General features: G+C 41.5%; 1 protein-coding gene across 6 annotated transcripts; it reads right to left on the bottom strand.

Annotated features, from left to right (window-relative positions):
* Window positions 1–6,711: 6,711 nt before the first annotated feature.
* KLF7 (KLF transcription factor 7) lies at window positions 6,712–106,132 on the bottom strand. Of its 6 annotated transcripts, none has more exons than XM_069574496.1 (5): window positions 105,798–106,074; window positions 105,347–105,586; window positions 63,564–64,194; window positions 15,826–15,949; window positions 6,712–7,640 (listed from the first exon to the last, which is right to left on the bottom strand). In XM_069574496.1, exons 2-5 carry the CDS (start codon window positions 105,446–105,448, stop codon window positions 7,589–7,591), a joined length of 909 nt encoding a protein of 302 aa, XP_069430597.1. In that variant the 5' UTR covers window positions 105,449–105,586; window positions 105,798–106,074; the 3' UTR covers window positions 6,712–7,588. The 6 variants fall into 6 exon arrangements, with proteins under 6 accessions (XP_069430597.1, XP_069430594.1, XP_069430596.1 ...); XM_069574493.1 differs by having other exon boundaries at window positions 63,561–64,194; window positions 105,798–105,981; XM_069574495.1 differs by having other exon boundaries at window positions 105,347–106,132.
* Window positions 106,133–144,179: the final 38,047 nt, after the last annotated feature.

The raw sequence follows: 144,179 nt of genomic DNA on the forward strand, positions 1-144,179 counted from the left end.
TCAGGCTCATTCTTACAGAAAAATAAGCCTTCTTCTAAGTAATACAGCAATGTTATCCTATGCTTCCTTGAACAGACTGATTTCTAAGCCAATGGACTTTGGTTATGAGATGGTTGAATGACTTCACAAGTCACTGATCTACTAAATGACCAGAGACCAGGAGGTGGGGCCACGGACTCTGGGGCCAGTGTTTTTCCCCATCACAGCCTGTAGTCTTTTGTCAGAAGGTTTTGAATTGCCTGGGTGCCTTGTTGCCCAGCTCACCTGCTTACTTGAAAGATGTGGGCGCAGATGTTTACAATGGTCACAATCATTTTCCTGACCCCTGAAGCATCTATTGTTCTTTCCCCTTCAGTTTTACTGGAGTGAGGCCACATCACTCAGTTTCCCTTCCAAGCTCACTGCAACACTCTTCACACCCGTGTTCCTGTTCAGAGACATGCCTGAGCCCACGCAGCAAGTTCAGCCACTATAGTCACGATCTTCAATGGGAAAATAGAAAACTCTCTCATCAGATTCATCGGAGGAGGGATAGAAGTGATTCGCCATTGTATTTGTTTCTATAAACCCGAAGTGTGAAAAGAAAGCTTGAGAGCCCTGTGTCCTTGGTAGGTGACAAGCGAGGAGTTTGTTGCTGCTCCCAGTTAACGATAGCACTTTTTTCAGAGATTTGCTCTGTGAGGGGTCCTAGGATTCTAACATCAACTAGGTTCTCTGCCTTCCTGCTAATGTGGATGTTCTTTCCTGGAAGTGTATGGAAGAAAAATTTTAGTAAGTATTGTTTTCTATTCTGAGGCTCTTTCCCAGGCTCTCCAGCTCCTCCTTTTCAGTGTTCGAAGCTGCTTATGTTTGCACCTACCTTCTTGTACTATGCCTAGCCACATAATGGCTCTATCTCTGGTGAGCCATCTCGTCCCCACTTTGTCACTGATCTTCCCCTTCAATTTATATTGACTCACCAACCCCTTACCTCAATTATTCCTTCCCACTCACCTCTGTCCTTCTTCCCTCCTCCACCAACTGCTTCAAGTTATCATTTCCAAAGCTGCTGTATTTAATGCCATCCCATAACAATCTTTCCCCTTCTCTCACCAAATAAACTGCTTTCAATTAAGTTGCTCCTAACCCCCAAAACAAATAACATCCCAGAATCCACTTCATTCTAAAATATTGCTTTTCATAACTTCCAACCATTTGCTGTCTTCCTCTCCTTGAAGAAATAAACTGCTTTCAGTGTTCCTTCTTATTTGGGCTCTGAGCTACCTCACTGAAACCATAAAATACATACACACACATGCGCATACACACACACACACACCCCCAACAGCCTCCCAAAACAAAGACAAATGACCTAATACAATCTTTCGCCTTCCTTTTCTCTGAGAAAGAAAACTCTCATGAGGCATATAAGGGCCCATTTTAGTCTCTTTGAGGATATTTTTTTCTCTCCAATGAAATAAGCTAAGGAGAAATACAGTAAGGCATTCCAAGGCCAAACACATTCTACTGTTTATTACACATATTACATTCTTAAATAAAAATGCGTCACATAACATTTTTTGCATAGATATCTTACAATATACCAATTTAAAAAAGAATTATGAAACAGACCAGTAACAAAAATAAATTTTTTCTTCATTAATAATTTTGTAACATTAACATACCACCATCATATAATACAAATAATAGTTTTAAATCTTAAGACTTTTGTACAGCAAAAAAACTTGACAAAGTAATATATTTATATATATATATATAAAAAGCTTAAAAAAAAAAAATGTCAAAAAAAGGCATAACCGAGGGCTATAAGACTGGGTACTTCTGTGATATATTATAAATACCAGAGAAGGCCTGAGAGCATGTGACCGAGGGAGGTGGGGGAGGGGTGGGGGCTGGGAGTAGGTCTCTCCAAACACACTTGTTAGACACATCTGGCAAAAAGAAAATGTATAGTGCAAAAACAAAGTTCTTCAAGCAACTGTTAAGAGGATAAGAGAGATTTGAAAGAAAAGTGGTGGTGGCTAGGAAGCCATGTGGTGGGAGGAGGGAGGGGGAGACAAGAGAGGAGGAGTTTGGGGAGATTTATGGAAAGGAAGGGGGAGGCTTCAAAAACATTAAACATTTATTTTTGCCTCTGTGTTATCAAGATCTTGGCCATAACAGGTGTATTTTTCCTCCCTGGAATGAAGCAGAAGTGAAAGATAAAGAAATTAAACTAAGTCTGGGTTCAGATCGAAAATGCATGCTGAGAAAAAAAAAAAAATTAAAAAGCTTGAGGACCAGCCAATGAGCCCCAAAGCCTTTCAGGACTGAGATCTGCAGAAATCTTTCTGCCTGGAGTCCAAAGGCCTAGGGTTAAAATGTCCCCTCTCCCCACCCTCAGCCCCTCCCCTCTATGTGGAACTCCCAGTGTGTTTTCAATATACTGGCAATTATAAGCATCCATCCCCCCAAAAGATATTAGGCACTGGTGGCTACTCCTCGTAAACGTCAGTAGCCTAACTGTTTTCCTTCTGCGAAGGTACATTAGGTACATGTGCACACGTGTCTAGCTGCATGCACACATACCACCCTCATTATTCTGCTGTGGGGTCCTTTTTTATGGCAGTAGACAGAAGCTGGAGTCAAAGCAGTTTACGATTCCAAAGCTCACAGTTGAAAAAAAATTGTATAAACAGTCCCCAACAAAGAACGCATCAACGTCCCCTCGTGACTGCTGAGAGGGAGCCCTGTTTGAAAAAGAGTATCTCGTTTGGGATATTTGTGAAGTGACGGCCTGGGATTTCTCTCTCCATTTTTGATACCTGTTTCCCGAGCACTTATGCGTAAATGCAAAACACCTGAAGAATACAGTACTATCTTGGAAGGGTGTGTAAGAAAGTTAAATTGCAGCTTTATTTTTCCCTTTACCGGGATCCATTAGGAACCAACAGAGGAGATTTAAGCGAGTGTTAAAAGCAAGAGAAAACCCTGAAGCCTCAGGCAGTTAGTCATGGGATCTCACATTTTCAAGGAGTTTTTGCTTCCTCTGACACATTTTCATTGTTCCATCTCAAGTATTCCCAAAGATCCTCACTGAGGAAAGTAGACCATCAAAGAGGCATTGATGTACACTCAGAACAGCCCCTCTAGTTTTCAAACTGAGATATCACCATGTTTACCGAAACCCAATCCAGAGCTGGAATGCAAATTCTCTCCTCCTGCCTCCACCCCCCACTTGGCAGTGGCCACTTCCGGAAGATGCCAGGGAGTGTCCCCAGGTAGATGTCAACCAGGTTCTACTTAATGAATTTTCACTTTGGCAAAGATCTGGGTGCAAAACTGGCCAGAAATGCTGGACCTCATAAGATTTAAAAAAAGAAAAAACAATGAACCTGGTTTTTGTAGTTAATATGTTGCATCTCCGACTTTCCAACCTTCCTTCTCCTAAAACCAACTCATGCAAAAGAAAGCCATTTCGCACTTTGCACTGTATTTTATGTTTTACGAAGTGACTTCCACACAGGAAACCATGATGAACCAGTAACATTAATCACTAAGCTCTGTTGTTCTTGCCATTTGAGTTCATGTCTTGACTTTGCCACAGAATTCAGGAGTTGGGGCTACAGGCAGACGTCCTGAATGCACTGGGTGAGCCGCCCTGCAGGTCCCATTTATTTCCCCTTTGATGCAAATAGACATGGCTAATCTGGAAGCTTATCCCAAACTGATGTCCTTAAAAAAAATCTTCTCTGGCTTCTAGATTCAAAGAAGATTTTTTTTTAAACATAGGAATCAGTTCTACTAATCATGCATGAGGTTGGCTGTCTTTTTTACCCTGTTATCGTCAGGCAATCAAAGATGTAAAAAGGGCACAAGAGGTGCAGGAGGGGCGGACAAGGGATACTTGAAGGGCTTTGCAAGGGAGAGCACAGAGAGGAGAAGGAAATGGTCAGCATGAAGTTCATTTTGGGGGGTCTCTGATATATTTATAAAACGCAGCTTTGTCATGGAATCCAAACATTTCTTTTTCTGGACATAATACTCATCACCACCAGGCATTAAGCTGGGCCAATGAACCATCAGTGGGGCAGGAGGCCAGTAGCTAGGAGCAGCATTATAATTTCAGATTTCCACATCTTTGACTTACAGTCATGTGGTAGGAGAAAGATGCACAAATTGAAATAAAGAAAACTGTCGATGGCTTCGAAACACTCTTTCTATACATTACACTCTGAACCCTGGATAAAGCGTGCTTCGGAGGATCACTACAAGAAACACCATGACAGGTTTTTCCTTTCAAATTGGAGATCTCCTGGAATGCTGGGAGTTAACAATTTAAATGAGAAAATGGTTTAATGTGTTTCAACTGTCCACTAAAGCACTACTTTGAATAACCTGTCCTCTTGGAAGCAAACTAGCTTCAGGTTATTTCCCAGAAAGCCTGTTTACTCCAGCAGGCTTCTTCCAACCATCTCTGCCATTTCAGAGAGGATGGATACTTGATAACATGCCCAAATGACTGGGGTTACCGCTCTCCCCACCCCGCAACAGACAGGACTGGTTATTGTTCAGAGGTGTCAATCGGGCTACACAAGAACAGTTTCAAAGCCATACGCTTAGCACCCACCAAATTCTCAGGCCAATTCTCGGTCAACAAATGCCTGGAGCCAGCAAGCCCCACCATCAAGGTTCAGTGCACCCTGCTTGGAGAAAGGTCAGGAGCAGATTACAAAGGACCTCACTGATATAAAAGAGAGAAGAATTGCCCAATATTTCAGACACTGATGAAGACCCAAGGGCCTTTGTTCTGTCACATTCAAATGAGATCTTTTCAAGACCACAGATGACAACGGGGAGCGAACAAGCAATGATTACTCTTTTGCATTTTTTTAAACTTTCTTTTTAATAGAGCCTTGCATTGGTCAGTTCAAAAATTAAATTAAGTATTATAAACCCTTAATAATAGCATTTCGAGAGGCAAGAGCAGCTCCAGCGGGGGAGAGAACATTTCTAAATCGTGGCAGCCACGGCTAATGCCATCACTGGGACCGTGCGTGCAGTCGTGCTGGAGGCTGCTCTAGAAAGGGAAATCAACGAACCAACAAAATCTGGGGTGTCTAAAGTTTCATCTAGTGCACTGACTGGAGGCGCTACAGTTTAATACAGCTGAGGTTCAAGGTCCCTCACACATCCTTCATCCAGAAAGGATGAACCACACATTCAAATGTAATCCCATGGTCCGCCCTGATGGACTGGCTACAAACGCACTCGAATGCAGTCGAGAACTACGAGATTGTCAGCAAGCAGTGCTCCAGAAATGTTTCTAAGTCATGTCTAGTTTTAAATCTTTGGAATAAAACTGATTTTTTAAAATACCCTCTGACTAACATATACATAATTGCCTCTGGCAAATGGGCAGATTTTGTGTGTTTAGGGTGGTTTTTCTTTTTTGTTTTTGGTCTAAATTGAAAAAAGGAAAAGAGAGAAAGAAAACTTGAAGGGCCAGACCTCAGAATGCCCCAAGTGTCCAATTGGCAGCTACAGCATTTGTGATAAGGAGGCTCCTCTGCCCTCAGACGAGTAGTTTCAACATTTCAGTGAAATCAAAGTTTGCAGAAAGCTGAGAAACCAAATGCCAAGGATCTTGAAGTTTGCTGTCATAAATGAATCTGTGTTTCTTATATTTCCTTTCAAAGACTTCAGTTTTGCATCCCAAATAGGTATGGGGTGGCATTTTAACAGTCAATGAGTCAAACAGTCAAAGGAGGGCAGGAGAGGAGCCAGCTGGTATGAAGGAGCAGCAACCATGGGCGGACCAAATGCCATTTCTGTTTTTTTTAGACGTGTCTTGAAGGGATGGTCCCAGAATATACAAAATATACAATCTGCCCTAATAACCACCCCACTTGCTTGCATAGGCCATTTAATGGTCCTAAAGGCAGTCTTTGGAGTTGAGGCCAGTGCCAGCTAGCTAAGAATGCGGGTAGATGATGGAGACCGATATTGGATGTGTGTGGGGGATGGAAAGTGAGGCATGGAACCCCCTCGGAGTCAGCTTGCAGAGTAAAAGTGAGGCCTCTGTTGATCCCAGGTGCTCTAGGGCACAAGTCATGGTGGGCCTAGCCAAAAAAATTAAAAAATCAGAAATTTGTCTCTCCTTTTAGACAGACCATGAGAGAAATATCTCTACCCTTTCCTTAAATGTCCACCCTTTATTCCCACAACAGCATTTGAATTGTGTGTTTTAACAAGTGGGGTGACATGACTCAGTGGGTATGAGACAGGAAGAGAGGGTGATGGTTTTTGAAGCCACTAGACTTGGGAGGCATCCTCCGTTCTCCCCATTCCTGGAAAAAGGGATATTTTTGGCTTTTTTGTTAGGTCATAACCCAGAGTTACGTTCAATATGCAGCTGCCCTTTGAGACTAGCGACATCTATGCTGAAACTGGTTGTTAGGGTAGCAGTGACACACAGCACGGGGTTGATCACTATGAGCTGAGGTCAGGATGCCTCATGGGGGATGAAAAAAGTGTGATGTCCCATCTGATTGGCTGCTTCGAGAGCTGGACATCCAGGTGACGAGAGAGAGAGTCCTGGAGAGGTTTAGTCCATGGAGAAAAGATAAAACATTTAAGCTTCCAAATAAGCTTTTCAAGTTTTCGTTAGCAAAAAACAGAGAGATTAAAAAGAAAAAATCTAGCACTGGCAATAAGGTGAGGCTCAAGGGATACACTGTGATTGATCATCAAGGACTTTATTCTCTTGGCCACTTTGCAGTCATGCTAGAAGTTTCCAGAATCCCTAGTGCATATGGTGTGCAAGAGTCAAAAAGTAAGAAAAGAACACTCTTCCCTGGAGACCTGGAGAGTGAAGTCTAGAGAAATGCAGGCCAGAAAGGTGTAAGGTGTTATTCCGGAGTCTGCCGCCGCTAAGGCCGTTGGTATCGACTGGAAAGATCTCAATAGTACTAAGAACCAAAACTGATCAACAGTTCTGTGAGGAAGTCGGACGCACGGAATAGTAGGACTTTTCACACACAAAGGACAAATAAACCGAGAGTTAATTTTGGCTACCAAACTGCAATTTGGTTTGCTAGGTCATTTTCCCCCAACTATTGAAAAAGAAACATTAGTGCTACACATATGCAACTTTAAGACGTTGTATTCTCCTATCAAGTTGCACTGAGAAGCAAGTTAAATAAGCCCCTCTTACTGCCGTCCACCTGTAGAGACGTCACATCCATTTTCTTTGATTTCCATTGGCAACAGCGGGAAATAATTCCAATAGCGCTGAAGTAAGCAGCCAGACTGCCTTGCTGAGTTCACCTGGTTTCTTTCTTCTTCTTCTTCTACCATCTGGCTAGGGCAAGGCATAAAGATAGACGTATATATTTTAAATATAGCTGAGTGCATGACTGTGTGTGTGTGTCTATGTGTGAGTGCGTGTGTGTGTGTGTGTGTGTCTGTGTGTACACAGAGGTTTAATAAGTGAGAACTTTCTTCTGCGAGGCAATGGGTCCCCGCCTGAAGTCCAGCCCCCTGCCTCATAGCATTTCCTTCAGACAACGGCCGGCCGACGCCATGGCAACTCTGGCCTTCAGGTTTTTTAGATATGTCTCTTCATATGGAGGGCAAGATGGTCAGACCTGGAAAAACACCTAGGGAAGATAAGAAAAACAAGGATATTAGAGAGATCTGCATAAAGAACTCAACTTCTATCACCCCTTAGAAAATGATTAGCCCTAAAAGAGAGAGAGGCAGTGCATGTGTACTGAGGAACAAGGTATATGGGCAGGTGAGCTCAGCAGTCAAACTGCCTGGGTTCACCTCCTGCAATAGCTGTGTGACGGAGCACCTTAACCTCTCAGTGTCTTAAGTCTTGGTCGCTCAGTTCTGTCTGACTCTTTGCGACCCGACAGACTGTAGCCCATCAGGCTCCTCTGTCCATGGAATTCTCCAGGCAAGAATACTGGAGTAGGTAGCCATTCCCTTCTCCAGGGGATCTTCCTGATGCAGGGATCCAACCCGGATCTCCTGCACTGCAGGCAGATCACCATCTGAGCCATCAAGGAAGCCTGGTATCTGAATTCCTCCTCCATAAAATGCAGAAAATGAGAGCAGTTACTTCATAGATTGGTTGTGAGGATTGAGTGAGATGATCTATGTAAAGTACTTAGAAAATTGCCCAGCATATGGTAAAATCTTGATTAATATTAACTATTATTATTGTGATTGTCATTATTAAAGAAGAAACTAATGTAAAAGTGTTTTGGAAATAATATGTGTCATGCTCACATACTACAAAGAACGATTAGCCTGTACTATCAAATGATGACACTCCTAACATTTCAACACCCAGATTTCAGTCTTAACTTTTACAGTGGAAGCCCAGAAATGCTGCCTGTGATATCTGAAGGTCTATACAGGCACTCCACATTCAAAGGGAGGAAAAGCTCATGTTTATTAATAATGGTGTCATATGTAGGCATGTGCTTGGTGTTTCTCCAGTACTACCCTAGACTCAATGGACATAAGTTTAAGCAAACTTCAGGAGAGAGTGAAGGACCGGGAAGCTGGCATGCTGTAGTCTATGGGGTCACAAAGAGTCAAACACAGCTTAGCGACTGAACAGAAACAACAATATCCTCAGCAATCTTTCATGGTAAATCTTCACACTCTTTTCATGGGCATGCATGTGGTGGGAACCGGAGGCTGGGGTCACACAGCCAGTGAGTGGCAGTCGTTGGGTGAGAAGCCCGGCAGATGTGTAAACCCATTCTTTGAACTGTTTCTAGTACCCAAGGTTGGCCACTGAATCCCTTTCTCAGAGTGAAAGCAGTGGCTGTTTTGACTCCTTCCCCTTTCTTTTAACACCACCCACTTGATTATGCCCTGGGTAGTAACTCTTCCACATTCTCAGCTGTATGTGGCTAACCCACCTCCTAAGGCTGAAGTGATGTAACACCACCCATTGGATTATGCCCTGGGTAGTAACTCTTCCACATTCTCAGCTGTATGTGGCTAACCCACCTCCTAAGGCTGAAGTGATGGCCACAGTGATCTGCTGAGTGACAGTCATGTGATCCACAAAGGTCAATGAGAGCGAGTTCTGGGACATTTGCTGAAACTGTTGGAAGAGAGATGCTGTCTTTCCACTGGGGCTTAGACACTAAGATAGGAGCTGCGGGTGTCCATGTGACCACAGGGGAGAGCCTATTTGAGAATGAACTCAACAGAGGAAAACAGGCCAAGGGGTAGGAAGGAAGAGAGTTTCTAGTCCTGAGGACAACATCTAAGCACCTGGACTCAGCCAAGTGTGAAGACAAATCGAATTCTGTTCTTCTTAGGTATAGGAGCTAATAAAAAACCCTGGAAGCTAACTCAAGACTGAGTCAGGGTTCTCTACTTATAACTGATAGAGTGGCCATTTCTGCATATCTGAGGCCTACATACAGTCTCAGGTTCTTGGGCTGGAATCCCAGGGAAGTCAGTGCATCAGACAGCAGTCATTCTGAGTTCTGGGTGTGAGTTCTCCCTCAGATCCAGCTCTAGAAACTGGTCTCCATCCTACCTGGGAGAAAATCCCCAGGTCCCCTGAGATACTGCCTGAGACATCCTTCCAGTTCAAAACTCTAGTTGGTGTGTTAGCAAGCTGTTCTGCTCAGGTCAGCAAGAGTTCCTGTTCAGGGCAGAATTTCCCTGTATTTGTTCATTCCTAAAACAAAGAAAGAGAAAACCCCTGGCCCTATCTGCTGACCCCAGCACTCTCCACGCACTGTTTGTGTTCATTTCTCAGATACACATGCCAGATAGAACCTCAAGAAAATGAAGCAAAATAGAACAAAGTAAAATGAAAAAAAAAAAAATTACCATAACAGGAACAATAAGGGTAGAAAGTGATCTAATTCAGTAACATATTGAATAGCAGTAATTCTAACCATAACTGCTTATTTCAGGCTCTGATTTGGTATAAGCAAGATACTCGAATAATTCCTTGGCATAGCATCTAAAGGGGATTTGATTTACTATAGAAGAGTGATAAATTTTCTTTAAAAGCAAGTACTTGATGTCACTGGTACAAGAAAAAGCAGTACAGCCTGCGGGGAACTTAGTATTTGACTGTCCTGTGCCGAGGGCACACTTAGTACTATCCACTGCCTCTTCTCTTTCTTTCCCTTTCTCCTTCCCAAGGGCACACTTAGTACTATCCACTGCCTCTTCTCTTTCTTTCCCTTTCTCCTTCCCCTCCTCCTTTCTTCCTTCTATCCTTCCTTCATCTCAACAGCGGAGAGAAAGAAGATCTAAGTCGGGAAGTTCTTTTTGTAGGTATTTCCTTTCTAAAGTTAACATTCTTACAAGAACTCCTTAAAGAAGGTACGATTCTTAGCCCTATTACCAGACGAGATATTCATCAAAAAGAAGCAAAGCCAAAATCTGAACCCAAGTAGCCTTGACTCCAGACCCCATGCTTTCAGCCATACCCAGTTCTCAGGCTGAGCAGAAGGTCAAGCTGAACTGTCCATTTAAAGAATTGGTAGTAGGCAGAACTGATGGATGGTCTTCCCCAAACACTTGCACCTCATCCCCAGAACTTATGAATATGTTAGGTTCAAAGGCAAAGGAGAATTAAGGTTGTGGGTGCAATTAATTAATTTGCTGGTCAGCTGACTTTCAAATAGGAAACTTACTCTGGATTATCTGGGTAGACCCAATGTCACTGCAAGGGTCTTTAAAAATGGAAAAGGGAAGTAAAAGAGAAAACCAGAGAGATGGAAGCATGAAAAGGACTCAATAGCTTTGATGATGAAGAAATGGGGTCAGGAGCCAAGGAACATGGAAAAAGCTGAAAGCTGGAAAAGGCAAGGTAAATGGGTTCTTCCCTTAAGCTTCAGGAAGGGAAAGGAGAGAAACCCACATCTTGATTTTACCCCCAGGGAGATCTGTGTTGGACGTCTAACCCAAGGAACCGTAAGATGATAAATCTGTGAAGATAAATAAGGGTGATACTAAACTCGTGACAACTGGCAATGTCAGCAACTAGAAAATGAATCCAGAAGTTAATCTGGTCAAGCCTGAGCAGCAAGGCCCTGCAAGAAAGCCACAGAGCATGTACCAAGAACCCTGTGTGTCCAAAAGAGGCAAGTAGGGATTCGAGATGGTAAGGAGCAAAGCAGAAGTCTTTGCTACTAGTACAAAATCTTTCTCTTTTCTTTTCCACACCCTGAGAAAATACGGGACAACGGTATTTTTTTAAATTAATTCATTAATTAGTGTGTGGCTGTGCTGGGTCTTTGTTGCTGCACGCGGGCTTTCTCTAGTTGCAGCAAATGGGAGCTACTCTCTAGTTGAGGTATGCAGGTTTCTTACTGCGGTAGCTTCTCTTTTTGCAGAGCACAAGCATTAGGTCTCATGGGGCTCAGGAGTTGCTTCACGGCATGTGGAAATCTTTCCAGACCAGGGATCGAACCCATGTCTCCTGCATTGGCAGGTGGATTCTTAACCATTGTATCACCAGGGAAGTTGCATGGAACAACAGCATTCTTGATTTAGGATTCCATTTGAAATAACCACTCAGTACTGTATGTGTTCCATACTTGCATTCTCCTTTAACCAACTGCTTAACCTGTGCTGAGTACCTAGCAATCTGTACAAGCATCTATCTTTACTCTCTAAATTCTTTCAGAAAAAAAAAAAAGTGAAAAACCAACCAATTCTTTAACATGGTATAAAATATGATCACACCCCTCCTGAATCAAACTAGCATCATTATTTGTTAAAATTCTAGGAAGTTCATGGATTTAGAATGAGACTGGGTCCCTCACCATTGAGGTCTTATTTAAATCCAATATACCAGTAGGATACTTAGTCATGATTAATTTATATTTATTAAATTATACTTACTGAATTCCACATAGGAATAGTAAAGTGAAAAGTAATAGATAAACTCTGCATCTAGAAACACAGAATCTAGTCATTCTAAGGGTAATATACCCCCAGAGGGTGTTTAGGACTGTACAGCAGTCAGGTGACCTTAAATAAGAAAGTTCCTAACGACTAAAATTTGTTTACTGCAGAGAACTAGTCAAACTCCTATTGTCATTTCTCTTGCTGATGAAAAAGGCCCCCTAAAGTCACATGGGCATTAAGCCAACAGGAACGCACCAGGGCCCCAAAGTGCTAGATATAGGTCGATGTTTCTCACCGCCTGTAAGTGGGCTGACCAAGAGATCAAAGATCAAAATGCCTCCTCTAAACTTCCTAGAATTTTGGAGGTACTACCCTGGTGGCTCAGACGGTAAAGCGTCTGTCTACAATGTGGGAGACTCGGGTTCAATCCCTGGGTTGGGAAGATCTGCTGGAGAAGGAAATGGCAATCCATTCCAGTACTATTGCCTGGAAAATCCCAAGGACAGAGGAGCCTGATAGGCTACAGTCCATGGGGTTGCAAAGAGTTGGACACGACTGAGCGACTGACTATAACCCTGGGAGCAGGCTCCTTGGGTTACAGCTACATATGGCTACTTGGGGAAATAGCCCTGCCTACTACCATCAGCAGCCTCTTGCTCTATGGGCTGAGAAACAACACTCATCCCTTTAGCAGCTGATCACTGAGTGGGCTGTACTGCATACTTTGATGGTAAGATAGCAGAAACATCTCATTGCTTTCTCCCCAAACCTGAAGCCAGAGGTCACAAAACTTAATGTCTTTAAGGCCAGGCAGATAAAGTAAATGGGTGCAATGGGTCAAGAGTAAGAAACACATAGCATTTTTAAACCATTTGATTCTACTTCTGTGAATATAAAGAAATGTTGCTCTTCATTAAGAGGAGATAACTGGACATGCTACACGGCAACTGATGCTCTGCCTTCACACTGGGGAGACCGTGGTGAGGGAGGGGGAACAGAGTGAAATGAATAATCAGAGGACCATTACCAAAGGCAGCTCCAGAAAATTATGGCCACCTGGGAATGTGAGTCCACTGTTACCAGATCTTCCAATTTTTCAAAGCCAGAAACAGAGATTTTTGTGACATTTAGCAATTTGAAATGTCAGCAAAACAAACAAGAACTCATGTATTTTTAAATTTACTCTATAGGCAAAATAAAAGTATAAGTTAGACTTGGTACCTGCTTTAAGGTCAAGAAACCCCAATCTTACTTAGTTCAGCCTCTAAGTAGATCGTCTGAGGGCTTCCCAGGTGGCGCTAGTGGTAAAGAACCCACCTTTCAATGCAGGAGACCTAAGAGATACAGGTTTGGTCTCTGGTTCAGGAAGACCCCCTGGAGGAGGAAATGGCAATCTGCTTCAATAATCTTGCCTGGAAAATCCCATGGACAGAGGAGCCTGGTGGGCTATACAGTCCATGGGATCGTAAAGGATCGGACATGACTGAAATGACTTAGCACGTATGCCCAGAGGGTAGTCTGATTATTCAATTATATGAGGCAAGAGATAGATTTCCCAGGCTCATACATATTGTGGCACCAACAGGATCCAGTGCTCTGCTAAGGGCTATAAATGTCCTCTTTCTTTGAAGGTAAAAGTCTTCTAAGGAATGCCAAGTCCGCGGTCACTCCAGGCTTCCCTTCCATCACTTTGGGACCACTCCAGCTCCCGCGCCACCTCCCAGACCTGCTCTATTTTCAGCATAGTTCCTGCAGCTGAAGTACAAGGTGCTGCCTGTCAGGAGACACTAACGAGGCTCCACCCCCTGGTTTCTGACACTGGTGAAAAGCACTGACTCTGCTGCCACAGAAGTTTGAGCTACTCGCCAGCTGCCCCAAATACCATGTCACAGAGTTTGTACCATCTGCTCAGCAAACTTCTAGCTCCAGAAATCAGAGTATATCTTGATGAGGAAAATCAAGCAAAAGACTAACTGAACTACCCATCCCTGACATCTCCTACACTGAAATATCCGGTCAGTTTGAAATTATTTCTCCATGTACATCAGTCAGGTTTAATCCTAGTATGTTAAGTGCTGGAAAGATGCATTGTTGTTGTTCAGTCGCTCAGTCATGTCTGACTCTTTGTGTCCCCATGGACTGCAGCATGCCAGGCTTCCCTCTCCTTCACCATCTCCTGCAGCTTGCTCAAATTCATGTCCATTGAGCTGATGATGCTATCCAACCATCTCATTCTCTGTCATCCCCTTCTCCAGTACAGACAGTTAATACTGCTTAATAACTCAGTTGACTTAAGAAGAATACGAAGTCTGGCAATTTCCCCAAAACAATTCTTTGCCTGTTTCCAAGGCTTATGGCTATACATAAAGCATGATTTCCAAGTAATAGCCTCACCGCCTTTCAGGGAAGGACAACTCATGTGTACCTACTACCACCACACTCTGATAACTCACAAAGGATATATCTTCATCCCCACTGATATAATGCCCTTCCTCAAAGGACTGAGGAGCAACATCAACATCACTGAAATATAATCTATAGGAGAATAGCTGCTGATTTCTATAAATTCAGGGGGACTTTGAGATGAATGGGGCAGAAATGACAAACAGGTTGTATTTTGGAGTAGCAGAAAAGAGCTCTAAGGGACGAACAGACAATAGCTTCATGGAGTATACTTCCTCAGCCTTGGGGTGGGAGGTTATCTTCAGGCTCCAGGAGGCATGGGGGCTTTATTTAGTTCTTTGAGAATGAAGATAAGAGGAAAATAGGCTCTTCAGGAAAAAGGGGGGAAAAAAAAGGAGGAACAACGTGAATGCTTCTTTATAAGCATCTTAAAGGAGCACCAAGGCACTGGCCACCCAGGAAACGTGGCCACTTCTGTCCTGCTCTGCACCAGAGGAAGGTCTGGTGAGGGGGCTGGGGGAGGGGCAGGATGCAAAAGCGATCGCATTTCCTCAACTGGAGAGCCAGGCCTCTGTGGACATCCTGCACAGCCCTCCTGCCACCCTGGGAGCGAGGGGCTGGGCCGGGGAACCCTGAGGCTTTCAGGGCTTTTATCGTATTAGAAGCATTTTTCTCATCATAACCGAGACCTTTAATATTGCATTAAAAAGATGGTTAATTTTCTTAAGCTTCCTTTTAAACACAGAAATAGGATTAGAAGGATAACACGCTCAGATGCAAGCCCATTATTTGATTACGTCTAAACCTAATCCTGCCTTCACCTTGGCCTGCAGAGTCTCCATTTTGGGGTTTATTGGTTGATAATGCCAGGGCTGTCAGATACTATTACTTGTGTAGTGTCTGTTGCTATGTGCTCCTTCTTCCACTATCAAATGCTGAAGGTTTGAAATTGAATTATAGGATGAGTTCTCAAAGCCTCACCATCTTTTAGACCTTTGTACCTACTTTCAAAGAAGAAAGGATGGCCCAGGCCCCCCAAAAGAATGGGAACTCTCTTCAGTAAATTCATTTCTAACAATGCTTCAAAGGAGTCTTATAACTAATTTCCCCTCCTTCATGCAGGCTTTCTACTTCTCACACTGAGAAAAACGGTATTGATATTAATAAAAAGATCAGAAACTACCAGCGACCATTCTCTCTAGTCTATTAATTTTCTTATTATACTAAAATTATCTGTCACGTTATCCCCTCGAGGGTAGGAGTTAGGTCTCACTGATATCTAGAGACCATCACAGTTCTGGTGTTTATGAAATACTCATGTAACTGACCTAAGAATCTGTATCATCTCTTGAATGTATGCAAGGAGGCACCCTTAATCTCATTGGTTTTCTCCATGGAGAAGTACAAGGCATCCCCAGGCCCGAGTCTCTTCGAGAGAGGCTTATGATGAAGCCAGGAGCACACGACCAACCCAACCTCCCACCCACTTCACCGTCTCCCTTTCCCTTCCCACCAGCTTCTGCATTTCTTTACCTGTCGCAGTGGTTGCATTTAAAGGGCTTTGCACCTGTGTGTTTCCTGTAGTGCCTTGTGAGCTCATCGCTTCGTGCAAAACGCCACTCACACCCTTCCCATGAGCACTTATAAGGCTTCTCACCTGCAAGGAGAGATGGAATGACCATGGTCAGTGACAGGAACAACATGATCTGGGTCTGTTGCCTACTCTTCAGTCTTGGAAAAGGGCTATAAAATCATTCCTGAAAGGCTAAATTTCCTAACATAGTGTGTCACTTTTTTTTAAGCCTCTTAGTACTTTTGTTGTTATTTTTTTTAACCTTCAAAAGTGGTTTCACAAGATCTTCAAATCTAGAGCTGTCATTTCAGTTCCCAGAGTCAAAGCATTTCCTTCGACTGGAGAGGGATCAATTTTTATTTATTTTCTATTCTCTGGAGCTCTCTGACCCCCCACATTCCAAGCAGAAAGGAAATGTGCTATTTTCATCAGAACCACAAATGCTTCTAATTCTATTTTTCTCCAGAACCGAGAGTAATTTACCATTTCAGCCTTTTTAGTCTTCTCCCCTCTCTTCCCTCCTACCACAAAGTGTAGCCAGGCAGCTGACTGACAAGGCAAAGAGCTCAGGGCTCCCAGAACCTCCGTTCCTTCCAGTAAATGTGAGTGGATGGACACTCATGAGGAAAGGCTACAATTTAAGAGTAAAACAAAAAATCACTCAACGATTCCTGGTATTTATGTAAAATACAGTCACAAAAGTCCCATTTAAGAAGATCATCACTGAATGACTCCAGCGCATTCATATGCGAGAGCGATACACATTATTACAAAATATTTTTAAAGTCAATTTGTAGAGCAAGGTTTCAGCCACGCTGAAGCTGCTTAGAAGCATGAAATCCAAGCTCTGTGCTCAAGTGACCTTTTTGCACAGTAAATACAGATGGAGGAATATGGGAGAGAAAGTACATGACTTTTCCTAAGACCTTTTTTTTTTAACCCATCAACGTCTGTCACCAAACATGACAAATATTTACCCTTCCAACTGTATGGTGGGCTGGTTCTAAAAAGAAGAAAAGAAAGTGATCTCTGAAATCTTGAGAGTTACTGAGCCCTGTCACTGAGAGACCTGTTAGCATAGAAGTCAAGAGCCCTCTGAAGCCAACTTTCCTAGGCTCAACTTTTGGTTCTGCCCTTAACTATCTATCCTTGGGCAAGATGATAAACCTCTCTGTGCCTCTGTCTTCTTTTACAAATAATAGTAGTATGTACCTCAAAGGGAGAGGATAAATTAATATACACATGTACTATATATTAATCAGAACAATGCCTGGCATAGAGACGATTAACATAACTGGTAAACAGTATAAACTGCCAAACCCAAAATTTCCAGATACACAAGTGCCAAAGTAGTACGGCTGCCCCATTATTTCTCCATTTTTAATAGCTCAATCTTTCACTAGGCAGCAGTTTAGGAGACCTTGCCCAGATACTATACTTGACCCACTTTCTTCTTTCCACCTTTCTCCTTCCCTTTAAACCTAACTACAAAGTGTTCACAATTCTTTATTTGTATCACCTAGAATTGAACCAAACAGGATTGAAAATTTTATTTCATTAAATCGGTGCCCTAGTGAGCCGCTGCTCTGTAAGGCCCACGGAGAAGAGGAATGAGAAATACAGGCATCTCTTTTCAACTGAACCAAGAGGACATGAAGGAGGGCCAGAGGCGCAGGAGGAAACCCATTCAGTTTTGGAAACCAGAAAAAAAAAAAAAAAAGAATCACTAAGCGGTGTTAAAAGTTCGCCTTCCAGATCCTCACAGCCACAATTTCAGAAAAGTATGCCTGCTGCAGAGAGAGAAGGTGGAGTGTGACGGGGTCAGGTCAGCTTCAGAGTTAGCACACCTGGGATCTTATTCTGTTCGTTACAGACACGAGGCCTCAGGGTCCCCATCTGTCAAATGGGGGTGAGATTCCTGTGTCTACTGCGAGGCTGACGTAAGGTGTTGTGTATCAGGCATTTCTGGAGCCTGGAGCAAGGTAAATGGTTAATCTGAACCCCCACCCCTCACCATTAGCCTGCATTCTCAGAGGAGGCTGAGGAGACAGGTCTAAGTGGTGGTCAATACAAACTTCCAGGACTCAGGCTCCAGCCTGCTGAGCCTGGAGTCACTCTGGGCAACCGAAATAGTGAAAAATGGGAGAGTCTTCTTAAGTCTGAAGTGTTACCTCAGTATACTGATGGAGAATGGACCAGAAAGACTGTGTCCTTTATATCTGCTCTGAATGAGTGGGATGTTGAAGGGGAACTAAGAGACCCAAGTTGGAGAGAGAAGTACCAGAGAGGACTGTTGGCATCAATTACTTAATGCTACTGATCACCCGTGAGCCTCTGTTACTTCAGAGAAATCTGGCAAACACAATAACAAGAAATGGAGAATGAGGCACCAAAGACTTCAAAATTCCAAATGCCCCTTACGCCCAAAGACCTTCATGTACAAGTAACATTGGAGGGTCCTGGAACCTTGGGTACCAAGCACAGCTCCAAAGCAACAACGAGGCATCTGGAAATGCCATGACATTCTGCAGCAACAAGCAGAGACATCCGGTCCCCAAAATCAATCCCACAATCGAACAGACCCGTCCATCATAGGCAACCACACTCTGAAGGACACAGGAAGGACAGAGACAAAATGGAGATTAAAGCGGATGTCTTTGGGTTTTTTTTAATTTCTAAGTGTTTGCTTTTTCCCTTGCTGAATTTTTTAAAATTAGTTTTGTTTTATGCTAACAAATAATGTCAAGGATTTAGTTATTTCACAGAAGATAATGTGGATGCTCTGTTAATTCCCAGCACAAACCAAGCCACTCTGCCCAGTAGCTATTTCACAGCATGCTTCCAGTGGCCGTGTCCCTGCTGCAGCTGCAAAGACAGAAGCTGCGGGCAGCTGGACTTGGCTCTGAACCGCGTTGCCTAACACTGTCTCCTGCTTCAGCAGGCACTGCACAGAGCACCACCGAGGGCAAGCCCCCCGCCCTGCCAGTTTAGCCATGCCATGCTACAGCGATTCGTCAAGCTAGTTTTCCAACATCTGATTAATTAACCCACAAGTTGCCATTTCTGCAAATGCTCATAAAAAATTAAAATAACCAAGAAAGAACTCAACCAAATGAAGGAGTAGTGCCTGAAACAGGGGGAAGTTCAGAAATCAGAGGGACAAGAAAAGTAGAATGGGGAATACAATTTCATGTTTAAAGCTCACTAATACTGCAGGGCACGAATTCAGGCTTCCTTACAAAATGACCTCTGAAATGCAATGTGGCCCAAAGCAGAGTGGCCTTTTATTCAGTTTCTTACAGAGTAACTCTCCCTACATCGTGATCATCACATTTGGTTGATCAAAAAGTACCGTCACCATTGCCTTCTGAATATGCACCTCCAATACATGTAGATTAATCCACGAATTATATAAATGTACTAATGTCCTAATACATTAGGACGTTATAAAACATATACTCAATATGGAAATTTAAAAGAATTAGGGTCATTTAAATATAAACAGGGTCTTTCCCGGCAGCATAGCAGTAACGAATCTGCCTGTAATGAAGGAGAGGCAGGTTCGATCCCTGGGTTGGGAAGATTCCCTGGAGAAGGAAATGGCAACCTACTCCAGAAACTCACCTGGAGAATTCCATGGATGGAGGAACATGGTGGGTTACAGTCCATGGGGTCACAAAGAGCTGGACAAAACTGAGTGACTAACCGCCCCCCCCCAACACACAAATATAAACAGAAGTTATCAAATTTTCTTCCTGCATTCAAAACGACAGTGTTGCACAACTGTACTGTGAGACCACTAACCTACAGGGTATACGAGAAGACCTTAGCTCCACGTTCACCAGTGTCTGTGCTTCCAGCCTTGGTCCCTACAGCTATTCTGCCTGCAGCAACCAGGAGAACCCTTTGAAAATAGAAATCGGAGCACGCATGTCCCTTACAGGGGGCTTAATCTTTCTATTCCCATATAATTATTTTCTTTAACACCCTCTGGGATTTTATTTTATGCACTGAAAAACATTATTCTGCAGAGGGTTCCGCAGGCTTCACCAGACTGCTAAAGAAGTTCATGACCCAAAAAAGGGTAAGAAGAAATTAAAACGTAAATGTTCCAATGGTTTCCTACTGCTTTAAGGATAGAAGTCAAAAGCTTGTAAGGTCCTATTGTATAGAATCCCCATGATCTGCCATGGCCAACTCAATTACTCGTGCCCTACCTGACTGCTCTCACCTCAGAGCTTTTGCCTTTGCTCCCTGCTCTGCCTGGAATGCTCCTGTTCCCTCACTGCCACCAGGTCAATGCTCAACTGTCTCCACTTCAGAGAGATCTACCCTCGGCATTCTCTGTTGAGCAGCAGCATATTCTGTCATCTTCTGGGACCACTTAGTTGCAACAGACTTTATTTTTTTGGACTATAAAATCATTGCAGATGGTGACTGCAGCCATGAAATTAAAAGACGCTTGCTCCTTGGAAGAAAAGTTATGACCAAACTAGACAGCATATTCAAAAGCAGAGACATTACTTTGCCAACAAAGGTCTGTCTAGTCAAAGCTATGTTTTTTCTAGTAGTCATATATGGATGTGAGAGTTGGACTATAAAGAAAACTGAGGACTGATGCTCAGTTGATGAGCTGATCATTCTCACTGATGCTGAGAATTGATGCTTTTGAACTGTGGTGTTGGAGAAAACTCTTGAGAGTCCCTTGAACTGCAAGGAGATCCAAACAGTGAATCCTTAAGGAAATCAGTCCTGAATATTCATTGGAAGGACTGATGCTGAAGCTGAAGCTCCAATACTTTGGCCACCTGATGCAAAGAACTGACTCATCTGAAAAGACCCTGATGCTGGTTAAGACTGAAGGTGGGAGGAGGAGGGGATGACAGAGGATGAGATGGTTGGATGGCATCACCGACTCAATGGACGTGAGTTTGAGTGAACTCCGGGAGTTGGTGATGAACAGGAAGGCCTGGTGTGCTGCAATCCTTGGGGTCGCAAACAGCTGGACACGACTGAGTGACGGTACTGAACTGAGTCGCTTTGAAATGAGATTGCATATTGTTTGTGTGCAGTACCGTCTGCTTCCCCTAGGAGACTATAAGCTTCATGCAGGCATCTCTTTTGTTTGTTGTGATACCAATAGTACCAACGTGGGGCCTGGCTCAACCCTGTAGAACACACTGCATGAATGAGGCATCCTTTCTGATTTGCAACAAAGACCCAAGTCCACACAGAGGAGCAGGAGGTCTAAGTGATCTCAGTCCCTCTCTATGTTCTGACCTGACTTAAGAGCAGAAAATGATTGCTGGCTTGTTTAAACCCGGCCATACTCTGTGTCAGAGACCACAGTGTGAAACTCTACAATGGATTAAGTATTCCTTTACCATCATTCATCACTCCCCACTTCTTCCCTATCCACCTGAGCCTAAAAAAGGAGTATCCTGAAAATCTTCCTGTAACCTTCAACTCACGCCTGGGATCGGTCTCCTGAGCAACATCTCCTCTGGGAAACCATGTGCGTCATTTTATGGAATTCATTTTTAAAGTTCTCACTGAAGATGAGTCTGGGAGAGTATAAGTGATATGTCAAATGTATTGCACTATACATTTGCCTTTAAGACAAAGACATGAAGTATGAAGTATGAAGCATGAAGTATGAACAGGTATCAGAATCTTGCATTAAAAGTCTCTTGAAAATAGACATTGCTAATGCATATTTTTTGCATTCATTTCCTGATCTGAAAATTTCAAGTTCCTAATCCAATTCCTAAGGAGACTAGGACCTTGACGTACCCAGGTTTCAGTTAAAACTAATTTCATCTATTTACTTTTCTTTTTTAAAAAAATGTAGCTACTAGATTTCTGTTGTCTAGGCATGTTAGGGTCCTAGTCCCCTTAGGACTTGGATTAGGAATTTGTAATTCTGAGGATCAGGAAATAGAAAAGCAAAATGGAAAGGAGGAAGAATACTCTGTAATGAGTTTATATTGCTACTGAGTACATCTAGAGGGAACCAGCAAAGACCTATCAATTGCTTTCACATCACACTCAGCAGCACTAGAGAATTTAAGCTACCTGGGGAATAAAGACATTGAGAGAGAAAATGTCACTACGCTTTCTTAACATTGGAAAAAAGAGTACCAGTAAACATCACTCCATAGTTTGGCAATTCCTTCTCAGGGGGTACCTGCTACAACAAGAAAATACTCCAAGTTCTTAACTCTGCTTTGGAAAACTGTCTCAGAGTTCCTCTTAGATTCCAGATGAATCTTAAATACTTTCTTTAGGTGACTGATGGAAAAATGAGACAAGGACTTTATTGTCCATAATTTCAAAAGCATTTATTTTAATGACTACATAAAATAAAACACATACTCTTTTATTTACGCTATATGTTGATTCTTTTCATTCATTAATCACTTGCTCATCCAAAGGCCAAAATAGATGCTACGACCCGAGTTACTGAATTTACCAAAAGCACTAGTCACTTTACAGAGCAAGCAAACATTTACTCTATTTTTAAAATTTTTAAAACAACTAATAAAATAAAAACTGCCCTAGGTTAGGTTAACTCCTCATCGCTTGGCGTGCATGTGTCCTTAGTTGCTTCTGTTGTGTCTGACTTTCTGCGACCCCTTGGACTGTAGCCCATCAGGCTCTTCTGCCCATGGGATTCTCCAGGCAAGAATACTGAAGTGGGTTGCCATGCCCTCCTCCAGGGGATCTTCCCAACCCAGGGATCGAACCTGCAACTCATGTCTCCTGCATTGGCAGGTGGGTTCTTTACCTCTAGGGCCACCTGGGAAGCCCCTTCATTGCCTGGATTACCACCTTAAAATGGTTCTTTAAAAATCTATAATTTAGAATTTAAACTTTATGTCCTTAAGTAGTTATAGCTCCTATTTTAGAACGTGGAGAGAGGTGAGAAAGGATTTTTACTTAATCCCATAACTGTTGACACCTGTGGTGTCCAGTGCAGTAGTTACGAAGCATATATGGCTGTGAGCACTTAAAGTGAGCCTAAGGCAACTAAAGAGCTGAACTTTTAACTTAATTTTAATTAAAATTTAAAAATTGAAGCAATGTAAAGAATATTTCACACTTTTGGTTAGTTAATGTATATTGTTAAAATTATTATCACTATTTCTATTTACTTCTTGAAAATGTGGTTACTAGAAAAATTTAAGTCACATATAGAGCTTACATATATTTCTATTTTGGACAGTACAGGTTAAAATATATCTTCTACGTGGAATTCCCACCATTAATTCAAGCGTAAGGGCTCATCCTTTCTAAACTCTTCCCAATGCCCAGCCCAAAAGCTACGTTACTACCCTGCTTTCCAGATTCACAAACCCTAACATGCATCATCACCAAAATACCTCATCTCTGTTCACGTGTGAGCAGGTCAAGTCAAATAATGAAACTTCTGATCTAACTCACTGATGGTGAAAATATCATCAACCTCTTCAGTGTGACCATCTGGATGCAACCAACCTAAATTATTGATTCTATTAATAAGATGCACTGAGCAATGACAGCGTTGGAGACTAAAGTGAAAAAGTCTCAGCATTAGAGGCGTTCCCAGATTGGGAAACCCCATGTGTACACACAGATAATACGAACCCAATAAACGCCTGTGTGTGGATGTGTGGAGGAGACCATCCCTACGACTCTCTAGGACCATCAGGGTAGGTGATGTCTCAGTGAAACCTGAATTACTGGTTTGGTGGAGAAAAATGGACTAGACCTCCAAAAACAGATGCTTCTAATTCTGGCTTTGCTACATATCAGCAATATGGCCTGTACAGTCAGTTAACTTCTTCATCCCAACTTACGGTTCTTGAAGTGAAGTGAAGTGGCTCAGTCGTGTCTGACTCTTTGCGACCCCACGGACTGTAGCTTACAACGCTCCTCTGTGCATGGAATTTTCCAGGCAAGAGTACTGGAGTGGGTTGCCATTTCCTTCTCCAGGGGATCTTCCCGACCCAAGGATCAAACCCGGGTCTCCCGCATTATAGGCAGACACTTTACCGTCTGAACCACCAGGGTGGAAAAGATATTTTAAAAGATCTGTCCTGCTTCCCTTGTCATTATGAAGACTCAGTGGAATCCAATACATAGAAGTGACTGGTCAATTACAAAGTCCCAGATAGATAAAGGGTTTTGACGATGATGGTGATGTCAAAAGGGAGTTCACAGATGTGCAGGAGGCCAGGGAAGACTATGGGAACAGAGACCAGTGTCCCCTCTATCTGCAAGGCAAGGGCACAAGGGTTCCTCCACGAGACTTAAGCTGGAGCCTAAGCATCGCACCAAATTACTCCTCAGACCCACCAAGCTTTGTGAAACACAGCCAGGAAATACACAGGATGAAACAAATCTTTGGGGACTTCTTCCCAGGTGGTGCTAGTGGTAAAGAATCACCTGCCAATGCAGGAGACATAAGAGACTCGTGTTCGGTTTCTGGGTGGAGAAGATCCCCTGGAAAAGGGAATGGCGACCCACTCCAGTATTCTTGCCTGAAGAAGTCCATGGACAGAGGAGCCTGGCGGGCTACAGTCCATGGGGTCACAAAGAATCAGACACAAATGAGCAACTAACATACTTTTTCCAAAACATTCCTTTTGGAGGTGAACTGTCAGATTCTTGGTGAATTTGTTTGAAATGCTGAAGGAAGAGTGGATTGGTCCTGTAATTGGTCAGCAACCATCACAGATGCTGGAGCTTGTACAGCTCTCAGCAATTAGAATTTTTGCAAGTGTATAACCTGTGATTCCAATATAAGTATTTTAGATACTGCAGCATGTCTCCCATAGCTCAGTTGGTAAAGAATCTGCCTGCAGTGCAGGAGACCCCGGTTTAATTCCTGGGATGGGAATATCTGCTGGAGAAGGGATAGGCTACCCACTCCAGTATTCTTGGGCTTCCCTTGTGGCTCAGCTGGTAAAGAATCCGCCTGCAATGCGGGAGACCTGGGTTTGATCCCTGGGCTGGGAAGATCCCCTGGAGAAGGGAAAGGCTACCCACTCCAGTATTCTGGCCTGGAGAATTCCATGGACTATAGTCCATAGGGTCACAAAGAGTTGGGCATGACTGAGGGCACTTTTACTTTCCCCTAAGGCTAGGAGTATCACAATATTCTCAAAGTCAAATTGATTTTTTAAAAATTTCATCAAAATGTATATAGTATTCTAATATTTTCAGTGAGGTACAATTAATTCCATTCCCCCAACAAAACAAAAACAAACTCCTGCAACTCTTAAGAGAATAATTCTCATACTATTATAAACTCATTTAAAAATTCAGACCTCAACACTCATACCTTAAATTATATGTGCTCAAGTTTTAAAACAAGTAGTTTCTCATATTTTACTTGTGGGGATCTAAACTATTTTCTGGCAACATGGTTAATGTTTTCTGTATTTTTTTCTTATTTTGCTTTGATTCTCACTGGTTTAATTTGGTTGTTATCACCCAATATTAATTTTTACAAATAGTTTTATCAGCTTTTTAAGGATAAATTCAAAGAAAGTTTAATACCAATTTGGAAACCGAAGTACATTTTAGTGATTACCAAAGTTACAATAAAGTTAAAAACTAGATAGAAATTAGGTTTGAAAAGTTGTTAAAACATTTGTCTCTTTCTATGTCACCATAACTACACCATGTGAATTATTTGAAATTAATTCATAGGACATTTCTTCCATTTAGCAATAAAGATATTACTCTGTAAATCAGGTTCCCACAATTCAATGTGATATTTAGGTAGGAATTTGATTAAGACCTATAAATTTCAAACTCATGGTGAATCTTCAATTTTCACATTCAAATATAAAGATAGTATGATTGCAAAAGATCCATGCAGGAACAGTCTATTACTATAACCATGACTAAAGTATTCATTTTTCAATCATTTTAAAAAATTTAATTTTAAGAATGACAAGAAAAACAGTGTAACTTTAGCCACAAATAACATTAACTGACATGAAAAGAATCACCAAGCCACTGTAAGAGTAACAATATCTCTAATACAAGAGTGTGCCCTTCAGAAGCAAACCAACGTAGAACAGCACCCCTTCCCCCCAAAGATGCAATATGTTTCAGAGGCTGGGAACACAGGTGTAAAACTTCAAGTGAAAATCGGCAGGAATTTATTCTTTTTTTTTTTTAATGGTTTTTGAATATTTATTAAAATTCCTATAACATTACCTAGGCCCAGGCTTTCTCCAAGAGGAATTTTTATTTTTATTTATTTTTTTTGTTTTTTATTTTTAGTTTTTTATTTTTTAAATTTTAAAATCTTTAATTCTTACATGCATTCCCAAACATGAACCCCCCTCCCACCTCCCTCCCCATAACATCTTTCTGGGTCATCCCCATGCACCAGCCCCAAGCATGCTGCATCCTGCATCAGACATAGACTGGCGATTCAATTCACATGATAGTATACATGTTAGAATGTCATTCTCCCAAATCATCCCACCCTCTCCCTCTCCCTCTGAGTCCAAAAGTCCGTTATACACATCTGTGTCTCTTTCCCTGTCTTGCTTGAATATACAATGGAGTAAAGACAATCTCTTTAACAAGTGGTGCTGGGAAAACTGGTCAACCACTTGTAAAAGAATGAAACTAGATCACTTTCTAACACCGCACACAAAAATAAACTCAAAATGGATTAAAGATCTAAATGTAAGATCAGAAACTATAAAACTCCTAGAGGAGAACATAGGCAAAACACTCTCAGACATAAATCACAGCACGATCCTCTATGATCCACCTCCCAGAATGCTGGAAATAAAAGCAAAAATAAACAAATGGGATCTAATTAAAATTAAAAGCTTCTGCACAACAAAGGAAAATATAAGCAAGGTGAAAAGACAGCCTTCTGAATGGGAGAAAATAATAGCAAATGAAGCAACTGACAAACAACTAATCTCAAAAATATACAAGCAACTTCTGCAGCTCAACACAAGAAAAATAAACGACCCAATCAAAAAATGGGCCAAAGAACTAAATAGACATTTCTCCAAAGAGGAATTTATTCTTGTATGGAGGGAAGTAGTAAGACAAAGAGTAACTGTGGAGCCAGAGCTTTGAAGGAGAGTAGACCTGATATTGGGGAGGATTTGGGGGAGCCTGAGGACACTGGGAGAGGACTGTGTATCTGGGATTCATGGCAAAAACAGATATATGGAGGTCCAGTACCAGGGTGTAGGGAGGGGAGGCTTAAACACATCTGACCAGATCCCAGACACATGGCAGTCATCAATTGGCACATATCACATCAGTTGATGATGCCCAGTCTACTGTCTTAGAATAACTGTAATTTTCCTTTTTTCCTAATGAAAAAATAAGCTCAAAACACTTAATATTAGAGTACAGAATTAATTTTCTGCTACACAGGTGGTATACATGAAAAGAGAAGAACCAGTGGTATACAAAACCCGTAAAAGTGGATAATCCAAAAACCATGTTAGATCTGACTTTGGTAATTATCTAATGACTAGTGTCAGCATCTTGAATTTGTTCTGATTAAGCTAATGCAATCATTAATTGTTATTCCCTAATGTAGACGGTAGAGATGGTAGAGAGGTGGCCTAAGCAAATCAATATTTGATAAGGTAATTTGCCTTAAATCAATAAACAAAAAGGTAACTTTATCAATCCTCAAAAAGCCCAAATTTGATCATTTACATACAGGTGATGGAGACATGGGCCCACCCCTGGACCAGTTACCATTCAAGTTTAATAGATATGAATCCAATTCCCTAGAGATTTTGAGTCAAGATTTAAAACATCAATTTGTCTATATAACTTAACTCTCTTCCAAGATTAACCCCAGTTTTGTTTTTTTTTTCCAGAAACTTAATTTTCCCACTAAATAAAGCATCCCAAATATGTACCTTATCCAGGTATGAAGTTTAAGAAAAGACTAACACAAAAGGAAAATAGTAGTTTCTTACTTTGACAACTGATAACCTAAACAAGATGCTCTTCAAATACCACTGCCTGGACTTAAGAAGAAATGTCCACAAAACCATCTCACTTCTTTATCTAGCCTCATCTATCCACTACTCTTTCCACAAACCCCTCACTCTCCAACATCCCCAAGCAGCCCTCCCAGCCCATCCTGCTTCCTGGGATGTCATCTACTCAGGACGTGTCTTCTACACGTCACCCCAGCCCATCCTGCTTCCTGGGATGTCATCTACTCAGGACATGTCTTCTACACACCACCCCAGCCCAAGCATTTATTCCCTCAGAAACCTGTAGCTTTGTCTGAGTTTTCATTCTCTGGCCACTTTTTGCTATTTCCTGTAGATATTTATCCTTTCATGCCTTGATCATTTACCCTACTTTTCCCTACCCACATTACATGGAAATTGCTTTTAAAGCAGGGACATCCAACACCTCCAACTCAATAAATTCAACTGAGTATCCAACGTGTGTCTGGGTACAGGGCTGGATGCTTTCTCACTTGCCTCTTCGTCATCACCCACTGTCCAGCACCAGCTCAGGCACGTTATATGCACTCAGTATGGCACCTGTTAATGAATGGGTCAGTGATCAATCAGAAATCAACAGTAACATACTGTCTTCCAGATGAACAAGCCCTAACAGGCTTTGTTTCCGACACACCTCATCTCTGTTTGCAGGTGAGCAGGCAAAGTTAAATAGCAAGACTTCCGGCCTAACACACTGATGGTGAAAAATACCATTGGCCTCTTCAGTGTGACAACATGGATCTAACTAATATTAATTCTTGATTTTAATATGCACTGAGCAATGAACGTGCTAGAGATTAAAGCAGCAAGGGTCTCTGTGTCAGAAGAACTCCCAGGTGGGGAAGCCCTACAAGTGCACACAAATGACCCAAGGTCCGATGTGTCTGATCAGTGCGTGGATGTGTGGAAAAGGTCATCCCCAAGACTCCACAGAACCATCGGGGAAGGCTTCCCAGAAAAGAGACGTCTCACTGAAAATTGAAGGATGTCGGGGACAAGGACAGTGGACATTTCAGGAAGCAGGAACATGAGATGCACAGGGCCAGAGATGGGGAACAGAGGGTTGTCATAGCTGAGGTAAAGGATGAGGATATGAAGAATTCCAAGAATGGCCTGAAGCGGAGGTAAGAACCACACCCTTCGGGGCCTTGATGACATACTACCACCCCCTCACAGGAGGCTGACTGCCTTGGGGACAAAGCCCATGTCTTTACATAGCCGGATCCTCAGAGCCTCATCTAATGTGCGGCACAAGGACCTCACAAAGCACCTTCTCGGGGAAGTGATTCTATGCCAGCTCTGATAGAGGTGGGCACCCCTTCCTCTCTGCTCCTGAAACTTCTTTTAGAAGAGTCTTATCTTACTACTTGAGTGATCTGTTTACATGCTGTAGCTTCATAGACGGGTCTCTTCAAGGGCAGAGGCTGGGTTTATTCACCTTAGTATTTCCAAGACTTAGAATACTGGAGACATTCCACACACTCTTGATGAATTTGATTGAACAAACATGCATCCTATGACTAGTCCTTATTCAAATCTTCCTTCAAAACTCTGTAACCTAGATCCTCCTACACTCTCTTTCTGTTGCTCTGTAGTAGGAATTAGGAAGAAAACACAATGATTGAAGCTACCCATGGAGTCTATAATAACACACACACACACACACGCACGCACCCACCTCCCCTCAAATCTGCAAACAATTCAGCACAAACATATTGACACCCACATATGTAAAAACACCCCCACACAATCTGTCAGCCTATATACCTCTAACCTCAAACAGTCTTAATTTTGTCTGTGCTAAACCCATAGCTACAAAATACTTTTCACTCTCCTACTAAATTTTCATCCTGGGACAAAAATGTCAATGCAATGTGACTTTATACTTTGGAAGGGAAAAAATGTGCAAGAATATTAAGATGAGGTTAATTTGACCCTACAGGCTTACTATGTCAAAGTTATTCATTTCCCAGTTACTTCATATTATGCCAACAATGCAATATTCTCATAAAATGCAAAATGTAAATTAAATTTCCATTCAGAACTTCTGGCATATCACAGGAACCTAGTTTTCCTGCAGTTATTTGGATTGTGCAATGTGCTACAAACTAAAATGCACTCGGATTTTTTTTTCTTATCCTATTATACATTTAGAATTTCTGAACCCAAGTGCTTCATGCTTAAATGTCTTTAAAAGAGACTATTCTTAAGACTAAGGACAGAGAAGCAACAGCCAGTTGTCCTTCTATATTCATTCTCCCCTTTTTTATCATAAGAGACTCCCCAGATTTTAGCTGGGCCCCTTACCATCTACAATGAGGATTCCATTTCCCAACTTCTTTGCAGTTGCATGTCAACATATAACTAAGTTCTGGCCAGTGAGATGAGAGTAGAAGTGAAAAGTGCCACTCCATGTTGTACTTTAAAGGTTGGGACATCCTTTCCCATTCCCACTTTCCAAATAGCTGCATGAAAACTAGATGCCTGGAAAGCAGGCCTGGGAATAGCCATCTTGAATTGCATGGATATTGGCTATTTCTTAAGGGCAAAAACCCCAGGGATGGGAACCAACAGGACAGAAGGAGTCTGGGCTTTTGACTGCTTCTCAGAAAACACCTGTCTGGGAGCCTGGACTCAAAGAGAAAAAATCTTCCATCTTCTTTAAATCTCTGTTAGCTTGGGTTTCTGTCACAAATAGCTTCATTTATGTTCTTATTAATTCAAAGGGTAATAAAAACCAATGAATGAAAATGATACATGCCCAAATGGAAAACCCACAGTACAAACCTTATTTTACATTTCAATCTCACTTTTTTTTTTTAATTCAGAAAGGTTGCCAGAACTTCTGAAAATGGAGTATCATGCTTGCAAGTAGCGTAGAACACACACACAACACACTTATGTGTTGACTCACATACACGACTTGCAATCAGGAGACCTGGGTTCTAACCTGACTCTTTCTACTTACTATTTAATCTTAGAAAGTTGCATACTCTCACTTTCTTCCTCTGCCAAACGGGGCTAATTTCTTTGGAGTTGGCCTCACAGGATTACTATGAAGTCTGAGACAGATGACGTCTGGGCAAGTGCTTTGTATACTATAAAACACCATGCAAACAAAGTTATTATTAAAATATTCCCAAATAAACTTCCTTCTTTATGCAAGGTGGCTCATACCAATGCTGAGTGCCCAGACATACCATCCTGGTAAGTAAACGGCCTGCAATCACCTGTTTCTACCTAAGATGGTTAGAGATCAGTGTTATAGTATTATGAGCAGACCACCTCCTAGGGCTCGTCTTCCATTTAATGATCAGAGATATCACCCTAAGCCCCTACTTCTCAACTGGTACTGTGTCATTGATTAGAAAGACAAAGTGTTTGGACCAAAGAGCAAAACCTTTTTAATAGAAAAATAGCTCATAGTCCATATACCACTAACACATGGTATGTATTTCACCATGTCTCACACCTCATCCACTGAAATATGTTCGACTTTTTCTCTTGGATACACGGATGGCAAAATCAAACCCTGATGAGATGTCTCTATTTCCCTTCCTCACACACACACACACATAGTAGGGAACCAAGTGAGAGAGAAAAACACAAAACATTTGTATATACAGACAGACAATAAATGTATCTTCCCTGAGAAAACATCTTGAATGATCATCCTGAGCCAAGACTTGTGGCCCAATCCTATCAATCCTCAATTGATAATGATGGTTTATAAATCTTGGGGAAACAAGCTATTGGCTAATATGTACTGAGCACTCATTATGTGTTGTCACTTCAAGCCACTAAGGGCTATTCTCTACTTTAATCCTCTCGACAGCCCTATGAGATACAGGCCATCAACCTCCCCCATTTTATAGATGAGAAACTGAGAGACCAAGAAATTCAGCCCAAGTTCACCAGCTTGAAAGTGGCACAGATTTAAACCCTGGCAATCTTATCTTCAGAGTCCACATGATACCTTCTATCTCACTCTGCCTCTTATTTAAATGTCAACAATAAAAATAAATGTTCATATTCCTTTTGGAAATATTTTCTGATAAAATACATCTTTCAACTGGAAAGAATGTCACAAATCTTTAGAGGCACCCACACAATAGCTGTTCTAACCATTTTAAAATGAATAAGTGAAGGAATATTATCTATTGAAACTAGAAGCCAGAGGTGTGAACCACCCCTTGTTCACTCCTGTAAGGTCCCATGGTCTCATCTTTAGCTCATATAATGCTACTACTCACTGCAGGACCTCTGTGTGGGGTAGGCAGTCAAAGTCGATACCACATATCAACTGCACCAGTGGTTTTCCACTTCATTCCCTTCACTTTCCCAAAAAAGCATCAGTTCAGCCCTAGATAAACCAAAATAGAAACCCCCAAGGCCAATGACAAGGGAGGACTTCACTCTTAACCCATACCTCTGACTTTCTGAAGGCCCTGCAGGTTCAAAGGTAGCCTGAAGAAGGCTCCATATTGGGCTGGTTCCTCCAACTCTTACCTTCTGGCACATCTCCCACATCTAGCCTAGAAAGCCAAAGATAGGTATCTGGAGCGTGAGTCCAGCTGGGGGAGAGACACAATGGGGAGAGAGGATCAGGCAGCGGCCAGACCGCTTGGTCCAATTTGGAAGCCATTTATCCCATCTGGCTCACATTTGAAATGTGAGCAATATAAATAAAGATCACTCTAAATGTAATATACATGCTGGGTATCAAAGACTTACTATGGAAAGAAATGTAAAGTGTTCATTAATAAATGTTAATATTGATGATGTGGAAATTAAAGTCTAGTACTAAAATTAATTAGTATAGTTAATCACTTTTTAAATAAAGTACACGTGGTTTGTATTACATATTTCTATCGGACAGTGGTCTCATACACCACGTTTAAGAATCTGGACAGGATGCTAAAAACAATGGCAGCCACCTTGAGCTGTTAAGCAGAGGCATATAGCACAATCAGATTTGAATCTTTAAAATATCACCCTGACTACAAAATGGAGAATGGGCTGCAGAGGGAAATGAGATGACGAGAGAGACCCTCTTGGATGTTCTACAACCATCTGGGAGAAAGAAGATGGTGGCTGGAACACGGATGGCACTACTCCTAGCAGCAGAGAGGCGGAGAGCTGAACAAATAAAAAACATAGTTAGAAACTATAGAAAACGACTGAATAAGGGGGAAACAAAAGGTTGTGTACAGAGATGCTTCCCAAGGCTCTGCTATGAATAGAGTGGCTGGGCCATTTGGTACCACCCTCTAGTAATTATACATCCAAGAAAAAACGGCCCATCCAGTCATCCCAGGGCCTCAGCGCTGTGTCTGCATGAAGCTTCCTCTGCAGGAGGCATGAATCATGGATGCTCTGAGTACTTGGGAACTAGCGCATGCTGTTCCAAAGTGCTTTCCTTCTGAAGAGCTCCCAGAAGAAGTAACTCAAGATTCTGCCAAGACAAGAATCACTTGGGAAAGCTGTAGGAAATGATGATAATTGCTGCTAAGATCAGGAAATGGGCTGAATGCAGAGCAAATGGGATGGACTGCAGTGGAGGTGGGGCGGGGGGGGTAGCGGTTTGCTCCTGTGCCCCTTCCTGGCTTCTTTCCTAGAAAACCCTGCAGAATGTTGCAGGAGAATGGGCTCCGGAGTCAGACTCTGACTCAGAAGTCAGCTCAGCCCCTCTCTAGTTGGGTACCCTTGGGCTTTCCCAGGCTTCTGTTTCTCATCCCTTGGATGGGAAAATCACCACCCACCCTGGGAAGGTTCAGGGTGATTTGATTTGCACAGGAGTGCCCCAAACTGGGGCTGGGACATCCCCTCTTTTCTTCTCTTCTCCAACCCATTCAACACCTACCATCCCCAAACCTGTCTTCACCTCTCACAACACCATCTCAAGAAAAGCTCAAGAAAAGCTGGGCTGGGTGTTTTGGCATTAATCTCCCAGAGCACCCAGCACTGAGCCAGGCTGCCAGGACACGTGGGGGACACTCCTCTCAGAGCAAGCATTAGCGTGAATAATTAAGGCGAAGCTCTGCTTATCAAAATAAATGAACAAAGGATGCCTCTGACATAGCAGGCACAATTTTTTTTCTTTTGTTTAGGAGACCATTTTTTCTCAGTTACTGCTCCTTCCAGTTTGATCATCTTCAGAGTCCTCCCTATCAATTTGGGTGAATTAGCAAGCTTCTCCATACAGAGCTGCAGCCACAAATCACCAATATGAGTATGTGTAAAATTATATAGCATGGGGCCCAGTGTAATAATAAACACATTTATATTTTATAACTGCTGTTTTCTCCATGCTCAAACCAGTTCACTGCTTGGGCCCCAGGGGCCGGGAGGCACCAGTGTCTGCCCTCACACACACACACCCCCACGCCCCGTGGGAAGCGTTCCGGCTTTGTGTGCTGGTCTCAGACCCACAGTCTGCCAAATGCCAGCCGGCTCCGCTTTGTGCCGCAGGGGGGAAAGGAATCAGACCCACTCCCGGCCCTGTGTGCAGCACAGCGGAGACACAAATGAGCAGGTGACCTTTCAAACTGTGTCAAAAAGGGCCCTTGACCCAGAGACCTCAAAACTTCAGTGGTTTCACTGTCTAAATCAGCCAAGTGAAAAGACCCATGTTTGCACAATATGATTGTGTTTACACAAAGGTTTAACGCCTCAATAGAGCAAAAGCTGTTCAGTTAATTTTAATTATTGCTTTATTCTTCTCACAACAGATTAAAAAAAAAATGTTTAACAGTGAGCTCGTTGTAATTGATCCCGCAAACTTGGTGCCTATAGTTCTTCTAACTTGTGCAATGACAGCAGTGGGAAGGATGCATGAAAGGTTTTCCTTAGTTGAAAGGATTATTTCCAGTCCCTGTCACTGCTTATTTAACATTCTTTGTGGAAAAGATGGACACCAAGGAAAATCACAAAAAAAATTCAAGATCTGACTGTGGGGAAGTGGAAAAACACACATGGGTTAGAAAGCATTCTAATGCTTAGCAGCAAATTCTAAGCAAGCAAGAGACGCATATTAAGTGAGGATGAGGGCCCTGCCAGTTCTAATGATTTATTAGGTCAATTCTTTGGCAGGTAGAATAAATAGAAGAGGGAAGTAAGTCTGAAAATATAAAGATGCACAGGAAACCAGGATCAGACAAAGGAAAATCCACAGGCAAACAATCCGCTAAAAGCAGAGCCCTCTGGGGTCACGTGTGTTGTTCCCGCCACCTTCCAGGAATTTGTCTTTCAGTGTTGAAACCATTTCACTCTTCAGATCTCTGGAAGACAATGCAAATGCCTGTCACTCGGAGGTTCCTGTAGATCCTTAAGGCAGAATGCTAGAAAGCAGCTATTCTTCTCCACCTCATGCCCTCCTGAATACAGATGGAAGATTGTTGCACACAGCAGCAGAATCTTCACCTGTGTTGGGATCTCTGCTAACTAGGGGATTTCTAATTTCTGTATCGACCACGTGTTTTTCTCCTTAAGATATTTTACACATCCATAAACATCCTCCAAAAAATGTGGCAAAATAAAAGAGATAAACAGAAATAATTTTAACTCCAAGAGGATCATACGAATAAAAATGAGAGCACAAATTATTTGCTCAAACTCCCCAAGCAAAGCCCTGGTATGCCTAAGACAGCAACGTGCAACCTACACACCAAGATCTATCCATCCATAGCTTCTCCCATCTCTTATCTAAGGTACCTCCACTTGGATTTTACAGTTTAGTAAGGAAAGAGGATTGCTAAAATGCATTCTTTTAAGGGATTGGAGAGAAGTTCCTATTTATGATTTATTTCTCTCCTCAAATTTTCTTAAATATGTAAGTGTATTAGTACTGAGCTATCATCTCGAGAATCAATGCTTTGCATTTGTTGGGTTTTTCAAAACTAGCTTTATTTCTTACAATCGAAAAAAACACCCCAAAACCAAGATTAAAGATCATTAAGTTCAACCAAGACCGAATATAGGACTAGATGAGACAATCCTTCAGTTTTCTTATCTATTCTAACTTTGTCATACTGGATCCAAGATAACAACTCATCAGTTACTAAGCATATGTGTGAGACAAGAAGGATGGTAAGTATTAACTCATTTACTTTGCTAAACAACTAAACTCATTTATATTCTGTCTGAATTTAGTCCCTTCCCTCTAGCCCCACAAAAAACCTGATTTCCAAAGGACAAATAGAATGGGGTACACACTAGGCTTCATCACAGAAATCTTTGAAAAATCATTCTCAGAGCCACAGTTTCCTCATCTATAAAATGGGAATAAGAACACCTCATAGGTGAATGAGGCTTAAATAAAATGAGGTAAGTGAAAGCACTTGGTGAGCTACGACGATCAGTGTAAGTGATATCTTGCTGCTCACTTCCTTGGATAAAGCAATCAAGCTCAGGCAACCATTCCCAGGCTTGGTCCCCACCTGCCTTCATCATTTCCAATCTGAGTAGGAAGGTCTCAGCCTACCCTTTCTTTAGCACATCTGCTCTGGGGAGCTAACTAAATAACCACTGCCTCTTCAGGTCACCAAGATAAATCTTACTAATTCCCTACTGAACCTAAAACTAAGGTCCGATAACAACTGTGATCCAAAACATGGCACTCACCGTGACCCCAGGAGGCCAGCTCACTAATCGCAGTCTCTCCAAGTGGCAAGGGATAAGCTAATCTGTGTGAAAGACACAGATGTCACGTTCTCCCTACAGCCACATTCACATGTATGAGAGGAATAATGTCAGCAGTATTATCTCCAAACAGCAAGGACAATGCCACCCAATTATAATAGCATATTGTCCATTGTATCTGGGGATGACACGTCTGACAATGTTATTTTCTATGCATGTGAATGCAGCTGAAAGGGCCAATGCATGATTCACATCTCCTGACAAACGCAAGCCTGCAGTGTGTGTCCACTAGATAGTGCCACTTAAGATCCTCCCACCTCAGGCAGCACCTTTCTCCCTGAGAACTCAAAATGCCTCACGGTTCTTGCCTCACGGTACTGGTGTGAACCCAGCCGTGAATGATAGGAAACGCACTGAGATAGCACACACCAGTGCAATACAGTTTTCCCAGTAAAATTCCGGTCGACTTTCTGACTAAAAATATTTATTCTCAGCCTTATTTCTGCCCTAACAATCAACCTTCTCTTTGACAATAAGGAAGCAACTGTTACAGTTTGGCAAGACTGCTGTACGTGAGAGGATGGTAGAAAACGATCATTAGTGCCTGGTCAGATGGACCCATTTCCTGGCTAAAAGCCTCTCTTCCACCTACCAGCCTGGCAGCCCATGTGATTTAAACCCCTGCCTCAGCAAAATCTCAAATTGTTACAGGTCAGAAGCCTTCAGCAAGAAGGGAGGGGATGTTGCCTGTGAGCAGCTACAATAATGAATGTTCATTCAAGGAAGTTAAGCATTGGGTAGAGGTGGAGAGACTTCCCTCACATCATAACGGGGGAGGGGGGACAGAACGTCTTCTAAGACCCAAAAGAAATAATTATACAACAGTCATACTTAGTCAATTTTTATAAGAGCACAAAAGGGGGACTTCCCTGACAGACCAGTGGTCGGGGCTTCACCTTCCAATGCAGGGAGTGCAAACTCGATCCCTGGTTGGGAGGAGCTAAGATCACACATGCCTCTCGGCCGAAAAACCAAAACACAAAACAGAAGCAATATTTTAACAAACTCAATCAAGACTTTAAAAAATGGTCCACATCAAAAAAAAAAAAAAAAAAAGCACAAAAGGGAAGGCAAGACGTGGTCAGTAATCTTAAAAGGATGAAGAAATATTTTGCAAGAGGTGCAGAGGAGCCCAAAGAGAAGAAGCGAAAGCCAGCTAAAGTTGCGTGAGGCCAGGGTTTCTCAATCTCGGCCCTGTGGACACTTGGGGCCCGGCGAGCGTCTGCTGTGGAAACTGTCCTGTGCACTGAATTGCACTGTGTGGTGGACTGACCAGCATCCCTGCCGTCCACCTACCAGAAGCCAGTAGCAACCACCTCCTCCTCAAAGACGTGAAAATCCAACGTATCTCCAAACATCATCCAATGTCCCCGGTGCGGGGGAAATGGGCCCAAGTTGAGAATCACAACATTAGGCAACTAATGATCTCATATTTGGGGCTGGTGGCTGGGCTGAAAGGTTTCCTCTCACACATAACGGCTGGCCTCTTTAGCCACTGAGTTTCACACGTGCTCAGTTGTGTCTGACTCTTTGAGACCCCTTGGACTGTAGCCCACCAGGCTCAGGCCAAGACTACTGGAGTGGGTTGCCATTTTCTACTTCAGTGGATCTTCCCGACCCAGGGACGGAACCTGCCTCTCTTGTGTCTCCTTCATTGCGGGCAGATCCTTTACCACACTGCACCACCTTGGAAGCAAACCACTGAAGAGAAGGTCCCAATATCCACCCTTGAACAGTCATGGGACTTTCATGCTCCTGCCGGAACCTCATTAGCTTCTCAAGTTCATGGAGGGTTAGGGAAGGCCGGCCAAGTGGATCAGCTCCTGTGGTGAGGAGGCAGCCATGTTGAGGCAGTGGGCACCGGGTGTCCAGCTGAAGGGTGAGGGGGGCTGACGCTAGCTCTGCTACCCAAGTACAGGTTGCACCTGCTCCATGGAAGGGCACCTTTTTCTGATTCACACAAAAGCAAGATCTGGGACAGCAGCAGCCCTGCAGGGTGGCTAGCAGCCATCGGATTCCTCTTTTCCAGGTCTGTGAACTGATGCACCTCATACAGGAAGTAACATTGTTATGTAGATGAGAATTAGCAATGCCAGGGTGTTTTGTGATTGAGGAGAATGCAAAGTTTGAAATCGCTGTGGACTATCTCATTCCCTCAACCCCCAAAGCATGCTTATGTGTGCTGGTATGTGTGTGTGTGTGTGTGTGTGCCACCTCGCTTTACTCGTGTCCAACTCTGTGTGACCCCATGGATGGCAGCCCTCCAGGCTCCTGTGTCTATAGGATTCTTCAGGCAAGAATACTGGAGTGGGTTGCCATGCCCTCCTCCAGGGATGCTGCTGACCTACGGATCGAACCCACATCTCCTATATCTGCTGCACTGGAGGTGGATTCTTTACCTGCTGAGCCATGGGGGCAGCCCTGAGAACTATAAACACTGCACTCTTCTCTCCATCATCCTTGTGTGAGGGCTTCTACCTATTTTAAGGATAATTTGAGCAGAAATGACTCTATAGAGTCTGGTCTGATCTACTAGTGACAGGGTTGCTGCTCAGAATAGAGCTTCTCCTGCTTCACTTTCAACAGTGGAGGGTAGATCTCATTAGTATGGGAAGCCAGTACCAGCCATTAGCGCCGAGTAAGAGTTGCCTTTGCTAACTATTTCTGTGCACAGTCACACAACATGCTCTGAGTTTTCTCAATAAAACAGCTCCTTCCCAGGGGGACAAAGTTGCCTCTTCAAGGGACCTCAATTTACATACACTTTCTCAACCATTTAAAGTGAAACCTCCTTGAAGCATCACTTCACTTCTGCAGAATCTTCCTTCTCACACTTCCAGGGAGAATTTCAATAATGATGAAATAGAAACCTCTACTTAGATAGGAAATGCAATGATATAGAAAGTAATTACACTTAAAAAAAATCACAAAACTGACTCTGGGTTTACTTTGCACCACATTTGTTTGTTTCCTATAAGGAAAGACAAATAAGGTATGCAAACGTATTTATTTCTATGTAGATGTAATGTATCAGCAAAAAGCACTTAGGACATGTGCTGCACACATCAGACGAATGATGTCCATAATGGAAAGTCATGGGTCTAGAAGCTTCTCTCTACTCCTTCTTCATGAATAAAACAGTTGGGAAAATCCTATAGTTGCTTTTAGTCCATTTGATTTCTTACTTTATACTCTGTGTGATATCAAGAATGGCTATAAGAAATTTGCTCCATTTAAGAGATAAAGTGGCACTCTTCTTAAGATGTTAAAGATGCTGCTTTGTTACTAAGTTAGGAAAGTTCATGTTTGCACAAATTCTATTAGTGCCCATATCAACTATAGATGTGTAATGACTTGCCAGTTCTTTCTTAAGAAGATCAAATCCATCATTGAAGTAATAAGTCTTCAAATGTCTTGTTTCTTTTAAACGATATTCAAAAGGTAAGCAGAAGAAAGACTTCAAGATTCTAATGTGTTTTCACAGCAAAAGGATTTAGTTGAGAAAGCAGGCTGAGGGGACGCAGGTGCCAGACACTGTGTAGAATTTGCACTTATGCTCCATTAATTGCCAGCATATCTTTCTTTCCCTTTTTCCTCCCTTCCCCCCATTAAATCCCTTTGGAAAACAGCAGAGCAGCAGGCCCAGACTGGTACCCAGCAGCAACACCAGGAGCAGAAGTAGCCAATTAGCCTCCAGAATACAAAGAGGGAGAAAAAAATTGATGCAGTTACCTAGCAACCAGAAGGAGCAGAAACAGCTGTGTAGCAGGCCCAGGCTGGTACCCAGGCAGAAAAAGGATAGCCAATTAGCACACTGTATTTAATGCTGATGTGGTTTCCTAGTAACAGGCTGTACAAGTCTGTCTGTTGCATTTTCTCCCTCCTTTCCTCACATTTTCCTCAATCATGCACAGTATTACTATTTGCCCTAATTACTGTTTCTCCACTGCTTCAAGCAGCCATTATTTTGTCCCCAGAGAAATTGGAAGAACTCAGAAAAAAATCTTCTGTAATGACAGTATTTAGTTTCAAATTCAGATTAGCTGTAAGCCTTGAGACACTAAACAACAACAACAAAGAACGAAAAAACAAAAAACAAAAAAGCCAGCAAATCGCCTTCTGCCTAAATTCTTAAGTAACCTATGGTACCTTTTCTTCATGCTAATATTTACATGTGAGTGAAGCAAAAAACATTTAATAATGCATACCGTCATTCTGCTACACACTACATTTTCGAATAGGTTGAATCCTCTATGTACTTGAATTTATTCATATTGATTTTCTGACACTCTCTCCTGAGCATGAGGAACATAAAATGTCTTATTACCTATATCAGAGAAGGGAGATGTATCTTTTGTTGCTCTTTTTAAAATACCGATACTGGATTCAATAAGCTCATGACCAATTGAGAATTCGACATGAGGAATCATTCTTTCCTTGCTACAACAGAGGTGGAGGACAGATGAAGAGTGTGTATTCTGCAGTTGGGGGATTCAAACACCATGTGTAGGTTCATAATCACACTAATGAATTCCAGTGAGGTCATGTTAAACCACATGAACATACAAAACGAAGACAGAAAACGTTTAAACATGCCTACTGCACTGCTATTCTAAACTATTTTCTACTGCATACTGTGCCTCTTATAAACTAGGACAAGTAGTGGCATCAACCATTTTCCTGGGTTTTAGTCATCAGGGCACAGTTTATGTAAGTCTATATTTTATTTAAGGCATCCATTAGACTCCTAGAACCTCTCTCACGTAACAGTATCTTCTTAGAACCAGCTATTATCCTTCTTACAAAATTATCCTGTTCTGAACACTGTAAAGGCTCCAGAAGATGTTAGACACTATAACACACTTAAGTGGGCAATGCTCTCCCATGAAGGAAAAGAACCTTCCCCACTGAGGACAGTGTTTGGCTTCCTGCCCACCACCAAAGGACTGATAGCTTTTGTCAGCTCTAGCTCACTAGTGAAATGGTTCAAACTATTCTATCCCAATACATTTGGGATTTAAAAAAAATGTTACCTTGTTTGTTTGACAACAGTATGCACAATGCTGCTGCTGCTAAGTCACTTCAGTCATGTCAGACTCTGTGCGATCCCACAGACAGCAGCCCACCAGGCTCCCCTGTCCCTGGGATTCTCGAGGCAAGGACACTGGAGTGGGTTGCCATTTCCTTCTCCAATGCACAATGCTGAACTCCATAAATTAAATGTCAAACCTGTTTCCTAAAACAGGGAATTTTCATTTTACTGAATTCCATAAGTTAAATGTCAATTACAGTAACGGAGAGAAGATACATTCTAAAGACAGAAACAACAAAAGAAGCCTAAAGTATATGTCTGCTGAAACCAGATGAGTGACTTACAGAAAATGAATTTTAAATTATAAGTTCTATTTATTTTGCAAATAAAAGGAATATAACCTGAATACAGATAACTTTTGAAGGGAAGAAAGGAAAAGACCCAAGGCCCAAACTAATAATGGGGTGCCCTAGTCTTCTACCTCTAAAACCTTATTGGGTCCAATCGTGCATCTGTGCCCGACTCACCTCCCTCAATAAGCACAGATGGTAAAGGAGGAGACAAAGTGAAGAGAAATATGGGACAGACCAAGGAAAGCGTATTCTCTCTGCAGACACCCTTAAATAATTTAAATGGGCTGACCTCCATTATATAAGCTAGGCAGGTCCTTACACTGGCAACCATATATGGGGACACTGCAGAAATGGGGAGTGACTCTGTCACTGGCAGCCCAAATAGCCAGCACATTAAAAAGCCACTACCTTTTGATTATTTTGAATGGTCTTGTTTCTATTAACATTCAATATGTTATTTTTTTTAATGGCTGAAAATAGGTTACTCTTAGAAAATGTAGAAAATCTGGTAGCAGGGGGAAGGGAATGAGTGGGAAGTAGAGAATGCTGCTCCAGCTTCTGAAAGCTCCCCCATCTTGTCTGCCTACTTGCCTGCAGATTCCTGAAATTCCATGAAGAGACTTCTAGAATTGAAGAATAAAAAAAATAGTAAAATATGTCTTATTCTTATTTTATAAAATACTGGTTAATGGATATGTAATCTATCAATGAGTAGTGTACCAAATCCTTTCTGATGTAAAAGAGGGTATTGCTGTGCTCAGTCGTGTCCCACTCCTTGTGACCTCGTGGACTGTAGCCCACTGGGCTCCTCTGTCCATGGGACTTTCCAGGCAAGAATACTGGAGTGAGCTGTCATTTCCTCCTCCAGGGGATCTTCCAACCCAGGGATTGAACCTAGTCTCTTGAGTCTCCTGCATTGGCCAGCAGGATTCTTTATCACTGAGCCTCCTGGGAAGCCCCAAAGAGGTCAAAGGAAGGCCAAAAAGGCAGGAAGTGACTCAGTATAGGAAAGCATCAAGTATAAGATTCTTAGGTGGGCTATGAAGAAGGAAGGAGCCAAAATTTTTAGGAAACAGGTTCGCCCAAGGCCAGCGAATTCACCCCCATTAGTGTGGGAAAAACTGAAACTGCCTTGTTGGAAACGGCCAGACCCTCTTCATTTGGTACCTGAGGAGTCTGGCTGTGAGTCCCACTATACATATAATGCTGTACATATGCTGTACATATAATATACATATACATATGATGCTGTGAAAGTGCTGCACTCAGTATGTCAGCAAAGTTGGAAAACTCAGCAGTGGCCACAGGACTGGAAAAGGTCAGTTTTCATTCTAATCCCAAAGAAAGGCAATGCCAAAGAATGCTCAAACTACCACACAATTGCACTCATCTCACATGCTAGTAAAGTAATGCTCAAATTTCTTCAAGCCAGGCTTCAACAATACGTGAATCATGAACTTCCAGATGTTCAAGCTGGTTTAAGATAAGGCAGAGGAACCAGAGATCAAATTGCTAACATCTGCTGGATCATGGAAAAAGCAAGAGAGTTCCAGAAAAACATCTATTTTTGCTTTATTGACTATGCCAAAGCCTTTGACTGTGTAGATCACAATAAACTGTGGAAAATTCTGAAAGAGATGGGCATACCAGATCACCTGACCTGCCTCTTGAGAAACCTATATGCAGGTCAGCAAGCAACAGTTAGAACTGGGCATGGAACAACAGACTGGTTCCAAATAAGAAAAGGAGTACGTCAAGGCTGTATATTGTCACCCTGCTTATTTAACTTCTATGCAGAGTACATCATGAGAAATGCTGGACTGGAAGAAACATAAGCTGGAATCAAGATTGCCGGGAGAAATATCAATAACCTCAGATATGCAAATGATACCACCTTTATGGCAGAAAGTGAAGAGGAACTGAAGAGCCTCTTGATGAAAGTGAAAAGAGGAGAGTAAAAAAGTTGGCTTAAAGCTCAACATTCAGAAAACGAAGATCATGGCATCTGGTCCCATCACTTCATGGGAAATAGATGGGGAAATAGTGGCAGACTTTATTTTGCGGGGGCTCCAAAATTACTGCAGATGGTGAGTGCAGCCATGAAATTAAAAGATGCTTACTCCTTGGAAGAAAAGTTATGACCAACCTAGATAGCATATTCAAAAGCAGAGACATTACTTTGCCAACAAAGGTCTGTCTAGTCAAGGCTATGGTTTTTCCAGTGGTCATGTATGGATGTGAGAGTCGGACTGTGAAGAAGGCTGAGTGCCGAAGAATTGATGCTTTTGAATTGTGGTGTTGGAGAAGACTCTTGAGAGTCCCTTGGACTGCAAGGAGATCCGACCAGTCCATTCTGAAGGAGATCAGTCCTGGGTGTTCTTTGGAAGGACTGATGCTAAAGTTGAAGCTCCAGTACTTTGGCCACCTCATGCGAAGAGTTGACTCATTGGAAAAGACTCTGATGCTGGGAGGGATTGGGGGCAGGAGGAGAAGGGGACGACAGAGGATGAGATGGTTGGGTGGCATCACCGACTTGATGGACATGAGTTTGAGCAAACTCTAGGAGTTGGCGATGGACAGGGAGGCCTGGCGGGCTGCGATTCATGGGGTCACAAAGAGTCGGACACAACTGAGTGACTGAACTGAACTGAATACATATAACCAAAGTAGGCTGGACTCCCAGAACTCCATTTGCTGCCCAGAATTAGCTTCTTTATATGAAAAGCTTGTTTCCTCATGATCTATTTATGGGGCTTCAACTATAATTTCTACAGAATTGAAAATGTATATTTTTCAAAGAAAGACACATCATTTAACAAATAATTTTTCATCTGTGCTTGTATTTCAACTAATTTTTTTCAAAAGGATTATTCCAAAGTTTAAGGGAAAAAAGGGTTTTGGTTTTATTACACATGACTTTCTTAAACTCCCCTTGGTTTCCTGATTCAAACAGAATCACTCCACTACTGTTTCAGCTTCAGGAGACAGAAGTACTGCCTACCACCAATGGCTTTTAACAATATTCTCTTCACCTGCAGTCTTTACAAAGGCTCTATTTAACTTTCTTCCAATCTCTCTCTATACAGGATAACCCTGATGATCATGGTTATTAATACTCTTATTATATTAGAAACAACTTCTATACATTATTTATTTATTAAAGGCAACACTTAAAGTTGGCCTTCCCAATGCCAATCCGTCATTGGCACAGACTTCTCGTGACCCTCATTTCCTCTTCTCGAGCAAACAGAGCTGGCCTAACTTTTAAATCTTAGAATTTATAACATTCCATTACTTCCACAGCCTTTTCTAAAATGAGGTTCCTCTTTTCCCTTCTCCTACCTCCCAACCTCAATCCATGCTCTCTTTTGAAATCAGGTTCTAAATTTGTATTTAGACCTTATGAAACCATATTTCAGGCTTTTGCATCAAAAAATGAGGTTCTCAGAGATGGGGAAGGAATAGTGTCTAGTACAGTGAGTGTTCCATACATACTGTCTATGGTGCAGTATTTATTTCACGGTTTTTCCTTTCTCTTCAATTCTTATTTTAACACTTTGTGACTACTAATTATCCATTAAAAGGACATCTGGAATAGGCATCCTACAAAGTCTATGTTTATTACCGTATTATAATAATAAAATAAATGTGTTTGTTGTGTATATGCTGAGTTTAAGCCATTCGACTCAATATACGTTTACCTAAATTTACCTTCATAAATAGTATGAAGATTTAGCATATTGCTAAATCATCATATGGTGAAGTTCTAAGATTCTCCCATCAATTGTTTTCCACAACCTCACTCACACCCCTTCTTTCAAACTCTTTCTCCTAAGTCCCTGAATATGCTAAATCCAAACTATCAAACCCTCCTATTAAACTCTCTCCACCTTGTGAACTGAACAGTTAACCCCTATGCTAGTTTCCATCCCATAATAGGGGTTTAATGAGTTTCTGCCTCAACACATGGATAAACTTCATTAGCAGCCATGTGTCTCAGCATATTAAAGGCCTTTTAATGTCTTAAAATTGCCCTATTTCAGTTGCTATTGTATAAATTCAAAGAATTCTTATCTATAGCGCTGAGGAGGTTGAAAGTGGTCGATAGGCCCCCTACAGTTCCAGACTGAGGTATTTAATTTTGTCCTGCTGATATGCCTGACCTTGAATTAGGGCTTCTATTTATATAAATTAGTGTATTATCACACTGGCATAATTTTAAAAGATGAACAGCGTCAATAAAAAACACCCTTTCCAGAGGAGAAAAGTGACTTTGTATCTCAGAATCACCCATGCTGCTTCTGACCACTAACAGGAGCCCTAATCTCATTTAATGCCCTGTCTTTCTTTAGCCTTCCTTATCTGAACAGCCCTTCCTATCTTAACTGCTGGTTATTCCATAGCACAGCACCTGAAATCTACGGGCACTTAATACCTGATGGTAAGATGGCTGAGTGAACAAAGTAAGAATACTACTAACCCATATTAATACTAAATAGAACACAAGCTGAAGGGACATGGGACAAATTTTAATTTAGTGGCAGGTTGTATAGCCTGGGTCAAGGTATTTACATATTTTTGGTCCTCGGTTTTTCCTATAGGTGATAATGCTTGTTTATATTATTTCATATGAATAGAGTACTAACATTTATCATTTTAATGAGTGAATTGAGAATGTTACAAGAGTCTCTTTAATACTAAAGTAAAAAAATGGTTTCACAGTAATGATCATAATAATAGTAACTATTGCAGTAACAATAATGGGACTGGAAACGGAAGATCATTCCTTCGTAATTTCCTTGTTCTGGTTCTTAGTCACTTGATGAAGCAATATGTTTAAGGATCCTCCCAGTTCTTATCTGTTTAGAAGATACTTAAAGTAGTTTCACTGTCAATTTGTATTTAAACTATAAGTTTCTCATTTCATCTAAATAATGGGTTATTAAGAAAAATATCTAAATGACAGCATTTCCCCTTATGACTTAGCAAATAAGTTAAAAGCTCAAAATGGAGAAACAAAATCAAACAGGATTTTATTCAAATCCTGGCCCAACCACCTAGAAGCTGTGTGATATTGGGCAAGTTACTTGACCTCTCCTGGCCTCATTTCTCTCATCTGTGAAACGAGAATAGTACCAGTGTCATTAGATTAATATGGCTTAAAGGGTTATATTCGTAAAAAACTTGTTTAGAAAAAAGACAGCAGGCCAAAATGGAGTCATTTGTGCTAAGCCCTGTACCATCAAACCAAGACTAACTTAAGTACAGTTTCCTAAAGGAAATAACCCTGAATATTCACTGGAAGGACTGATGCTGAAGCTCTAATCCTCTGGTCTTCTGATGTGAAGACCATGAAGCTGGGAAAGACTGAGGGCAGGAGGAGAAGAGAATGAGACGAATGAGACAGAGAGTGAGATGTCTGGATGCCATCACCAACTCAATGGACGTGAGTTTGAGTAAACTCCAAGAGACGGTGAAGGACAGGGAAGCCTGGCATGCTGCAGTCAGTGGGGTTGCAAAGAGCTGGACACAACTGAGCGACTGAATAACAACAACAACAAAGTACAGTTTCATCCTCCTTAGAGAATGAAATCTCAAACCAGTCAATCTGGAATTACCTGGTAAGCACTACTGAGGTCATCCACTTGATAGACCCCAGCCATCTTCTGCAAGAAAGATGACCTTGCCATAAACAATCAGGTCTTTGCTGGTATAACTTCCTGCCATCTTCTGCCTATAGAAGTCTCACATTTTGCTCAGCTCTTCAGAGCTCCTTTCTATTTGCTAGATGGGATGCCACTCAATTCATGAATCACTGAATAAAGCCAATAAGATCGTAAGTTTACTCCGTTGAATTTTTTAAAAAAACAAATTTGGGGGCAGTGGTGGGATCCAGCAGAAACTTCAGCCAGTTTCAGAGAACAAGAAACACAGGGGCTGGTACCTGTAAATTTTGAGTTCTTTATCTTTCTTATCATTTCCAAGTGCTGTGGGTTAAGTTCCTCTGGGCTCTGAGGTCCACTCTCTTTGCGTTGAGCTCCTGATCTAATTAGCTTTCCAGACTAGGGTTAATGGGCCAGTCTAGACTGACAGAGGGCTTCCCTGGTGGCTCAGGTGGTAAAGAACTGAAGTGAAAGTCGCTCAGTCATGTCCAACTCTTTGCAACCCCAGGGACTATACAGTCCATGGAATTATCCAGGCCAGAATACTGGAGTGGGTAGCCATTCCCTTCTCCAGGGGATCTTCCCAACCCAGGGGTTGAACCCAGGTCTCCCATAATGAGGCGGATTCTTTACCAGCTGAGCCACCAGGGAAGCCAGCTGGTTAAGAATCTGCCTGCAATGCGGGAAGCCTGGGTTCAATCCCTGGGTGGGGAAGATCCCCTGGAGATTGACAGGAGGCTCTAACAGTGAGTCAGTCCTCAGCCCTTGGTTAGTCCACGGTCCCAGGCCAGGCCTCAGTGGGTCACTCAAGTCCCTAGCCCTTGGCTAGTCCACAGTCCCCATTTGTTAGGGTCTGTTAGTTTAGCCTGTAGTTCCTCATTGAGAACAGCTGGAGGTGTGAACCTAAAGCTTTCTCTTGGCCAGCTTACTGTACCATCAGTTTGGTTACTGCTGGTATGTAAATATGCATGTAAAGACTATTGCTGTCTAGGTTGGTCATAACTTTCCTTCCAAGGAGTAGGCATCTTTTAATTTCACGGCTGCAATCACCATCTGCAGTGATTTTGGAGCCCAAAAAAATGAAGTCAGCCTTACTCCTTGGAAGGAAAATTATGACCAACCTAGACATCATATTAAAAAGCAGAGACATTACTTTGTCAACAAAGGTCCGTCTAGTCAAGGCTATGGCTTTTCCAGTAGTCATGTATGGATGTGAGAGTTGGACTATAAAGAAAGCTGAGTGCAGAAGAATTGATGCTTTTGAACTGTGGTGTTGGAGAAGACTCTTGAGAGTCCCTTGGACTGCAAGGAGATCCAACCAGTCCATCCTAAAGAAGATCAGCCCTGGGTGTTCATTGGAAGGGCTGATGTTGAAGCTGAAACTCCAATATTTTGGCCACCTGATGTGAAGAGCTGACTCATTTGAAAAGACCCTGATGCTGGGAAAGATTGAGGGCAGGAGAAGGAGATGACAGAGGATGAGATGGTTGGATGGCATCACTGACTCAATGGACATGAATTTGGGCAGACTCTGGGAGTTGGTGATGGACAGAGAGGCCCAGCATGCTGCAGTTCATGGGGTCGCAAAGAGTCAGACATGACTGAGTGACTGAACTGAACTGAAAGACTATTGCTAATGGGAATCTCAGAAGACCAAAGTCACAAAATTGATGGGTATGGTTGAGCACTTAAAAGCTGTCAGAGCACTTGTCACCTACCTCAAAAGACTCTTGTATTAGGACAAACTGGTCACAAAATGGGTTAGGCTGATACCAGGTCACCTGCCAATCCCAAGGAAATTTCCACACAACAAGGTAGGCTATAAAATACCACACAATCCCCAATCCAGAGCCACATTCCTCTCAGGTATTAATTCTGGCTCCAAGAGACCCAAGGCTTAACTAAAAAAAACTGAGATCCTTAAGTTTCAAAGAATTGAGTACACTACATTCTGGCACACCTGCTTATTTTATGTCTAAGAACTGTGGTCCCAGAAGCTATGAATATCTTACAACAATGGCCACCAGGCTCCTCTGTCCATGGAATTCTCCAGGCAAGAATACTGTAGTGGGTAGCCATTCTCTTCTCCAAGGAATCTTCCCAACCCAGGGATCGAATCAGCATCTTATGCACTGCAGACAGATTCTTTACTATCTGAGCCACCAGTGAAGCCTGCAGATGGGTTTATGGGAAAACTGGGAGACCAGCAAAGGGTGAGAATTCTTAACAGGATCAGCTCTCCTGAATGCCTGTTATGCCCAGATGAAAAAGGAAACTAAAATTTCACATGGTCCTTTCCTTTCTAAATCCAGATACATTGGTTATTGATTCTTTCTCTCCCAAGGACAGCTGTTACCTTCTTACTTGTCTTGTTTTACATCCTGAGAGCTTGGTTTGTCAATTTGGTAGTGGTTTAGGCTTCCCAGATAGCTCACTTGGTAAAGAACCCACCTGCAATGCAGGAGACCCCAGTTTGATTCCTGGGTCTGGGAGACCTGCTGGGGAAGGGATAGGCTACCCACTCTAGAAGATCCCCTGGAAAAGCGAAAGGCTACCCACTCCAGTATTCTGGCCTGGAGAATTCCACGGACTGTATAGTTCATGGAGTCACAAAGAGTCAGACACGACTGAACAACTTTCATTTTAGTTACTAGGTTGTATCCGACTCTTGCGACCCCACAGACTGTAGCCTGTCAGGCTCCTCTGTCCATAGGATTTCCTATGCAAGAATACTGGAGTGGGTTGCCATTTCCTTTTCCAGGGATCTTCCTGACTCAGAGTTGGAACTGGGATCTCCAGCACTGCAAGCAGATTTTTACCGACTGAGCTACCACGGAATTTGGGTGCCCCAAAACATGACTGGGCAGAAAATGTAGGTTATATCCCCATTTGCAGTTAGATATGGTTGGAAGGAAATATGGTTGAACTTCATTTGCAGCTCCAATATATGGCCAGTCCTCAGGGGAACTGTATTTTTTTTTTTTCCTCCTATTTTTTTTTCCTTTGGCTATCTTTGGCTCTGGATCTTGGGAGGGTATATCTTTTGCTCTCTCTTTGGGGATACTTCTTTAGTCCATAAGATTATTCAATACTGCCAGTATTTATTTATTTATATTTACTGTTTGTTTCAGCTGAAAATTGACAAGATATTTGAAAGCATTTTTTTAGCAGCTCTGTGATCAGAGGTTGGCCAAACTAGAAGCTGATCTTCAGAGCCTGATGGAAAAAAATTTTTAAACCTTCTCCCCTTAGATAAAATGAAACCATGTACCCAGAAGGAGGAAAAAAAAAATTTGATGGTTTTATGGAAAGATTTACTAAAATGTTCCAAAGATTTTCATTTCCATCTTAGTTGGAAATCTTCTCCCCAATATAAAAAAAGTAAATTGAACATAATGTGGTTGGATAAGCAAATCAACCCCTTAATAAAATCATTTAGGCTATAACTTCTTTAGAGAAATAGAAATTAAAAGCAACTGTCTACATCTTACAAATTTTTGCAAAACCAGAAATGCAGCTCTAGAAACAATATGAAGTCCAATCCCAAAACCTTTCTTATTCATCTCAAAAGACTTGCAGTTTCCCCAATCCTGGCCTTTGGAAATAAGAGTCCTTCTAGGAGGAACTTGCAATCTTTCCCTGGCCTTTTAGATGTAAATATTCTACCTGGTCATCTCTAGGAAATCTTATCTAGGCCATCTCTTTTAAATAAAAACTCCAGGGAGGTAATTCCTATTAAAGGAAAAAAGGGGGGTAGGGGTAAGGAGTTATTTGGAACTTAAGACAAATGAAAAACCTTAATTGTCTTCTCCACCAATATCAGTAAAAAGCTTTAGCCACTTAAGCCATAATTTATTTTACCTGGCAAACACACAATTTGGATCCAACTTATTTTATGTAACTAGTGAGTTTTATATTATTGTACTTGATTTGTGGCTAAAATTTGAGAATGGAAGCTAGACCCTTGATGATGGGAAAGACTGAAGACAGGAAGAAAATGGGACAACAGAGGATGAGATGGCTGGATGGCATCACCAACTCAATGGACATGAGTCTGAGTAAACTCCAGGAGTTGGCGATGGACAGGGAGGCCTGGTGTGCAGCAGTCCACGGGGTCACAAAGAGTCAGTCACGACTGAGCGACTGAACTGAACCGACCTGTCTGTATGCGTATCTACACACACAGTTGACACCTGAACGACACAGATTTGAACTGTGTGGATCCACTTATGCATAGGTTTTTTCCAATAGCTGGTATTACAGTACTACATGACCTGCACTTAGTTGAATCTGCGGATATACTGGAACCATGTAGAGGGGGCAGACTATAAGTTATACACAGATTTTAGACTATGCAGAGAGTCAGCTCTCTTTAACCCCACATTGTTCAAAGGTCAACTGTATATGTGTTATACATGTGTGGTATTATCTACCTTTGGATAGTAAGGCTAAAATTAATTTGTAAAGGGCTTTATTCAATTGCTTTTAAAACAAACAAATGCTTCATAAATGAAGTATAGTCTCAGAAATAAAAAAACTATCCCAAATGTTTCAAGTTCACAAGACCTACTATCTCCACTAAATAAAGGGTAGTTTAAGTTTGTTGGTTTAATTAAAATAGACATGTCTATAAAGTTATCAACACTGAAAATAATGCAGGCATACCATTTTTATTCTACCTGGGTTATCTCTATTACACAATTTTTCACCAAGAAAAAAAATTTGGTATACTAAAATTTTCATGAGTAATCTAAACATAACTATTAAGAGCAAGTGATTTGAATAGATATAAGTGTGATAAGTATTTCCACTTTCCAGTAATAACTATAGTTTATGGTATGTTTATTTAAATATATTCCCCAATTTTTTTTTGGTAACTTTAAACCTTAGAGTTTTTCTATATTAATTTAAATGATGAATATGTAATTGAACACCTAGATTGTTTCCAAATAAATATTGGAACACTAGTCCTGAACGTAGGTTTATCTACTTTTGGCTTCCTATTACTGAGAAACTTCAGATATTTGGGTTTATTAGTAAACTTTTTTTTTGTTTGTCACATTGGAAATTTTATTATGAGGAAGAATGTATTTCTAGAAATTATGATGTGTATTTCTAAAAATTATGACATGTATTTCTAAATTTTCCAATCCACAGAATGCCCATGTAAGAGATAGTCCAGAGATAGTCCACAACTTCCTACATCTCAGTTTTCACTATGAATTAACCATTCTAAGAGTCATTCTAATCAAGTATGTAGTTAGAACTACTTAGAAAAATAAAGGTGAAGGAAAATAACTGTGTATGAAGAGTACGTAAGGCAATGACTCACTGTTTTAGAATAAGAAAGAGAAAAAAAAATGGAACAAAATTGTAGACAGTTTAAGAGGAACCTTGGTTTTATGTGTAGTCAGGATGGCTAGGATTAAAATAAATTTACTTAATTGTTAAAAAATGAGTTTTACTATCAAAAGTACACTGGTGCAAAATTGGAATTTTATTCTGTTAACATTACTAAGGTGTTGCTGAACTTTTGGTCTACTTTTGATAACAGACTGTGAAATTTTCTTTATTTTTTAAGTAATCTGCCTGAACAGTGAAGATTTTATGTTATACCAAAATAACTTACTGTGCTTCACACTGTCTTTATCAGGTCTTTTACTTAAGAAAACCCAATCTTCTCAAAATTAAAGAGCTAAGATTTGCTCACAATTATGTAACTTTCTGTTTTGCCTTTAACAATATCTACTGTCATTTTATTAAATGGATATTTTTGACAAACTTGCCCCAAACCAAATTCTAAATGAAGTTTTTTGACTTCAAATTTTTTTGGAATTTTCTAGAGGGCCCCTGGAACATCTCAAGAGATTTGTTCTCTCTCTTTATAAGAAAAGAGATGTTAAACTAAATAGGCTTATTTACTGTGTTAAATTAACGAAGAAGCACTGTCAAATAGGTAATATTAAGTCTTCTTTATTTTGTACTTGTATAGGTATATGTTACAAGTGTTCCAGAAACTGTATAACATTCCTGGAACTCTCATATGTTCTGGTAAAATATTATCAGTCACAATTTTAGTTACTATCTTAAAATGCTGTATATCACAGAAATAAATATACCTCTTTAGCAAATGAGTTGGCATCAGATCTTCAACAATGGGCATTTTAAAGTTTTTTGTAACTTATAGACAGCTACTGTTTTCTCTAATATTTTTGCAAAAATGAAACTCATGGAAAGGACTTTACCAAGTGCTCCTGACCACTGACACTGCTACAAAACTAGAAAGTAATAAACCTTGAGTATATATCTTACAGCTGAAGAAGGCTCCACATGGCATCTAGAACTGGGCAAACTCTGGAGGCATGCAAATAAAACTGACTAGGAAGAGAAGTAGCTGAAATCAATGTAGACTGCCTCCACCCAAGATGCTGGATCAAGACTTCATACTTTAAACAACAAAAACGTTTTCTTCTTTTCTTTCTTTTACTTTGGCACTATCCTATAAAGGTGACACTATCATCCATATCTCCCAGGCCATTACTAAGGGGGATAACCTTTTAGACTACTATGACCACTTTTTCATCTATTCCAAATGTCCTGTAAACTACAATTGAAACTCCTTTAGAAATCATTTAGAGGGTCTAATTTTTATGGCCAGAACAACTAGTGCCTCATTTTTACTTTTCTCTTATCATAGGTGCACTAGATACAATGCCTAGAGAAATCACAGTATATCTGCACTCCCGTATTCTTAAGATTATCTACCTATGATTCTTCCCCAGTCATGAAAAATCTTACCAGCAGCACCCATCTTTGCCAGAAATTTAGAACAACATTTTATTTTGAGCTAGATTTACTTTCCAATACACTGAAAACCTAGCTGACCCCTGGTTTGAATGGGCAAATGTAACAAATTCCTGCAAATGAATCCATCAGTAGGAATGGTTTGTGCCCCAACATGATTAATCTTTGTCTGTGTTGATTATCATTCTCCTTGGGCTTATACATGTCTTGATGGCTGGTGTGTAACCAGGCAATGCCTCTTAGGTTGTCTCTCTACGCCTGTGTGTGTGTGTATGCTCAGTTGCTTCAGTCATGTCCGACTCTTTGCAGCCCTGTGGACTATAGCCTGCCAGGTTCATGGAATTTTCTAGGCAAGAATGCTGGAGTTGGTTGCCATGCTCTCCTCCAAGGGATCTTACCAACTCACAGATTGAACCCTACTTTCCAGGTTAGGAGTGAGTACAAATGATCAGAAACTGTCATTAACTCAGAATCCACTGCTAAAGCTGCCGAAGAAAACTCCTTAGACTTTCTGACCAATGTTGCTCTTAATGATGGGACAGCTGTTGATTATCTTGTAGCTTAACAAGAAGATGTTTGTGCTGCATCCAATACCACTTGCTGCACCTGCATTAACCTTTCTGGGGAAGCTGAAACTCAGCTTCATAAAATCACTGAACAAGCCAGTTGGCTTTAAAAAGTGATTGCTTTAACAAGATCTTTCTTTGACATATTTAGTTTTGACTGGCATGGGTCTTGGGGACCATGGCTCTGAAGTGCACTCCAGACACTGGGAATTGTCTTGCTTATAATAATCATAATAGTCTTTCTGGTGCACTTTAAATGCATGTTTAAGTGCATGTTTGTAGCCACTAACCACCAAAACGATACCCTAAGACTGAAATGTCAGAAAACGGATGAAGAGAATGATCAACTTAAAACATGTGAACCTTAAGTCATGATCTGTGAATAGCACACAGGGAATCAGCAAAAACTGGGAGATCTTCAGAGCAGTGGCTGGGAGTGGCATTTGATACCTTAAATTTTTATCACATCTCTGAGGCTAAGTCTGATCAAAATAGGAGAATTACTAAAAAGGACACAACTGGCCCAAATGGAGTCACTTGTGCTAAGCCCATGAAATTGGAAGGAAAGTTATGACCAACCTAGATAGCATATTCAAAAGCAGAGACAATACTTTGCCAACAAAGGTCCGTCTAATCAAGGCTATGGTTTTTCCAGTAATCATATATGGATGTGAGAGTTGGACTATAAAGAAAGCTGAGCACTGAAGAATTGATGCTTTTGAACTGTGGTGATGGAGAAGACTCTTGAGAGTCCCTTGGACGGCAAGGAAATCCAACCAGTCCATTCTGAAGGAGATCAACCCTGGGTGTTCTTTGGAGGGAATGATGCTAAAGTTGAAACTCCAGTACTTTGGCTACCTCATGTGAAGAGCTGACTCACTGGAAAAGACTCTGATGCTGGGAGGGATTGGAGGCAGGAGGAGAAGGGGACAACAGAGGATGAGATGGCTGGATGGCATCACCGACTCGATGGACATGAGTTTGAGTGAACTCCAGGAGATGGTGATCGACAGGTAGGCCTGGCGTGCTGTAATTCATGGGGTCGCAAAGAGTCGGACATGACTGAGCGACTGAACTGAACTGTGCTAAGCCCTACTTCACCAAGCTAAAACTTATAAATTTAATATAGATTCAGCCTCTCCCAGGAATAGAATCTTAAACCAGGCAATCTGAAATGGCCAGGTCAGAACTAGTGAGGTTATCTGACTCACAGACCCCTACCATTCCCTAAAGGAAGCTGACCCTGCCACAAACCATCAGGTCTTTCCTGGTATAACTTCCTTGTCCAGGTTTCTGCCTATAAAAGTCTTTCACTTTGCATAGCATATCAGAAAGAAAATGAAGTCATTCAGTTGTGTCTGACTCTTTGCGACCCCATGGACTGGAGCCTATCAAGTTCCTCCATCCATGGGATTTTTCAGGCAAGAGTACTGGAGTGGATTGCCATTTCTTTCTCCAAGGGATCTTCCCAAACCAGGAATCGAACCCAGGTCTCCTGCATCGTAGGCAGACGTTTTTACCGTCTGAGCCACCAGGGAAGTCTCTTATAACATTTCAGAGCTCTTTCCTATAAATGCTAGATGAGATGCTGCCCAATTCATGAATCACTGAATAAAGCCAGTGAGATCTTTAAAATTTACTCAGTTGAATTTAGTTTCTTAATACTCTGAACATTATCTGACATATAACAAGTTTTTATCAGTGTTTGTTGAATAAATAAAATATAGTTCAAGCTTTCATTAAAGCACTTCTGTTTATCTCTTAAACACTATAACCATCCTGACATTGTACAGTAGGCAGGGATCAAGACCATCCCCAAGAAAAAGAAACGCAAAAAGGCAAAACGGCTGTCTGAGGAAGCCTTACAAACAGCTATGAAAAGAAGAGAAGCAAAAGGCAAAGAAGAAAAGGAAAAATATACCCATTTCAATGCAGAGTTCCAAAGAATAGCAAGGAGAGAAGAAAGCCTTCTTCAGTGATCAGTGCAAAGAAATAGAGCAAAACAAAAGAAGAAGAAAGACTAGAGATCTCTTCAAGATAATTAGAGATACCAAGGGAACATTTCATGCAAAGACGGGCTTAATAAAGGACAGAAATGGTATGGACCTAACAGAAGTAGAAGATATTAAGAAGAAGTGGCAAGAATACATAGAAGAACTGTACAAACTAGATCTTCATGACCCAGATAATCATGATGGTGTGATCACTCACCTAGAGCCAGACATCCTGGAATGAAAAGTCAAGTGGACCTTAGGAAGCATCACCATGAACAAAGCTAGTGGAAGTGATGGAATTCCAGTTGAGCTATTTCAATAGCTCAAATGATGCTAAAAATGATGCTGTTAAAGTGCTGCGCTCAATATGCCAGTAAGTTTGGAAAACTCAGTAGTGGCAACAGGACTGGGAAAAGGTCAGTTTTCATTCCAATCCCAAAGAATGCTCAAACTACCATACAATTGCACTCATCTCACAAGCTAGAAAAGTAATGCTCGAAATTCTCCAAGGCAGGCTTCAACAGTATGTGAACCGTAAACTTTCAGATGTTCAAGTTGGATTTAGGAAAAGCAGAGGAACCAGAGATCAAATTGCCAATATCCGTTGGAGCATCACAAAAGCAACAGAGTTCCAGAAAAACATCTACTTCTGCCTTATTGACTATGCCAAAGCCTTTGACTGTGTGGATCAGAACTGTGGAAAATTCTTCAAGAGATGGGGATACCAGATCACCTGACCTGCCTCTTGAGAAATCTGTATGCAGGTCAGGAAGCAACAGTTAGAACTGGGCATGGAACAACAGACTGGTTCCAAATAGGAAAAGGAGTATGTCAAGGCTGTATATGGTCACCCTGCTTATTTAACTTATATGCAGAGTACATCATGGGAAATGCTGGGCTGGATGAAGCACAAGCTGGAATCAAGATTGCCGGGAGAAATAGCAATCAACTCAGATATGCAGATGATACCACTCTTAGAGCAGAAAATGAAGAACTAAAGAGCCTCTTGATGAAAGTGAAAGAGGAGAGTGAAAAAGCTGGCTTAACCCTCAAAATTCAGAAAACTAAGATCATGGCATCTGGTCCCATCACTTCATGGGAAATAGATGGGGAAACAATGGAAACAGTGTCAGACTTTATTTTGGGGGGGCTCCAAAATCACTGCAGATGGTGACTGCAGCCATGAAATGAAAAGATTCTTGCTCCTTGGAAGGAAAGTTATGACCAACCTAGATAGCAAGTTAAAAAGCAGAGACATTACTTTGCCAACAAAGGTCCGTTTAGTCAAAGTTATGGCTTTCCTAGTAGTCATGTATGGATGTGAGAGTTGGACTATAAAGAAAGCTGAGCACCGAAGAATTGATGCTTTTGAACTGTGGTGTTGAAGAAGACTCTTGAGAGTCCCTTGGACTGCAAGGAGATCCAACCAATCCATCCTAAAGGAAATCAGTCCTGAACATTCATTGGAAGGACTGATGCTAAAGCTGAACCTCCAATACTCTGGCTACCTAATGTGAAGAACTGACTCATCTGAAAAGACCCTGATGCTGGGAAAGACTGAAGGTGGGAGGAGAAGGGGATGACAGATGATGAGATGGTTGGAAGGAATCACAGAGTCAATGGACATGAGTTTGAGTAAACTCCAGGAGTTGGCGATGGACAGGGAGGCCTGGTGTGCTCCAGTCCATGGGGTCACAAAGAATTGGACATGACTGAGCAACTGAACTGAACTGATACCCATCTTTTTGTTCATAATCTTTTTATCCACCTTTCCATTTAAAAATAAACTATTTCCCTAAATCCTAATTAAACTTAGCGATTGTGCCACAATGATTCATTATGACCTGCCTCAAGGTAGGTATCAAATGCTAAGTAAACTGCATGGTCATTTTATCTTTTCACCTAAAAAGCATACCGTTACATCTTTCAGTGCAAAACCTAGAATGTTCTATCACCACCCATGGATTAGGCAAAAGCAACTCCAGTCTATGGAGAGCCCTTGTCCAAGTAGCAGAAGACAGGACGTGGCCTCTTTGCTCCTTCCTCTATGACCAACAATCAAAGATTTCACTGCTGGCCTTTGTCCTGACTTTACCAACATGACTCATCTTAACAGTGTAAATGTGAACATGATTTTATATGAATTTTCATATTAGAGAAGTCTGCTCACTTAACATAGTACTTCATTTCAATCACAGGCTTTTTTTCCTTCTCAGAAATGATCAAGAAGAAATGTGGGAAATTATTCTTTGTTTTTTTGAATAGAAACTACCAACATTTTAACAAATTGATTTTTGCTGAAAATGAACATAATGAAGCAGTATTTTAAAACCTGAAAGTGAGGGATTTCCCTGCAACAAAATTTTAGGATTAATCAGCTGTCTCCAAGAGGACAAATAACACTGTAAACATAATGGTTGACTTATTGAGAAAGAAAAATATATTATACAAAGACCAGAAAACAGTGGAAGAGAAACGTCTGTAATGGCTTGGCTGCTAAAGCACATTTTTACCCTCATGCCAGCACTAAGTGCTCTTCCCAATGAATAAACCATATGTCCATTTTTATATGCTTCCTTTCACTTAGATTCTGCTACTTCACAATATTCCCTTTGTCCCAGCCCCTGCCTCATCTTCAGCTACCCCCAGCCTGGCTCCCCCATCCCTCACTTCAGCTCCTTGGGCAACCAGTATTTGTGCCCTAGCTACCAATTTGAACATCTGCTACCTGAAAAAAAGAAAAATCACCTCATTGCCTAACATCCTCCAGGGCAAAAAGTTTGAAGGATTCAGCATCCTCAAAAAAACAGGCACAGAAGGACAAAAAAAGAAGCAGCAGCAGCATATCTTTTCCAGCTCAGTAAATTCTATCTATATAAAGATGAAATGAATAACACTTTTAAAAATTATTCATTGCAAGGAAATCCATGTTACCAACAATGTATTGTCTTTCTTTATGCATAGACTGAGACCCACACAGTTTATTTCATTTTTGCAAGTGTATCTCTTTTTCAACATATTACCATATAGAAGAGATAGAGCATATATATAACTCCAGAGAACAAAATGCCAGTATTTCCTCTCTTTCTCTTGGATTTTTTTTCTCTCTCTCTCTTTTTATGTCCCAAAACACTTCCCCAGCTGAAAGATAAGAAAATATTTTCATTGAATTAAAGGGAGCCCTGTGTTAAAACAGCTTGCCTGAATCCAACCAGAGCTTCATTTCAACACTTGGTCAGCAGCCCTCCCTTATTCATTTCTTTCTATCAATGGCCTCATCTCCAACCTGAATTCTCATCACCATATACCTTTGCCCCCAAGCTTTTGCTAGTCCACTTCCTTGACATGTTTGCACTTAATTTGATCCCATCCTTCATGCTTTTTTCATTATTCTTAGTTCATCCACACCACATAAATTATCACTTTTGTTTTCAGTTCCCCTGTGCCCCCTTCACACCAATTCCAAATAAATACTTCTGATTCTCATCTATTTAATCCAAATTAATTCAGATTCCCTTTCCTCATTGCCCATCTCCACTTCTGCCTCCCCTCCTGTCTGTGTCTCTTTCTTATAGCACCTACTTTTCCTTCCATGTTTGTCTCTGCAGAAGGTTTTACTGGCAAAATGCTTCTGCAGGGTGCAAGGTCAGTGCTTCCTGTGTTGTTTCAGGAAAGCTGTGCTCTACATTACTGCCAACTTCAATGGGCCAATGCCTGCATGTCCAACTTCATCCTCTATGTTGAGGGGCTGTGCATCACCACCCCAACCCTGAAATTACGGAAGTGAGGAAAGAAAAGCTTCTTGCTTTTCAGTGGGATTTAACTTTAACTGGTTTATTTCTAGTTTACATAAAGCTGTTTTTCTTTTTTTCCACAAAATCATCTTTAATCAATATCATCGGCAATAGTCAGGACTACAACCAACCCTATTACTGTCTTTAATGAGCTCTTACCATCCGCCAAGTAATTTACATATATTTGAGCTTCCCTGGTGGCTCAAGGTAAAGAATCTGCCTGCAATGCAGGAGACCTGGTTTCAATCTCTGGGTTGGGAAGATGCCCTGGAGGAAGAAATGGCAACCCATTTCAGTACTCCTGCCTAGAGAATTCCATCGACAGAGGAGCGATCCCAGAGTCAGACACAACTGAGCGACTAACTTTCACTTTACATATATTTACTCATTTAATTTTCAAAACAATCTAGAGGGCAAATTATCCCTGTTTTACAGATGAGGAAACTGAGACTCAGGGAAGATGCATCAGGTATCCAGGTCATAAACCTAGGAAGCTGTAGAGCCAGAATTCAAACCTGAGTCTCCCTGACTGCAAAGCCCTGCTCTTAACCGCTCTGCAGCAGTGCCTTTCCAATAATGCAAAATGCCTTCTTGGATAAATTCCCCACAGGGAGGATTCTTTCCACTTTAAACCACTATAGGGCAAGTGGTTGCAGGTGCTGGGAAACATAATGAGCTCCACCTTGATAATCACTCTGAGTAGACAATGCCCAAAAAACAAGGCACAGAAGATGCATCACTTCTCAGAGTTATCCTCCTAATACATCCATTAGAAAGAGGAGTCAGGAAAAGGAAGCAAATGTTCTGGACTCACCCCCCAAAAAAAGAATCTCTGCTTTCCCAGAGATGCCCAGCCTCCAAACTAGGCAGGACATAGCCTGTCTTCATGTCAATAATTTAAAAAATGTGCTCATCATCATGAATTCCATACCCTCAACAAAGCTCAACCTTCTCGCCTCATCCTGCCTTCTCTGGTTTCCTGGGGGGAACAAGAGATGAGTCATGGCTGAAGTTTGGGAGCACTGCAATGTCTTCCAGTTACTTTACTCACTGACTTCAGAAAGACAAATAAATAAAACTAACCTCCAGAACAACACCAGACAGGTGAAAAAAAGAAAAAGCTGACAGTAGCAGGAAGCTTTTGCCTTGAAGTACGTGAACTAGAGGACTCGAACTCAAACTCCAAAAGGAACCACGAATGGGACTTGAACCTGAGCCACGGGTTCAAAAGTAACCTTTGGATAACTTTCCATGAAGCAAGCAAGGACCACAAGCAAAAGTCAGTTTGAAATGAGAGGAGAATGTGCCTAAGTCTTATGCTGTGAGGAAACACTGTCCGCTATAATCCTCCCATGGCAATGACTTTGAAATTCAAGGTGGTGATGGTTTCTAGACACACATTATACACTCCTATCTCAGGGAAGCTCCTCTGTTCTACACAAAGACATTTCCCAAAACCGCCTCCCCCAAGAACATTAGAGCTGAGAGGGGCCTCAAAAGCCAAACTGTTTGGCAGATGTAGAGAATGAGGCCACCAGGGAGGTACGGGGATGTGCTCAAGGAGACAAAGCTAGTGAGGGACAGCACTAGGACTACAGCCTAGGTTTCCCCATTTTCCAACCACTGATCCTCGCACTGCACACTTCTCTGGTGACCCATCCCGCAAGTCACCCCAGAGCACCCGCAAGGCAAGCAGCAAGCCCAAGAAGAAGAACTCTCTCCAGACACATCTCCCAGCCTAGATCTAATCACCCATTTCTTCCCAGCAACACTCTGATTCTGCTACTTACACTTTCGGAGCTCTTCCCAGTTCAGTTGGTATTGTGCACGCAGATTGAAAAAACCATACTGGCAATATACTTTCAGGGACTCATTTAAAAACCACTAATGACAGTAATTGCTCCTACAATGCTAACCCCAAGAAGAGACACCAGCCCTAAGTTTCTGCCTCAAAGCAGAGGACAAAGACCAGATTCAAGGAAAATGCTAATCTCATTCTTTCCTTCACAAACCCCAGTCTTCTAAATTATCCCATCGCTCCCAAGATCAGTATGAGTCCTGGGAGTCACCACAGAAGTCCTGAGTAAACTGTACGGTCCCTGCCGGTCCCCACCGCCCTTACCAGACACACAGCAATGTAATCACTTTAGCAACTTCGCAGTAACAAGCTCGTTAAAAAGCAATTCTGCCATCTCTCCATAAAGCACGCGCCACAGAACAATGCAAAAGAGGAGATGCCAATTAATTACAGAATGATCACATCTAATGAACTCTGAAACCCTCCTGCTGTTGGTGACTTTGATGAAAAATCAGGGATGCTGGGAAAAGAGTAAATAGGGACACCCTGGCTACCTTGTTCAATTGCAATTCTCTCCAAGGTAACTTCTCAGATTCCAGTGTTCATCAAAACCGTGGAATCACACCGATAACACAAGGAAAAGTGTCAGGGAAGTGACAGGTGCATACATCACGTACGACTGTGAGTCACACCACCAGAATCTCTGTTCAAGCCTCCTCAGCAGCGTCTGATACTACACCAAGGCTGGCCCTGCCCTCTGGAAGGATCTCTGAGCCAGCGAGTGGCAAACCCACGTCTGATGCCCGGGACACCTGGAGATCCTAAGGGTAACGGGTGAGTCGCTGGGCTTCCCTCCCAGGCCCGCCTGCCTCTCTACACCTCCTCGTTGGCATGGATGCCACTTCTCGGAGCAGAGAGAAGCCCTTACCCCCCAAGGCTAAAGGAAGAAAACGAAGAAACCACGTGCGGCCAACTTGTACCACTACCTGTGTGAGTCCTCTGGTGGGCCTTTAAGTGGGAGCTTTTTGTATAAACTTTCCGGCACCCGTTAAACTGACAGCGATGAACCCTCTTCTTGTTTTCGGGGCACGCCTCAGCCCCTACCCCTCCTTGCTCACTGTCGCTGTGTCCACTCTTAACTGTCCCAGCTGCTGCCACGGCTGCCGCCGCTGTTGCCACCCCTCCCACCTTGACTGAGCCGAGCGCAGCCTTCTTGGCCACCAGTTTCAACGTCACTGTGCCGTCCACGGCTGAGAGAGTCTGTGAGGTTTTCACCAGATGGCGGCTGAGCTCAGGGGACGATGGGGGCGTTAATGAGGTCACTGCGTTGAGCTGGGCCTGGTTGACGGCTGTGTAGCTGTCTAGAGAAGAGCTGGTTGGCTGGAGGCTGAGGCAGGTCTCAGATAGCAACTTGTCCCGAGAGAGCAGAATGTCCACGGCCGAGCTCTTCTCGCAGATGGTCGCTTCCACGGGGAGCAGCAGGGGGTCTAAGCGCCGGAAGCTCTCCTCGATGCATGGGGGAGGAGAAGCACGGAGGAAACAGTCCAAGTCCTCACCGAAGGTCTCTGAGATCCTCCTGGGTTCCGTCTGCAGGTAGCGTTCCAATTCAAGGCATGTCTGCAGAGGGCAAGGGGGGAGCGAGAGAAACAGCCATCAGAAGCAAAGAACACCAGGGGACCACATGTTGACAGGCAGAGGAGCAATCTACAGGAAGGAACAGAGGATGTTTCCTGGCTCATATCTGAAATTTTCTTGGTGAAAGGTCTGACCTTGTTATTTTTCTCCCTGGACACTTCTGAGGGGTTCAAAAGGGTCACATCATATGAGCTCAACTACTACAGTTAATGGGGAACTAGAAACCCAGAAGGGCTATCTCACACCATCAAGTTCCCTGAGAACAGTCAATGTTAAAATGATCTCACATCCCACAATCCAATTCGGTAGGTGAGATGCTCTTAGCCTCCCTAGGAGCCACTATGCAAGCAAGAAGCAAACAAAATCAGATGAGGTTTTCATAGCAAGGTAAGACTCCCCACAGTCCAACTTCATTTTTCAAACAGACTTTGGCAAATCACTAAGCACAATCGTTACGTATTGCAAGGCAAGAAGCATGAGTCCCATTACAATAGTTTGACATCTCTGTCTACATGATAAAAATAAGTTCAAACACAGCTATTTGAATTGTTAAAGAAAAAGACACCAATCTATTTCAATATAAAGTTTTCACCTGGTAAAGAAGTGAGGCAAGAAAAATATAATCAGAAAAGTTCAGAGTTTCAACAAATCTTCATCCATGGTACTCGTAAGTCTTTGTAAGATGGTAGAAGTGTTTTTACGGCAAAAATGGATATTTAAGTTTATAATCTGAAAGCTCTCCTCACTTAATCCTGCTCTTTCAGAATCTAGTAGAAAACCATAGTCCTAACTTATGTGTGCTAAGTTACTTCAGTGGTGTCCGACACTTTGTGACCCTATGGACTGTAGCCTGCCAGGCTCCTCTGTCCATGGGATTCTCCAGGCCAGAATACTGCAGCGGGGGGTCATGCCCTCCTCTAGGGGATCTTCCTGACCCAGGGATTGAACCCGTGTCTCTTATGTCTCCTGCATTGGCTGGCAGGTTCTTTACCAATAGTGCCACCTGGGAAGCCCAGTCCTAACTCATGCCATCAGTTCAATTTGTTGTAACTTCTGGGGCTTCAACAAAGAAACACTGCTGGCAAATGTAAAATCTGACTAGCTCCTAATTCTCTGGCTCTCCAGCAGTTCTGTTTTCAACCAGTGTTCTGATTCTAGGCTTTTATTCTGTTAAGAATATATTTTAATGATATACCTGGTTGTGTTGTATCTGTCAACAATTTTATTTTGGTGACATTTCAAAAGATTGGTTTTTAATCAGCCTTCTGGTAAAACTGCATTACTGAATAAGAAAAGCAGATTTTTAATGATGAATCACCTTTGGGTCTCACTGCTGATTTTTAATAGTATAAACTAATGAATGGTTCCAATCTTCATTCAATGCTCGTGTCACAAGTGTTCATTCAACGACTGTGTTCACAGCAAGGTACAAGCCTTTCTGTGTTAGAGGATGACACAGTAACAGATCCATGAGACATACATACAGAATAAACAATTACAAGCTAAAATTTACATGAATTTACAAGCAAAGTGATACCAGATAATATAACAATAAAGTAGGTTGACAAGTTTTTAAGGGACGAGTGGACAGTGAATTCTGTACTCGTATGTTATGGAGGTGTTAATCAAGGAAAGCTTATTGGAAAACTAAGCTTGATTCTATTTTGCTTATTGATTAAATAATAGCTCTTGCTGAGTAGCTTCCTACCACTTTATATCTAAAACCAATACTTCCACCTTCTCTGGTCTAGAAATTTCTCTTATCCTTATTTGTCCCTTTTCTGAATTCTATGTTTCAAAGATTTTTCCTTTCCTTTTTCCATCTCATTGCTAAAAATTATCATTTGCTTCTTTCCAGTATTAAAACCCCCAGTCTCAGCCCCAGTCAATTCACTTCTGAATTATATTACCCCCAAAAAACCTCCCTTTAGCTTCCCCTTCTCTTTTTAAACCATCACCTACTAAGAACAGTGTCTGGCACCCATCAGGTACATAATGTCTATCAACCAAAGATAAATCAACTATATACTATTACTTTTAATCATTCTATTCCACTCCACTGTACAAAGCTACCTGCTGACCTTACTCTGGACTACACTGAAGCTAGATATGACCACTAATACATGTCTTCTAGAACATAATCCTCCTTTAGCTTTGTTCAAAGAGTAGAACCAGACCTTTGAGATACAAATATGTTCCAGGGGGAAGTCAGCTGAATCATGGGTTAGAAGAGGTCCTTGGGACAGGTCCTCACACACAGGAACTATTTCATAGTCACCAGTGTCTATCGATAGGGCTTTTGGATGTCCTATCCTCTTGTATGGTTTTTAGCTCAAAGGTTCAAAAGTCACTAACAAACTGTGATTGTTACTAATAGGCTCAGATCTCTTCATATTCAAAGTTCTGAGGAACTGAGATATTCTAAATGCATTTACACACTCTTCAGGGAGGACAAAAATTAACCTATCCAATATGCCCTCGTTTGAATCCCAGAACACATGGATCATACTAATCATCTAAGGATGGAGATACTTCTCATCACTTAAATATGGGAAAATCTGGATCACTAAGAGAGGCTATCTCTTGCAGTCCTAATACAAGGCATTCTATTCCATCTGAGAGCTATAGAAGCATGAGAACCCATCAAAATATGCTGGATAGCCCTCTGAAATCATTATGGAATATGGTTGTCTTGAGAAATCTACTTCTTATAATATCTGCTGGTGATGAAGCTTAGATAGAAAAGAAGATTTCGTCAATTAGAAACTCATCAGGAGTGCTGGAGAATAAAATGTTAAGGATGAGGAGTATTTATTTCATTGTTAGATTATTTCCAAGCAAAAGAGATAATTTATCTCCCATACTTTAAAAAAAATAATTACAAGAAGTCCCTTAAGAAACACCTATGATGTTTAACTGGAATTTGTGGTTTCAGTATTTATTTAGAGATTTCAATACATATACACACAGAGATATATATATAGTAACAAAGATGTGTTTGCATGTATGTGTATACATGTAGGTACTTCCTGGCTCTGTCAATCAGAAAAATCCACAAGCAAAGACACCCCAGTAGTAGTTAGCACACTTGGCATCAAGATCTTGGTTTCTAAATATCATTATCCAATAAAGAGAACCCGGGAGGGAAAAGTTGATTGGAAGGCCTGAGGCAAAGAAAAGAAAGATGAGTCTGCAATACCTTGTTGTACTATCAGGTAAAGAAGTGCTCATAAAGTGATGAGTGTATGTCAAAAAGACACATGAGCCAACCTGAAGGAGTTCTCAAAGCCCAAATCTAGGAATTTGAGCAATAAAAATGAATAATGATAATAACAGATTCTAACCCATGGAATAAAATTAATATATAAGAAATTCAGTGACATAAAAAATGGTTGAATAAAAAAATGGAGGAGACAGATCAGCTCCTTATAGTTAAGTGACAATTAATAAACATAGAAGTATTGATGGAAATAGAAGATCACTACTAGTCAAATAACCAAGAAATAATGACTTCCAGCAAGAATCACCAATGGATGTTAAAATTAATAGATGAAGGTATAATGAGAAACAAGATATCGGTCTAGTCTCAAAGTATCCCCCCCAATAAGACATTTATTAATTATAAAGACAAAACATAATAATTTTATAGCAGAGAAACCTGGCATGCACCGTCTTAACCATATGATGAAATTTAGCAGCATATTGATATCATATTCCACTGGTACGATAGGCTGAAAAGGGCACAACATTACTCTATGCCACTCTTTGCCAAAAGTTCCATAACCTCAATCTAATCATGAGAAAACATCAGACCAATACAAACTGAGGGCCATTCTACAAAATAACTGGCCAGTATTCTTTAAAAGTACCAAGGTCATGAGGAACAAAGACTGAGAAACTGTCACACACTGGAGGACACTAAGACGATAAGAGAACTAAATGCAACAGATCCCTGTCTGGATCCTGGATGAGAAAAAGAACAGGGGTGGGAAAACAATGTAATTCAAAGAAAGTGTATAGATTTAGTTCATGGTATTTCATCAGTGTTAATTTCTTATTCTGATATCTGTACCGTGGTTATGTAATATGAAGGTAAGCTAGGAATATGTATACAGGAACTCTATGTACAATTTTTGCAACTTCTATAAATGTAAATAATTTCAAATAGAGAGAAAAAAGAAATACCAACTGGCAAACCAGGAGTGTCTCCAGATTGCAAATTTTGATACAGAGTTTGAATGCCTGTTTCTCTATCAGAACCAGAGATTCGCAAGCATGCATGTGCGCATGCTGTCGTGTCAGTAGTGTTCAACTCTTTGAAACCCTGTGGACCATAGTCCATCAGGGTCCTCTGTCCATGGGACTCTCCAGGCAAGAATACTGGAGTGGGGATGCCATGCCCTCCTCCAGCGGACTTGTACTACAGTTATGTAATATCAAAGCAAATTGGGAATATGTTTATAGGAATTCTATGTACAATTTTTTCAACTTCTGTTAAGTCTAAATTATTTCAAATGAGAAAGAAAGAAAAAAGAAATACCCATCAGCAAACTAGGAACGTCTCCAGATTGTCAATTTTGATATAGTTTGAATATTTGTTTTTCTACCAGAAATAGAGATTTACTCTGTCCCAAAGACACTCTAGCCAGTAAACTCCAAACTGGAGTCAGCAGATGTCAATTTAATGACATAAATCATGGCTGTCTGGTACCTCACCTTGGAGAAACGAGGCTTTGCTCAGCCTGAGCTTACAGTACAGCTTAAGGCTTGAGACACTGTATCAGCCTCCACCATCTCAAAAATCTACTAACGTTAGCAGTGAGAAGGAAAGGTGCCCAAGTGCAAAGTGAATTTCTTATTATTTATTAGTCACAGATGAGTTTTGTGAAGGCTCTCCAATATCCTGATTTCAAAATGCATGGCTTGAGTTTTCTAACAAATATCACTTGAATTTGGTTTTGAACCGATCACTCTGAAATATTTTAATATGCTCTCTCCATTCTCTTCATAGCCCTCTTGTTGAAACATACTTATTAAAAACCATCATCCAAGACCCAGGGTTATTAGTGTTATTCGCTCAGTCATGTCTGACTCTTTGTGGCCCCAAAGACTGTAGCTGGCCAGGCTCCTCTGTCCATGGAATTCTCTAGGCAAGAATACTGGATCGAACCTGGGTCATCTGCCTTGCAAGTGGATTCTTTACCATCTGAGCCACCAAGGAAGCCCCAATCCAAGACCTAGTCTCTAAAAAAGAAAAAAAATTCAAATCTATTACTGCCATATCTACAACTTCTATGATAGGCTCCAAAGGCATAAGTTGATAGAAAACAAGATAATCCAAGTCTTGCAGCACAAATTCAGTTCACCAAAATCTCCCTGCAGTAGTTACTTTCATAGGATCAAGAAGTATGTAAGAAACTTGTCATATGCAGGCAAGATGATGCCAAGGTTACCAAACAGCTCTTTTTTGACCAGTCCTTATCTCACCATAATTTACACGAAACTTGCCAGGGAAGACTACAAACATCTCCAGGCACTTCTGCCATCTCTCCTAAAGGGTTTCCCTCACCTATTTTTCCTCTCGTTAACTTTCTCTCGTGCCCATATACTTGACACAATCTTTTATTTTCTCCCCAACTAATTACCCTTTCATTCAAAGTTCAACATAAAAGTCTGTCTCTTTAAGGAGCCTGGTCTAGAAATACAGTTAAGAAAATATGCTGGCTGTCAAGTGCTGAAAACATTCCTCTTCAATCCTGGACAATTAAATAGTATCTCCAAAATGAATCTAAGGGGCCACAAATTGGTGACATGTCTGGTTTATTAAGATTCATGATCTCTTTAAAAGCATAGTCATATTGTTTAAATCAATTAAGCCTCAAACAATAAAAATAATCTTTTAGAGCTAAACACTACCTTTGTTATCTCAGATGGGAGATATATCTAAGTATTTGAAGTGGTGTAGAGTTGTTAAGAACTTTCTAAAAATTAACCTGACCTCATAACCCCCATCCATCACCACCACTGTAAATATTTCTGTATCTTTTAATTAGAACATAAGACAAAGTCAGTGGTCCAATATTCTTGGCACCACTCAACAGCTGTGTCATTAGGAATATTTATTTGTAGTCTTTGTACTTTTACTCAAGTATCCACATCTACTTGAGTTAGTGAGTAAAAAAGAAATAAAAGAAATTGCATTTTGCTAATGATTTCTTTCTGGAAACATACAGTCATCAAAATAAAATGCTACCTACTACTACCTATGTTTTCAATCATCAGTCATTTGTGTTCCCGTTAGCCATCTGCCCTTCATTCCAAGTATCCCACTTACTTCACTGATCTAAAAAATGTAAGAGTTAAAAATACAAACAGATAAAATAATCTGGGGAAAGAATACAGATGCAAAAATATGGGGAGACACAGCATTCTCCTTTGCGGAAACTTGCAAAGTCATGCTTCTTCTGAGGTCAGACCTTGACCTTCTGATGTTGATGGTTATGATGATGACGATGCTTCTAGGAAGAAAGGGGTGAACCTTGGTTCCCAGAAAGAATGCTCACCCAGGTAACTGCACACACAAGTGAACTGTACTTGGCTGCCCGTGGGAGTCCCTCCCTGCAACATTTATTATGTGTGGCTTGGTCACATGCTATTAACCATGGTGCCACAGTCCCCAAAGAGTCTGAAGTATAGAAACAGGGAGAAGAACCTCTTACCTTTCTCCTGGGAGTATCCCAAAGCTTAATTACTTTTCTGTGATTTGAAATCGTCACACACATCCCAGAATGGAAATTCAAAGTGACATAAAACAAGCTACTTGTAGTAGGGTAATTTGGCCTTCTGTAAAGCAATCTTTTAAAATACTCATTCTTTCTAACATATTATTAGCTATGCTCACACTTTACACTTTTTAGCAAAATCTTTATTCTTCCAACTCCTACAGCCAACTTGAAAACTCTATAGGATTGCAAAGTTGATATTTATGGGAACTTTGTGATTTCTTTTTTCCCTTCAAAGGATGATATGATGTAATGGTTCTGTCATATTTCTAGTCTTTTAAAATTAGGTTAGAGTTTAGAAAAGGAAGTGGAAAGCAAGGCCAGAGAGTTCTGGTACCATTTTTCTCAGGAACTAGAGGAGGGAAAGGAAGCACCATGATTGATAAGCTCAGTAAGCATATGGGAGAATCTTACATAAGCACCTCAACTCTTTGCCCATCTTCCTGGGTTTCAACATTTCAAAGCAGGTTTGAGGAGGAGAGGGTAACACTGAACCTAACTCATGGCAGGCAGGATGCGTGAACCAGTGACAAGAATTAACCTTGTAGGATCTAGAAAGTGATTTCTCTGATGATTTTAAACCAACATCCACTTTTTCTTGACCTCCATTGCAGGAAAACATTAGGGTGGGAGGTTAGGAGAGAATAAATTCTATCTAGATATTGTGGGTAAGCAAGTATGTGGTGTAAGTGAAAATCTCTTACTGCATTTTTCAGTTATTAGGTTAAAAAAAAAAAAACCACATCAATAGCACACCCCAGAGGTACAACAGAATTACACATCACTACCAGAACTGCTGAACTCCACAAAATAACCACAGTACTAAAATCACTGTAACATCGCATTCCTTTCCACTGTTTCTCACATCAACTGGTTGCTGGAGCTGAAACCAAATTAAATATTTCCCTCTAGTAATTTGTACATTCTGAGAGACAGTACTATGAAAATTAATTGAATTCTAAACAAACATCAAAGTTGGGAAATTTCTACCAAAACCTCTTCAGTGTTTCTCCTCCCCAAACTATTTTCAACATACAAAAAAAGTATTGTATATTTTTCAATGGGGAGTCTGGGGAGAAAAGAGACCAGATTAAAGGCTTGGGGAGAGGGTGATGTCTGTTTATTTCAAAATAAACAGCCTCAAATATCCGTTTCATCTCCCAAGGATGTCTTAGTTGTGGTACATTAAAAAAAAAAAAAAACTCAACATAAATCCAAATTAAGTGTTAAGGAGAGTTTTAAAGTCACATAACCTAGGCAGAGTTGGGATCCAGGTCTTATACTCCTTGAAGGAAGGCTCCCCACATCTCCAACAACTTAGAATAGCACTTTCTTCCTTCACCGTGTCTGTAATCCTTAAAATTAAGTGTCCACCCACTCCAGTACTCTCGCCTGGAAAATCCCGTGGACGGAGGAGCCTGGAAGGCTGCAGTCCGTGGGGTTGCTGAGGGTCAGACATGACTAAGCGACTTCACTTTCACTTTTCACTTTCATGCACTGGAGAAGGAAATGGCAACCCATTCCAGTATTCTTGCCTGGAGAATCCCAGGGACGGGGGAGCCTGGTGGGAGGCCATCTATGGGGTCCACATAGAGTCGGACACAACTGAAGCGACTGAGCAGCAGCAGCAGGGATAAGGAGGTCCATGCATACGAGGTCTTCCTATCTTGGCTCAGGGTTGTTTTTCCACGTTACTTTTCAGAACACACCAATTAGAAGTCTATCACTCTGGCTTCTATCCACAATTACTGCAACTACCCTCCATCAGCCCTTTAGGAGAGGCACTCATTATTACTTGGCCACTGAACTAAAACTAAATTCAACTTACGAGTGGTACAGAGACACCACTGCTCATCATAGCTAGATCACTGAAGATGCCTGGGTCTGCTATCAACATACTTCCCAAAGAAGCCTCAATTTAGCTTGACACACATTGGACGAAATCCCATTTGTTACTTTATAGCTTGAAAAGACTTTTCATTAGATGTCTCTGCTCAGTCATCACACTTTCATGGACAAAATAAAATTCATGCCTTAATAATAGTCAATTAAAAATCATCCTCCATTAGAGCAAAGACCTAGCTCTGGGCTGAGAGTGTGGATTAAGAAAGACAAAACTGCAGAAGAGATACCCCTAAAGGAAAAGCCCATCCCCATGTAGGGCAGTGCCAACAGTTCTTGCTTTAAGTCCTGTCCCAGTGACTCACAAGGGCCCACGGACCTGGGAGAAGGCATGCCGTCCAAGGAGTGATGCTTCCTGGGAACAACAGTGATCCTGACAGTTGCTCAGCTTCACCATTAATTTTCCATAAAGAGCAGTTTTTGCAATGAGCGCTTGTGTCAGGAGGGGCCTGATGCTTCAGAAACCTGTAATTATTCTTGGCTCCCCACCCCCCACAGCCTCTGCACCTGTGTCAGTTCAAGGCACCAGCTGGCCATGTCTTGCCTCCTGCCTCTTAAAGGGGTGGGTTGGGGCTGAGGGGCGGGGTGGGCAGGGGAGCCTTCATTGAAAACCCAGACTCACATTACTTGCCTCTTCTTCCAAAATGCAAAAACAAAACAAAAATGTTTCAACTCACCAATCTCATCCCTTCCCCCAACGGGTCTTGCCAAAGGAAACAAATAAACATTAATTGGCTAGAGAGCCTTCATTCAAACCAAAATTGCTGAAAAACACAGTAACAGAGAAAGGTCTGACAAGGGGTTATTAATGCTGCTTCACAAGGCTCTCTTACTCACTCCCCCACTCACTCCCGTGAACTCTGCACACACATGCACACACCCTCCCCAAACTCCCTGGGCCCCTCTGCACCGAGTGGCCAAGATGGGAACATGCCGAACCCATGACATCATCTCCCCTTCCTCTCCCAAATCACTTGCACAGGCTGACTCAGGCTACTGGGATTTTTTTTTTTTTTCTTTAAAGCAAACTCATTTTATGGACTCCCTTCTGGACAACTGTTATATCCTCCTCAGTCGGGTATATTAAATATATCCTTTCACTACCTCCCATAAAAATTACATATACATATGATTGCTTCTTTTTACCCTGAAGCACAGTTGCCCATGTGCACAGTATACACACATACACATACCCAGTCAAAGCTTGAATCTCCCAAGAACAACGGGTTCAGTTCTTATCAGGGCCCTCAGTGGTAGATGCAATTTATTGATTGGTGATCACAGAGGGTATTTTCAAAACCAAGAGAGTTTTCAAGAACTTCCACTGTGGAATGTTAAAGGTGGAGGTACTAAGGAATGTTTGTTCTGCTCCTCAGACTGCAAAAGTGACAACCAAAAACATAATGAAAACCAAGCCCTGAGCTGCCTTTCCTGACATAGAAGGTTATACGTTGACTTCATTTGAGGTACTTGGAATCCACTTCTCAAAATGCTTACTGTCTGGGATACACCCAGCATTCCTAAATGAGAGGCATATTTAGATTCCTAAAAGGCCATAGGGCAGCCCTGTGTAGGAAGTAAAAGTCATTTCCTCATCTCAGAGAATGTTCCTCTTCCTTTGGCCACTTCATCATTTCTCCTCTGGCCTCCGGAAACCACCAGGAAGAGACGCCAGAAAAACACAAGTGGACAAGCTGCTATGTCCAATTCTCACTTTTTGTTGGTAAAGGGCCTGGTCTGGGAATCAGGTTCAATGACTCCCTTTCTGATGCTGCCTCTCCCCTTCCCACTAAACTACTAACCCTGAGCAGAGAGTTCATTTCCTTCTCTGCAAAATGTGTGAACCATCCTCGCAGAGACTCCTCCCAGCTCAAATTACTTGCTGACAATCCTTCAGTGGCCTGCCATCACATTTATTTACTTGCCATGGCCAATCAGACCCTATGTGAACTTGTCTTGCCTTCCTCACCTCTTACCCTTCTCCCATGTACACAAACACACCAAGTTCAGAGCCGCAGTGCCTGCTATTACCTGCTTTCTTTTAACCCATGATGTTCTGGTTTAATTGCCACCTATTCAGAGTCCTTTGATCTGCCTAAATAACTCAAACATCCTATTCATTCTCTATCAGACTACCTTGTTTTATTTGTTTTTCAGTTACTTGCCAAGCCCTGGAAAGCCCTTGTTTTCATGTTTACTGTCTATCTTCCCTACTATTAAGGAAGTTCCAGCAGAGCAGGGACCTCCAGCTTGTGTGCCAGTGAATCTCCACACTCAGCACAGGGCTTGGAAAAGGCCATCTACACATACTAGTTTAATGGGTAAAGGAATCAATGAAGCCATTAGTCAATGCCAAATTCTACGGAGAATGATAGCTGGTCTCTCTAGCCAAGAAATCTATTCTAAAAAGTGTACCTTACTAGGTCAAAGGGCTCCACCAACATTTCTCCTCCATTCACGTTAGCACCGAGAAAGCATGTGCTGATGAGTCATTCTCATAGGACAGAGCAGAATGGAGTCTCTGCTCAAGACAAAGGGATCAGTCTGGGGTCCCACACTTGCCCATTTCAGACAGAGGCAAGGAGGGCATTTCTTCTCAGCAGTCGGTGTTGCATCATGTGTTCAGAGTGTCACTCAGATGAGCAAACCCACCCTCTCCAGGCTGTGGCACAAGGAGCTTGTTAACTGGTGCCCCAAGGGGACAGACTAAGGGCAGAGGCTCAAGCATCTTATATCATTTACTCCCATTTCTACACCCAAAGGGGCCTCCCTGGGAAAGGCACCTCTGGTCACTGGTCTCTGCAGCCCTTGAGGGTCACATCCATTTGGTCCCCAGTGTGGGTCTCCCCGTATTCACTAGTCTTTCCATGAAAGAGTGCATTCCAATTTCACAGGCAGCAAGGATCCTGTGTTTTGTCATCTTAAATGGCCTCACACTCCACTTACATAGGTGAGGCCCTGGGAAATTCCTGTTTTGGCCCCTTCTGGTGACCTTCCCATAAATTCCTAAACACAAAACATTTCGTTCCTCTCCATTCCCTTTAAGAATTTTACATAAAAAGATATCTCTACTGAGAGATGCTATTTATTCCAGGATCATTATCTCAGAGATACCGAGCTCTCAAATACTGAACCTGGAAGTAAGCCAAAATCCAATTAAGAGGGTACGGCGTTTGAACTAGGCAAGAGCTAAGGGTGAAAATATTGAATATAGCTGTACAGGGTCCCGGTGCATGTGAGCGTGTGCACGTGTCACCGACAATGAAATGTAGATTCTTTTTCACGTCTTTCAGATGTTTTCCCCTAAACTCATTGTTGTTTCCAGAATCCCAGAGCCATTCCCTTTCTTGTTTATTATGTTAGGCAATAGGAAGCTTTCAACGATGGCTGGGAACAGATGAGGGAGAAAGGAAGAGATGGTTTTCCATCATGTAAAGAAAAGAAAACTGTGCCTGGCCCATTTCTGAACCACAATCCAAAGTTGCAGATTTCAAATTAACAATTCAACCCAACTTGACAGGCAGGAATCAAGTGTTGAGGCCCTGAAGTTTGGTTTCCAGTAGCTCCGGCATCTCATTTAACCCTAGGTGGCTGGCCTGGTACGGCATGACACGCACTTTCAGGCACACCATTCTTCTCATTGAAGAAGAGACACTAATTTGAATCATCACTGCCATCCCTTCTCCTCTTTGTTCCTGTCTAAACCAATTTCCATACAGTTTCAAAGAAATCATCAGCCCATGCAAAGGGGAACTCCCAATGGAACAAGAACTACATTAGCAGCATAAGGGGGAAAATCTAATTTCCAATCCAGTTGCTTTGTTGTTTCAACCTCCAAGGAAGGTTGCCACATATGCACAACATAAATTAAGTTTTAAAATGCCACCATGATTTAAAATTAATAAAAACTCTCATGGGGAAAAGGTGGTTTTTGGTACAAATCTCCTTACACAATTGAAGGTCAACTCCACCAGAGCTTGTGGGTGGTCTCGGTCTTTGAGATCTCAATCATATCAGCCAACAAAATATTTCAAAATGGCATATATTCACTGACATCAATACACATACTTTTTAATAGTTTATGGTGGATGAAATCTCAGTGTAAGGTGGTATCCACATTAAAAATTCTTAAAACTACATTGTTGACAGACCTCACTGAGATGTATTTTAATACTTCAAATTAAGGATTCCATTTTGGCATGACAGGATATGCCAATGAGATTTCCTAGTGCCCTGCTTACTGGGATAAAACTCATGGCAAGACACCAGTGTGACTACATCATTAATTAACCTGAACCACATACCGGAACATTGCTGCTAATAAAACTCCCCTATAAAGAAAACATGTTTTCTCAACTGAGAATCCCGGAATGTGGGTCCCAGCAGAGCCACAGCCTTAATTAAGGAGATATTCTGATGATGTGTCTATATTTGCAATTGTCATAAAATTTGGTCATATCTGGCTTGCTCTTCAACAAATTGAGATCCTGAACGTGCTTTTTGGAAAAAGAAAATAAAAATGACATCCACACAATCAGGATTTGCAAACAACTATATGAATGAAAGGATTACGTTTGCTGAGGCAGGGATATATTATCTATGTTGTTCTTGAAAACACACTCTGAGCTCTGAACCCACGATTCACTGAATCAGAGATCCATAGAAACCCTCCATTTTCTCTAGAAAACAGGCTAACAGAATCGGGAACAAATCATAAATATAGCAGCCAGGTGAAACTGGGACTTTTCCAGTCCAATCCATATGAAATGGCATATAACTTTTTTATAGAGAACTGTTTTGTGCAAAGCTTCTGAAAATGGTTGTCAACATTTTCATGTAAACTTAAAGTCCTGCTATGAGTCTAACTAGACAACAAGGATTAAAATTCCCTTCCTATTAATGGGGAAGCCTTTCTGGTAAAGAAAACGGGTTTTCCATACTTCTATAGCCGTACTACCAACAAAACCAGAAACAGAACCAAAGGATTCTTGGGCTTTTCCCTTAGGCTGTTTTTCTGGTCCAACTCTGAACCCTCTATCACGATCTCAAAACACAGAAAGTTCAACAAATCATCTGCAATAAGCTTGAAGGAATAGGATTCCTGACAAAGGCTCAGGATCTTCCCAAATTGTAAGCACAATACCCAAATTTCATTCCACAAGCTTTTCAACTATTTGTGTAATTTCTGTGTAATTTCTCCTGTTGAGAAGGAAACAAGAGGTCTTAGTTTTGATGACACCCTTTATTAGGAAATTTCTGAGTTTTCTCTGGCTGTTCCAAACCTTGGCTGGACTGTTAAAAGTAATTAGATTTTTAGTCATTCCAATCTGTCAACATCAAGTGTCATCAATGAAATAGAAAGAAATAGAATCAGTATCATTAAGATCTGAACTAAGAAAATTTATAACTATGGTTTACTAAGAACCTAATTTTATTTTTTATTGGATTAATGACAAATATATGGAAACTATAAGTGATACATTTTTTAAAAGGGTAGTTGAACCTGCCATTCAACATTTTAAAAAATTTTTTCATAGTTTTAATAAACATAAAAATGCATATTTGACCAAACCAGATTCAACATCCCTCTCAACTAGTGCCCTTCAGAACACTCAATCTTAAGCTATTTTCAACACCAGTACTATCAATCACTCATTTCTTTTGTTTAAGATTCAAATAAAAAAAATGCAGCTTGAAAAAGGACATAGAAGGAACAGAAGCAGCAAGAAGAGGAGGAAAAACAGCAGCATGCAAAACAGATGAACAGCAAGCATCTCACTCCTGTGTAAAAACCCTGGATGCCAAAACCTCTTCTCAGGTGACACACCTCTAACCAAGGAGATCCATCAAACTTTGGGCAGCAAATCAACTCAAGGGTAAAACAGACACTTGGCCCTGCTCCCCGCATGGAAACTAAACCTTAATTTTAAAGTGGTTTTGTCTATAATCATTTGGTAGTCAGCTAAGAAGAAAGATGGCTAGAACATTATTGTGATTCAGAAAGGTGTGACTGTGGAAGACCATCTTTATTTAAAAATCAAGGAATTAAGCATCTTATTGGGATGGGGTACCTAATCAATCTTGGATATCAAAACCTTTCCACTTTGGGACTTTTTACAGATATCAAAGGCAATGTGGGGTCACAGAGAGAACACAGACCGACATCAGGAGGACTTTAACCAGCTCCTCCCGTGTAATTAGCTTTGTGGCCTTCTTCAAGTCACATCCTGTTTGGTCCTTGCTTTCTCATGACCAAATCTTGCTTGTCTAAAGGAAGCAAAGCATGTGGAAGATGAAATTTTACTATTCTGATCCCTCCGCTTACAGGAGTCTTCAGGTATCTCCATTTCAGATTGTAGACTGCAGTTTCTGCCCAAACTCCCAGGTGAGATCCCAGGAAACAAGGGCACACAGCTGTCCTTGAGGTACTGGGGTAGACAGGTGTTGTTTTTAAGGATCCCCAGGTGACTCAGTGGTAAAGAATCTGCCTGTCAATGCAGGAGCCGTAGGAGAACCACGTTTGATCCCTGGGTCAGGAAGATTCCCTAGAGGAGGAAAATGGCTACCTACTTCAGTATTTTTGCCTGGGAACGACCCAGATAATCATGATGGTGTGATCACTAACCTAGAGCCAGACATCTTGGAATGTGAAGTCAAGTGGACCTTAGAAAGCATCACTACGAACAAAGCTAGTGGAGGTGATGGAATTCCAATGGAGCTGTTTCAAATCCTGAAAGATGATGCTGTGAAAGTGCTGCACTCAATATGCCAGCAAATTTGGAAAACTCAGCAGTGGCCACAGGACTGGAAAAGGTCAGTTTTCATTCCAATCCCAAAGAAAGGCAATGCCAAAGAATGCTCAAACTACCACACAATTGCACTCATCTCACATGCTAGTAAAGTGATGCTCAAAATTCTCCAAGTCAGGCTTAAGCAATACGTGAACCGTGAACTCCCTGATGTTCAAGCTGGTTTTAGAAAAGGCAGAGGAACCAGAGATCAAATTGGCAACATCCGCTGGATCATCGAAAAAGGAAGAGAGTTCCAGAAAAACATCTATTTCTGCTTTATTGACTATGCCAAAGCCTTTGACTGTGTGGATCACAATAAACTGTGGAAAATTCTGAAAGAGATGGGAATACCAGACCACCTAACCTGCCTCTTGAGAAATCTATATGCAGGTCAGGAAGCAACAGTTAGAACTGGACACGGAACAACAGACTGGTTCCAAATAGGAAAAGGAGTACGTCAAGGCTGTATATTGTCACCTTGCTTATTTAACTTCTATGCAGAGTACATCATGAGAAACGCTGGACTGGAAGAAACACAAGCTGGAATCAAGATTGCCGGGAGAAACATCAATAACCTCAGATATGCAGGTGACATCACCCTTATGGCAGAAAGTGAAGAGGAGCTAAAGAGCCTCTTGATGAAAGTGAAAGAGGACAGCGAAAAAGCTGGCTTAAAGGTCAACATTCAGAAAACGAAGATCATGGCATCCGGTCCCATCACTTCATGGGAAATAGATGGGGAAACAGTAGAAACAGTGTCAGACTTTATTTTGGGGGGCTCCAAAATCACTGCAGATGGTGATTGCAGCCATGAAATTAAAAGATGCTTACTCCTTGGAAGAAAAGTTATGACCAACCTAGATAGTATAGGCAAAAGCAGAGACATTTCTTTGCCGACTAAAGTCCGTCTAGTCAAGGCTATGGTTTTTCCTGTGGTCATGTATGAATGTGAGAGTTGGACTGTGAAGAAGGCTGAGCACCGAACAATTGATGCATCTGAACTGTGGTGTTGGAGAAGACTCTTGCGAGTCCCTTGGACTGCAAGGAGATCCAACCAGTCCATTCTGAAGGAGATTAGCCCTGAGATTTCTTTGGAAGGAATGATGCTAAAGCTGAAGCTCCAGTACTTTGGCCACCTCATGCGAAGGGTTGACTCATTGGAAAAGACTCTGATGCTGGGAGGGATTGGGGGCAGGAGGAGAAGGGGACGACTGAGGATGAGATGGCTGGATGGCATCACTGACTCGATGGACATGAGTCTGAGTGAACTCCGGGAGTTGGTGATGGACGGGGAGGCCTGGCGTGCTGCAATTCATGGGGTCGCAAAGAGTCGGACATGACTGAGCGACTGAACTGAATCCCATGGACAGAGGAGCCTGATGGGCTACAGTCCATACAATCACAGAGAGTCGGAAATGACTGAACAACTGAGCATGCACGTGCACACGCGCACGCGCGCGCGCACACACACACACACACACACACACTTCAAGTAGGTATCAATGCCCTTCCTGATAAATCTAGGTCAGGATTTACACACTCAAACACCTACAGGGGCCAGGATTTAGTGGGAAGAATGTGACAACAGAGATAGGTGGGAACTGCAGTAAACCTTCCACCCAGTTTTCCTATGAAATTGCTTACTTGAGGAGAGACCCATCTGGAGGAAATCACAAATGAGCAGCACTTTCATTCACCTTCTGCTCAGCTACCCTTGCCCAGCACCACACGGCTGGAATCCCTGCTCTCGAGAAGAATCTTGACGCAAGAAAGGGAAATGTGCAGAGATGTCACCAAGAAATGTCAAGCAGGCCAAGGCAAGTGCGGACAAATCTACAGGAGCCTGGAGGCCAGGCACCAGGTTTTAAACCTCCCTCGGGCTAAGCACGATGCTCGGTATCATCAGCAGTTGCTCAGTAAATTCTTCTTAAACGAATTTTTTTTTAAAGAAATCTTGATTAGGAGCCACTATTACTTATCATTCTGTGTTCTTTGCAGAAGTGACCAGATCAAACTGGTAGCTTTGTCAAGCAGGATAACAGCCAGGGAGAAAGAACTTTGCTGGGATATGCAGGTTACATCCATTTGAACTCGGTTGGCCTTTTAGGGGCAGGTACTGTGTCTTGTCCTTCTTTTAAATTAATTGAATTATTATTTACTCAGTCTCTACTTTACATCAGACACTTTGCTAGAGATTTTGGGGAGTCCTAGGGCTCAATATTTGCCTACAAGATGCCCACAGGATAGCAGGGACAGAGGGACAGAAATATGTTCAACTCTAAGAGAGTATTTGTATGACTGATAATTAGGACTAACCACGTATGATGGCACTGCAGCAAAAGAACCAACTCACTTTCCTGGAGAGGTTGGTAAAGGCCACATGAAAAAGTCACATTTGCGCTGGACCTTGAAAAATAAGCAGGCTTCTGTTAAGTGGAGAAAGGGGATAATGACATCCTAGAAAGAGCACACGGACACATGAAAGCCCCACTGTGCGCCTGGAAAGGATGAGCAGACTAGTGATTCTGATACACAGGGGTAGCTATAAAGGGGCAGCAACAGCATCCCCAGGGCCTAGAAAATGCAGCTTCCGGCTGAAAATGATGCTGTTTGTTTACTCTGGGCTCAATTTTACCAGTATAATTTACTAAACAGCAATGGCTATTTCTCTAGCACATCTGGGATAATTCAGGGAAAGATGAAGAGCTCAAAAAACACTAGTGAGGCCCAATGGTCATATTAATGCTACCAAGTAATACTTCTGAACCAAATGTTTTACAAAGTTATCTGAGGCTTCTTCCATTTCAGATTTATACTCCTAGTTTAAGACACACCTATAATAAGCCTTCAAATGAGAATGAAAGAAGAGATAAATATTATTAAAAAGAAAGCTTAAAAAATGCTAGTATATCAAGCACAAAATGAAATTCAGCCCTGAGTTTCCTGGCAGTCAAGGCAAAATGATCAACAATAAGTTAAGAACTTATCATCATCAAGAAAAAGAAACATCAGTTCCTCAGATATCAGTTGATCTGTGTATGCCAGGTTTAAAGCAAGAGCTGGAAGATGACAAAATATGGAATAAAACAAAAAGAACAAGAGGAAAAAAGGAGATGATTAAAAAATATATCTCCCTATTTTTTTAAGGAAAAAAAAAAAAGGAATTTCCTCACTAAAACCATCAAATGTTTTGTTGGTGAGGGGACCGAAGGTTCAGCGCCTGGATGTGTTTTTCTCCTTTGTAGCCCCTTTCTGTTGATGTTTTTCTGGCTTTCTAAGCAAAGAGGAAACCTCACCCATTCCTGTAGACATGCATTTATGACCACATTCTCCTGGCCAATAACACTAAGCGGCTCCTTTTGGCACCTCTCAAGGGTGGAGCGTCAAGCAATTGGACCTGGTTATGAAGTTGCTGTTGCTACTGCTCAGGTTGAACGCTGGCAAGTTCAGGGAGGACTCCAGGGCAGAGCTAACTCATTAAGGACAAAATGTGCAGGCACATTTGACCTTTGGAAATCCAGCCCTGGTTAGAAGCTTCCAGATTCAAAACAACAGCTCCAGGCTGGAAAGAGAGTTGGAGGAAGCGTACTATGAGCACTGGACCCATCCCCGCCCCCACATTCCCCTGTGACTGAGAGGCTCACAAAATCAATAGAGCAGCATTATTAACTCGGCAATATCATAAGAGAAGGCTCTGCTCTCTGCCTTAGTGGAGAGTGAAGACAGCAGAAAGGCAGGCTGGCTCCAAGGGAAAGGATGCTTCATTAAAGTCTGAACTCTCGGGAGGCAAATTCATCTAAGCTCTACAGATGAACCCAGTATTGATACAGCACCTCCTCCACTCCCATAAAAATTGTGCCCTTGGTCAAGGAGAAGTCACAGAGGGAGACAAGTTAGGTCTGAATGACAAAGAGTTATTGTTTGGTTTAGACTTCCAAAAAGTCACGCCAGGGGGCTAACCCAAGGCAAAAGTTTCAAAAACGTCATAGAAATGTTCAGTCACAAGCTTTATAGCATCCCACTGTTGCTAATTTTTCACCTTGTTTTCCTGGGTCACCGACAAGTACCAAAATGAACATTTTCAAATGTCAGCAGAAGAGAACAGAGTCTCTGTTATACCTGCAGGGAAATGAAACCACCAGCCCTATCCTTGTGTCCCTTCTGATTCGCTTAGGACTCCCAACCAGCTGGGTCACAGCTTCCCTCGAAGAGGTCACATGACCCAATTCAACTGCCTCTATCACCAAGTCAGTTTCACCAACACATTTCATGCATGCCTGAGGAACAGGGTTCATTTCACCCTTCCTTCATGTGAGGCTGTACCTTGGTCTCTACAGTATCCTGCCACCATCTCTCAGGAATGCCTGTAACTGTCACTACAAGGCTGAAAGGTGGCTTAGACGGTAAAGAATCTGCCTGCAGCATGGGACACCTGGGTTCAATCCCTGGGCTGGGCAGATCCCCTGGAGGAGGGCACGGCAACCCACTCCAGTATTCTTGCCTGGAGAATCCCATGGACAGAGGAGCCTGGCAGGCTACAGTCCATGGGGTCGCAGAGTCAGACACGACTGAGCGACTAAGCACACAGCACAAAGGTAAGCAAAGTAAGTTTTCAGATGCATCTTTATCCCCAAAGCCTTCCTCCCATCATGCAGATTAAGCGAAAGTCTTCTCTGTAAAGTCACTGTTGTCTTCAGCGCCTCTGATTCTGGCATTTGATTCTAGATAGAAGGTTAAATATCCCTTGTTGCAAACCATACTTACATCAATTCAATCCATTCGCTATTAAAGAAGCATCACTCTTTCCAGAAAGGTTTTTTTTTCCTTTAGCTGGAATCAAACAAATACGACCTGATATATTTAATCAGTATTATTCACATCACTCAACAGGACACAATGGCAACTCACCAATCAGTCCTGAGGCAGAACTTAAGGAACAGAATGCTTATCACATCTATATTTTTTAAAACTGCCACCACTGATGACTATAAATTACCTCCTGCTTTTACGTATACAGATTTTATAAGGAAGTGCTGCATAGTAACGTACCATTAAGGCTTTAACTGACATGCTTAGTCAGAATCTCCTGCCTGCCATGATTTGCTGTGACATGAAAAGACCATTAGCTTTTCCTTTTCTTTACTTCCCTCACTTTTTCCTATGAAAGGAATAAAATAAATCTATTGGAAAAGAAGATGAAGTTAAAAAAAAAAAACCTTCAAACAATAATACACTTACTCAAACACTGACAATACATATAGTATATGGAGTGTGACAGCCTTTTCGTTTAGCAAGAAATTTACACACTCAAGAGGAGACTCATGATAAATGAAATATATGCAATAAATGAAACAAAGGTCATAAGTATACTAAACCCAAAATATTTGTTCCATTTTAGATTTCTTTTTCGAGTGTCAACTACATACTTCCAGGAAAAAGTTTTGAGAAGAACATTTTGGGGAGAATATAACAAAGCTATGAGATGAGCAGGAAAATTCCTTAACTATTTCAGATGTGACTGGGAAAGTCACGGAAGAAATATTCTCTCCTGACACCTTGTTCTTTTCCTTATATGCCCATCACAATGCATCCGTCCATATCTATTTATCTTGTGGGTCCACCTCTAGACTCTAGCAAGGACAGTATTCATGTTTGGGTCATTAATACATTCTCAGCACCGAGTACAATGCTTGGCATATCAAAAGCCTTCAAGAAAAGAAGAGAGGAAGGAAGAGAAAGAGAGAGGGATGAATTAAATTAATCAATTAAAGAAAAGGAACCAAGAGAGTGATGTCACCAGGATAGCAACATAGGTGGTTCCCGGCTTCACAAGAAGTGCCACTATCAACTATTCATGAGATAATAGTTGTTATCTGAGAAATCAGATAGAAACTGAGTAAATCACAAAGAAAGAGAACCAAACAAAAGTCACAGAAGAAAAATGAAGCATAACTACAAAACTGAGCATTCCCTACTTCCTTCTCAAGCATCCCAATGGTTAATTACGGAGAAGTATGTTCCGACTCCTTCATCCCTTGTTAGTGGATGACAGACTCTGATCGGCAAGAGCCAGCTGACTTCAGGGACTAGAAGTGAGTTCTATTTTGATGCGAAGTGGCCAGGAAGAGGCAAGTGTACAGGTGGACAGGTAAGGGACAAAGCAGTCCCCACACCAGCATTTTTGGAGACACAGGATTCTTCTGTTCCCCTCTCTACCTCCACCACTCTTCCTTGAGGCTACCTGCCTGCAGTCCTCAAATTCTTTCCATTTTTACTTGCAGGGTGAGGTTAGGGGAATTCAGGACAGACTAGAACTGAACACACCCTGGGTCACTCCCCTTCCCTAGCTGTTCCCAGTCCCTTTCTGGCCAGTGTTCCTCAAGGAGCAGGGCCTAGGACCAATGTCCCTTGAGCCCCTTCCCCTGAGTCAGACCAAGATAAAACCATCATTGCTGCTTCCAGTCTTCCTTCTATGCTGGAGCCTGCCCCCGCGCTGTACTAGACTCCTCCCTTCCTCCCCTGGAATTCCTCAGAGGCACAGGGCTCCCTCTTTCAGGTAAGTATCTCCCAGGATGTCCTGCAAGTAAAGCTTCCAAATTTCTTTTTACCACCTTCCCTCACTCCTGCCCAAGAAAGGTATTGTAAGAGAAAAGATGAAAAAGAAAAAAGAAAAAAACACTATAGCCCGTGCTCCTCTCTTCTCATCCTAACCCCTTCCTGGAAACCCCCTGCTGTGAAGGAAGCCCTGAGGGGTCAGGTAGGCAGTGAGGTGCAGGCGACCTGCTCAGCTGGATGCACATTTCCTTCCCCTGGATAAGCAGCCTACAGCCCTGGGGTGAAGGGTGGGGAGAGGATTCCACAGTAGCTACTGGGACACCAGGATGAGATGGCACTTCCCAACTGGGTCTCAATCCAGTTTTACCCACTTGAAACCTGATATTTAACCTCTAATCTGTCTGGTTCCCGTATCTATTTTCTCAAATGGGCTGGGGAAGGGAGAAGTGGAGTTAATTTATTGGCCCCACTAAAAGAAGAGCAATCACGGTATAATTATAGACAATTGTCAGCAGTCCAAATTATTGATCCTCTCAAGAGGCTGAGTATTCTTTTAAATGAACATAAGACTGAAAGAAAAAAAATAACACAAAGAAAATGCAAGTGGCCCATCACTTCATCACAGGATTGCTCTTAAAAAAAATTGAAGGTAATGAACACACGTGAAGGTCAAAAACATTTAAACAGAACAGAAAAGGTTTAAAAAATAAAATCTCCCTTTCTAATTCCGAGCACCCTCTCCTCCTTCCCCCTCAAACTGTGAATAAGTATATCCTTTTATTTGAATGTATATATAGAGAGACAATTCTATTTCTTCTTTTTTCTCATTTACACAAAAGCTAATTGGCTTTTTAACAGCCAAGAGGCCCCAGCTACAAACAAGCTGGGGAGGTATGACCTGGATTCCTTCTCAGTTGCCCCTGCCTTCTGCCTACAGCCCCTTCTGCCCCATAACATCATCCCTGTATTCCAAGGTATCCCCACTTACCACACCCACCCCACTCCCTCAGAGCAAGTCCCTCAAAAAGAACTAAGTCATCTGATGGCTATGGAGTAAGATGCCCTCACTGTGGGGAACACAGGACTCTATTATTTCTGCAACTTACTGTGAGTCTATAATTATTTCAAAATAAAAAGCATTTTTAAAATGAAATAAGTTAGCACTCAACAGGGAAAACCACAGTGGAAGAACCTGAAAGTAAGAGGACAATAAGTAACAGATGATGACAAATTTCTCTGATAATACAGTGTGCGAACTTCAGCCCCAGCCTCTGTTGCTTCTTTCCACCGTGTTTGTTCACTGGCCAGGGTTGTAGCATCAGCCAGTTCTTGCAATGTCTTAGGACAGGTTTGATTTTCTTTAAAGAACAAAACATTATTTTCCAATAAAACTGTTTGTTGCAAACTTGAAAATGTTACCACTAGATCTGAAGCAAGTTTTGTTTTGTTTTTTTCTTAATAGCTGATTAAGTTTCTATCCTCTTTTTTAAAAAAAATCAAAACTAAACTTTAAAAGTACATAAATATTTAAGTTTGCAGAGAAAGGTATGGCTCTCCAGATGGGGAGTCCATCCAATTCATGGTCTCAAGCATTTTATGGCCACACTTCCCTGCAAATCACATTGATGGCAAAAATCCAGCTGCAGACTCCAGTGTTTTGCCACATTCCTGACCCCAGAATCAAATTTCTCATGTGGGAGGTTGGGCCAAAGGTATGTCCTGACAGATCCCTACAGAAGCAGATTTCTGTCCCTCTCCATTTCCACTTCCACTTAAAAGTCCGAAGAAGGGCAAACTGGAAGCTGTGAGTTTTAAGAAGCCCCTTAACGGAGAAGGCAATGGCACCCCACTCCAGTACTCTTGGCTGGAAAATCCCATGGACGGAGGCTGCAGTCCACGGGGTCACGAAGAGTTGGGACACAACTGAGCGACTTCACTTTCACTTTTCACTTTCATGCATTGGAAAAGGAAATGGCAACCCACTCCAGTGCTCTTGCCTGGAGAATCCCAGGGACGGCAGGCCCTGGTAGGCTGCCGTCTATGGGGTCGCACAGAGTCAGACATGACTAAAGCAACTTAGCAGCAGCAGCAGTAGCAGTAACTCTATCAAGGCTGAGAGGAGGGCCATGTCTGCCATCCAACCATGATGAGAGAGAGTAAGAGAGGCCTGTGCTAAGCCACCACATGGGCTGCTCCTGCAAACCTTCGCTTTGAATGGATGTCTTTGAATAAGGACAGAGCTACTCAATCCCCTAAAACAGGGATGGGCTAAAACCCTAGTGGCCCTCTCTCAGACAGGGATCCAGATACTCCCTCATTTCCACCAGTGCTCAGGATGAGGCAGTATGAGAGAGGGCCTTTGGACCTCACAGTATGAGAGAGGGCCTTTGGACCTCACAGTCTGAGTTCCCAAATTCTTGTCAAAATGGCACCCATCTGAAGCAGCATGGAGATCTGAGCATCCTGAGTTGAAGAGTTCATGGAGCTTGACCAACGCAGTCAGTGTGGTCCTCATGTCAGACAGATCAACCTCCCTTCTTATCTACAGTTATCTCCGACCTGGGCTGTCTAGGGTGGGATGAAAGTCCATGTCCCTGAGACCATGAATGCTGCCCTGTCACTCCAATCACTGTGCAGCATAAGCTAGGCTTTTCTGGAAGTCAGCTGAAAGGTCCTGGCAAGTCCAGGACTTCCTAACCAGGCCAAGTTCCCATCTTATCATTGAACCACATGTGACAGACATTGTTAATGAGTCATTTTAGCCACACAGACTTCTACTTTCAGGAGCAAACTGTCCCCAAGGTTCTCCTTTCTACACAAAACCCAAACTTCCTTCATCTCTGGGCATCAACACACACACACAATTCCTTCATGAGTGTGATAAAATATTTTTTAAGTTTTAAAAATTTATCTCAAAAGAATCAATTAACCCAAATGTATTCTCTTAATCTAGCTTTGACATACTATAAACTATTTACTAAATTTACGTTTTCAAAATTTATTTAAAAGCTCACACACACACAAAGAAATTAGAAATTATGTCCCCACTAGAAAACCAGTAGGAAGATTTTTCAAAGTGCTGCAAGTTGGGGACAAGTAAGAGCCCCACTTGAACAAGTAAGAAGCTACTATATCTGTGCTCAGAACACTGAATAGAAATCATAAGGAAGAAGAAAGTCAAGAGAGTGCTAGTTTAAGTCTGAAACTAAAGCCTCCGCTACCGCAGAATAGAAAACAATAACATTATGTAGCATATGATAGTTTGCAAAGCACTTTCACAGCCATGTATCATTTGATTATAATAATCCTATTATTACAAACCCCACACTGCAGACAGGAAAATGCAGTTTAGCGATTTGCCCTGGTTTATATTTACAAAGTCAGGACTAAATTCCAGTTTTCTGACTCCAAGTCCCTTGAATTCTCTACCACATCAGTGTTCTTCATATTTCATTTCATCCCCCGTTCATACATTTTTACCAAATCAGCTTTCCATCTGTATAATCATTTCCCTATTATTTAAAACTGCCTCATGAAGGCACTGAATCTTATAACAATCTATTAACAGAAAAGTGTCTGAAAAAGTATACGTGTGTATGTGTGTATATGTATCTGAACCGCTTTGCTGTACACCTGAAACTAACACCACACTGTAAACCAGCTATACTACAGTAAAAATTTAAGGCTGAATATATTTTAAAATACTTTTCCTACAAATGATCATCAATAAAAAATAACCATAAAATTAAAAACAATATAACCAAAATGATAATATTAACTTATAGCTGGACATTTGACTGTCAAAAACTCTGGGTTTGGTTTCTGTTTTCTCTTCATTAAAAAGAAAGAAAGGAAGAAAAGTGAAAAAAAAGGATGGAATAAAGAGAGGGCAGGATGGAGGACAGGACAGAGAAGGAGGAGGAAGAGAAGGAAAAGATTATCAAGCCTTAAGGACACAAAGCTGAGACTTTCTCCTGGAGTTAGTCAGAAGGACTGAAAAAAACTGAAAGGGGAATAATAATAAGGCCTCCCAAGGTGATTTTGTTATTTAACACTGTGCTCCTGAGCCCACAGAGGATAGCTCATCCTTTGAGAAGCACTGCCTTGAGCCATGCTTCACCATGCATTAAGTTAATATGGGAAGACATCTGAAATATTGAAATGGGATAAGTTAGGAGTTTGGGATTAATATATACAAACTACTATATATAAAATAGATAACCAACAAGAACCTACTATATAGCACAGGAAACTATACTCAGTATCATATAACAATCTATAATGGAAAAGTGTCTGAAAATATATATGCGTGTATATATATCTGAACCACTTTGCTATACACGTGAAACTAATACCAAATTGTAAATCAACTATACTACAATAAAAATTTTAAAATAAAGTATTTCAAGTAAAGCAAATTACTTGAAGGTCCAATACTGGCTTGGACTTAAATAATGCTCTCTAAAGCTCAGGCTCTACAGCAAACTCCGGGAAATAGTGGAGGACAGGGAAGCCTGGTGTGCTGCAGTTCACGGGGTCGCAGAGTCAGACACGACTTTGCGACTGAAACAACAGAGCTCAGGCAGGTTATCTGCAAATCAAGAAGAAAGAAAAGAGATTGCGATGAGATGTCTAATAGTCCTCAGATTCTAATATTTGTAAAATCTTAAACTCTTTGAATAGGGTGCATAAAAAAAGAGATCATGAATGCAGAAACAAGAGGGAAAGACACATCTTGGATAGGAAGACTTGGATAGGAAGATTTGCATTCTGCTTCTCTTTCACAGAAGAACTGTGCAAGGACATTTGAGGGCCACATAAGGTCTGCCTGCTTTTTTCTTCTTGCTTTTATTTTCTACCTTTCTTTCTTCCTTTCTAAAGATACTTTCCAGAAATATTTTAATAGCTGTCAATTCACATAGTAAGATAAACAACTATTTAGTTTTTAAAAATTAATAAATACATATGCTAACAAGATAATGACGCTGGACTTTTACTTAACACTCAGAGTTTTTTAAAAAGAAAAAGTAATTGGAGATTGTAGCAAAGGAGGTATACCCAGCATCAAGTAATTCAATGGAAGGACTGGCTTTTTTAACAGGAAAAGAATGACTTGAAAATCACCAGCCGGTCAACCTAAATGATATCCTTAGTAATATCAGGGAGCCAATACAAAAGAATAAATTTTTTTAAATGCCTCTAATGTAGAATAGCATCCTGAAAGCATTAGAAAATGAAGGCCAAGTGCCTTGCTGGCAGTATTTGAGTGCCAAGGGCAAAAAAAAAAAAAAAAAGCCAATTACTTGCTTCTCAGGAAAGTACTTTATTATAATACCCTAGAGTTCTTCACACAAAAAGCATCACTTCCTCAGTGAAACAAGTCACATAAAATCCACTTCCACAAAAAATTAGCAGTTAAAGCAGATGATGGGGTTCTTCTATACAACATACTTCTATATCAAGACTATGAAACCTCAGCAATGGATACACGTTTTTCTTCCACAAAAAGGACTTTTCCCCACCTCTGATCAGTTGTGTCTCATGAGTGACAAAAGAAACCCAGACAATGGCAGTCATTTGTTAATGAGGGTTGTCTGACCAGAAGAACTTTTTTTCTTGGTATTGTCTCACTTCACTCCCATTTCCACCAAGAAGAGGCTGCAAGCTCAGGAAACTTAAGAGTCAGTTTCCAAATTGGAAAATGTTGCAAATACCAATAAGGAATAAACATGCTAGGCAGCAACTGCTCAGCCCAGGCGGGGAGAGGGGTAATCCAGATGGTCTTTTCCAACCCAGATTTCGATGATCTACAACAGAACCTGGATGACTCGGAGAAATTGAGATGCAATGTGGAATCTGCTTTATAAAATAGAATCCCAAACAAAGACATTCAACAAGGCAGAGAAGTCTAAAAAGGAATGAAAATGGATTCCGGGTAAGAACAGAAATCAAGCCAGCTTGAGACTCATGAAGAAATAAAGGCTGTCCCCCAAATCACAGCATTTTTGGAGGGGAAGGTGACTTAGAGAGCTGACAGTCTGGGGGTCACAAACTCAAATGCATGCTCACCTGGCTAGAGATCAGAAACAAAGCAAGGTAGAAATAGTGGAGACAAGGTTAATTGAAGAGTGTATGATGTGTCTGAAAGCATGCCAATTAAAAAGAAAACTGAAATAGGTATGCTGGCCAAATAAAACAGCTCTTGAAGCCAGTTTAGCCTAGGAGCTTCCTGTTTGTACCTGATCATCTGACTGCTCCTAACTCTACCTTACTGTCTACACATGAGGAAACTGAGGACCAGAGAACTCATATCATTTGATGATAAGCATGCAATAGTGTTTGCATGTAGCAGAGCCAAAATGCTAGGATTATATTACACACCGAGATGATGTTAAATGGAAAAAAATGAAATGACATTAAGGCAAAAATCCTGCATGCCTTTAGGTCAGGTGTACTAAGTTCACGTAGTTTATTTTTTCAGAGGCCAAATTATATTATCATCTAGTTAAAACATAAAGCTACTGAGCATTGGGGGAAGATGTATGCAAGGAGAGGTGTGCAAAGAAACAAAACAAAAATCCTAAGCAGTCAGAGTCAGATATTCAGTTTTTCAAAAACCAGTGTTAAGTCCATAATTATCTTTGTCACAACAGTCCTGAGTAAGATGGCAAGTGGAGTTCCTGACTTCTATTTTCCAGGCAGTAAAAACGAGGGACATAGAATCCTCACAGTTTTATTTTTAATGCATTCTTTAAAGTTATATGCTCAAGGTTCCTTCTAGATACTCCTCAAAAAGCAAGGTAAGAAAAATCCTTTCCATTCTTGGTATTGGGGAATGTACATTTTTTAAAAATTCGGTAAGCTTAAGACTCTTTAAAAAAAAAAAAAGTGAAATTCCAAGGGAAAAAATTTCATTGAGATATATTAAGTGGTGTGAAATCTCCCTAGGAAATTCATGAAGTCCAGAGAGGGATGACGAGATCCTCCCATGGGGCAGCTAGACGCAAATGAGACAAAGAACTAGAACTCTTCTTTCTGGGAGCCCCCCCTTCTGTCAGCCAATGGGACTTTCCTTCCCTGGTTTCTGTGTGTCTAAGAAACACACAAACACACACTTCTCAGAAGGAGGAGATGTAGTCTGTACATACAGCTGGCATCTCTGACATAAATCTCTCCATAGGTACTGGGCTAAACCTTCAATATGAGGAAATAATCTTCAAGTTTTATAGCAGCATATGTATGATTCTTCCCCCTCCCGCATAAAACTCCCAACATGAACAACCACATCAAATTATTGCTTTTCAGAGGCCAATTCAAAAACACCCACTTTATCACAGAAAGAATATTCCTTGTGTATGTGAGTGCTTCTATTATGTCTTATTTGAAGGGGGAAAATGAAATAAAAATCCTATCGGAGATATTTATAGATCTCATAAAACCTGATTCACTCTCATAAGCTGCTGTAAGCTCAGTCATCAGGTAAGGCAGAAAAGGCAGGTATAGTAACCGGCATTGTATTACAGTATATGTGCCTAATTCTGACTCACAAAGAAAAATATCCACATGCTGGAGAAACTTAGGAAAAGTCCTAAGTAAGACTGGAAAGAGAGGGAATGAGTTGGACATGGGCATGAGCAAGCCAAGCAAATTCCAGCAGTATCAAAGGAGGCTGAGTTTTGGGGGGCAATGGATATTGCGAGTGTTTCCCCACTACTAAGCACAAGTGATTTCATGAAAGCTGCTCTGGTGGGATAGATAAAGGAAATACCATGCCTTTCCATCATTCACCTTCTCTTAGACACTCGAGATGACTAGGGCCTTAGAGAAACCAGTGATACTATTTAGAAAAAGAGCACTGTTTTCAGTGGAAGGAAGGATGGTTGAAAATGGGAAAAGAATATGTTGAGTGGATCCTATGTGCCAGACACCGGGCCAGAGAGCCAACATGCCTGCCCTTACTGAGGCATTACTGTCTCCATTCCACTCACGACAGAATAGACTCAGAGATGCTGGGTGACTTTCTCAAGGCTCCAGCTCTGCCTGATTTCAACACCTCATGTAATTTGACTAACACAAACGCTATGACCTTAAGAAACCCTAGCACAAGTGTTAGTCACTCAGTCATGTCCAACTCTTTGAGACCCCATGGACTGTGGCCCACCAGGTTCCTCTGTCAATGGGATTCTCCAAGCAAGAATACTGGAATGGGTTGCCATGCCCTTCTACAGGGGATCTTTCTGATCCAGGGATCAAACCGGGTCTCCTGCACTGTAGGCAGATTCTTTACCATCTGAGCCATTAAGGAGCCTGAGTACAATCCAGTTCTTTTTCAGATGAGAAAATCAAGTCCCAGAAATAAGATAGGCCAGAAAGCCTTCAAATCCATACAGCTCCACTGAGTCCCAAGCCATGACCTTTGTTTTCTGCCTTGGTGTCTCCTTCCTAACTAGGATTCAGTATAAATGTAGAAATTCAGATTCCTGAGCATACTGCCTGGGCTCATTCTGAGCCCAATCTGGCTCAACCAGACTTTCAAGTTGTGTGACTTTAGGCAAGTCATTTAATAACTCTCACCTCAATGTATCCATCTGTAAAAGGAGGATTAAGCAGAAAATGTATCTCATAGGGTTCATGTGAGGGTTAAATGAAATGATGTGTATAACGTGCTCAGATGAGATCATCTCTAGGAAGTATCTGATATTTATTAGATATTATTCCTGGAGGAGGGCATGGCAACCCACTCCAGTATTCTTGCCTGGAGAATCCCATGGACAGAGGAGGCTGGGGGGCTACAGTCCACAGGGTCACAAAGAGTCAGACACAAGTGAAGCGACTTAGCACAGGTATTATTATGATGCTTGTTATGGTGATAGACAGAATGGCCAACTTGAAAGAAGGAAGAGGAAAGAATGTTCCACCAAGGGTGTTGCAACTCATCTGCTTTGCAGCCACATGAAGACAACTTGCTTCATCTTCCTCTGCCCCATTTTTCTCACCTCTGAATGGGAAATTCTGTAATATCTGTGTGTTCCTTAGTTACAGAAAGAATGTGCCAGTGACAAGAGATCCTGATCAAAACACCCTGAGTCCTTGAAAACAAAAGCTCAATACAGATGTCTGTTAGACTCTTACAAGGCAACATGAACATCCCCATCACAGAGGACACCATCTCTTGGTCCATATTAAAGAAAGAAAGAAACTTAATACAGGGAGGTAAATGCACAGGGGAGGGCGGGGTCATTTTGGAATGCAGAAGGCAAAGCCAAAGACTCAGTGTGACACTGAGCAGCATCTCAGGGAGCTCACAGGAGATTCAGCTCTGCACAGGGGGCTCCTCGCAGATGACATCCTTCACCTCTTAGACAGGAGCTGTGCTCTATGAACAGGGTCTGCAGTGGCCCTATGAACAAACACTAAGAGCTCAAAAGGGAGGGATGGGGCCGTCTATTTCCACTCCTTTGTATGCCAAGCAAATCTGCCGCCTCTCCAAAAATAAGAGCCAGCACTGTGACCAGGCCATTGAATTCCCGCAACCTGAGCTCTGGAAGGTGAACATGAACGCAGGGTCAGGAGCAGGCAGGCACTCCCTTGCCGAGCGATTGCTCCACAGCTAATTGCCGTTTTCACAGCTGGGTTGAGCTTTCCAAAAGATATCCTTCAACCCTGAGCTCTGAGCCTCTCTCCTGATGTTCTCTCTTGCCAACCATACCCCCATCAAAGACAGTTTATAGATGAAAGGATGCAGCTACAGTACATACATTTTTGCAAACATCACAGTTTGAAATCGAGGCCTTTCTAAGGTTTCTTTGTGAAAATCACCACATGCCCACAGTCATTACCACAAGAGCTAAAGCCTTCTATGGACGAGGAGGCGGCCTCCTTGCCTGAATGTCCTCAGTGGCAATTCTTCTACAGTTTATTTTTGCTCCTCTTACTAGAAACATGGGTCCTTTGAAATTCTTTATAAACAGAGTCTACTTGCAAACAGTGAGGTCAGGAAGAAATCTGTTGAACTGCTACCTAATACCTATCTGGCATCGTCCAACAGATGTTCATGCATGCATCCATCCCTTTAAAACCACAGAGCGGGCTGAGCTAAGTGGAAAATCATGGTCGAGAGCCTGCCGAGAATGAATTATTTGAAGCACGGCACGGCTGGAGTTTAGTGCCCACCACCACAAAAGTACCAGAAATGGAATTTGACCAGGTTAAGCAAACCTCTAGTGGGTCAGAGGAAATGTAAGCTAAATGAGACTGTACTCAACACTTTAGGGTAAAGGAAAGCAAAACAAGAAAGATCAAACAACACTTGGACAGTTGCTATTAACCAAGGAGCTGGATGAAGTATACCCACCACTACCCTGCTTTACTATAAACCTCTTTTACACTTAGCTTCCAAGTTATACAAGAAATAAAATATTTCCATATAAGGAGTAGCCAACTACTACTCTGATATATCTGATATTAACCTTCCATAGATTAAGAGCTCAAAGCCTTGGCTGCATATTGGAATCACCCAGAAGATTATAAACAAAAAACAAAAAACACTGATGTCTGGGTTCCACCCAAAGGAATACTGATATAATTGGTCTGGGGTACAACCACAGTTGTGAATCATTACTGCACACATAGTCAAATCCTAAGTCACAGTCATATCTTAAGTCCTAAATATCCACTGATTGTCTACCATGTACATGGCTTTCTAAGAACCTCAAGGGTTATGTATTAAAAGTTTATTCTCAGAATTATAACCAAGGCATGGACTTTGCTCCAAATCATACAACCTACCTGGAAAAACAGGGTAATGGGGAAAAAAGAAAAACTATATTACAGGACAAAACTGAAAAGCATCACGAGGAAGTAGAAAGTTCTACACAAGAGTGTAGAAATAGTAGCAATTACTGTTGGCAAAGGGAATGTGAGGGAGTTTCCTGGACGATGTGGCAACCATCTGAAAGTCAAAGGATGGGTAGAATTTGGACAAAGAGACTCACGAGGGAAAAGGAAAAAGAAGGGAGAAGTCTGAAGGAAATGACATAAATGAAGACAGAAGCAGAAAAAGTACAATCATTCAATTTGTATGGCAGTGCACATGGTAACAAGGGGGGAAACTTGTGACTACTACCTAGACTCAGTCCAGGAACACTGTGACTCTTAGAAGTTTGGCTTCATCATACACAAAAGAGGGAAACACCTACAATCGGAAACAGGGTGATTGAGGTAGTAAGTCAATCCAGGCGAGGTAGCCAGGCTGCCCTGGGGCAATGGCAGAACAAGAAGAAAGGAGACCAGGTGCAGTACGGTAAGAACCAAGTCAAGGGGGTTTTTCAACCGATTACAGTCAAGGGAAAGAGAGGAGCCAAAGATACTAGAACCTTCAAACCTGGATCCCATAAGAAAGGTGATTAGTAAAAGAAACAGGGAAGCCAGGAAAAGGAGGACAGACTGGATGAGCTCACACTTCGGGGCATATTCAGCTGAGGTCATAATGGAACAATCCCAAAAGTCTTTAGCGTTAGCCCCCATGTTTCCAATTCCAAACTGTGAGCCTGAACTCAGGAAGATATCAGAGCTGGACATGTAGATTACGGCTTTGACGACATAAAGAAGTCTCCATTTGGGAAGCAAACTTCAGTTTCTAAGATCTTAGAGGTGAAGCCAGTCTGCGAGACAAGTTCCAACAGAGAATTTTCACCATCATCAGTACCAGAGATTGGGTGGAGAAGGGCCAAAAGCTGCTGGGAGGTAGAGTGAAGAGCACTCCGAGTTTCCTTTCCTCGCTAGAGTCACTCAAAATTAGGCCAGCACAATCCTTCCAGCCCCACAGGACTTTTTAAAAAAACACACAGAAGTTGACTCTCTTCCCAACTGCTTATCACAATGTGCAATATTTTTTTGTTTAAATTTGTAAACCATTACAACTTCACTGCCCATCCAACCCTCTCAAGAAATCTTAAAACACTTCAGAAAAGCTTTTCCTGAATTGGCACATGATAACTGCTACAGTTTCACGCAGTCTCTTAGTTGGCAAGTTGTCAGAGACAAAGCATTTCGCCATTTCGCACTTGACGCTTTCCACATAAAACCCCAGTTCCACCATCCATCCAGCTCCCTACCACATCCATCTCAATGCACCTCCTTACTCTCACTCCATTTGTTATCATTTAAGTGACAGCACTTTTTTTCATAGGGCTGGAGTTGTAATTGGGGCTTTTGTTTTGTCTTTTTAGTACAGTGTACATTTTCCAGGTTACCACACATTATTAAAAGTGGAAAAGAGATAAAATGACACACATAAGCTTTCTCCAAGATATCAATAGCTTGGTTTAGGGCCCAAGAGAATCCCCAAATTCCATGTACAAGTGCTGTTCAAAGTAAAAACGGGATTTTCTTGCCTCCTTTTAAGGGGAAACAGGGAAAGAAAGAGGAGGAAAGATGAGAACTCACTCAAAACATATTCAGAACAACATGATGAAAAGCAAGCAAACAGATCATGTGCACATCTGAAAGAGTCTGGGGCCTAGGACCGCCATCCATGTTAACAACAGCTGGGGGACCTTGGAAGGTTCAGTGCTTCATCTGGCTACTTGGTCCTAGCCTACTGGTTTAAAGAAACCAAGAGTCTTTCAGGATTTGAAATTCTAAGATTATCTGCATCTAGCTTTGATAACAGGCCTGGGGCCTGACTTTCAATATGACCCTTAGGAAATGTCAATAAACCCATATTCAGAAATAGATATTGCATACGGCTCTACATTAATTATTTTAATTACCTATAATCATTTCCGAATGACACAGACACGGATGCTGTTTCCTGGCCATTACGGACATGTGTATTTACACTGTCTACTCATCTGCCAAAGGGCCACCAGCCCCATTACCCCATTAGCTAAAACAAAAGCACAACAGAACTTAGTAAATCTCAAGTATGTTCTATAAACAAGATTTTAACAAGCTGAGGCTATATAGAGAGGCATGGGTCAGTACTCAAATTCAGGGCTTACTTTTAAAATCTCTTTTTGGCAATGGTGTTCTAACAGTACATTACTTAATTTTGAACATGCTCACTCTCCCCTACTGGAATCAAGCTCATACAGGGCAGAGCCTATAGCCAATTCAAATTCACATCACCCAAACAGTATTTTGCACATAACCAAAGTAAAGGAATGAAGTACTGACTGTGAAATATTTTCCATATTTTCTTATAAATAGAGAAAAGCCCACAAGGTGTGACTGAGTGCCTCGACCAGCTCAGTCAGCAGTGTGAATCACTATGAAATCATAAGTCACTCCCATGTCAAGCAGGCTGATCCTAGATGGATCTTGAAGCTGCTGCTGACCCTCAGCTGTCCCTCTGTATGTCACGCACGTGGTGGATGGGGACAGCTGGAAGCTGCTCTAATGGAGAGTGCAGCAGACACAATACACTCAGCAGGACCAAGTTCTCAGGGTCACAACAAAATACCAAGTGAGGAAAACAAAAAGGTACCAAGGCAGGAGAAATGCTTCTCCAAATTAGCAGCAGAAAACCAAAGTGAAAGAACAAGAAGGGAGAGGAACAGGATGATGACCAATTTTAGGTAAAAACCTGTCCTAGTAATGCAGGACCTGATCTGGGGAACACTTAAAATTGAATGAGGAGGGTTTCTCCTGTGGGTGTGTGATATTATAAAATAAGCACACAATGTATCTGGGCAGAGGAGTATTTCTTAACCTGCAGGTGTTGCACGTAACATTAATGATTAGCTGCTGTATCTTGTTCCACTGACTTTAACACCTTTAGTGCTTGTAGAGCTTCCTAATCACTGTTCTTGGTAAGATCTGGCCATCTGGGTTAAAATATTTCTACCTGTTCATGCAAAGCAAGCACTCAGCTCAACTAGGAAAACAAAGGGGTTTATTTGTAGAGAGATACATCTCCACCCCTCACCCTTCTGGCACTGCTCAGGTTACGTTGGGGAGCTGTCCTAAACTTTCAGCAAATCTCTGTCCCAACATACAGGCTAACTGATAGACTGAGTGTACCGGAATCACAGAGGCATTCTCTGCATTTGCCAATCATGGAAGCCAGCAAAGGTGACTGAAAACTCCTGGTGTGCTACTGCCAAACTGCAGAGATAGGGGGTGTCTGCCACCCCGTGTGGCCAGCTACCCTATCAACATGAGTCATTTGGGGCTGGCTGGAGGAACTGCCTTCCCTCCCCAGTAAGCACAGGCTGATTAAAGAACTCTGCATTGCCTTCTTGAACGCACAAAGTTAAAATGCAGGAATTCTCTGATGGGAGAAGAATCTGAAGATTTATAAGAGAATGGCAACTAAAAGCGCCATTAGGACCCTCTCTAAACTATTCCCATTTAAGTGGAGAGGCAAATAGCCCCCACTGGCATTTATATTTAGAATGGGCTGAGAGAGAGGAAGAGCGCATTTTGAACACTGAAGGTCTCTGACATACCCATACATAAATCATTTCAGGGTGAGGTGTCACAGTGCATCTTCTGCTCTGCCCTTTAAATGGATTGGACCCCAACATCACATTCTCCTCAGGGTAGGGAGTGGGGGTGGGAGTTACATGGAGAACAAAGAAGTCACCACTTCCTTTACCCCCTTCTCCCGCAACTAAAGACAGATGTAGTAAAAAAAAAAAAAAAAAATCTGCATTGTAACATTCATTCACTTTAAAATACCAAACTGAAACAGGTAGACTTAATGATCATGTTTGAGAGACCCGAAATCTACAGAGAGATGTATCTGTTCAGAAGAACATGGAAATGAATCTGTTAAAGAAAGGCTAAGTGTGTGATTGATGGCATTCACACGTGCTTTCATTTGCAAAGCTACATTTATTTAGTGACTGCATCCTTATAAAGGAAATCTGGGTAACAGGGGCAGTTCCAATTTTTTTTTCATCTGCCAAGTCACTGTTTCAAATTTTCTAAAAAATAGGCTTATGGTAACTAAACAACGCACAAATCACACACAATAAATAAATAAATAAATAAAAAGCCAGCTATTTTATCCTTTCAGTGTGGTTAGCAAGGCTCCTTTGTGTCTACAAATTTCCCTGGGTGGTGCTGTTGCCAAGAAATTCTAATTCATGACAAGGTTTTCTGCAAACTGGGGACAGAGGCAAACCTGCGGGTGCAGGGACCCTACAGTTTGCTTTGTCTTTCTGGCTGAGACAGCACCTGGCTGCTCGGGCCTGTAGAAGGCAGTGTGAAGGCACGATCCCTGTGCAGGAGAAGCAGTGCAGCTCACAGAGCAAATCCTATCCCTTGCACCATGAGGCTGTTCTTGGAAGGCAACCATTTTTGTAGGTTGTCCCCTAGAGATGCTTCATACCAAAGGCCCTTGTAAAAAGTGGTTCAGGGTGCCTGTCACCAAGATGAAATTGCAGTGTTATGGGGACGCTGCAGTTCTTACAGTAGCCAAGTATGCCATTAGTTTAAAACAATGGGGGAGTGGGGGAGGAGGGAGGAATGTTCTATGATTTATTTATTTGTTTCCAGTAGCAGTGGAAAATTTTCTCTGAGCACAAGGGAGGCCTGAAACTGACCCCATCTGCCAATTATGAATCAGCATTAACAACAAACATAATTCCATAAGAGTTTTCCAGTAAACACACCATGCTCCTCAATGGCATAAAGTTAAGGCTAAGTGTAAATAAGACTTAGAACATTATTACTTGACCTGTACTCATGAAACAGCAGTCTAGGTGTGAAGAATATATCAAAATTCTTAAAATGCTTGTAGCTTCCCAAAGAAAAATAACCATCAATATTGTATTAAATCCTTCTTCATCTTCCAAATCAGCACCCCATCCAGAAAAACCATGATTTCTGATGGCGACAAAACTCATGAATGGGTCCCCTATTATCCATCAAGTGGTACCCTATACACTGCGCTAGCTTCTGTCCTACCTTTGACTTTTTTCTACTTTTGCTCAGACAGCTCTTGGAAAATCTCCTGCAAGTTTCCGAAGGGCTTAAGGCTGGTGGCCTTAGGAGTTGTGCGTCAGCTGAATTCCATAAAATAATAGACCACATAAGCACAGCGTAATTTACAGTTATATGACAGGCAGGGATGATGTTACTTGAGCCAAGTGCTTAAATATGCAGTCAGAGCTCAGGAATGGAGAACTGTTAATGTAGGATGTCCATCTGGATTTAAAAATTATACCGGCAACGATTTTCAGAGTTGGCGCTGGATGTGGAGAAGACACGATTGTCCCAAAACCCAATGTCAAAATGATGACCCCTGTGACAGGAGATCCATGATGAGCTCACTGACAGTTAAGCAGGACAATTATCTCAGGCAAGAGTTTAAAATAAAACCTCCATCCTTAATTTTCAAATGCACAGATGTTCTTGGGTTTATCATCCAAGCTAGTCTTTCTTAGGAACCAAATCAGATTACTGGAATCTTTGCATTTCACTCATCTCAAGGTACACTGTTCACTTTCAGGAGTACATCTAATAACTGCTCCTCATTTGACCTCTAAAATCTGATTACCCCAAAGCATCAGGAAACTTCCTCCGGCCTGGGGTTCTTTGTAGCAACCTTCCTGAGCTGATTTGAGCAAAGGAGACTTAAAATTTCACCATCTGATGGTTGATTGGGAACCAACAGTTGCATGTAACCACATTCCCCTCCTTTATACTCTGAAGCGGCACAGGGGAGGGTGTAGGGAGAGAGAGGAAGAGATAGAAGTCAGAGATATGTCACCAGTACGAACTTGGGAGTCACAGCCACCTTTACAGAAAGCATTTGTGATTAAGGAGTCCAGAGAAGAAAGCTCCTTGGAGTAACAGCTCATTTAGGACTGTGTCCTCACAAGTTACATTTCAGTATGGACTATGAGCATGCTTCTGAAAGAGCGTGGTAAAGGATCTGACGGTGAGGGTAACAGGCAGTAGGACAGGATTAAGGCAAGAAATAGGGAAGGAGGTTCACTGGGCTGAAATTCCTTTTCCCACAGATAGAAACTAAACTAGAGGTCCCTTGAAGGGGGTGAGATGAAGTGAGGAGGAGGGGGGTTGGGAGGTGGAGAGAAAAGAAGAGAAGTCTTCTGAGGAAACAATAGACCTAATACATCCTCTAATTATCAAACCAATGACGTTTCCTTATAGATCTAGATGTTCTCATGGATGGTCTAACCAGATCTAGAAAGGCAGGTTTCCTCTGGAGAGGCCTTCCCCAAAAAACAGGCTTTACTACTGTGAAAACTTGAACCAAAACAAAGTTGGGTGATTCATCAGGGGGGAACGTTGTAACAAATAAAGCCAACTTTCTTTCCTCCAAGCCTACTTAACAGTTAGTCACAAACAAGGGCTGCCTAAATCAACAGATTCTCTTCCCTAACCAGTCTAGACTGTTGTTAATAGGCAACCAATTCAACACCAGTGGGCTGACAGTGTGAAATGAAGACTATTTCTGAAAATGAAATTCTGGCAACCTTTTGGTTTAATTAGCATGTGAAATAAAAGGAGGAAAAAGCTCCAGTGAGACCCTTCATGAGGCAGTCTCATCAAGGATGGAAGAAAAGATGCACTGGAGAAATGCCTTATGCTGAAAAAACTGTGCGCTGTGTGTGCCTTTAGAGAAAGACAAAGTCAAACACATCTGCCAGCATCCTCAGGCAGGAATGCATGTGTGGACCCACAGACACCAGAGACCAGTATCCAGAGAAACTCCAGCCTGGAAGAATCAGGGGAATAACAGCAATTAGTAACAACGGTACAGAGGATCACCTCCTTACACCGAAAACCAAACCTCACTCGCTAAAGCAGCGACTGTTACATCCTTAGACTCGAGCCGCAAATCCGGCTTTGGATCCTGGCAGAGGAAATCCAGCCGTTCATTAGCCTTAACAAGCTGCTGTCAGGAAGCAGAGAAGTTACATGAGCAGCCACACACCAAGCCTCTCGCAGCCCTCCCCAAGGGCAAGCATGTTTCTCCAAGACGGATTGTGAACGTTCACAGTTCCACCGTGCAAATCTGAATTGTCTTCTTGGACTTTCCATGATACACATTGTAGAATTTTGAAAGAATACTAAAGCATACTCGTGTCCCTCCACCTTCCCCCCATCCACCATCTTTCCTGAAGAATGTCCCCTCAGCAGCTCCCAATCCTTACTGAGAAAAACCACTGTTTCTGCAGCAGATCTGGCACTTTCCACTGACCAGCACTTTCTTTATTCCACTTCACAAAGCCCAGTGAACTTGTCACCAGCCCCACTTCCCCCTCCCTGGGACATCTAGCCAACTTGGCATTGGTGCCCTTCAGCATCTTAGGAGTTTCTTAACTAGTCCTCTAAGACAAAGTCAGAGGCATGGAAGCACACACCACCCTTTGTCGGAGGTTGTGCTGAGTGGAGAGGGACACCAAACGAAAGAGGGAAGCAAGGACACACGCAGAGAGTGATCTCTTTCCGCGGATATTGCACTGGGGAAACCTAAAAATGCATGGTCAGCTTTAGATAGACATATCTTCCCGTCCTCTTCCAAGATATCCTTGAGTACCTTTTATAACTGGGTTCTTCGTCCTCCTGCCCACCTTCTAATCTTAAAATCAAGTTCCTATTCTTTATTGACACTCGCTAATTACTAGGAAAACACCCCGCTTTGCTCTTACCACCCCCCACCCCCTCGCATCTGACGGCCGTCAGCACCAGTTGAAAGAGATGAACCTGATTTAAGGTACCAAGTAGGTACAGCTAGTGCATGTAGGGACGCGGCAGCTGTCTGCGATGGCTCGTTAAGCCCCAAACCACCTTCCCACCCGGCTCCTCCGAACCCCAGAAGTTAGGCAGGTCTCTGCTGGAGGACTGTGAGCCCAACAAAATGTGCACAAGGATGTGTGTTGGTGACTGAAACGCAGGCAGCTCGGACCGGCTGCTCAGCTCTGCACACTATACGGGGTTAGGGGGTGGGTGGAGAGGTAAGCATATGACTGTTTCCGAAAACATTTTCAACAACAAACAGCCAAAAAGGGGGTAAAAAATTAAACAAACAAACAAAAAAATTCAACCCCAAGCCCACACCAACGCAGCCCCTGCGAGTCCGCCGCCACCACACGATTTACACAAGTAATTTAAATCATTCACCTGCTGCCAGGTCTCCTCCAGGGATGGCAAAGCTGAGAAGTAGCCGGTGTCGTGGACAAGTTGTAGCTCCTGGAATATACTATAACTAGCCAACACGTCCATGTTGCTGCTGCCGGGCAAAACGGGAGGAGAAACCCTCCCCCGAACACAGTTGGGTCTGTTTGTTTGTCAGTCTGTCTGGCTCACCCCCCAAGAAGGCAGACATCCAGTGGCCCTTTTGTTTTGTTTTGTTTCAGTCAACTAAAAAGGAAAAAAAAAAAAAATCAATGCAGGAGAGAGGGAGAGAGGAGGTGAGAGAGGAGAGACTGAGTGGGGTGGATGGAGAGAAGCATCCAGCGTGTACAGTGCAGACGGCTGCCAGGAAAAGGGGACTTCTCCACGGGAGTAACAATTCCCTTCCAGGGCTCTAATCACTCCAGCTCGTGGATCAGGAAGGGGGATGCAAACTCACTGATACGAAGCTGCCATCTATTTCTGCAGCGCTGTTCGCTCCTAATGCAATCTTTGCTCTTTATTTTGGGAGGTTGCATTTTTTTTTTCTCGCGATCGCTTCTCTCCCCCCCTTTTCCTTCCCTCCCCACCCCCCACCCCATCCTTGCTAGTTTGTAGTCTCTCCCCCTCCTCCTCCTTTTCTCCTCCTCCTGCTCTTCCCCCTCCCCAAACTCCCTCCCTCCGCCCCGCTCTCCGCGCAGCCGTGGGATCTCGGAGGAGGGCGTCCATTAGGCCGCGTGTGACCATGTAAGGTAAACAGGGGGCTCATGAAGTCACTCAGGACCAATGGGGAGCGCGGAGCGGGACCTGAGGCGGGGCTCGGCCCTGGCGGCGGGCGCCGATTGGCGAGCTGCGAATCTCCCCGCTGCCTTACAAGGCGGTGCGAGGCGAGCTATTTTTAGAGGGCTATATAAGGGGGTTGAGGCGGCCGCACCGCGGCCGGGTAGCGTGAGCGCGAGGGACGGGGAGGGTCGCGGCGACACTCTCGCCGGCTCCCGGGACGCCGAGGCGGCTGGGTTCGGGCCGCACTCCGGCCTTCGACCTTCGCTTTGGTGCCAGATGGAGCCCCGGGCGGCCGGAGCCGGCGCCCCTCAGAAGGGAGAGGGTCGCGTATAACCATTCGGGCTCGGATGCGGCCGGTCAGGAGGTGAAAGTCCAGAATGCGGGGTTAGGATGCCTCCTGGAGGAAGAGCAAGGTGGGAGGACGAGGAAGCCGGCGTGGGGAAGAGGGCCAGCCACTTCCCACTCCGCCTCCCTCCCAGGCCCGGAGGCGGGGAACCGCGAGGGAGGGGCAGCGCAGAAGAGTTCCACACTTCCTAAAAAATAAACCGGAGGCGGGGGGAAAGAAAAAGTCACCAAAACCCCTTCACGAATTCCCCACCGGCTACCAGAGTGCAGAGAAGAAGCGCCGGAGGAGGAAGTGCCACACAATGGAGCAGAACAAAGGGGAGCGGGGCGCAGACAGCGGCCCGGGGCCCGCCCCGCGCGCAGGCCCCGCCTCCAGCCCGCCGGCGCCGCGGAGCGCGCCGCCGCGCCCCCCACCCCCTCCCCAGCCCTCTGACCCGGCTCTGGGGACCGGCGAGGGTCGGAGTGCCAGTTAGAGTTAATTGGAAGGGGACGTATTAGAAGAATTGTGTGTTAAAGACAATAGAGGGAATCCGGGTAGACGTGAGGTGCTGGCAGAAGCAGGCAACTTGTTTGGGGTCTTAAAACGTGAGGCCCCTCTTGTGACTTGGAGATAAAGTGTCAGCCAAGCTGCGGTGGTGAGAGGAGGACCCAGAGTGTGTTTTCGATACACCTAACGTATAGAGATGTATAGATCTAGACCCTATTATCTCAGCTGAAAGCCCTGCGCTATGCCAGCTGCTGGGGTTGACCAGTTCTTTGCTTGACCTTAAATGGTTAGTGTGGCTGAAGCTTCCCCAAAATGCACTGTGAGCTGAACTTCCACTTTTGGAATGATTGCAGAATTTGGTACTTATTCAGAAATGAGAAACCTAATTCAGCTCATAATGGAAGAAACACATCCATGTTAATCGCCCTTCTCAACTCTCTCCTTCTGACAATGTGGAACTCCGCATCACAATATTTGAAAGATTCTACTTTATAGGACAAACACAATTTGAAATTCAATATTTGCCAGGGGAAATTAAACAGGAATTATTGAATTGAGGAAAGTTTATTTACTTTTTGATGTCCTGAATTCTGTTGGTCAGATCTACAGCATCCAGTGTATGTGTATAAAATTGGTGTGCTTACTGCAAGTGTATGCACAAGAAATGCACAAGGATCTTGGTGCGCTTAGTGTTATGTATACACATTCGTGGTACTAGGAGGTAAATGGTATAAGAAGGTTCAAAGTCCTACATGAATAAGGTGATATTATGATAGCACACATATAAGTGCAGGTATGCAAAGGCTATGTGGGCCTTTCCTGTAAGCAGAAAACCACTTAGAGCCATCACACCCCAATTAATGCATTAACTGGATCCTTATGACCATTGATAGTGCCACTTTCTAGCTGTGTGTCTTTGAGCCAATTACTGGCTCAGACCCTCTGACTACCTTTCTCAGAAACAGGAATAGGGAGATCTACTTGCCTGATCCTTATGAACAGTCAAGATGTCCTAAAATAATGTTTGTTACTCACCTGATGTACTGTATCTAGTGCTATTAGGTGAATACTAAATGTTAGATGTTTTTATCTCCTGGCTTTAGCTGAGTACATAAATCTGAACTAATCAGGCTCATGGGGGGATATTACCAGAATCTTAGGGAAGGAGGAAGATAGAAACCTCTTGCCTATTTGGAATACTGTCTCCCCTTACCCTCCACCCCCACCCCACATGCTATTCTCATTGGGTGGGGATAGGGAGGAGACCACCCAGAAATACTGGGGCAGAAGATATGTTCAAAAGTAATAGGGGAAGAAAAGGAAGCTAAATATAGGAAACCCAGGAGGCAAAAGACAAGGGAAGACCAAAGAACCTAAGTTTGATGTTGGAAACTCAAGTGAAATTTTTTTTTGTTTTTGTATTATGCTATTACCATTTTGAACAAAATATGACATACCTGTTAACTTAGGAGTCCAAAGATTTTGCACATAATATTTATTAAGCACAATGTGCCAAGCTGCATGGGCACGTAAACATTTTATATGCAATTTCACCTTTCATCTTCATGACAGTCCCAAGGTAAGTGTTTTTATTATTCCTAACTTTATGGGTAAAGATACCCAAGCTTGGAAATACTAAGTTGCTCAAGGTTACACAACCAGGAAGCAGCCAAACAGGGGTTCAAACCTAGGAGCACCTGACTTCCAAGATTGTGTTCTGAATGGGGCTTTCTGCAAGGTAAAAGACTGAGTTTCTTGATTTTAAGTCAAGATTTGTTTATAAAAAACTTCAGTGTGGAAAAGGGAGGCTTCCATTGAGGTTTTTCTCATGTAAATTGCCATACTAATAGAAGAAGTCAACCAAAATTTTAGTGTAAATCCTAAAACACTCATTATGACTTTTTTCAGTTTCTAGAATTCATTCTAAGAGATTTTTCCAACAAGGCTCTCCTAAAGGCACGTTTTCAAAATTAGTCATGTTTAGCTAACTTTAATAGCCTAGAGACACTTGGTTCACATTGCAGAGCACATGGAAAGGATCTGAAGGTACAAAATAATCAACAAGTTAAGATCACAAGGGAACTTTGGCAGTCAAAAAAATAACAAAGCAAAACTAAGTAGCACTGCTATAACTATTGCATACTGAATGCTTTCTCTATACCTGGCATTTTAAATGTGTTCAAGTCTGATCTTCACCACAGTCTTTTGAGGGAGCTATTATTGCTCCATTTTCACAGATGAAAATACCAAAGTCGGGGGGTTCACATAATTTGCCCATTGTCACATGTCTCAGTGGCAAAAGCTGATTGAAATATAGGTCTGACTCCAAGTTCACTCCAAAATCTATGTCCCCCGCATGTGTTGCCTTAGAAGACACTGATGATACTTGTTAAAATATCAGCCTTTGAAAATCATCATATAGGAAACACCTAAGATTAAATAATGTTTATTTTATTATGAGGATATTTATGACCAAAATAGTAAAAATTTTATATGTAAATAGAAACAGTCAAGACATCAGACTGTTACTACCAGAAAAGTTTTGTGCCATAAGTACAAGAAGTGCTTATTATCCTAGGGTGATTAGCACTGAGAAAGCTTCCTTAAAGTAAGTCTACTTGAAACAGGGACCAAATTTCAGAGCCATTAGTGAAAAAAGGTTTGCCAAGACTTTTTTTGAAAATAAAACTCAACGTTTTTAAAACACATTCTATCCTATATTGGACAAAATTTATAAGTACAACTATGTGCAAATTGTGGAATGAATAAATAGTACATCAAGACGATTATTGTTGGCTTAATTTTTCCTGGACAATATGAAGCACCTAACAACATGCTTTATTTCATGTTTGACTTTTAGAGAATAATCAAAAATAGGATCATCAAAAACATTTGTAAAAATGTGTGAGAGCTTCTTCAGTTTTCCCAAGGGTCTCAGTTAATCCTTTGATATTCAAACTATTCTCTTCTGACGCACCCATGTAGTCATCCCAGTTGATTTTACCTTCATTTGTTTGTTTGACTCTGTAAATCCTCATCTGCCAGCTTTACCAATCTCACTTTTATTGATCTTATACCTTTTGCAAGATTTGCCCCTTCACTTTGTAATAGAATTGAGTGTATTTGCATTGTACTAGAAATGGCAACCCACTCCAGTATTCTTGCCTGGAGAATCCCACGGACAAAGGAGCCTGGTGGGCTACAGTCCATGGGGTCGCAAAGAGTCGGACACGACTGAGCCACTAACACACACACACATAAATGTTTACCATCGTGGGGGGAGGGGCGAGGAGTGTGGTATTTAAAAGAGATGTTTGAAGGGGGCACTAATTTATAAGTGGCCATGTCATTAATAATACTTTCATATAGTATTGACTTTTGCTTCTCTTTACAGTCTTACTATAACAGAAGAAAATGTGAACTTAGGAAGCAGGCTTTACTTGTATCAGAGAAAACAAGAGTGCCAAGGAGATGGAAATAGAGATGCCACAGAGACTCTGTGAGAGGCAATTTGAATCTAAAAGAAAATGTATGTGGTCATACACACAGTGACATACATACATACAACCAGAGAGTTATTTCATGACTGAAAAAAGAAGTGGCAGCTTCATCAGGCCTCTCATGTTCCAGATAAAATATTCCTTGAGAATACACATCTCTTCTTGTTTTCATTCTTTGCTTACTCTCAGCTCATAATTTGGCTTCCTACTTGTTCTGCCTCCAGGGAAAGAATGTGCTGGTTACAACCACAGGAGTCTGGTGGTCATTGTGACAGTTCTGGTTGTTTTTGTCCACACACAGTCCTTTTAGTTGTACATGTGTTCCTTGTGAGTTTAGTTAGTATGGGTCTGATTCCCTGGGTGTGTCCAGTTTTGAGACTCTTAACATGTTGAGGTTTCTGGATATGATGAGTAAAAAAACAACAGAAACAAAAAAAATTCTTGGTGAATTAACATGTAGCCTCATGCCATTGACTTTTCAGAATTCTGTGGGTATGTCATAGTTTGATAAAAATATTTCCTTTTTTTAATCAGATGTTAAAGTCAGCCCTGAATGTTGAGTCTGCACTGGAGTGGATTATACTAAAGGAATTAAAGGGGACACCTGAGGTACATCACCAGTGATGGGCATGTTGCTCTGATTGAAGTAGTCAATTTATTGCTTAATAAAAATTGACTTACCATAATGATGTCGGTAGGGAATTCAAGAATTCAGCAAGAAACCACTGTCAGGAATGTCCTGTCCAGACCTTAGACTGTTGGACATGTAATGCCATTATGACCTTTGGTACATAATGCCTGTGAAGATTAATGTCTACAGCCACTTTTCCATCCTGAGCTACCAGCATTTAGAACTGTCAATATTTTCTAATGAAAAGCAAAATCATCATCTAAATTCAATCAGTCATTCAACATATATTATGCAAAACATTCAGTCGTTCAGCATAACTTATGTAAAACATTTGGTTGTTTAACATTATACAAAGTGCATAGGTTGAAAGTAGAATGGTAAGCACATACACTTTACCAATGTCAGATAGTTGAACTGTATCTCAGACGTGAGAAAAAAGCATCTGAAGTCTCTAGTCCTACTTTCACAGAGCTACCACTTCCCTCAACAACATTCCTTCCAGGAGATGCTCCAATGATGGGTAAATCCCAGCAGGCACTGGAGTAAACTACTACGATCGAGCCTGGCTAATTTTCCCCATCTGAGAATAGAGTCACAAGCTATTCAGGGGTTTCTGGACAATGATTTTGGAAAAGAGGCCAATAGAAAATGAGAAAAGATTTTAAATAATGAAAAGAAGGATTTCTTTGGCTGTGTAATGATAGAAATGCCAAGGCAGTTGTGAAGCTAGTGAAAAATTAAGTTGCTCATGTTTTAGGGATTATTGCCCTTTGCAGTATGTGAGGCAATTTATAGGACTGTGTCACGTTTCATCCTGAACAATTTCTATTGTGACATGGTGAATACAGCCCAGCATTACTATTAATATATAAATATCACTGTCAATGTTTTTCAGGATATTATCATTTTTCTTTTAAACATGCCATTTCCAAAGGGTTTGGTATACACTTAATGGGATTTAACAGCAGAATGCATCTCAGATTTAGTAATGGAAATCAATGGGAGAATAAGATTGATTTGATACAAAGTCTGGACCACAAACTTTGCTGACAATGCCCATTCCTTTAAGTGAGGGATACCTATTCCACAAGTGCCCAATGATGAGTTTTTATGTGGATGATAGATCTGAGTAGTTTGGAAGGTTAATAATGTCAGCAGCAGTTTTTTGCTGACTGGTTGCTCATTTGAATTTCACTGAATTTTCTTTACCAGAAGGATGCTTATTTGAATGGTTAGGAGAACCAGCTGAGTCACAGTTTTTAATACTGGTTACTTCTTTTCTCAGGAGTAAGCAAGTCATGTCCACTGACTCAATGGACATGAGTTTGAGCAAACTCAAGGAGATAGTGATGGACAGAGAAGCCTGGCATGCTGCAGTTCATGGGGTTGCAAAGTCGGACCCAACTTAGCAACAACAACTGTTGTTGTTGACTGAACAACAACAACAACAACAACAACAAAGCAAATACCCTTACCTTCCATTTATGCAGCCCAGAAAGGGGGGAGGTATGTGTAGGAAACACCTCAGTGTCCATTTCAGAATGCTTCACAAACCCTCTCCCAGCTCTCATCATCTCCCCCTGCTGCTTTGCAATGCTCGAAGATTTTTCTAAGCAGTCATCAGGGTCACCACATTTTGGTTTCACTCAAGCTGGTCCCATATATGACACGCTCTTCCTTTTTGCTGGGAAGCTAGGGAAATTCCATTGATGAAAACCAAAATTCAGTATAATTGAGAGAGACTCCCTCCCTCCACCTAATTTACCTAAAATGTGAGATTCAGCCTGGCTTCTTTGTGCCATATATTACTGTGTCCTTTGCTTTTCTGCAGCATCCATTCTTGATCTTTGATGGAGGTCCATGTTAAACCCCTCTCAAAGGTTATTGTCCTTTCCCCATGTTCATGGGCATCATTGCGCTTTTGAGATTATAAATTCCTAAGGAACATTTGTCTGATCTCCCTAAGGAGAATCTAGTATCTGTTAAACACAAGCTTTAAAAGAAAAAAAAAAGCTAACTTTTGAAAGATCATGCAAAATATTTTTAGTAAAATTTAAAAACAATATTACTCTTTCCCCAATATTGTTAGGGCATTGTATTGTTTGTGCTGGTTTCTGTTAGGTTGGCCTAAGCAGGAGAAAATGGCATTATCTCAAATGACATCAAATGTGGTTGAAAGAGAAAGGAAGATCTCAGGCTCCTGGCAAAATTCTCTGTAATTAAAATACCAAAATCTGCATAAAGTGTATGAGATCTATTGTCAAAGAACCCACTTTACAGGGTGATTCAGAGATAATGTATTTTTTGAGGGGTATCTAGTTTCCTTTAGCTTTTTTCTTTTTTAATTTTTACAGTTTGTGTTGGTTTCTACTGTACAACAACTCCGATCAGCTGTAATTTTATATATATATATATCCTCTGCCTCTTGAGCCTCCCTCCCTTCCGCCCCACCCCACCCTTCTTGGTCATCACAGAGCACTAGGCTGAGCTCCCTGTGTTATACAGTAACTTCCACAAGCTATCCACTTTGCACATGGTATTATATATATGTTGATGCTACATTCTCCATTTGTCCCACTCTCTCCCTCCTCAACTGTGTCCAGAAGTCCGTTCTCTACTTCTGCGTCTCCATTATTTCTCTGCAAATAGGTTCATCAATACCATTTTTCTAGATTCCATGTATACACGTTAATATACAGAGTGAAGTAACTCAGAAAGAAAAAAAAATATGGTATACAGAGATAAAGTATATTTTAAAACAAGGTTCTACCTGGTCTATCAGGAAACAGCCAGTTACATTTGTTACATTTTAAGAGAGACTGTAATCTTGACTATTGTAACATTTCACAAAGTGGACTATGTCTGAAATAATAGACTTTTCTGGGAACTAGTAACAGCATTAGCAGAAAGAAAGCTGGAGAATAGGAATTTGTTAAATTTGAGTTTCTTGTATACTGACCTGGGGTAGAGAATGCCTTGATGCTAAATGACCTTTAAAGATCACTTAGAATAGAAAGAGATCTACTTTAGCAGCTTGAAAGTAAGTGATTTGTCAACCTTGAATTTCCCCTTTCTGACTTGTCTTTACCAAGGCAACCTTGTGATCTGTAATTTGGTCTTCTGAATGGACTAACTTATATAAGATTGCCCTTTGTAAACATATGGTATCAATGTTATTTATTTACCTACTTTTTATTATTTCTTCTACTTCCAGAGGGGAAGTATGAATAAAGATATTAAAACACAGGAAACATAATACAGAAAACTATTAGCATTAAAGAAAAGACAGAAGTTAAGTACCAAAGTATCAGGGAAGAAGGAGATAGCTCAGTTGGTAAAGAATCCACCTGCAATGTAGGAGACCCTGTTTCAATTCCTGGGTTGGGAAGATCCCCTGGAGAAGGGATAGGCTATCCACTCCAGTATTCTTGGGCTTCCCTCGTGGCTCAGCAGGTAAAGAATCTGCCCGAAATGTGGGAGACCTGGGTTCAGTCCCTGGGTTGGGAGGATCCCCTGGAGAAGGGAAAGGCTACCCACTCCAGTATTCTGGCCTGGATAATTCCATGGACTGTATAGTCCATGCGGTCGCAAAGAGTCAGAAACAACCGAGCGACTTTCACTTCACTTCACTTCATTATCAATCCAGCTGTAGCTCCTATTAAGCGGTGACCAAGATTTATTTATAAACTAGTTCCTTGTAAATTTGCCTAGTCTGAACTAACGCACAGAATCTTGTCTCTGTGAACATAGTCATTTGGTTTTTAAGCTGGCAAAACTGAACTTCATATGTTTCACTTGCGGTGGACCCACTAAGATGTGCCCAGAGGGTCTCATTTAAAGCTTCATCATTTCATTTACTCAACAATTATTGAGCACCTATTTTGTCAAGCACTGGCTGGGGAAAGGGACTAAGAGGTTAAGTGAAACACAATTCTTGTCCTTCTGGAACTAGGATGTTAAGTGAAAAGAGATTTAAATAAAAAGTAGCATGAGTAATATGACAGGCTAGATTATTGGACCAGACTCTTTTTACGTAAAAACAACCAAAGTACTAGGATATAAGTCTTGATGAGCTGACAAGATAATAAGGGATTATTGAGCTAAACTCTAACCAAAAGTGGGATTCAACATCGCTGCTGGCAGTGAGCACTTCTAAACTCAATAGTCTCAGCACTGGCTGTATATTAGCAAGAGCTTAAAAATTGTCATGTGTGCTTCCAGCAAAGGTCAACTAGATGGTATTGGACAAACCCTGCCCTTCTCTATCCCGAGAACAACTAGAAAATCTAGACAAAAGATAAAAATTACATGATGAAGTAACAATGCCGCAATAACTCACTATGCCTAGATCCTGGAGAGAAAGGAAACAAAAAGCCATAGACCAAAAAATCAGCATGGTTTTATCCCAGTGGAAGTAATTACCAGAGAGAAAGCTGAGAGATTCTGAAGCTGAGCAGAAAACACAACTGAAAAGGAAGGTGAACAGAGGATCCAGTAAATTCAAAAGGCTGGGAGTATGAATATTACAGTTCAGAGTTGACTCAGAGGTTAAGGGAGGGCAGGTGTAGAGGGCAGAAAAAGACAATACTTTACCAGGGCTAAAGTCTGGCTTTGATATATCACAATACTTGATTGGAGTAAAGTAGTCTGCCCCTAGTCAAGCTGTCTTCAGAAGAAAAGAGGAAATCATCTCTGCCAAAAAGATAATCCAAAACCTTGAACTAATCTACATTAAAAAAAAATTTAATATCCAGCTTCCCAGGTGGTTCAGTGGTAAAGAATCTACCTGCCAATGTAGGAGATAAAGGACATCCAGTTTCGATCCCTGGGTTGGGAAGATCCCCTGAAGGAGGAATGGCAATCCACTCTAGTATTCTTGCTTGGAGAATCCCAGACAGAGGAGCCTGGCAGGCCATAGTACACGGGATCACAAAAGAGTTGAACATGACTTAGCCACTGAGAATGCACGCATGCAGTCATTTAAAAACAAAGAGTTATAAAAAGGCAAAATTGCCCTGAAGCCAGGATTTTGAAAATTGGATAGTAGAAAGAGACCCATAAGAGATCCAGACATTGTCGTTTTGAGACATACACTTTATTTTTTTAAATTTTATTGGAGTATAGTTGAGCTACAATATTGTGTTACAATATTGTGTTGGGGTATAGTAAAGTGATTCAGCTATACACATATACATATCTACATTCTTTTTCAGATTCTTTACCCATATAGATTATTGCAGAATACTGAGCAGCATTCCCTGTGCTATACAGTAGGTCCTAGTTGATTATCTGTTTTATATATAGTAGCATGTGTATGTTAATTCAAAGCTCCTAATTTATCCCTTTCACCCCATACTTCCCCTTAGGCTTATTTTCAAAACCCATGAGTCTGTTTCTATTTTGTAAATAACTTCATTTGTCTCATTTTAAACATTAGATCCCACGTATGAGTAATAGCATATATTTGTCTTTCTCTGTCTGACTTGTTTCATTAATATGGTCATCTCCAAGTCCATCCATATTGCTGCAGATGGCATTATTCCTTTCTTTTTATGGCTGAGTAATATCCCATTATATACATGTGCCACATCATCTTTATCTGTTCCTCTCTCAATGGACATCTAAGTTTCTTCCATGTCTTGGCTATTGTAAATAGTGCTGCAGTGAACACTGGGATGCATGTATCTTTTTTGATTAGATTTTTGTCCAGATACATGCCCAGGAGTGGGATTGCTGGATCATATGGTAGTTCTATTTGAAGTTTTTTAAGGAAACTCCACACTGTTCTCCATAGTGGTTGACCGATTTACATTCTCACGAACAGTGTAAAAGAGTTCCCTTTTCTCCACACCCTCTCCAGCATTTATTATTTGTAGACTTTTTGATGATGGGCATTGTGAGTGATATGAGCTGATGCCTCACTGTAGTTTTGATTTGCATTTCTTTGTTAATTAGTGATACTGAGGATCTTTTCATGTGCCTCTTGGCCATCTGTCTGTCTTCTTTGGGAAAATATCTATTTGGATCCTCTGCTCATTTTTTATTTAATTTTACTTTTTCAATTTATTTATTTATTTTACTTTACAATAGTGTATTGGTTTTGCCATACATTGACTTGAATCTGCCATGGGTGTACATGTGTTCCCCATCCTGAACCCCCATCCCAACTCCCTCCCCATCCCATCCCTCTGGGTCATCCCAGTGCACCAGCCCCAAGCGCCCTGTATCATGCATTGAACCTGGACTGGTGATTCATTTCACATATGATAATATACATGTTTCAATGCCATTCTCCCATATCTTCCCGCCCTCACCCTCTCCCACAGAGTCCGAAAGACTGTTCAATACATCTGTGTCTCTTTTGCTGTCTCGCATACAGGGTTATCGTTACCATCTTTCTAAATTCCATATGTATGCATTAGTATACTGTATTGGTGGCTTACTTCACTCTAATAGGCTCCAGTATCATCTACCTCATTAGAACTGATTCAAATTTCTTTAATGGCTGAGTAATTGTGTATATGTACCACAGCTTTGTTTTCTATTCATCTGCTGATGGACATCTAGGTTGCTTCCATATCCTGGCTTCATTTTTTATTTTTATTTTTTGACAAAGAGCGGCATGAGTTGTTCGTAGATTTTGGAGATTAATCCCTTTTTGGTCACTTTGTTGCAAGTATTTTCTCCCATTCTGTGGGTTGTCTTTTCATATTGTTCATAGTTCCCTTGACACTTTAAAATAACTATCATTAATATAATCAAGAAACTAAATGACAAGATATATACACACACACATATATTGTTGTTGTTGTTCAGTTGCTCAGTTGTGTCTGACTCTTTGCAATAAACTGCAGCATGCCAAGCTTTCCTGTCCTTAACCATCTTGTGGAGCTTTCTCAAACTCATGTCCAGCAATACATTCCATCCATCTCATCCTCTGTCGTGCCCTTCTCCTCTGGCCCTCGATATTTCCCCAGCATCAGGGTCTTTTCCAGTGAGTCAGCTCTTCACATCTGGTGGCCAAAGTATTGGCACTTTAGCTTCACCATCAGTCTTTCCAACGAATATTAGTCAATCCTTTGCAATTGACTGGTTTTATATCCTTGCTGTCCAAGGGACTCACAAGCCTCCAACACCACAGGTTGAAAGCATCAATTCTTCAGCCGTCAGCCTTCTTTATGTTCCAGCTCTCACATCCATATGTGACTATTGGAAAAACCGTAGCTTTGACTATATGGACCTTTGTCGGCAAAGTGATGTCTCTGCTTTTGAATATGCTGTCTAGGTTTGTCATAGCTTTTCTTCCAAGGAGCAAGCGTTTTTTAATTTCATGGCTGCAGTCACTGTCCACAGTGATTTTGGAGCCCAAGAAAATAAAATCTGTCACTGTTTCCACTTTTTCTCCACCTATTTGCCAGGAAGTAATGGGACCAGATGCCATGATCTTTGTTTTTTGAATGTTGAGTTTAAGTCAGCTTTTTCACTCTCCTCTTTCACCTTCTTGAAGAGACTCTTTAGTTCCTCTTCACTTTCTGCCATTAAAGTGATATCATCTGCATATCTGAGGTGGTTATTATTTCTCCCAGAAATCTTGATTCCAGCTTGTGATTCATCAATCCTGGCATTTCACATGACATACTCTGCATATAAGTTAAACAAGCAGCGTGACAATATATAGCCTTGGCATACTCCTTTCCCAGTTTGGAACCAGTCCATTGTTCCATGTCTGGTTCTAACTGTTAACTTCTTGCCCTGCATACAGGTTTCTCAGAAGGTAAATAAGGTGGTCTGGTATTCCCATCTCTTTCAGAATTTTCCACAGTTTGTTGTGATCCACACAGTCAAAGGCTTTGGCCTAGTCAATGAAGCAGAAGTAGATGTTTTTCTGGAATTTCCTTGCTTTTGCTATGATCCAGTACATGTTGGAAATGTGATCTCTGGTTCCTCTGCCTTTTCTAAATCCAGCTTGAACATCTGGAAGTTCTCGGTTCACATACTGCTGAAGCTTAGCTTGAAGGATTTTGAGTATAATCTTGCTAACATGTGAAATGAGTGCAATTGTATGGTAATTTGACTATTCTTTGGCATTGCCTTTCTTTGGGATTGGAATGAAAACTGACCTTTTCCAATCTTGTGGCTACTGCTGAGTTTTCCAAATTTGCTGGCATATGAGTGCACAACTTTAACAGCGTCATCTTTTAGGATTGGAAATAGCTCAGCTGGAATTGCATCACCTCCACTAGTTTTGTTCATAGTAATGCTTCCTGAGGCTCACTTGACTTCACATTCCAGGATGTCTGGCTGTAGGCAAGTGACCCTATAAAACAATAATAATAAGGTCTATGAGATTTTAAATTATGTGGAATTAAAATAGCACAAAAGTAGGGAAGTAAGTAAGGTTAAAATATTCTCATACCTTTGCATGGCCCCAGGACATGTAAAAAGTTCAAATGTACATCAGACTTTAACAAATCAAAGAGAAATGTTGTGATTTCTAAGGTAACCACCAAAAGAGTAATTTAAGGATATCAGATAACAAGCTAACAAAGGAGGAGGAGTAAAATTATTAATCTAGGAAAGGAGAGAAAAAAAATAGAATAGTTGGTACAAATAGAAAGCAAATAGTAAGATGGTAGCTTTAGACCCAAGTATATCAGTTTGTTTCAGTAACTGAAAACAGCTAAACTGCCCAATTAAAAGGCAGTGTCAAACAAAATAAAAAGCAAAACTCAAGAACAATGAAATTTCTATTTTTGCAGATCAGAAGTGGTATAATATTGACCATTTGAAATTTTTCAACCAGAAATATATGCTGCTTAAAGAGATACTTAAAGGAATAAAAAAGGTTGAGCATGAAAGAAAGAAAAATGATAAATCTCACATATGTAACCAAAACAAATCAGATCTAAGATTATTAGACAAATTAGACCCTATGTTAATAAATTAGGCATAAAAAGGGTAGCTTATGAGTCCACCAAAAAGAACACTTCTAAAACCATTAATTTAGCCTCAAAATGATAAAATAGAAGACTAAAAGTAGAAAAATTTGTAATCATACTGAGTTTAACTTTTTAATTTTTTTTTTAATTTTTGAGTTTAATTTTGTTTGGTAACTGATAGAACAAACAAACAAAAAAAAGTAAAGAGAGAAAGAATTTTATCAACAAAATGTCTACCTAGTTGTCAAATATAGAGTATGGCCCTTAATGCCTATAGAAAACATAAATATGTGGGATATTTACCAAAATAGGCCATATGTTGTGCCATACACAAATCTCAGCAAACTCCAAAGAATGAAATTATGCAGAATAGATTATTTTACCATAGTTGGAATTAAGCCAGAAATCAATAGCTAAAGATAACTGTAAAGAACCCATGTGTTTGGAAATTAAGAAATAAACTAGTAAACATCCTATAGGTTAAAGACAATATCACAATACATTTTCAATGTACCTTGAGCTACTTAAAGACGATATTTAGATAGATGTGTAACAAAACAAGTGTAGCAAAATGGTACTGATGAAATACTCACTGGAAAATTTTGTTGTATTCAGCTCAAGTTTCCTTTCTGTCCAAAAATCTAAAATGTTCTTGATTTCATAATCTAACACATTTGCTGTCCCTCTCAATTCCATGTCACCTACAAATTGGTTAGGCCTAGTAATAACATATATGTAGCTTCCCTTATGCTCAGCACTGTTCTGGGTGCTTTACTTGTATTATTTCATGCTCATAATAATACCCTGAATTAGGTACTAATTGTATACCCATTACACAAAACAAAACAACAACAACAAAAAAAAAACAAAACTGAGGCTTGGAGAGATTAAAGTAGCCAACCCTGGGCCACACAGCTCCTAATTGATAGGCCAAATCTGAACCCAAATTCTGCATGCTTAGTCATTACCCTATGGTTTGCCCCTTTAAATCTCAGGGCAAATTAAAACAAATTTTAGAATGCTGAACAATGTAAAGACTGCCCTCTAAGTTAAGCCCAGTTCAGTTCAATTCAGTCGCTCAGTTGTGTCTGACTCTTTACAAGCCCATGAAACACAGCATGCCAGGCCTCTCTGTCTATCACCAACTCCTGGAGTCCACCCAAACCCATGTCCATTGAGTCGGTGATACCTTCCAACCATCTCATCCTCTGTTGTCCCCTTCTCCTCCTACCCTCAATCTTCCCCAGCATCAGGGTCTTTTCAGTTGAGTCAGCTCTTCACATCAGGTGGCCAAAATATTGGAGTTTCAGCTTCAACATCAGCCCTTCCAATGAATACCCAGGGCTGATCTCCTTTAGGATAGACTGGTTGGATCTCCTTGCAGTCCAACGGACTCTCAAGAACCTTCTCCAACACCACACTTCAAAAGCATCAATTCTTCTGCACTCAGCTTTCTTCACAGTCCAACTCTCACATCCATACATGACCACTGGAAAAATCATAACCTTGACTAGACGGACCTTTGTTGACAAAGTAATGTCTCTGGTTTTTAATGTGCTATCTAGGTTGGTCATAACTTTCCTTCCAAGGAGTAAGCGTCTTTTAATTTCATGGCTGCAGTCACCATCTGCAGTGATTTTGGAGCCCCCCAAAATAAAGTCTGACACTGTTTCCACTATTTCCCCATCTATTTGCCATGAAGTGATGGGACCGGATGCCATGATCTTCGTTTTCTGAATGTTGAGCTTTAAGCCAGCTTTTTCACTCTCCTCTTTTACTTTCATCAGGAGGCTCTTTAGTTCTTCTTCACTTTCTGCCATAAGGGTGGTGTCATCTGCATATCTGAGGTTATTGATATTTCTCCCGGCAATCTTGATTTCAGCTTGTGCTTCCTCCAGCCCAGCATTTCTCATATGTACTCTGCATACAAGTTAAATAAGTATATACAGCCTTGACGTACTCCTTTTCCTATTTGGAACCAGCCTGTTGTTCCATGTCCAGTTCTAACTGTTGCTTCCTGACCTGCATACATGTTTCTCAAGGGGAAAGTCAGGTGATCTGGTATTTCCATCTCTTCAGAATTTTCCAGAGTTTATTGTGATCCACACAGTCAAAGGCTTTGGCATAGTCAATAAAGCAGAAGTAGGTGTTTTTCTGGAATTCTCTTGCTTTTTCCATGATCCAGCAGATGTTGGCAATTTGATCTCTGGTTCCTCTGCCTTTTCTAAAATCAGCTTGAACATCTGGAAGTTCACTTAGGGGACCTATAATGTCAGTAGACCGGTTATCACACACATCTTTCATCTTGTCCATGAGGATACCATGAACGATTTCATTGGCTGCTTTGCATAGATGTCTGCAGTCCCTCTGCCTCTGGCTAGCTCATCACTTAAATGAGGACATTGGACTGTTTGGCCTGACTCCATCTTGGGGCATAGAGGCTGGATTCTGGGCATTGTGCCTTTTCTTTTTGGGTCCACACACAAATTTTTGGTTTAATGATTCTAGAATTTTGCTTAGAAACAGTGTCAAGATTTAAAATACAGTCTGATCCAGGAGGGGAGTTGGTAAACCCCCAAATACATTGTTATCAGGACACACATGGTATTAAGGGAAACAGGAATCTTGGCTACGGGTCTACCTCCTGGGTACACTAGCATTGCTTTGCAAAATTTAACTAATTTTAAAATAACTTTTAAATAATAGTTCACTTTGTCCTAATGCCATCTAGACAAGTCTATACCATTTGCTTATAATTGTCCTTGATTATACATTTCTCCTTCTAACTTTTACACATTATTTTAGAAGCTGAACTTATTGAAGCTACCCTAGGACAGTCCAAGCAATATCTTTAGATGCCTTACAATTTTTTCCTTGGTGGAGTCATGCGACCCCATGGACTGTGGCATGCCAGGCTCCTCTGTCCATGCAATTTTTCTAGGCAGGAATAATGGAGTGGGTTGCCGTTTCCTGCTTGAAGGGATCTTCCCGACCCAGGGATTGAACCCACATCCCTTGAGTCTCCTGCACTGGCAATCGGATTCTTACCAACTGGGAACCTGGTGCCACCTGGGAAGCCCATTCATCAATATGTTGTCAGAATTTGGGTTCTGAAAAATTCTTTTCCCTTTTGGGTTCAGCCTTCCTTTCAGTGATGTAGATACTGCTATTCAAAGTGTGATCCTTGGACCAGCAGCACTGACAACACCTGAGACTTGCAGAATGGCAACCCGCACCCTGGACCTACTAAACTTGCAATCTAGTTTTTAACCAAATCCCCGGATGACTTGTATGCATGTAAAGTCTGAGAAGCACTGTTATACATCGACTCATGACTTCTCTTTTTCTGCACTTGTTGAAAATGGCTGCCTGAATCCTACAGCTAGCTCTATCTGGCTGTACCCACCTGCCTGACTTCTATTTACCCTGAGATAATGGGGTTGTTTCCTGCGGTGTCACTTTATCAGATGGTGCCTTCTTTTTGGTAAGAATTAGATTTAGAGAAACTGCCATTCCCCTTTCACTTCCTCTAACTTCTAAGAGAAGTCTGTTTTTGTTCCAACTTTCCTTTATTTCCAAGACACAGAAGCTGAAATATCTCCTCCTTAATTACCCTTTTATATTGAACAAACAATTTACAATGTACTATATGTTAATTCAAAGGCACTTTCATATCAGCTATTTTATTTGGACCTCACAACTGTTCTATGATGTAGCTAGCATTAAAATGCTCAGAGCATAAATTACTATTCCCATTTGTCAGATAAAAAAGCTGAAGCTTAGATGCTAAAGCAACTTGTGTGAAACCATACAGTAAGTAGTGGCAACTTCACTGCTAGTATGCGGACCCCTTCTATTCTTGCCACTACTTGTATTCACTCAAATCTCTGAGCTGTGTCAGAGGGATAACTCCCCACCTCAGCATCACCTACCAAGAGAACACTCCCCTATGAAAAGTGCTCTGGCTTATCTACCCAATGCTCAACTTCCTTTTAAAATTTGCCCCCGGAATCCTAATGCTACGGATGGATTGTGTTCAGCTGTATACATACTTGCTCGGCCTCCCTTTAAGTTAGGGGTGGCCAGGGACACACTTCTGGCCAAGAAGATGTAAACAGAGGTCATGAGGCATGGATTAGTGTGCTGGGGCTGCCATAACAAAGCACTACCAACTAGGTGCTGAAACAGCACAAGTGTATTATCTCACTGCTTTGGAGGCTTTAAGTCTGAAATGAAGGTGTTGGCAAGGTTAGCGCCTCCCACGGGCTATGAGGGAAGGATCTGTTCCAGGTTTCCCTCCTCAGTTTGGAGTTGGCTGCCTTCCCATTCCCATGGTGTTCTCCTTGTATGTACATCTTGGTATCCCAATGTGGTCTTTTCATAAAGACATCAGTCACATTGGGTTAGGGCCCACCCTAATGACCCCATTTTAATTTTATTACCTCTGTAAAGACCCTCTCCAACTCAGGTCACATTCTGAGATATTTAGGAAACATTCTGGGGTGTTAGTTAAGACCCTGATTCTGGGAAAGACTGAAGGCAAAAGGAGAAGATGGTGGCAGAGGATGAGATGTTTAGATAGCATTGCTGAATCAATGGACATGAATTTGAGCAAAGTCCAGAAGATAGTGGAAGACAGAGAAACCTGGCGTGATGCAGTCCAGGGGGTTGCAAAGAGTCAGATATGACTTAGTGACTGAGCAACAACAACTCCAACGTACCCTTTTTAGGGGTGTGCAGTTCAACCCTAATGTGGGAGTCCATGGGCTTCTGGGGAGACTTTGCTTTCCTCCTAAAACAGAACAGCCACAGTGTGCCATCTTTCTGCCTTGTATACAGTCTCAGTATCTGGAGCTGCCCAGTCTTATTGGGATAAATAGGGGAAAACCAGGAGAACTAAGGAGTTGAACCAATGTTAGGAACTTCCTGACTCTTCATCTTTTAACATGAGACAAGTTAACCCCTATGCTAAGAGTCCTTGTAGCAGGTTTTCTGTTATTTATAGCCAAACACATCCTAATATATCACATTCTCAGAGTTAGCTTTACATGATTTTATCAAATAATACCAATTAATCCAGAGTAAAAGTGCTAGTTATTATCAAGCTATGTGTACAAATGATTTAGACTGAAAATGAGATGGACCGAATTGAATAATGAAAGTACTGTACCTCTGCAGACATTCTAGAAAACAATGTCTAAGGAAAATATGTATGTTGGAGGCTGTCTACCAACTGCCAGCCAACCCACTTTTGTTGCTAGTTCTTGAAGGTGACTGGGTCTTCCAGCCCTCAGTGGTGTTCTTGACAAGCCAATAAAAAAGATCCTGCTTCCTGCTGCTACTGCTGCTGCTGCTAAGTCGCTTCAGTCGTGTCTGACTCTGTGCGACCCCAGAGACCACAGCCCACCAGGCTCCCCCATCCCTGGGATTCTCCAGACAAGAACACTGGAGTGGGTTGCCATTTCCTTCTCCAATGCGTGAAAATGAAAAGTTAAAGTGAAGTCGCTCAGTCGTGTCTGACTCTTAGCGACCCCATGGACTGCAGCCTGCTTGCTATTCTTGCGTTTATACTAAGGCTGCAGTGTGAGAAAACGAGGTCATGACTTGTAACCCTCAACAGTGGAAGTTTCAGCAAGTCCCTCCTTGTACTTCTTTGATGACTGAACATGAGATCACCTCTGCAGTTAAAATTTAGAGTCTTAAATGCACCTCTGTCCCCTTTCACAGGCGGGCATCCTGTAATGATCTCTTTTGGAATTCTTGGGAAAGTTAAAGAAGTCTGATAGCAGTGCCTGTCATGTTTCCAGATACTCCTAAGTGTAAAAGAAAACACTGGGGAGAGAGCAAGGTTCAGTTATCGGCAGGAAGGATGTCTCTGAAGGGGAACAGGCGCTAGACTGAGGCAGGAGGGGAACCTTGAAAGAAAAATTTAAGGAGGCGCTCATGCGCCGCACAGGGCAGCATAGGGCCAGCCCCTCTTAATGTTTGCCCTGGGTGTTTCTCCTGCTTTACCCTCTTCCCAGCCCTGCCTATCAATAAGAATGATCTCTAACGGACACTGTTATCCCCTTGAATTCATTTCAGGTGCTATACATCTGCTTTCTGCTTCTAGCCCGTATGTTTTTATTAATTTCAGTTGACTAATTATACTTTTCAACATAATCCTGATAAGGACACAATCACAGAAAAAGGTATTTTCTTTCTACCCAAGCATTTAATTTTTTACAATGATAACTCCAAATAAGTGAGTACCTATGTGACCAAACTGTATAGGTGTTTTACATATATTGTATATAACAGCCACTGAGAGTTTCTGCAGTCTAGGCATCCACATCCCACTTGGTAGATGAGTCTGTGCTTAGCATGTGTGCTTAGCCATTCAGTCGTGTCTGACTCTATGCAATCCCACGGACTGTAGCCCGCCAGGCTCTCTCTGTCCATGGGATTTCCCAGGCAAGAATCCTGGAGTGGGTTGCCATTTCCTCCTCCAGGGGATCTTCCCGATCCAGGGATCGAACCCTCGTCTCCCTTCTCCTGCAGTGGCAGGCAGATTCTTTACAGCTGAGCCACCTAGAAGGCCCACAGATGAGTCCCAGAGAGAATAAATGACCGGCCTTCACAGCCCCACAGAAGACGGGGCCACTCCGACACAGCACAATGTTGCGCTCACTTCCTACACTCTCGTCAGGCCTCGAAATCCCTGCTTTCTAAGCTTTTCTTGCTTTAATTCCCATAATCACCACAAATTCTACCTCTTTGTCTCCTGATCAGTTTTTCTTTCTTGACTAAAAGATTTTACTACTGCTTTGCTTTTGTGGTCTCTTGTTTTCCAGCTTTAAAAAAATTTTTCATTGAGTTTCAGAGTAGATCAGTATGTCAAGTTTTCTCAAAACATTCTTTAAGCCATTTTTTTTTTTACTGAAATGTCTAGAGGGCAGAGCTAAATGGGGCCACTAGGTAAGAAAGCAGGACGGCTCCACACACATAGAGGGGATGAGGAAGGAGAAATGGAAAGGCAAAATCTTATTAGGCTTTGTAGGTCAGGAAATCCTTTCTAGGCTGGATTTTTAAACCTTCTGAATTTTAATTGGAAGCATTTCTCCAGGGTATTTACTTTAACATGACTGTGCACTCTCAAAAAAAAATTCCCTATCCATATTAGAAAAATATTACGAATCCCAGGAAGACAAGGTTGCATTAGAAGGAACAACTTGATGATATGCCCTTTCTGCTTCAGACGTAACCATGAAATTTCTGGTAACTACAAAAGTTGCCAAACTTCTATTGAGCATGTTTGCTGAGAAAAACCCAATGCTCACGGGTGTGATGCATGACTATCTGGTCCCACCTAGGAATCACCAACAATTCTTAAAAGAAGTGAGCAGTACTCTTTTTGAGAGATTTATGTTCATCCTCACCAGAAAATACTCCCAAACTAGACAGTAAAAGATTAGTTTGAACATATCTTTATTAACCTGGGGCTATTGTTAGAAAGGTATAAAAATTAATGAAAAAAACTTGAAATCACCCCAATTTCCAGCTTTGACTTGAATACAATATATTGCTTATTCTCTTTTAAAGAAAATAAAGAATCCACCTGCAATGTGGGAGACCTGGGTTTGATCCCTAGGTTGGGAAGATCCCTTAGAGAAGGGAATGTCTACCCACTCCAGTATTCTAGCCTGGAATGGGGTCCCAAAAGTTGGACATGACTGAGGGAATTTCACTTTCACTTAAAAAAAAAACAAAAACCTTTTTATACTATGTTGAAGTATAGTTGGTTAGGTCTTCCCTGCTGGCTCAGCAGTAAAGTATTTGCCTTCCAGTTCAGGAGACCCGGGTTCCATCCATGGGTCAGGAAGACCCCCTGGAGTAGGGAATGGCAACCCACTCAAGTATGCTTGCCTGAGAAATCCCATGGACAGAGGAGCCTGGTGGACTATGGTCCATGAGGTCATAAAGAGCTGGGTACTATTTAGTGACTAAATAACAACAACAACAAATAGTTGGTTAAGAAGGTTGTGATAGTTTTAGGTGTATAGCAAAGTGATTCAGTTATACATATACATGTATCCTTTTTCAAATTCTTTGTACAGTTTTACACACACACACACAAAGGCACATTCCAAAAGACAGAAATTTTCAATTGTTTCCTTACAACAAATGCAAAATCAAGTGACAGCTAAGTTACTGCTCATCTATTTTTAATTAGTGTGTATGTACATTTTTACCCAAACTGGAAATTATTCTCTTCATCTGGCCTATAGGCATATTACTACCACTGTGATTATTGGTAATAAGGCAGATTATAATAGTACATTTGTTTAAACAGTACTTTTTGCCTTTCTGTCTGGCTTAACGTATTTTTATAGTATTGTCTTTTCATTATTATCTCCCTGTAAAGGAGGTGACATCATTTCTGATTCATAGGTGTAAAAGTCAGGTACTGAGAATCTAGGTAATGAAATGTGAGGTCAAACTGTTGTGAAAAGTTGGTCCTTCAATACACTTCCTATATTCAAATTAATCAGCTCTTTTTAAAGACAGAAAATGGAGTAGAGTAATGTGTAAGGAAGAATTTTCCATTGAAAGAGTGCTTCAGCCTTAGAACACATTTTCAATAAGTTGGGGATCTTCCTTTCCAAATTCCTTTAAACATAGCACAGAAGACGGGATTTTGGATGGTTCCGAAGCTGACCCACCTGAGCCAGGGCATTTCCTGGACAACCTTGAAAGGACTCTGAGTAAGAATTCTTGTGATGCTATGACTAAGTGAGCGTGCCTTTCCTGCTTCATCCACCTCTTACTCATATTTTCCCAGAACTCTGCTTATAAAGAATCACTTTGGCCCCTCCTTGGAAACATACTCTCCCACACTACTTTAGAGTTTTTGCCTTACTCCAGGGCAGTCTCGCCGCTTGACACTGGGATGAGAAGGAAGTTTCCTGTCCATGAGACTCGAAGCTAGAAGTGATCTCAGCATTAATGAAGGATACACAACATGTCCGTTGATTAGCCATTCATTTGGGTAGGGGTATCTCTTCTCTCCAGGTTGCTCCCTGATTCACTGGAGCCAACTCCCTACCTTCAACTTCATTTCTATTCTGCAAGTCTCATGGATCTTTGCAGTCACAGGAGGCTCAGACTGACAGCAGTATATGGGCATGGCCATGACCTCCACTGTCAGCATTTAGCACGCAGGATGATTCAGCCCAGCCATGAAACAAGAAGGTGGATGAGAGTGGAGATGGGAGGGCAACCATCCACACTCTGCAACCGGTGAGATTGTTAACCTCCCACCTTAGCAAGGGCAGGGTAGAAACAGCACTAATCAATCTAACATGCAGGCTCTCTGCGTTTTAACTCTAGCTTAGGTGTTTCCTTTGCTGCCGTTTTTACGTTTAGACCTAACAACATCTTTTCTTGAAAACAACTGGGCCTTGAGTATATGTTCAATGCTTTTATATATAATAGTTCTAGAGGATAGCTATTGATTTTTGGTCCCCTAGTATCTTGAATGATCCCCATTGATAACCCTACTCTGATTTTCCTCTGAGAATTACCTCTTTTCCCCTCTCAGCCCATGAGCTTCATGATAAATTTCTCACTCTCAGTTCCAGGGCTGTCAGTCTGTTCAGTTCAGTGACTCAATCCTGTCCAACTCTTTGTGGCCCCATGGACTACAGTACGCCAGGCCTCCCCGTCCATCACCAACTCCCAGAGTTTACTCAAACTCATGTCCATTGAGTCGGTGATGCCATCCAACCATCTCATCTTCTGACATCCCCTTCTTCTCCCACCTTCAATCTTTCCCAGCATCAGGGTCTTTTCCAGTGAGTCAGTTCTTCACATGGTGGCCAAAGTATTGGAGTTTCAGTTTCAACATCAGTCCTTTCAGTGAATATTCAGGACTGATTTCCTTTAGGATGGACTGGTTGGATCTCCTTGCTGTACAAGGGACTCTCAAAAGTCTTCTCCAACACCACAGTTCAAAAGCATCAATTCTTCCGTGCTCAGCTTTCTTTATATTCCAACTCTCACATCCATACATGACTTCTGGAAAAACCAGAGCTCTGACTAGATGGATCTTTGTTGGCACAGTATTGTCTCTCCTTTTTAATATGCTATCTAGGTTGGTCATAATTTTTCTTCCAAGGGGCAAGTGTCTTTTAATTTCATGGCTGCAGTCACCATCTGCAGTGATTTTGGAGCCAAAAAAAAAAAAAAGTATCTCACTGTTTCCACTGTTTCCCCATCTATTTGCCATGAAGTGATGGGACCAGATGCCATGATCTTAGTTTTCTGTATCTTGAGCTTCAAGCCAACTTTTTCACCCTCCTCTTTCACTTTCATCAAGAGGCTCTTTAGTTTTTCTTTGCTTTCTGCCATAAGGGTGGTGTCATCTGCATATCTGAGGTTATTGATATTTGTCCCAGCAATCTTGATTCCAGCTTATGCTTCTTCCAGCCCAGCGTTTCTCATGATGTACTCTGCATAGAAGTTAAATAAGCAGGGTAATAATATATAGCCTTGACATATTCCTTTCACTGTTTGGAACCAGTCTGTTGTTCCATGTCCAGTTCTAACTGTTGCTTCCTGACCTGCATACAGGTTTCTCAAGAGACAAGTCAGGTGGCCTGGTATTCCCACCTCTTTCAGAATTTTCCACAGTTTGTTATGATCCGTGCAGTCAAAGGCTTTGGCATATTCAATAAAGCAGAAGTAGATGTTTTTCTGGAATTCTGTTGCTTTTTCAATGATCCAACAGATATTGGCAATTTGATCTCTGGTTCCTCTGCCTTTTCTAAATCCAACTTGGACATCTGGAAGTTCACAGTTCACATACTATTTATTGAAGCCTGGCTTATAGAATTTTGAGCATCATTTTGCTAGCATGTGAGATGAGTGCAATTGTGGGATAGTTTGAGCATTCTTTGGCATTGCCTTTCTTTGGGATTGGAATGAAAACTGACCTTTTCCAGTCCTGTGGCCACTGCTGAGTTTTCCACATTTGCTGGCATATTGAGTGCAGCACTTTCACAGCATCATCCTTTAGGATTTGAAATAGCTCAACTGGAATTCCATCACTTCCACTAGCTTTGTTCGTGTGGTGCTTCCTACAGCCCACTCGACTTCACATTCCAGGATGTCTGGCTCTAGGTGAGTGATCACACCATCATGATTATCTGGGTCATGGAGATCTTATTTGTATAGTTCTTCTGTGTATTCTTGCCACCTCTTCTTAATATCTTCTGCTTCTGTTAGGTCCATACCATCTCTCTCCTTTATTGAGCCCAGCTTTGCATGAAATGTTCCCTTGGTGTCTCTAATTTTCTTAAAGAGATCTCTAGTCTTTCCCATTCTATTGTTTTCCTCTATTTCTTTGCACTGATCACTGAAGAAGGCTTTCTTATCTCTCCTTGCTATTCTTTGGAACTCTGCATTCAAATGGGTATAATTTTCCTTTTCTTCTTTGCCTTTCGCTTCTCTTCTTTTCATAGATGTTTGTAAGGCCTCCCCAGGCAACCATTTTGCCTTTTTGCATTTCTTTTTCTTGGGGTTGGTCTTGATCACTGCCTCTTGTACAATGTCACGAACCTCCGTCCATAGTTCTTCAGGTACTCTGTCAGATCTAACCCTTCAATCTATTTGTTACTTCTACTGTATAATTGTAAGGGATTTGATTTAGGTCATACCTGAATGGTCTAGTGGTTTTCCCTACTTTCTTCAATTTAGGTCTGAATTTTGCTATAAGGAGTTCATGATCCGAGCCACAGTCAGCTCCTGGTCTTGTTTTTGCTGACCATATAGAACTTCTCCATCTTTAGCTGTAGCCAAAAGGCTGTACATCCAGGGCTATCGCATGCAAATTAATCCTGGCCCATCAGAATTTCGTATTGCCCTGGATTATCTGGAATAAGTCTCATGAATTCTCTAGAAGCTGCCTGTAGAGGATTGCTCTAACTTGATCAATCTGTGTGCTGGGTGTTGTCATGCTAGGAACCTAAAATCATTGAGCCACATCACATGGTGGCTAACAATGAGCTAGCCCAGAGGAATCTATGACACAGAGCCAAGAAATGGGTCCTCATGGCAGATTTGTTGTGGACTGAATCATGCTGACCCAAAGCTCTATGTATTCCTCCACTCTTAGTAATAAAATTCCTTTTTAGCTATAGACAGTTTGAATTGGGTCTTCTGTCACAATATCATTTTGCTGAAAAACTGATTGAACTAATACACAATACTGTTGTAAACATTATAAAATGTAAAAAATTAGGTAATGCATAGAAGGGGTATTTCAAGAGTATAAGCAGAATTATGGAAGCATGAAACATTATTCTTGATCTACCCTAAAAAGTAACCCCCACTTCCTATTTTCCTTCTTCAATCATGATATTTAAAGCATGATTCCTGTGAAGAAATTGTGCAAACTGATATATGAATATCTAGCTCATTAAAAGTTATTTGGCTGGATTTTGCTTTTACTCCTTTTGGAATTGAGTACAGTATAGCACAAACTGATCAAGTCTCTAACTCGAAATCCTGTCACTCTTTAAACTCTTCCTTCCCCCCATCACCAACTCTATCAAATACTTCCTTAGTGTCTATTTAGTCCGTTCATCTCTGACACATCTGTTGCCACTATTTTAAACAGAGTCTTCATTATTTCTTACATGAATTGTTGAAATTAGACATGTACATTGCGGTGTACATGTCTGAGGAAGGGGACACAGGAAGAGTTTTGAATTTTGTTGAAATATTGATTATATATTTGCTGCATGGCCCCAAACTTAGCGTCCCCAGACAACAGTAAACATGTATTATTACACACCGTTTCTGTGACACAAGTCTTGAGAGTGGCTTAGCCAGATGGTTCTGGTTCAGGGTAAGAGATTACAGTCATAATGTTGGTTGGGCCTGCAGCCATCTGAAGGCTTGACTAGGGCTCGGGCTCTGCTTCCAGGTGGGCTCCCTCACATGTCTGGCAAATTAGTATTCGTTGTGGGTAGGGAGCATCTTCCATGCTGCACAGGCCTCTCCATAGTGATGTTGAGTGTCCTCATTGACATAGCAGCAAGCTCTCTCTAGGGCACATGATCAAGGGTGAGCAAGAAAGAAGCCGCAATGTCTTTTATGTCTAAGCCTCAGAAGGCACTCTTCACTATCTCTGCATGTTCTTTTGGCTACATTGGTCAGCCCTATCCAGTATGGGAAGGGGTATGAGGGCATATAAAAACAGGTGGGGTCATGGGGGGTGTCATCCTGTGGCTGCACTGCTACTGAAAACTTCAGTCTGGAATGTTCAGTTTTGAACAGGAAATACTTATCAAGCAGTATTGAAGTGGGAATGAGCAGTAAAGGGCTGGACTTCTGGACTGTGAATCAGGAGAGGGATGTGCACGGTGAGTCATCAGCAAGGTGATGACGGCAGAAGGCATGGGAGTGAATAAGATCCCTCGGAGAGAGTGAGAAGAGCAGGAAGGACAGAAACACTGATCCCTGCGGACAGACAGAGAAGGAAGAGGCTGCACTGAAGACTGAGAAAAAATCAACTAAAAAGGTGGAAGAAAAGCCGAGACAGACCAATTCCATCAAAGCCAAGGAACTTTCAAGAAAGTATAATTTCTAACTTCCCACTGAACTCTAGAATTCTGTGATCCCAGTTGACAGTTGTAATGATATCAGGTTTTGCTAAGAGACTGATAAGGAAGGGAAAATTTCAAAGGTTTTTGGAAGCCGATGCCTTACAGTTTCATTTAATGTCTAATTGTCTTTGCCAGCACAAAACAAAGAATAATTTTGTTTCATCTTTGGTGGAGTTGGTTGAATATTTTGTTTCATCTTTGGTGGAGTTGGTTGATATTTTCTTTCTCTACCTTCTGTCCATATATTTTCTCAAGTTCTTTCCTGGATATTAAAAGAATACTCATCATTATCTGAAACACCAGACTTGGTTATCAACCGCTCCTATTCTCCTGTCTCTTGAGGCAGCAATCATTTAGTTATGTTCTCTGTGATTTTTAAGGTTTCTAAAATCTCCAGACCACATCTCTGGTCTGTGACATCATGGGATATCAAAGTTTGTAAGAAATCTGTCAGAATCACAGTTTGGGGTTGGTTGGTTGGTTCTCTGGTTATCAGTTTGCTCAGTTGCTCAGTCATGTCCAACTCTTTGCAACCCCATTGACTGCAGCATTCCAGGCTTCCCTGTCCTTCACTGTATCCCAGAGTTTGCTCACACTCGTGTCCATTGAGTTGATGATGGCATCCAATTGTCTCATCCTCTGTTGCCCCCTTCTCCTCCTGACTTCAGTCTTCCCCAGCATCAGGGGCTTTTCCAATGAGTCAGCTCTTTGTAGCTTCAGCATCAGTTCTTCCAAAGAATATTCAGGGTTGATTCCCTTTAGGATTGAGTGGGTTTATCTCCTTGCTGGGACTCTCAAGAGTCTTCTCCAGCAACAAAGTTTAAAAGCACTCAGCCTTGTTTATGGTCCAACTCTCACATCCATACCTGACTATGAAAAAATCATACGTTGGACTATATGGACCTTTGTCAGCAAAGCGATGTCTCTGCTTTTGAATATGCTGTTTAGGTTTGTCATAGCTTTTCTTCCAAGGAGCAAGCGTCTTTTAATTTCATGGCTTCAGTCAACATCTGCAGTGATTTTGGAGATCCCCAAAATAAAGTCTTTCACTGTTTCCATTGTTTCCCCATCTATCTTCCATGAAGTGATGGGACTGGATGCTATGGTCTTAGTTTTCTGAATGTTGAGTTTTAAGCCAACTTTTTCACTCTCCTCTTTCACTTTCATCAAAAAGCTCCTTAGTTCTTCACTTTCTGCCATAAGGGTGGTTTCATCTGCATATCTGAGGTTACTGATATTTCTCCCAGCAATCTCAATTCCAGCTTGAGCTTCATCCAGCCTGGCATTTTGCATGATGTACTCTGCATATAAGTTAAATAAGCAAGGTGACAGTACATAGCCTTGATGTACTCCTTTCCCAATTTTAAACCAGTTCATTGTTTCATGTCCAATTCTAACTGTTGCTGGAAAAAAAAAAACTTTAAGAAACATATCTTTAATAGAAATATGAACTAGTCATAAATATACTAGATATTTTGGGTGTTTTTTGGCCTTTGAAAGTCTTCAGGTTGAATGTGTGCGGTTTAGAGACTTGTTGTGTTTTATTTAAGACTATTTTAGTCAATCTATGATCTATTTATCCTGCACTTGACTAAATATATTGCTCTGACCCATTTCATAGATTGTTGTTTGCTATTTACTTTCCAGAGAGAAAAGTGCTTGGTCAGCCAAGGAAAATACTGCCAATGTTACAAGAGATTCTTGTGTGATAGCTTAGCAAACCAAATTGCACTTTGACCCTCTTCTCTATGCTCTAAAGAGTTTGATTTCAAGAGGAAAATAAAGTTTATGTTAATGTAGAAATCAAAATTCTTTCCATGAAAATGAAACCTACAAATAAAAGTTCCACTCCTAAATACCTTGTAACAGTAACTGACAGAACTTCCTGTAATTTTTTTTTTCTCTCCGTATCTTTTCATTCATTTCTGGAGTATGGCTTCTTCTGGCATGGAAAGCAACAAACTTTAACAGCTACACAATAAAGCATTTCACAATAATGTACAAAGATAGTGCAGGCCAAAAATGCTACTGTCCAGTGTGAATTTAGTTATAACTTAGCTATAGCTGGAATAACTTAGCTATAGCTGGAATGCTGTTGGGTTGACCTTGGCCACTATTTATGAGTTGAATTGTGTTCCCCTCCAAATTTATATATTGATACCTAGCTTCCAGTGCCTCAGAATTACTATGTTTTGAGATAGGGTCTTTAAAGAGGTAAAATGAGAGTTGAAATGAAGTCACTAACATAGATCCTACTCCCATATGACTTGTATGTTCTTATATGGTATATGTCTTTATAAGATAATATGTCCTTAAAAGAAGAGGAGACAAGGACATAGACACACTCAGAGGGAAGACCACGTGAAGACACAGAAAGAAAGTAGTCCTCTACAAGCCAAGAGAGAGACATCAGAAGAAAGTAACTTATTGACAACTTGATCACAGACCTCCAGCCTCCAAAACTGAAAAAAAAAAAGATTTCTGTTGTTTGAATCAGTCAGTGTGTGGTGCATTGTATGGGGCCCTAGCAGACTGACACAGCCACAGTGTCAGATGTAAATAGTTCTGCAGGGCTTCCCTCATGGTCCAGTGAATTAAGAATCCACCTGCAGGGGACACAGTTTCAATCTGTGATCTGGGAAGTTTCCATGTGTGGTGGGACAACTAAGCCCCTGTGCCACAACTGTGGACCCTGCACTCTAGAGCCCATGGGCCCACAACTAATAAGCCCGTGTGCTGCAACTACTGAAGCCCCCGCTCCCTAGAAGCTGTGCCCCAAAACAAAGAGAAGCCAGCACAATGCGAAACCTGTGCACCCCAACTAGAGAGTAGCCCCTACTTGCTGCAACTAGCGAAAGCCTGCAAACAGCTCCAAAGACCCACCAGAGCCAAAAATAAATGAATAAATAATTTTAAATAAATAAATAAATAGTTCTGGGGGATTGCATCTCTGAATTCCAGAAACACAAAATACGTTAGACACACTGGTTCTCTCCACTTTGCCCCCATCGGTCAACCAATCAGCTCTATTCCTGACGCTCACATCAATTCACTCTTAAACGTATTTTTTTAATTCACCCATTGCATGTTACAATCAAAGCTAGCCCTAACAATAAGCAGCTGGAGAGCTATGTTTCGCTCAGCATGTGCACACACGTGCATAGACACACACGAACATTTTCTTGTGTTAATAACTAATAAATATTCTAGTAAGTGTTCTAATGGCCAACAAGAGGCAAATTCTTAGCAAGCCAAGGTACTCTTGTAAATGAGCTACATGGGAGAAATTCCGAGTCCACTTATGTTATTCCCCTTCAGTCATATATTAAGACACGGGATTTAATATGAATCTGTTGGGTGTAGTGAAAAGCCTCTCCTAGACATTTTTTTTGGCCCCTTAATTTAACTCAGAATATATATTTGGGATAATGCCCACAAACATGAATTAAACATAGGAAATGGAGACTATTAACATATGAACTAAAATAAGTGCTATAAAACAATCTTAACCTGAATTAAATCATCCCACTTATTGCAGAATGTTTATGGAATTTTTGCTCTTTAGGGCAACGATGTTCTCTTTGGATCTCCCACCTTCTCTGGAAGGGAGGAGGCAGAAAAAAAAGGAGGCAAGCTTCACTTTACAAACAGGAAGACAGATGTTCAAAGACTGGCCTTGCTCCCACCATTTGATGCAGCAGTCTTGTCTGGACATTCCTGTATTGAAGAAAATTTTAAGCTTGAAGTGTATCTTTTTATTCATTTCTTTCTAAGTGATATATATTTGTTTCACTGTAATACATTATGTACATTATAAAGCATACACTAAAAATAGACGTTTTGTAAGGATGAGTTTAACATTCGTTTTCTTCTCACAGATTAGCGTGTGTTCTCTCTGCTTTGGAAACCACTGAATTATTGAGTGGGGTGTGGGAGTAAGGGGGCAGATCCTTAGGCTCCCTTCAGCATATTTATTTGATCACTCTGCCTCTCACCAGTTTTCAAAAGTAAATAACTTTGTTTGTGCTAAGGAGCATGTGCCAGGCACTGCTTATACTCGGGTCACTGTATCATCTCACTAGTATCTCCCTGAGGACAAGACATTAAACACAAACAGAGGGACTTTCTTTCCTTTTGGCTTGGCAGTAGCTTTCCCAAGGGTACCAGTGGTCAAACACTCTGGTTGAGCTGGAATTACACTCTCCAGTATCGTTGCATGTTGCAGTTAAATATCACAGGAAAAGAAAATAATCAGGTGATGGGGATGAGTTCAGCATGAAACATTTTGGTCTCTGTAGCTCCTTATTGTTGTTCAGTCTCTAAGTCATTTCTGACTCTTCGAGATCTCATAGCCTGCAGCATGCCAGGCTTCCCTCTCCTTCACTGTTTCCCAGAGTAGCTCCTTGTAAGTGAACGTAAATGTGTGGGATAAACTAGGGCAGAGGTCTCCCCACAACAGATATTTGGAAGCAAGCATTCATTTTTAAGTTCAATAATTCTTTTGTTTCACTTCAGTTTGTTTTTATTTGTATTAAATTTGAATTAAATTAAAATGGATTCTTCCTGTTTAAGACAGCAAACATAATATGACCCAATGTTATAAAAACATCTCTATTTATCTATTCTGAGAGCAGCTTTACCTGAGAAATCAATGATTCTTTCTGCCTTTACTCTTCTGTACTGCTTACAATATCTTTTATAATATAAAAATATATTTTGTATAAAGACTATAAAGTAATTTTCCTTTAAAAAAAAAGATATCCATATCTAAGTGAATGAATAAAAAATCTGAAAAATCAGTTATGCCTAAAATTGAAAAGAGGCTTGGTAGATCAGAGCAATGGAAGACATTTTTGTTTTTCTCTCTTTGCACATGCTATCCCATGGAAATGAGAGTGTGGTCAGCTTTGAGCCCTCTACCAGGAGAGACAGGTTCCACATTTCAGCATTCTCCTGCACTGTCTACACCATGATCACCAGTACCCTCATCTGCAAGACAATAGTCTAGACTTAGAAGATACACCCTCAGCCCTAAAACCATTTTTTTTTCTTTATATTCAGCAGAATGATTCAAGAAAGCCCTAAATCCTAGAAACCTTGAAGTTTAAAGCTGGCTGAAATTTCAGAAATCATCTAAGAGTGTAATCCCTATACTTTCCAGTTGAGAAGGCCACAGACCAGAGGGGTGCAGCATCTTGCTCAAGGTCACCATGATGCAGACAGACCCTGGATGGTAACCCTGCACTCTGACTTCAAGTTCAACAACAGCCACTCTGCTAACTCCAGGCTGGCATGTTTCTGGTTCTCTTTTCTTTTCATTTGTTCTGACTTATTACTTCCATTTATGGCTTTATTATTGCTGCAATATTGTTGTAAGTAGTCCCAAACCATCTGTCAGTGATAGGGGACTAAATATTTACACCACTGACTATTTATACCAGGGCAGCTCTCCTCACCCCCAACACAAGTGCTCTCTCCAAAGAGGCTGGCATGTCAGAAGCCTGGAGATCGCTGTTCCTGCATAGTCACTGACAATATCTGCTGTGTCCCTGAGGCCGTGAAGATCTGCAGCAGTGAGCAGCATACCGAACATATACACAGGCTTCCTTCATAGCTGGAAATTCCCTGAAAGAGATTTTTTAATGTTTTACAGGCAATTCATGTATCTATTCAAAAATGTATTTAATAACCACAAATAAAATTACCAACGGTGAGAGCAGAAATCCTTCTTAGAACAGACTCACAGACATAGAGAACAGATTTGTGGTTGCCAAGGAGGGTAGAGAGGTTGGAGGAGAGATGGATGGGGAATTTAGGATGAGTAGATGCAGACTAGCATGTATAGAATGGATGAACAAAAAGGTCCTACTGTATATCACAGAGGACTATATTCAATATCCTGTGATAAGCCATAGTGGAAAAGATTATGAAAAAGAATATAGATATAACTGAATTACTTTGCTGTACAGTAGAAATTAACACAATTATAAATCAACTGTACTTCAATAAAATAAAATTTTTTAGTCCTTGTTAGAAACCATGACAATTAGGAGATTTGACAAATAGTAAATAAGCATCTATTTGGGAGAAGGGAAATTCGTATGACATAATTTTGTATTGACTTAAGAACTCAGAGATGGAAGCTAAAAAGGAAACATTTGTAAAGATGGTTTGGTAAAACAATGGGGTAGAGGCAGTAGATATTGCTTAGAAGATGAGAGCTATTCTCTTCTGGGAAATAGACTTGATCTTTTTTTTCTGACATCACTTTACTTTTCATGGAAATACACGACAATAGCAGAAGGACAAAAAGGTGGAAAAACGAAAGGTCTTTGACTATGAATGAAATCAACAACTAAACCATATAAAAATATTTATCTATGTAACACTTAGGTGGTGGGAAAAAATGCATTGACTATATCTGACCCTGAAAACACAACTGATTAGCAATGACACTGAAAGGAACAGTAAGTTGAGTTTCCAGGTGTGGTAGGGTATTAATAATGACTTGCAAAAATTCAGTTATAATCCACTTAATTATCTCATGCTAGACGGTTGCTCAAATTATTGTCAATAATCTTTCAACCAAAGAAAATAAGAAGGAAAGAAGACTTATTACATTAACATTTTAATAAATTTATGTTTTTGTGCTCTATTTCCACTCTTTGTTTGAAAAGCTATAACCAAAGTTATGGATTGTGTATCTTCTATAGACCATTGACATCCTGACAGGACATAGTGGTCATCCTTGAACAACCTGTCTTTAACTTAACTCAGAGCTGTCAGTCATTATTGGAATAGAACAAGGTGAAATTAATGCAGTGAACACATAGCCATTAAATTCAAGTCAAAGAGTATGAACTATTTTAAATAAGGCTTAACCATAATATAAACCCTTCCATGGTCAAACACAGAAACAGGGTTCTTGATTATTCACTCTGTTTGGGGAGGGGGATAGTTTACATACCATAGGAATCAGATATAAAGAAGTGTCAAATTCCAAAGCAAAACTTTTAAACTTAAGAATTGTATTAAGAAGTATCCTAGTACCAGTTTTTATTTTCTAGATTCACATAAAGTAGTGTTCATCATCTTGTTTGAAAAATAAAACCTTATTATGTAAATGTATATTGATTTCATCTCAATAACAAGATCAACAGTAAAAATAATAATTAGTCATCACACAAAATTAAAGGTTTTATGCTCTGTGTTTATAATAATAATAATAGAACTTCAAGGTGTAGCAATGAAGAATTAGCTTATTTTAGAGCAATTGTGTGGGAGGCAACTAATAAAATTACATTGACATTATATATATTTGTCTTTCCACAAGAATCACAGCAATCAAGTCAAATTAAAAGAATACACTAAAATACTCACTGCTCAAAGGTGATCAACAGTTCTTTCTTAAGCATCTAACTGTGATAATTAGGAAGATAATGCTTGATTTGCCCATAAAACTCATTATTTCTTTTTCTATTTCTGGGATTCATTTATCTCACTTACCTGTGACCTGTTTAGTATGGATCTGGGTCACTTTTAAATTAAAGAGTATACATCCTAGGGTAATAAAAACTCCACAAAAGGACTGTGGATATAAATAAAATGCAGGCATTTCCTAAATTACAAATATCTAGCTATGAACGCACATGCATGTGAACAGAGGCCTGGAGAATAAAAAGTATAACCAGTTTTGCCAACCCCAGTGCTTACAACATCCCTGGTGGCTTAGATAGTAAAGAATAGGCCTGCAATGCGGGAGCCCTGCGTTCGATCCCTGGGTTGGGAAGATCCCCTGGAGCAGGAAATGGCAACCCCCTCCAGCATTCTTTCCTGGAGAATTCCAAGGACAGAGGAGCCTGGCGGGCTACAATCCATGGGGTCGTAGATTTGGACACAACTGAGTGACTCCCACACACAGACACACACACACACACACACAATGCCTACAATATCGGGTGGGTAAAATATACGTGAATAGAGCCACTCTATTTGTTTTTGGCTGTGCTAGGTCTTTGTTGCTGCATGTGGGCTTTCTCTAGTTGCGGCAAGCGGGAGCTACTCTTCATTGTGGTACACAGGCTTCTCATTGCAGTGGCTTCTCCTGTTGTGGAGCACAGGCTCTGGGCACGTGGGCTCAGTAGTGACAACACACAGGCTCAGTCAGTGTAGCTCCTGGGCGCTAGAGCACAGGCTCAGAAGTTGTGGCAACAGCCTCAGTTGCTCCACAGCATATGGAATCTTTCCAGACCAGGGATCAAACCTGTGTCCACCGGCAGCCAAATTCTTTACCACTGAGCCACCAAGGAAGTCCTAGAGCCACTCTTTAAGTGGAAGCAGCCTCCATCCAGGCCACTGATCTATTGCCACAAAGGGATAAGCGGCAGCAAATCCACTTCCATATATAAAACCCCTGAATGTTTGAATATTGGACACACCAATTCAAAACTTTAAAAAATACTTTGTAGGTCACACAAAAGATTTCTATAAGCCATTATGAAGATTCTTCAATGTAAAACTCATGATGTTCAAGAGAAATAATTCTCCAGTCCACTGTTATTGAAAATGTGTAAATCTAGTCTGTGCTTCTAAACATGCTTTTGGAATGTGAAAGAGCTGCTCTGTGAATGGTAAATAAGGGGATGATGGTAATAGAACATAACCAACACACTGGTTTTTCAGTGTTTTCTGCCAGCACATTAATGTTTTGTGTCACACGGTAATGGCAGCTGGCTGCAAAGTATATTAGCCTAGCTCAATGCAGTAAGTCACAGAGGAATATGGTATTGCTTTATTCACCCTGTTTTGTCACAGAAGTGATTATTTACAGTTTTCCCCAATCTTTTTTGTGTTTTGGCCTTGCACCATTCTCTGCAGACTCAATACTTCCTTGAACACCCCTTTTATCAAGCCACCTTCATTTTTAAAGTCTCGTATATGCTGTTGTTGCTGTTTAGTTGCTAAGTTGTGTCTGACTCTTTGCAACCCCTTGGGCTGTAGCTCACCAGGCTTCTCTGCCCATGGGATTTCCCAGGCAAGAATACTGGAGTGAGTTGCCATTTTCTGCTCCAGTAGATCTTCCAAACCCAGGGATCAAACCTGTGTCTCCTGCAGTGGCAGGTGCGTTCTTTATCACTGAGCTAGTATATTTATTAAGAAACTGGTATGACTTTGATTTATAAAATACTAGAATCTAATTTAAATTACTATTTTATTGGTACTTGTTTATAGTTTTGCCTCAGTGTTAGTTGGTCTGCCTCAATCTTATTTTTCCCAAAAGTGGTTCTATTTTTGGTACAAGCTTTTGCAGAACACAAGTTCTTCTCTAGGAATATGTACATCACATTATAGCAAAAATATGACCCATTGTTGAGATATGGATGTGAGATTTCAAGTTAGATCTGTTCACTAATTAGTATCATTAAACTAACCTTTCAATATAAGTGATTCTCTTTCAACTAAACCCTTTGTTCTTAGTCAGTTTACACTGCTGTAATAAAAATACTATGGACTGAGTGGCTTAAAGAACAAACATTTATTTCTCATGTTCTAGAGGCTCAGAAGATCAAGCTACCAGCAGATCTGATATCCAGTGAGAGCCTGAATCTTGGTTTGAAGACAGCTGCTCTCTTACTGTACCCTCAGACAGCAAGGAGAGACAGATTGACAAACATCTGGTCTCCTTCCCCTTACAAGTTCCATCATGGGAACTCCACTCCCAAGTCCTTAACCAAACCTAATCACCTCCCAGAGGCTCCATCTTCAAATGCCATCACATTGGGAATTAGTTCAACACATGAATTCTGAAGAGACATAAACGTTGCCTACTCAACAGCCACAAATTGGTTAGAAATGGTACCTGGCAGCCTGTGAGACTCTGGGGGCATGGTGGTGAACAAGACAGCTCTGGCCCTTACTCTCATAGAGCTAAGCTCCTTATAAGGTAGATGTAGTCATCTCTGCCATAGGTGGTTACCTAGCCAACTAAAGGGTGGTCTCTGCCAAGGGAGCAGGCTGCTCCCCAGAGGCCAGGAGAGTGAAAAGAACCTCCCATCACTGTGGTCCCTCTCACTGCCCTTGGGAAGGGCAAGCGGATTCTCCCACACCACACACCCACCACCCTCGCCCCATCACCACCACTGAAAGAGCTGGCAGCTCTCAGGGACTCCTTGCTGCTGACCGACTCTCGCCTCACACCCTCAGATGTGTGACCCTGGCTCTCTGACCTCAGAATTGGTTGTCGGGATATGGTGTTTCTGGAACTTGAGCATAGGTTTTTCCTGTACCTTTTTTAAAAATTAATGTTTATTCAAGTATAGTTGCTTTGGGTTTTCCTGGTGTTTCAGCAGTAAAGAATCCACCTGTCAATGCAGGGTTCGATTCCAGAGTCAGGAAGATCCCTGGAGAAGGAAATGGCAACCCATTCTAGTATTCTTGCCTGGGAAATACCATGTACAGAGGAGCCTGGCGGGCCACAGTCCATGGGGTCCCAAAAGAATCAGACACGA

This window comes from Ovis canadensis, chromosome 2 (assembly GCF_042477335.2).
Source record: "Ovis canadensis isolate MfBH-ARS-UI-01 breed Bighorn chromosome 2, ARS-UI_OviCan_v2, whole genome shotgun sequence".
Classification (NCBI taxonomy): domain Eukaryota; kingdom Metazoa; phylum Chordata; class Mammalia; order Artiodactyla; family Bovidae; genus Ovis; species Ovis canadensis.

Excerpts from the sequence above, each read along its gene's own strand:
- KLF7 (XM_069574492.1), bottom strand. The coding sequence starts at position 105,448 with ATGGACGTGTTGGCTAGTTATAGTATATTCCAGGAGCTACAACTTGTC. Across the intron at positions 64,195-105,346 it reads TGGAGGAGACCTGGCAGCAG|ACATGCCTTGAATTGGAACG; the intron begins GTGAATGATTTA and ends TGCCCTCTGCAG. Across the intron at positions 7,641-15,825 it reads AAATGCAACCACTGCGACAG|GTGTTTTTCCAGGTCTGACC; the intron begins GTAAAGAAATGC and ends TATCTTCCCTAG.